Genomic DNA, 117,457 nt, shown 5'->3' with positions numbered 1-117,457 from the left:
TGGGACTCCAGGACTTGTACCACTGGCCCCTTGGTTCTCAGGCCTTCGGTCCCCAACTGAGAGTTACACCATCAGTTTCCCCAGTTCTGAGGCTTTCGAACTTGGACTAGGGCACCCTACTGGCCCCCCAGGGTCACCAGCTTACAAACAGCCTGTGGTGGAACTGCTCAGCCTTCATAATTGTGTGAGCCAATCCCCCTCATAAATCCCCTCTCATATATCTATACCCAGTCATGCATAACTTCATGAGGGGAATACGTTCTGGGAAATGCGTAGTTAGGCGATTTCATCATTGTGTGGATATCATAGCATGTACTTTCACAAGCCTAGATGGTCCAGCCTACTACACACCTACGCTATATGGTATAGTCTATTTCTCCTAAGCTACAAACCTGTACAGCACATTACTGTACTGAATACTGTAGGCAATGTATCTAAACATAGAAGAGGTCCAGTAAAATTATAATATTATAATCTGGCTGGGTGTGGTGGCTCATGCCTGTAATCCCAGCACTTTGGGAGGCTGAGGTGGGCAGATCACTTGAGGTCTGGAGTTCAAGACCAGCCTGGCCAAGATGGCAAAACCCCGTCTCTACTAAAAATACAAAAAAATTAGCTGGGCCTAGTGGCGTGTGCCTGTAATTTTAGCTACTCTGGAGGCTGAGGCAGAAGAATCACTTGAACCCAGAAGGCAGAGGTTGCAATGAGCCGAGACTGCACCACCGCACTCCAGCCTGGGTGACAGAGTGAGACTCCATCTCAAAAAGAAAATCATCATCATCATCATCATCATCATCATCATCATCTTTTGGGACCACTACTGTAGTTCATCATTGATTAAAACATCATTATGAGGCACATGACTATATATATAAGTATTTTATATACATATTTAATTTTCTGTCTCTCCGGAGCATCCTAATACTTCCTGGACTGCCTAAAATGAATTAAGTGTATGAAATGAAGGATTGCACTAATTTGGATGCTGCAGACTGATGGCCTGTAGCCCACAGGGCTGCTGATGTGGTTGGTTTGGCCCGTGTGGTGTATGTATGTGTCACAGCAATGTGACAGCCTCTCCAAGTCAACACATTTACTCAGCGTTACCTCCCACATGGCTCACCTCATGTGTTTACAATGTATACCCCTGTAAGTGTCAGAGGGGTGACCTCTGGACTGAATCCAACTTTTGCCTGGAGTTGTGGAAGGAAGAGGCCGCTGCTCTATAGCAGCTTGGCAGTGGGAGAAGTGAACACAGCATGCTGCTGATCTCTGCAGAGTTTTGTGGAGTGCAGGACTTGGAGGCTGGCCGACTCAGCGGTGGGAATTTTTAGGGAATAAAAAACCTTTAGAAGCATGGTCCCTGGAGGGAGGCTGTTGCTGATTGGCTGGCCTTCGGAAGCATGTGTACTGACAGAAGGAACTTGTCACTGAAGGGCTGGGGCAGCTTTAAAAGCAGTTCTCACTTATTACTATGAACAAAGAACAGTAAGTCTTTTCCTTTCTAGGAAATACTTCTAAAAACTCTTTCTAGAGCAATTAATTCTCAGTAGGATGCCTTATTTATTTAAATATAGCATGAATCAGATCAAATCACTTGAAAGGCTTGTTATTACAGCTCATTGCAGCCTTGATCTCCCAAGGCCAAGCAATCCTCCTACCTCAGTCTCCCCAGTAGCTGGGACCACAGGCACGCACCACCATGCCCAACTAATTTTTTTATTTTTTGTAGAGACAGGGTCTGACTATGTTTCCCAGGCTGGTCTTAAAATCCTAGGCTCAAGAGATCCTCCCACCTCAGGAGTGTCAGAGCATTTGAACCAGAGCCACTCCATCTTGAACAGGGGCTGGGTAAAATAAGTCTGAGACCTGCTGGGCTACATTCCCAGAAGGTTAAGCATTCTTAGTCACAGGATGAGATAGGAGGTCGTCAGGACTGGTATCACAAGATAAAGGTCACAAAGACCCTGCTAATAAAACAGGATGTGGTAAAGAAGTTGGCCAAAACCCTCCAAAACCAAGATGGCAGTGAAAGTGACCTCTGGTCGTCCTCACTGCTCACTCCTCATTATGTGCTAATTATAATGCATTAGCATGCTAAAAGCCACTCCCACCAGCATCAGTACAGTTTACAGATGCCATGGCAACATCAGGAAGTCATCCTATGTAGTTTAAAAGGGGGAGAAACCCTCAGTTGCAGGAATTGCCTACCCTTTCCCGGAAAACTCGTGAATAATCCACCCATTGTTTAGTATGTAATGATGAAATAACCATAAGTATATTCAGCTGAGCAGCCCATGTCGCTGCTCCTCCTATGGAGTAGTCATTCTTTTGTTATCTTACTTCTCTAATGAACTTGCTTTCACTTTACTCTATGGATTCACTCCGAATTCTTAATTGCGCAAGATCCAGTAACTGCCTCTTGGGTTCTGGATCAGGACCCCTTTCCAGTAACAAAAGTGCTGGGATTACAAGCATGAGCCACTGCACCCAGCCTTAGAATCTGCTTTTTTTTTTTTTTTTTTTTTTTTTTTGAGACGGAGTCTCGCTGTGTCTCCCAGGCTGGAGTGCAGTGGCGTGATCTCGGCTCACTGCAAGCTCCGCCTCCCGGGTTCACGCCATTCTCCCGCCTCAGCCTCCCAAGTAGCTGAGACTACAGGCGCCCGCCACCACGCCCGGCTAGTTTTTTGTATTTTTAGTAGAGACGGGGTTTCACCATGTTAGCCAGGATAGTCTCGATCTCCTGACCTCGTGATCCACCCGCCTCGGCCTCCCAAAGTGCTGGGATTACAGGCTTGAGCCACCGCGCCCGGCCAGAATCTGCATTTTTAATGAGTTTCCAGGTGATGCTGCTGGTCTAAGGACCACATTCTGAGAACCACTAGAATCCAACATGATAGGATTTGTACTTAATTATTGGTTAAGAAAATATTTACAAAATAGGATACCAGTGAGTCCAAAAATGCTGTAAAATGAATTTGTAGAATGGCTTATTAATCATAAACGTTAGAAAAGAACCATCAATGTGTAGGTGAAATATATTTATTTCATTTACAGATAATGGTTAGAAAGTATAAATTCCAGGATATATTGCAGTAATTCTTCCTCTCTTCTCCTCTCCTTTTCCTTACCACCTGCCTACTCCCCAGAAATTTGTGGCCTACTCCATGTTGGGTAATTTCATACCAGATATTTGTCAAGGACTCTCCTAGTTTTGTGATTCTGTATTTGTTGCAAATCCTGACTGGGCACATGAACTCTTCTAGTCAAAGTATAAGCCACCTCAACAAACTGACGTAATTTGCAAATACAGGAGGCAAGCAAGTTTACGAAACAATTGGTGAGTGGTGTTTGTGTTTCTGTATGTCTCTGTGTGTGTGAGAAAGAGAAAGACTGACTTGTGAAATTACCCTAAAACTGTTCCCTTTTATATCAGTTGAAGTGCTGGATACTGTCAGGCCATTCTGGTTCTTTTAAAATCAACCATTTTGCTGGAGAAATATACGCTGTCTTCAGAAGAAAAGCTGTGCATGCTTGTGTTTGCACTGAGACATTCTGAGGGGAGGGCACTGGTTCTAAATATGTGGAAGAGAAATGAAAACACTTCCTGTGTTTCTAAAGATAAAAATTTTTACAAAGAAAATTCTTACTAAAAAAATTAAAAATCAAGGTGTGCTGTTATACACAAAAGGCATTCTTATGCATGATTCAGGGCCTGGAACGAATCAAGTTTCAGTACACATTGAATGAATGATGCCATTTCCCATGCATTTCCAAGAGGCTTTTTATTAATGTGCTCATGGGGAAAATCCTTTCAGTAGAGAATAAAACATTCTGTTTCTCCAGATGATTAATAGCTAGTATTTATTGAGAGCTCAGTATGTTCTAGGCTCATATAATCCTCACATTAATGTTATGAGGTAAGTAATAAATCATCCTTACTTTACAGGTGAGGAAGCACAGAGAGGTTAAATAATGTCCCTGTGTCACAGCTAGTAGCAGGTGGAGCTAAAATTCAAGCTCAGGTAAACAAACGTCACAGATACATGTCAAACCACTACACTCTCATCCTCCCAAACGCCTAAAGACTTGACACCCTTAATCACTTTCTCAGCATTTTTGTTGTTGAGAAAAACAAAATGTGTGTAATACACTGTGTGCTACAATTTATTTTTTTATTTGCTCACTTGTTTATTGTCTGTTTCCTCTACTAGAATATAAGCTCCAAGAGGACAGGAGCTTTGTTCACTGCTGCATCCCCCAGAACCAAATTGAATGTTTAGAACCAGAAATATTTGTTGAATTAATGAATGCGTGAGTAGATTCTATCCATCAGTCAGCTTGGCAAATAAGGTCTGTTTAAGAGAATGTGGGCCAGGCGCGGTGACTCATGCCTGTAACCCCAGCATTTTGGGAGGCCGAGCCAGGGGGATCACCTGAGGTCAGGAGTTCGAGACCAGCCTGGCAAACATGGTGAAACCCCCATCTCTACTAAGAATACAAAAATTTCCTGGGCATGGTGGTAGGTGCCTGTAATCCCAGCTACTCAGGGAGCTGAGCCAGGAGAATCGGTTGAACCCGGGAGGTGGAGGTTGCAGTAAGCCAAGATCATGCCACTGCACTCCAGCCTGGGTGACAGAGCGAGACTCTGTCTCAAAAAAAAAAAAAAAAGAATAAAAAGAATGTGTATTATATTTTTTTATTGTTCATTAATTATGCACCAAATGGTTTTTTTTTTTTTTCCCCTGAGAGACAGGGTCTCACTATGTTGTACAGGCTGGTCTTGAACTCCTGGCCTTAGGCGATTGCCCAGTGACCTCAGTCTGCTCTTTTTAAATTGTTTTATTTATTTATTTATTCTCGAGACAGAGTCTCACTCTGTTGCCCAGGCTGGAGTGCAGTGGCGTGATCTCAGCTCACTGCAACTTCCGCCTCCTAGGCTCAAGTGATTCTCCTACCTCAGCCTCTAGAGTAGCTGGGACTACAGGTGCCCACCACCATGCCTGGCTAATTTTTGTACTTTTTCAGTAGAGATGTGGTTTCGCCATGTTGTCCAGGCTGGTCTTAAACTCCTGACCTCAGGTATCCACCCACCTCGGACTTCCAAAGTGCTGGGATTACAGGCATAAGGCACCATGCCTAGCCTCAGTCTGCACTTTACATATATCTTTTCTTAAATGATTCTGAGAAGTTGATAGTGCTGAAATGGCTCATATAGGAGTGGCAAGAAATTAGAAACTAATTAGAAGCTTCCTAATTAGAAACTAATAAGTCAACTGGGATATCACTGAGAGGAAGAATCAGTAAATAAAATTCTCTTCAAAGGACAAATGGAGAGAATATATTGATCATATACAAAGGATTTGTATCTAGAATATGTAAATAATTTCGTCGATAAAGAAAAATATAGAACTCTATCAAATAAGTAGTCAAGAGTCATATACAGACATTTCACAATATAGAACTTACAAATGACATGTTTCTGAAAAGTTGCTTATTCTCATGTATAATCAGGAGCATAACATTTCACATCCGCTAGGCAAAAATTTACAAAGTTAGAGGATGCCACATATGGATGACTAGACCTCCCATCCTCTCTTGGTGGGAGGGTAAATTGGTGCCCTTCCTTTGGAAAATGACTTGGCATTACCTGGTGAAGCTGAACAGGCAGATCCCCAATGACTCAGCAATACTCAGATGGGGCTGTGGACCAGCAGTCCCTGGGAGATTCTCACAAATGCAGAATCTCAGGTTCTACCATGAACCTACGGAGTCAAAACCTGCATCCCCGGGTGATCTGTGTACACGCTGGAGATTGAGAAGCCCTTTCAGGAGCAGTGGCTTTCAATTTCTAAGTGCCCATTGGAACCCCCTCCAGACTGATTAAATTGGCATCTCTAAGGGTTGCACCCCAGGCATCAGCACTTGTAAATGCCTCTCAGGTAATTTCAGTATGTTGCCAAAATTAAGAACCTTCAACCAGAGTCCCTCACGTTGTAAGATGTACGAAACTAATAGCAAAAGCCTGGAAAACAACCTAAATGTCCACCAACAAAAGATTTCATAGACTGGGTGGGGTGGCTCACACCTGTAATCCCAGCACTTTGGGAGGCCAAGGTGGGTGGATCACGAGGTCAGGGGTTCAAGAGCAGCCTGGCCAAGATGGTGAAACCCCATCTCACTAAAAATACAAAAATTAGCTGGGCATGGTGGCGCATGCTTGTAGTCCCAGCTACTTGGGACGCTGAGGCAAGAGGATTGCTTGAACCCGGGAGGCAGAGGTTGCAGTGAGCGGAGACCATGCCACTGCACTCCAGCTTGGTGGACTGAGTGAGACTCTGTTTCAAAAAAAAAAAAAAGAAGAAAACAAATGAAAAGTACAGCAGTAGGATTATACTTGTACAAAATCTTAAAGAGCAGATTATATAACATACATACACATACATATGTGATATATGCATATGAACATATATAGATATACATATATCACATACATTTTTACTATATAGGAAAGAAAATGAATGAGAGGAAATTGAAGATAGAGGTTATTCTGGAATACAGAAGGAAAGAGAATGTGATTGCGGGAGAACAAGATAAAGTGAGTTTCTAAGGTCCTGGTAATATTCTATTTCAGGTTCAATAGTGGGAATATGGGTTTTTTATTCCCCCTTAAACTGTAAAAATATCTTTTATCCACTTCTTTAGATAAAATGTTAAAGTTTTAAATAAAAAAAAAAAAGTTGTTTAAAGGGCATCTTTCCTGTAAGTTCTTCTGAGCCCCCCTCTTAAATATAACTCAGGCTTCATCAAACATCTTTCTCTGCTCTCTTCTGAGCTGGCTCCCCTGGCCCTTGCTTTGATACCAACATAGAGAGGGTCCACTTCTTTCCCAAACTGGCTTTTTATTTTAGGGACCCTGACCTCCTCCAGGTCCCATCCTGGAATGTGCTAGAGGGGCTTAGAAGCCACTTGTGTCTCACAGATCTATCTGCAGGGCACGTGGGAGCCTGAAGACTGGAGGTCTGGCAGGGTGGGATTCAGACAGAAGACAATATCTGTGTAGGTCTGGAGGCCCTGGGCCCATCTCCACCCACACCCAGACAGAACGAGACAGGGCCAGGTGTGAACAAGCTGGGGCCAGCCAAATGGTAAATCATTTAGCAGCAGAGTAATGATTTAAAGTAACAACCTAGTGAGGGCACAGACAGGGTAAACTGTCTTACCCAAGAGTTTTCAAAGTGTTTTCTGTTTTGTTTTAAACCCAGACCTTGCCCATCTATTTAATGAGAGGGTCCAAGCCTCCATTACCTCTTGCAAGGCATTTATTTCTACCTACAGAATTTCACCTGATCCTTACTTGACTGTGTAGTCAAGGAATTACTACCATTCCAGAGATAAGGCACAGGCCCAGAGCTGTTAAGGGATTTGCCCAAGGTCACACGGTTCCCATGGCACAAAAACTCCCAGCTAGACCTGCTGTCTCTGCATCCAGGACTCCTTCGCTGTCTTGTCTTCTTCTGGGCTTGTAAACGCTTCTACACTCCACTCTGGTACAACCAGACACTCCCTCCTTACTCAAAGAGTTCTAACAAGCTCATGCCTCTCCCTGGGATTGACTGTGGGATAAATCCAAGCTCCTTAACCTCTCCATAATCTTCTCTCACAGTTCTCAGAGGCCAAAAACATTGATTTTTAAAGAACCTGTAAAAACCATCTAGTTCTATGTCCTTAATCTTTCAGAATCATTGATTCCTTCTGCTGGAACTGTGGATTTCCTCCCCAGAAAAATGCCCATACAGGCATCCAAAGTATGGCATGCAAAGGGGGTCAATAGATTCCAAGACTCCTGTTAAGGAGTCAAAGGGGGTCATAGATCCCAAGACTCCTGTTAAGAATTGCAAATTAGCCCATCAGTGACAGACTGGATAAAGAAAACTTGATACATGTACACCATAGAATACTATGGAGCCATAAAAAGGAACAAGATCATATCCTTTGCAGGGACATGGATGAAGCTAGAAGCCATTATCCTCAGCAAACTAAGGCAAGAACAGAAAACCAGACACTGCACATTCTTGCTTATAAGTGGTAGCTGAACAATGAGAACACATGGACACAGGGGAACAACACACACTGGGGCCTGTCAGGGGAGGGTGGCGGGGAAGGGGGAGCATTAGAAAAAAGAGCTAATGCATGCTGGGTTTAATACCTAGGTGATGGGTTGATAGGTGCAGCAAACCACCATGACACACATTTACCAATGTAACAAATCTGCATATTCTGCACGTGTACCCCAGAACTTAAAAAGTGAAAAAAAAAAATTTTTTTAAAGAATTACAGATTAAATATGGTGGTTCCTCAAAAATTGAACATAGAATTACCATATGATCCAGCAATTCTATTTCTGGGTATATACCCCAAAGAATTGAAAGCAGAGTCTCAGACATATTTGCACACCCATGTTCATAGCAGCACTATTCATAATAGCCAAAAGGTGTAAATAATCCGAATGTTCATCAGTGGATGAATGGATAAAGAAAATATGGTTGATATGGTTTGGCTCTGTGTCCCCACCCACATCTCATCTTGTAGCTCCCATAATTCCCACATGTTGTGGGAGAGACCCAGTGGGAGATGATTGAATCACAGGAGCTGGTCTTTCCCTTGCTGTTCTTGTGATAGTGAATGGGTCTCACAAGATCCCATGGTTTTAAAAACAGGAGTTACTCTGCACAAGCTCTCTCTTTGCCTGCTGCCAACCATGTATGATGTGACTTGCTCTTCTCGCCTCTCGCCATGATTGTGAGGCCTCCCCAGCCCTGTGGAACTCTAAGTCCAATTAACCTCTTTCTTTTGTAAATTGCCCAGTCTCTGTTATGTATTTGTCAGCAGCATGAAAAGGGACTAATACAATGGTATATACATACAATGGAAACTTATTCAGCCTTAAAAAGGAACAAAATCTATCACATGAATGAACCTTGAGGACGTTATGCTAAGTGAATAGGCCAGACGCAAAAGGACAAGTACACTTAATGATTCCACATATATGAGATACCTAGAGTGGTCAAATTTATAGAGACAGAAAGTAGAATGGTGGATGCCAGGGGCTTGGGTGATGGGGGAATGGGGAGTTGGTGCTGCTTAGTGGGTACACAGTTTCAGTTTGGGATGATGAAAAAGTTCTAGAGATGGATAGTGGTGATGGTTGCACAACAATGTGAATGCACTTAATGCCCCTGAACTGGCACACCTAAAAAAGGTTTAAAAGGTAGATTGTATGTTATGTATGTCTTACCATACACACATAGAAGAACTGCAGATGAAATGGACCCCTTACCTCACACATCAGGATTCTGAGGCCCAGGTAGTGGTCAAGGCCTCTAGCTGAAAAGGAACAGGGTCAGGAGCAGGTGGGCCTCCTGCACCAGGGCTGGCCCTCTGCCTGGAACCCATCCAGCAGGGCAAGCTCCAGGCAAGTTCCAACGGGAAATGCCTGTGTCTCCTGCTGAAATCCTAGTGGGCAAAGCCTCACATGGAAGCATTAGAGCTGGACAGAGTGAAATGCGGTATTTATTTGCACTTCATTTATTGGCTGCATAACCCTCACACACAGGGGGAGGCGATTTACCCCAATACTTGTTCTCTTTAGTAAAAGCAGCATTTTCTGGGGGAGTTAGATAGTGCCATCCAGTGGTGTTCCAGAACAAATTATGATAACAAAAGCTCTTACCGATACCATTGTATATAACAACTACTTCACATGAATCCTGAAGAATGGGTTGGGACATTCCTCTTTGTAAATGTATATTAAGGAGACACTTAGAGGGCCAGGTGTGGTGGCTCATGCCTGTAATCACAGCACTTTGGGAGGCCGAGGTGGGAGGATCACTTGGGGCCAGGAGTTTGAGACCAGCCTGGGCAACATAGTGAGATTATGAAAAATAAAAAAATTACCTGTGGTCCCAGCTACATGTGAGGCTGGGGCAGGAGGATTGCTTGAGCCCAAGAGTTTGAGCTGCAGTGAACTATGATCGTGCCACTGTGCTTCAGCCTGGGTGACAGAGCAAGACCCTATCTCTTAAAAAAAAAAAAAAAAATTTAAGATTTTCAAGATACATTGTTATGTGATAAAAGTGAATACCAAATAGTTCATGTATATGACTGTCCCCCACGGCTTCCTGCACCTCCTCCACACCCCCAAACTTGGACAAACAGCTGGCCATGAACCAAAACATTAACAGAGGCACATTTCTATTGGTGAGATTCAATTGCCTCTCTCTCTCTTTTTTTTTTTTTTCTTTTAAGAGGCAGAGTCTCACTCTGTCACCCAGGCTGGAGTGCGGTGGTGTGATCATAGCTCACTGCAGTTTCGAACTTCGGGGCTCAAGTGATCCTCTGGCCTCAGCCTCCTGAGCAGCTGGGATTACAGGTGTGAGCCACCATGCCTAGCTCTATGAAAATATTTTCGCCGGGCGCGGTGGCTCACGCCTGTAATCCCAGCACTTTGGGAGGCCGAGGCGGGCGGATCACAAGGTCAGGAGATCGAGACCATGGTGAAACCCCGTCTCTACTAAAAATACAAAAAAAAATTAGCTGGGCGCGGTTGTGGGCGCCTGTAGTCCCAGCTACTCGGGAGGCTGAGGCAGGAGAATGGCGTGAACCCGGGAGGCGGAGCTTGCAGTGAGCCGAGATCACGCCACTGCACTCCAGCCTGGGCGACAGAGCGAGACTCCGTCTCAAAAAAAAAAAAAAAAAAAAAAATATTTTCATGTCACTGAATACTATTCTATGGCATTATCTTTTATGGTTGCAGAGTAATTCGTTGTTTAAACACAATAATTAAAATCCTATGGCTGAAAACAGATTGTTTGCGAGCTTTCACTGTTACTAAGAGTAGAGCAGTAATTATCCCATATAATTCTAGCTCATCTTATTTCCTAAGGCTAAATTCCTAAAAACAATGAGTTACATTAAGTGACTGAACATTGTTAGGATTTTGAGACAAGGTGTACTTTAGTAAGTTTGTACCTATGTGATATATAAAGTTAGCAGTGTAATTTTAGAGAACCCATTTATCTACACCCTCGCCACCAATGGGTATTATATTTTAAATATTTGTACCAAGTTCATTGTTTAAAATGGAATTTTACTATTTAAATCTGTAGTTATTTGCTATATTTGATTATTTAATTAAATCTATATGATTATTACAGACAACAATCTCTTATGAACAGTCTCTTCGTGTCCTATGCTCTTTCACACAGGGAGTGTCTCAATCACTGGATAACTAAGTATATTTTTACATTATCTATCATATGCTTTGTAATGTTTTACCCCAAATTTGTCATTAGAGTATACTATTTTTAATATGAAAGTTTTATATTTTAAATAAATCAAATCTAAAAATTTATTTCTTTGAGGTTTCAAGATTCATTTTGTCACCAATTATTTTATTAATCTGTTATTAATTCTAAATCATCTTTCAGTTGTTTCTCTTGGGTGTTACTGCATGAGATATACATATCTCATTTTTTTCCTTTTTTAAAACCATTTTATTTTATTTTACTTTATTTATTTTTTGAGACAGGTCAGCCTCTGTCACCCAAGCTGGAGTGCAGTGGTGCAATTTTGGCTCACTGCAACCTCCCAGGTTCAAGACATCCTCCCAAGTAGCTGGAATTACAGGCATGTGCCACCATGCCCAGATAAATTTTTCTTGTCTTAATACATGGCTATAACTTCTGGAATTATATGAACCACAAATAAACTATTTATATTAATGATAATATAAAAATTATTAAGTATATTAATGATAACTGCGATGTGCAGGGGAGTACAAAATATGGAGACAGCACTTGGGAGGGACATTAACCTAGAATCGGGTGTCAGGCAAGGCTTTCTACACTACAGAATTGGAAGGATGGAGGCTTTTGAATCGACATTTCTCAGGTGGAATTCTTTATTCTGGTAAGGTATTTATCTCCACCTTTTTCATCTTCAATTATTCTGGCTATTTTTAGCCCTTTGTTCTTCCATACAAATTTCAGAATCACACATTTCTAGAATCAGGGTCCAGAAATAAGCCTATTGGGATGTTGACTGGAATCATATTAACCCCACAGATCTATTTTGGAAGCACTGATGTATTTAAATAGTGAGACCTCTTTTCCATAAACATGGTGTATCTCTAATTTAGGTGTTCTTTAATGTCTTTCAAACATAACTTTTTCTCCTGAACGTGTCTTGTACATGGTGTGTTAGTCTTAGGTATTTAATGTTTTTTAATACTATTGTAAGTGGCATTTTTCTTTTCTATGACTTATTAAATATTTTTCCTGATTTATGGAAATAAGGTAGATTTTTGTATATTGATTTTGTGTCTAGCAACCTAAACTCTTATTAAATCTAATAATTTATAGATACTGTCAGATTTTCTACATAGACAATCATAACCCGAAAATAAGTTTTTTTCATTTCTTTTTATAATTTTTATTAAGGTATACTTTACATATAAAATCTATCGATTTTTATATGTAAATTTTAATGATTTTTTGACAAGTGTGAGTTGTGCAACCATCACAATAGTTTGGATTTAGAGCATATTTACTGCCTCTTCTTTTCCACGTCTTACATCTTTTTACCTTTTTTGACCCTACTGAACTTGCTAGAATTTTTTGTGTAACTTCGAAGACAGTGAGGGTAGTGGATATTATCTTTAATTTCCAATCTAAAGTAGCATAATGGTTCTGATGTTTTGCCTCTTGGTATAATGCTTATTATGTTTGGAGATAATCTCTCTACATAAAAGTTTCCTCCTATTCCTTAATAAGAGCTTTTTTTTTTTTTAACTTAAATGGGACATTGAATTCCATAAAATGTTTTCTCTGTGTCTGTTGAAATGATCCTAAGAATTTGCCCTAAAAGAGGATCGTTTCCAAGTAGATCTTCTGCCTTGGAGGGTGCTCTAGGTTTTGTTCAATGCTCTGAGATTCACCAGACTGGAAAACCAGTGTTCAGAATAAACCAGTCCAGCAAATTCCTTCAAAGAGAAAACTAGTTTCAGTGCTCCTCCTCCCTGTCAGTTCTTATCTTTACTTTGCATTTAGTCTGCACGCAGGTCTTATTTTCTTGACAGTTTATGCATCCGTTTAGATTTTTACCATTTAATTCAGTAGTGTTAGTTGTTTTCAATGGAAGGGGTGGTTCACATCTCAGGACCATCACAAAGCAGAAAACAGAAGTCACGACATCTTCTAGGTTCATTATTGCACTGAGTATGTTTTCTGTGTTACTATTGTGAGGTCTGTTGGCCATGAAACTTCCTAACTAGTTACTACTGGTAAACAGAAAGTAACGTAATCTCCTAATGTGTTTGTATAACTCTAATTTGATCATGCTATATTGTTCTTTTGATAGAGGACTGATTGTGCAGTATTTTATTTAGCACTTTTGCCTCTGTATGTGAGCTCCACTTTAGTCTTTGAGTATGAATGGATGTGTGCGTGCACGCACCTTTGGAACTGTTAATATACTACGGAATTGTTTCTTAGTAGTTTGAAGGAATTTATTCTTATAACTGCCTGGGCATAGTATACTTTTTTGAAGATAATTTGTGCTTGCTTTCCCCTAGTTCTTCAAATATTACTGTTCTATTTTATTTTGAGAGCTTCATCTTGATCAAGTAGCTCTGCTGTGAGTAGTGCAACTTAAGAGTGTTTTATAAAGTACAAAATGCCGGGTGTGGAGACTCAACCTGTAATCCCAGCACTTTGTGAGGCCAAGGCAGGAGGATCGCTTGAGGCCAGGAGTTTGAGACCAGCCTGGGTAACATGGCAAAACCCTGTCTCTACAAAAAACATAAAAATTAGCCAGGCACGGTGGCTAATTTGGGAGGCTGAGATGGGAGGATTGGGAATGTTACTTCTAGGCCTTTAATAGTTATAAACAGATTTCCACAAGTGTAAGACATGAATTCATATATTAGAAATAATACATATACCTTCTCTATACTTTGCAAGGACGTCAGGTAGCCACTTGATTTTTCCTTCTTGACTAGGGAGAAAGAAATAGTAAGGCACTGAGAGAGGAGACTGCTACCCCACTTAGTGGAAACTGAACACCTGGAATCCGGCCCCAGGTCTGGATGGAGAACAGCTCTAGAAAAAGCCTGCAGCTCAGGAGGGGTGTCTCTCAGAAGCCAACAGAGGTTTTCTTCCTGGGATTCTCACTGTTACCACACATGCAATTCTCAGAGGAATGCTGTTCCCAAGCCAAACCCTGGCAAAAAGTGGAGAAACACCCCTCCTCAGTTTTGGGAAAGCACGAGCTGCTTCCAGTGGATACAAACCATCCACATCAAGTGACAAAACCAATGAAGCAAAAGGCTTTGCCACCTTAGTTTCTGTTATTGTCAATTTATCATTTCCCGATATTTGGCTGACGAAAGGAAATTTACTAAATAGTTTAGAAGAAAACAGGGGGGTAATGATTACAGAAGATGCAAGCAGCAGACAAATAGCATCAGAAATCAGGTCTTTGGCAACCCTGGCCCGCTGCTCTCTGGCCCCAAAGGCAGGTCATTGCTTGTGCTTTTTTCCCCACCTAGGTCTCCCAGACTTCTGGGACAGGCATCACCACCGGAGATACGCTGATGCCCCCTTGGGTAAGCCAGCCCCACCCACCTGATTCAAGATCAGGAAGTAGCCTGCATATGCATGTGTGCACACATTCACATGTGCACACTCCAATGTCCTCACACCTTCTTGACCACCACTTCCTCCTAATGGACCCTTAAGAGAGTGTGTTCCAAGAGTTGGAAACTAGCATCCCTCAGTTGCTCTCTTCCACTCAGGTGCTCAAACGGCTGAAAACTATGGAATACACCCGTTTCAGGCTTCCCAACAAAAGAGGCACTGTCCTTCCTCTGAACCAGGTCACAATGAGGTGACCTTCATCAGTTTTGTTTCATAGCCAGAATCCACTGCATCCTCTAGTTAGATATCATCTGCACTTTACTGCTATATGCTTTATATCTTGGCTTCTTCCAAAAGTAATCTAAGGCCTTTTATAGAACAAAACCATATACCTCGAGAAAGGTGGTGCAGTTTGAAAGGCCCAAGGGTTTCTTCTTCTATTAGGACAAAAAGTTGTTTTCTTATTCACTATTTTCTTTGATGGAGAGATGAAGAAAAAAACTGCACAAGCCCACACATTCTGATCCATGCATCCTTTATTCCATTACCAACCACTGTGCTGCATCCAAGCAACAGTACACAAACTGGCAATCAACCGCAGTCCAGTTGTACAACGATCTGAGGCTTACAGTACATTTAAGGCTTTTAAATTTGGAAAAAAAATTAAAACCAAAGAACCCCCAAATCCAAACCCCTAACCAATACAAGTAGTATAGCAATGTTAAGCATCTTCTATTTCTGATGCTTATTTGGCGCAACTCCAGTGTCAAAACCCAAATAATTCCTAAACTAAAAAGATTAGTTTAGTGAAATTTTAATTACATAAATTCTTCAAAGCATAAACTTGGAATTTTTGTCTTGGAAATGTTATAAAATTTTTAATAGCAAAACATAGGAATAAAAACATATTAACAAAATGTATTCAATCATTTACATTACAAACAAGGAATTTGCAGTTCATTGTTGTAGCCTGACAAAAGAAATCATATCTACCATTAAGAATCTATGCACAATGTGATTGCAAATATGTACAGTACTTTAAAAAAGCCTACAAGGAGGACTTTACAGAAGGAAAGTCGGCTAGGCTCTTTGTTAAACCAACCGGACAATCAAAATATTAAAACTCTGTTGGCTAGTAATAAATTTACACTTAAAAAAACCCCTAGTTTCTTTTTGTTTAAGAATAATCCAGTTATATTTATATGGTTACAGTTGATGAAGCTGTACATGATAGTTCCAGTGAATTACCCTTCAGTTCATTTGTCCAGGGAAAGATCAGCATGTTAACAAAAAATAATAAAGGAATTTTCACCACACTAGCTTTCCAGTTACACTATCACAGCTTCACAAATGGATTGAACCCATGGATCCAGTGGCAGAAAGAGAGCTGCATGTCAAATACTGAGAACATTGGTGGAGACAGGGGCGAGTTCTGCATGAATGTCAGAAACGATGGGGAAGGTTGAGAAACAGATGCGAGGCTACTTTATACAGCACTAGAAAATTGTCCTTACATTCAGCTCTCATTCCCATTCCTGCAAGGTAATGAAGCTGGGAATCACGACTGTTCAGTTTAACGTGTTGTGTGAATTAGCAGAACAACCTCTAGATACAAAAGACTGAGATTTCATCAGCTCTTTGATTAGAACACCCTAAAGGTTGGGCACTTCTTCATGGTTATCAAGCCTTTACAGCTACCCAGTTAAAGCATGTGCAAAACAGAGGACTCTTCTGTTCACAGTAAATGAGGTAAGATCAAGTTGTTGTCTTCAGGAATTAGGAAGTTCGTGAGATATGAACTGTTTTAGTCTTTCTAGGTATTGTGCATAAAGCTCTATGTCATTATGCCCAGCTCCTTCAACCCAGAGGGGCTCCACGGCTCGGGGACAGCGCTCGTACATCGCTAGGCCATGGGAGAAATCGATAACTTCATCCTCTGTACCATGAATGACCAACACAGGAGAGGTGACTTTAGATATCTTGTCAATGCTGCAAAACGGAAATGGGGGAGGCAGAAAAAGGACTCTATTAGTTATGCTCACAGATAATACACATCACATTTAATGATAAATCAATAAATCTCCACAGGCAGGGAAATAACACCGTGGGTTATTATTATTTTTTTTTTAATTAAGAACTTTATCTTTTAAAGCAATTTTAGGTTCACAGCAAAACTGAGGAAGGTACAGAGATTTCCCAGATACCTCCTTGTCCCCACACATGCACAGCCTCCCCCATTATCAATATCCCCTACCACAGCAGTACATTCGATGAACCTACATTAACATATCATAACAGTTTGGCTTTTTCTTGCTTTATTTTTTTTCTGGTAATTTATTTTTTTTTCTTAAATCAACTTTGCATTTTAGAGTAATTTTGAACTTGCAGGAAAGGTGTAAAGATAATACAGTGTATATAAAAATCAGCCAGGCCATGGTGGTGCATGCCTGCAATCTCAGCAACTCAGAGGACTGAGGTAGGAGGATTGCTTGAACTGGGAGCAGGAGGTTGCAGTGAGCTGAGATGGCGCCCCTTCACTCCAGCCTGGGCAACAGAGTGAGACTCTGTCTCAAAAAAGAAAGAAAAGAAAAGAAAAAGATAATACAGTCCCCCTACATACTCATAACCCATTTCCTATAAGGTTAACATTGTACATTACTGTGATACATCTGTCAAAACTAAAACACCCACGTTGGTGCACTACTATGAACTAAACTCCAGACTTTATTTGGATTTCACTAGTTTTTCCACTAATGTCCTTTTTCTGTTCCAGGATCCAAACAAGAATACCACACTGCATTTGGCTGTTGCATTTGTTAAAGTATTTTATTAAAGACAGAACTCTTCAGAGCATCAGACTAGCAAACCAGTAACTACTATTTTTTACATATTAATGTTTATATTATTTTTAGGTATTTTTTATATTTATATATTATCTTATATATTATTTTTCAAGAGAATTTTAAAAAGGGCCAGAACTTAACATATCAAATGAATGTCTCTTTGGAAAGCTGGACACTTAATCTGCTGCCACTCAAGTCTTCAGAATTCTTTTTTGAGAGCTACCATCAGATTTGACTCAAAGATACACACCCCATTTCATAAAAGCAAGCGCCTCATTTTAAAAAATAAAAACTGTACTATTTAGCTTGAAAACTTAATGTAATGCCTAGATTTTATTCCAAATGACTTCTCTATAAAAATCAAATCTACTCTCAAAGGATGAATATTTGAGGATCTTTAAAATAATATGCTTTAGGCTCTGAAAGCACATCCCAAAGAGGAATCCAAAAAACTTCAAGCATTGGTTGAGCTGGGTGTGTAGGAGACTTCTCTGATGGGGATAACAGTCATTTCATCCACAAAGAAACCAAGAGAAATGGCTCTCTCTCCATTCTGTCCTGCCAAAGGGTCTCTTGTAGTTTACTTCTCTTTCCATATTTGATCCTAGTCGAAGTTACAAAAGGATACCAATTTGTACTATTTGTGGGAATCTTTTTGTTAAACAGTAACAGCTAACATTTTTTAAACATTTACCATAGCCAGGTGCTTTGCACTTAACACACAAAATCTCATTTAATATTCAATGAAACAGAGTGAGAAAGGAATGACCACCTCTGTTTTAATCAAGGAGGAAACTGAAGCTCAGAGAGACTATTAAATAACAGGAATGAAGTCGTGGAGATAATAAAGAGCTCTAACATCAATTACATATTCCAAAGATCTACAAACAACTGTCATCTAGCCTTTATTAAAAACTCAGGGAGCCGTGGACCACTTCAAGACATCCCAGAAAGATTGCAAAACCTCATCAGCCATGTAATTTGCAAAGATCAGAGCCACTGTGGCAGTATTCAATTATGCACATTAGAAATCTTATTTGGAAACCTGTTTTCCCCCTATATTTAATTTTAAAGTGACTTCCTTTAACAGAGTTCAATTATACTCAATTAAAAAGATATTTACTCAACAGTTACAATGGGCCTGGGACTATGCTCCACACTGCACAGTTTAAGAGACTCTCCACTGCCTGGAGGGTATATTTAAAGTTGAATGCCATCATCTCATCCCAAGTGTAAAGGAGGTTAAAAAAAAATAAACTATAAATGAAATAATAATCTGGATTCCTTTTCCTTTTTTTAAATTTGTTTTAATATGAAAGGAAATATGAAAGTATCCTCCTTTAAGGAGAGGGACACATGATTCTGCCATTTGGCAGCAATGGACATATTAAGAAAATGCTTACCAAATTCAAATTCAATTCATGATGAAAGTCAATGCAACCATTAATGGTTTGAAATCTATCATATTAAAAATTTACGGCATTACCTATGAGGATTTGTCTCCTTTGTTGTCTCCAATCACTAGCCTTTTAAAAAAATTTTTTAAGAGACAGGGTCTTGCTCTGTTGCCCAAGCTGGAGTGCAGTAATGTAATCCTAGCTCAATGCCACCTCAAAGTCCTGGGCTCAAGGAATCTTCCCACCCCAGCCTCCCGAGGAGCTGGGACTATAGATGTGCACCACTATGGCTGGCTAACTTTTTAATTTTTTCTGTAGTGACAGGGTCTTGTGGTGTTTCCCAGGTTGGTCTTATACTTCGGGCCTCAAGTGACACTCTGGCCTTGGCCTCAAAAAGTGCTGGCAGTACAGGTGTAAGCCACTGTGCCTGTCCTCCAATTACTGACCTTAATTCAATAAATTACTTAACCTCTCATTTCCTCATCTGTTAAAATGAGCACAGTAATTGGACAAACATCTTTATTTATTTATTTTTTTTTGGAAACAGAGTCTTGCTCTGTCACCTAGGTTGGAGTGAAGTGGCATGATCTGGGCTCTCTGCAACCTCTGCCTCCTGGGTTCAAGCGATTCTCATGCCTCAGCCTCCCCAGTAGCTGGGATTACAGGCATACACCACCAAGCTTGTCTTACTTTTTTTTTTTTTTTTTTTTTTTTTTTAGTAGAGATGGGGTTTTGCCATGCTACCCAGGCTGGTTTCGAACTCCTGAATTCAGGCAATCCGCCCTCCTTGGCCTCCCGAAGTGCTGGGATTACAAGCGTGAGCAACCGTGCCCGGCTGACAAACTTCTTAAGACTCTTATAAAGATGAAGGGGGACCATGAACATGAAATGCATAGCCCAATACCTGCCATACCAAATAAACTCAGATAAGATTAGTTGCTAATTTGTTATTAATCATTTGCAATTTGTTGGCATGGCTGTATTTTAAGGTACATGCCCATTTAAGAGCCAGGGGGAAAAAAAAAACAAAAAACACCTATTAGTTTTGTTGCCAGGGTAACTCCCGGCACTGCTTCCCACAAACATGCTAAGTATCTGTCTTTCAGCAAACTGGCCTCTCATTACCAATTCAGCACAACTAAGGCCACATTTGAGAGGCACATTAGCCCTACTTAGCATTCCCAGCCATGCTACTAGAAATTTGCAGTGCAACTTTCTCATGAAGCTGAATCTCATTGAATCCTGGTACAAACTGCACAAAACTGAAGTTCACCCAAGGTGTTAACAGAAGGTTCCTTTCTGTGAACGGAGCCAGTCTGTATAATAGATGTTTATGTAACCAAATGATGATCTTTTATTTTTTTTTCCAGTAATAGCAGGATGAAAGCAATTAATAGGTCAATCAAAAACCCTAAAACTGTGTTTTCTTTCTGCTGGAGTTTTTCTATAAAATGGCAACATGAGCTGGGCCAGTCCTGGGGTAACTATCCTAGGCCGCTTTAGCAAGGACTGTGGGAAAAGCTTAAGGGGCAAAATATTTTGTATTAAAAATACTTTCCTCATGCAGGCAACTCTGCAGGGGTGAGATCTTCTGGTCAAAGTGGTAGAGCAGAATAGGGGGTGGCAGGTGAGCTTGTTCATTTATACCATTCCTGTGGCTATTTACCGAAGATCAAAGCCTGGCTTGTCAACTAACTCACTTTGCCTTTATTCTTCTATTTACAAAGATTAACTGAGCATGGTACTTTTCCCCTTACCTGTACTGTCCAACTGAAAAAGTAAGATAAATTTCAAAACTGTGCTTGCTTGAAGTTTTTGAGCATCTACACCACTAGTTACCCCATCACACATATCGTATACAGCTCATAATTCAACAAGATGTCTCTGAATGAATGAGTGCTGAACTGTAAGATCCTTTAGGATGTATGGATGCTGTTAAAAATCCTGCATATCAGAGCTGAATCAATTAACCCTAGGTGTCAGTATACTCAAGGTCCTTATATATCATGTGGGAGATTTTCACTAGTGAGTCAGGCCTGGGAGGATAAAATCTCTGGATAGTGTGTGTCATATTTGCTTCCACATGCCCTGTGGCACCCAGCACAGGGTCTGACGTATGGCTCCATTCAATAAATATTTACACGGCTGATGGGAGCATCAGATGTGAACAGGGCCACTGACTGACTTACCACTTGTTGGACAAGCATGAACTTACCTGGGGAAAGCATCAAAGCAGTATGTTTTTCTGGTATCCGGAAAAGCCACACGCAAACCAGACATCAGAGGGGAATGGAGAATTACCGCTGCGCATTCATACCTCGAGGCCAAGTCTACCGTGGGGACAGTCCCAATGCTCTGACCATAGAGGATAATGTTCTCGGGACTCACGCCATACCTGGAGAAATCAGAGGTTGTGTGCCATTAACTAAGGTATGAAGAAAGACAGAAAGAGACAGAGAAATCGTATCTTAAACCCATAAAATTCCCACATTCACCAGCTTAAAACCGTATCATCTAACTTGTACACTTTAATTTAAGATGGATGTGAGCTTGACAAAAACAAATGTTAGGGGCCTGTTTTGGTACTAAGTGACTATGATTCTGTCTTCCACAACATTAGCAAAAAACAATAAACATGATATTATATTTCTGGCTAATTAAATATATGCTTTATAAACTTCATTTCAGTAGCTACAGAGATGGTCATCTGATTTCCTATTATTCTCCCTTTATATTTTAGTTGCTAATCATAAACATACTTCTGAAGTAAAAACAAAAGCAGTTTTGGCAAATTGCAATATTAAAAACTCGAAGCAAAGTTTTCATGATACAAAATATATTAACGCTTATCAGAAAAAGGTTTACTGGGAGACAATTAATTTGAAGATAATTGTATTTTCTTTAGTCTCTCTCAGGGTTAAACCCTTCCAAGTCTTTCAATCCATCAGTGGGTTCCGATCCACTCTCTTCAAATTGTTAACTAAGTAAAGGGTTGTGTGGAATACAGGCTTCATTTCCCAGCCTCCCTTGCAGCCTGGTGTGTACAGAGACCTAAGTTCCAGCCAACTGCATGTCAGCAGAAGTGACATAAGCAAACCCCAGGTCATGCTTTAAAGCAAATGGTGTGCTTTTGCCATCCCTTCCGCCTTCCTGGTGATGGCAAGTAGATCACAGTGAGCCACCTCAGCCCATGCAGAAAGATGCGGCACCCTAGATATGGTGGCGGAATAAAATAGAAGGAACCCGGGAAAATACATGCTCTCTTATTATCCTACAAAGGATATCCAGAATATCTAAAGAATGCTTAGAAATGAAAAAGAAAAAGACAAATAGGCGAAAGAAATGAAGATGAATGCCTAATACACACATAGAAAGATGTGAAATAATTTCACTAGAACATGAAGATGCAAATTAAATCCATGAGTTATTATTTTATACCCAAACGATAGGCAAAAATGAAGAAGCCAGACAATGTTGAAAGATGGCAAGGACATAGAAAAGTGGAATGCTGTTACTTTGTAAATTAGTACAAGCACTGGGGAAAACAATTCAACATTATCTGGAAAAGTTGAAGCCAGTGAGCCAACAATTCTCCTTTTCGGAATAAATATGTATTGTAGCTTACAGGACAATATGAAATGCTTTCTGATAACAACCTTCAGTGAAAAGAACTATCAATCCACAGCTGATGGAAATGGCAGGATTTCAGCCCAACTTCCTCCCCTCCAAGCTCCACGAAACTCCATGGAAAAATGGAGGCCCTAAAGAAAGAATTCAGGGCATTGGAATGTGCTTTATGCACAGCACCACACCTGGGCCATGCCATGAAGACAGGAATTAAACACATGGAGGTGAGAAGGACTTTCTATGGGAGATGTGCAACACATACCCAATGCAGCAGCAGGAAAGCAATGGGCTGGTCGGCAGGGGATGTGCTAGGATAGCGTGAATCGGAAACTAAAGGGTTATGGGTTGTCCTGGAGATGAGGGCCACTGGAGTGTCCAAGGGCGAGGTGACAATGGCAGGCAGGAGATGACAGCATGAAAAGGAAGCTGGGAGATCCGGCAGGGGACTATTAAGAATCATGCAGAAGACAGGAAATAAAAGATTGTAACAAAAACAGCATCCATCCTCCATTTCTAAAGTGAAATGTCTGTGTGGTCCTGCAACTTGACACCATCCAATAAAACGGTGTCTATGGAAGAGGCTTCCAGATGCGGGTTTTGCCTCGCATTCTTGCCTGGGGTTTCCTTCCCGTTGGCGTAACAGGTTATTAAAAAATGGTCAGCACGGGCAGTTTTGGTGGGGAGGTTTGAGGAAACAACTGACAGAGCAGCATCCTGTGCCCAAATCTACATCAGCGACCACGGATTTACAAACACAGAGCACCCTCTCTGAGGACTAAATGGGGGGTCAGAGAGGAACACTGTTCTCACGTCTCAATGCTGAAGGTAAGCCATCCCAGGGATCTCCCCAGCAGCAACTGCCACCAAGATCCTTCTTTCATGGACTGGGAGAGCTGTTTCAGCAGGAGTTTTTCATCTAAAGTCCAGGGAGTCTTTGGGGAGAGCATAAATAACATCAGGGGTTTCCTCCTCCCTCCACAATTTTCACCAGATTTTCAAAGTGGTCTATGACCCCAAAAAGCGTATGGACCATGAGATACTGCATTGCAGGGAGTCTGCAGGCACATGGAGAGGAGAGCCTCCAATTTCCACATTTGGGGATGAGTTCTTTCCACAATGACCACTCTTGTGGACAGGCCATTCATTTTGCTATCAATTGTTTTTAAAAATCATAAATCAAAGAAAATATAAGAGGAGAGAAGTGAAAACTGAAGGTAGTCAATGAATGATGCACAGAAGACTAAGAGATTATCAAAAATAAAATAAAAGACTTCCAGGTAAAAATGGCAACCAGACTAGCCCTTACCTTCTTTGATAAAATCTGGTCTGAGAGGATTATATAGGATAACATTATCACAGTTATGAGGAAGTGTTAATTTTACTTCTTATGACGAGTCCAACATATGTTTTCAAAATCCTGTCTTCTATATAACACGCCATGGGACTTTACAAGCTCAGAGGTTGCACTGAATAAAGGAAGGAACAAGCACAGACCCAAGAGACATAGCCCAGGAGATGAGGCAGAGGGAAGCACCCTGGCCATCACGCAGGCAGCTCTTTCTCCTGTCAATGTCCTGGACCAGCCATCCTCAAGAGATCACGGCCTTCTGTAAATGCCTTCTGGAGAAGCCAGAGCTATTGTGCTTGAGGACTCTCAGTTCCTAGCCTTCGGGTCGGGTCTCAGCACTAGGACACACCCAGTACCAGTCTCTACAAAGTCCACCTTTGATTCCAATAGACTCACATCCTTCGTGACGACCAACTCAAAGTTTCACTGAAAAATGTCACCAGCTAAAACACAAAAAGCACTAGTCATAAAGGAAAAAAAAAAAGAAAGTATTACATTAAAATCAAGAACTTCTGGTCATCAGAAGACACCATAAGGAAGTAAAAGGGCAAGCCACCAAGTGGGAAAAGATACTTGCCACAGAGTCTAGATCTAGCATATATAAATAACTACTACAAATCAATAAGACAACTGACTAAACAAGAAAAACAGAATTTTACAAAATGAGAAAAAAAAGAGGGGAGGGAAAGACAGAGAAAGAGAAAAAAAGAGAAGAGTTATTCAACTTCATTAGTAAAAAGGAAAATGCAAATTAAAATAATCATGTGATACTCTACACATTTATCAGACTGACAAAAATTCAAAAGCCTAACAATATTAAGTGTTGGCAAGGATGGGTGCAAGAATGCTCATTCACTGTTGGGGTTTATGTTGATAGAATCAGTTTAGAAAAAGTTTGGCAATATGAAGTGACATGATTTTATTAGCACATACCCAGGGACCTAGCAATTCTACTCCAAGATAAATTCAGCACACAGATAAATGCTTACATATACCAGAAATATATACTAGACTTGAATGCATGCCTACACAGTTAGAGACAGCCCTAAGGTATATCAACAGCAGAATGGATGAAGAAACTGTGGTATAGTTGTGCTGCAGAATATGTACATGGACACTAAAAGATTCATATTTTTATTTCAATAGTTTTGGGGGTACAACCAGTTTTTGGTTACGTGGATAAGTTCTTTAGTGGTGATTTCTGAGATTTTGGTGCACCCGTCACCACCAGTGAATCTTAAAGTCATGCTGTTAAGGCTGGGTGCGATGGCTCACACCTGTAATCTCAGCACTTTGGAAGGCCAAGGTGGGAAGACCACTTGAGACCAGAAGTTGGAGACTAGCCTGAGCAAAAAAGCAAGACCCCATCTTCACAAAATGAAAAAAAATTAGCTGGGCAAAGTGGCATCACCTGTAGTCCAAACTACTTGGGAGGCTGAGGTGGGAGGATCACTTGAGCCCAGGAGGTCGAGGCTGCAGTGAGCAGTGTTCGTGCCACTGCACTCCAGCCTGGGTGACCCTCTTAAAAAAAAAATGCTGTTAGGGAAAAGAGGCAGATACAGCAAAACACACACTATGTGACACCATTTACAAAAACTTAAACCTACCAAAATTAAACATTATTGTTTAGGGATATTAATTGAGTGGTAAGCCTATAAAGAAAAGCAAAGAAGTGAATCACTAAAGTCAGGATAGTGATTACAGGCAAAAAGGGAAATGGTCATCACTAGAGAGAAGCATGTCCTTCCTGGGGGTTGTAAATGCTGGGGATAGTCTATGTCACACCACAAGTGTTCCTTTTATAAGTCATTAAGCTGGACATCTGTGTTTTATAAACTTCTATGTATGGCAGTTATATTTCATGACAAAAAAATTCTTTAAAAGTTCACCAGATACTTCAGATATGGAGACAGCCCTCACAAAACTGTGACAACTCATGGTAGATTTTGTGCTAAAAATAAACCTCATAAGGCAACATCAGACCATTAAAAATGATGTCTCATAAAGAATTAACATGGGGAAACACTCATGTTAATTTTAACAGAAAGCAATAAAAAGGAGCTTACAAAAACAGGGTCACAATTACATTTCTAAAAAGAAATCTATACATGGAAAAGGGACTTCAAAGCAATACATGAAAATAGTAATAATTGTTTTCTTCAGGTGGTGAGACTGAGTTTTTCTTCTTTCAAGTTTTCATTCCTAATTTCCTTTAGTTATTAGGCAGTGACTTGTTGGGAAAAAAGGGAAGCAGCATCGCTGGTCCTTTCTGTGTGGAGTCAGTAGGCATGCTGCTAACTGCCAGTGTTTTTCAAAGGGCTCAGAAAACAAGAGCGTGTTAGGTCAAACGCTCAGATTTGTTAGTTCTGTGTTAAGGACTTTTGTCACTGCTTTTTCCTGTCTTTACTATACTGTTTGACAACACATGAGGAACCAAGGAGGTGGATAATTCTGTGAAAGTATCAGGACTTTTAGTAGAATGGTAAGAGACCTCTGTTCTAACACCCAGTTTTGGCAGATGAGGACAACTCTTTTTACTGTAGTAGTAGGATTTTTCTTTTCTATCAAAGCATTAGACTAGTGACCTCTACGCCAATCGTTCCAAAATGAGAAGTATCTGAATTACTTGGGAAATTATTATTGTTATTATTTATTTACTTTTCATGTAAGCACCCTGGCTCCACACTTACAAATTCTGATCCAGTGGGTATGCGGATTCTTCAAACTTAAACACTGACTGACATTGGGCAAAAAGAGTTGGACTAGAGCCTAAGGCCCCTTTAGTTCTCAGGTTAAATTACATAAAAGACACAGGGGAGGAAAAAGAGACAATGAATTAAGTTTGTGTGAAACATTGGTCAGTTTAACATCACAGCGTTAGAAAAAAGATAACAGGGATCAAGTGAAAAGTATTTTCTCAAAGACATTAACAGTTCCAAAGTCTAAAGCCTTTATTTTAGAATAAAACAGAAGTTAAACCCTACCAGTCTGGAACAAGGCAGTATTTTTGGAGCAGCCAGTAACAATATAGGCGACACAGAAGATGTATTCATGGCCGGGCACGGTGGCTCACGCCTGTAATCCTAGCACTTTGGGAGGCCGAGAAGCATGAACTGCTTGAGCCCAGGAGTTTGAGGCCAGCCTGGGCAACAAAGTGAAACGTTATATCTGCTAAAAATACAAAAAATTAGTTGGGCATGGTGCTGTGCGCCTAGTAGCATCCCTGCTACTACGGAGGCTGAGGTGGGAGGATCACCTGAGCTCATGAAGTTGAGGCTGTAGTGGGCTGAGGTCGCACCACTGTACTCCAGCCTGGGCGATGGCAGTGAAACCTTGTCTCCAAAAAAAACACAACAAAATAAAACAAAAAGATGTATTCATGCAGGAATTTTAGCATTTTAACTTATGATTTGCTATTTTGGGGAGTATCACAATGGGAAAAGGTTAAAAATGATTCCTGTTAGTAAGCATGACCTTTGTGGGAAAAACGCAGGGATGGCAGGAATAGTAGCAGGGCCTATACACAGCGCTTTCTACCCCTAAGGCTTTTTTGTAGAAGTAAACATTCCTGCTCCCCAGATACAAATACACAGCTGGTAGCCGGTGAGTGTGGATCTCGAGGCCCTGGGGGTACTCCTCCACAGACTACACCAGGCCAGACCATTCTCCTTCCCCTGCCCATTTGCCCCTGCTTCCTGGCATTGTTGAAGACATGTTGGTTCTTCTTAACAAGGGTTAACCTTCCACTTGAGCGCCAGATTCTTACCCCTCCCAAAACTTGAAGAATCTCCTCCCTGACCCCGTAAAATTTCAATCTTTATTCTCTCAATGCCACAGATATATCCAAGTTTCTGAATCTAAGAAAGGACCTGTTTTCATCAGCACTCTGTGCTTGAGGCCACAGCTCCATCTCTTACCTCCATTTCCCCACCACCCCACCCTCCCATGCACTCAACCCTAAGCCCTCTGAAACCTGCCTTCTGCTCCTATGAAGTCTTGCAAATGGCTATCAGAAGTACCAAACCCAAACGCTTTTTCTCACCTCTCATCCAGTTCAACTTCTCCTTGGCAGTTCACATTAACGATGCCTTCCTTCTTAAAACTCATTCCTAAGCTTCTGAGACACTGAGTCACTCTTGGTTCCTCCTCCTGCCCCTGCCACAAATGGGCCTGGCCTACTACTGGCTCATCTTCCCCAAGCTCTAGTCTTACTATCACAATCTTACATTTTCTCTCCTACAATCTCAATTAACCCCAGGACTTCAACTAGCAGTTCTATGCTGGCCTGATGGCTAATTTTATGTATCAACTAGATTGGGATAAGGGATGCCCAGACATCTGGTAAAATATTATTTCTGGGTGTGCCTGTGAGGGTGCTTCTGGAAGAGGCTAGTGTTAAATCAGTAGACTGGGTAAAGAAAGCATCATCTGATCCCAGATAGAACAAAAAGGTGGACAATAGGAAAATTATCTCTCTCTTCTTGAACTGGGATATCGATCTCCTGCCCTTGGACACTGGAGCTTCTGGTTCTAAGATCTTCAGACTTCAGGACATACACTTGTATCCTTCCCCTGCCCACCCTCACTCCCCTGGCAAGATTCCCAGGCCTTTGGCCTCCAAGTGGGAATGCTGCATCATCAGCTCCTCCTGGTCCTCAGGCCTTTGGACTGGGCCTGAATTACATCACTGGCTTTCCTGGGTCTCCAGCTTGCAGATGGGAGATCATGAACTTGGCCTCCATAATCATGTGAGGCAACTCCCATTAAAAATCTCCTCTTATATGTCTATATACAGTAGAGTCCCCCCACCAGATTCATGGTTTTGCTTTTCACAGTTTCTATTACCTACAGTTCAACTGCAGTCTGAAAATATTACATAGAAAATTCCAGAAATAAACAATTCCTAAATCTGAGCAGCATGATGGAATCTCACACTGTCCCACTCCATCAGAACTGGGATGTGAACCCTCCCTTTATCCAGCATACAGAGTCTACACTACCTGCCCATTAGTCACTTAGTAGCTGGCTGGGTTATCAGATGAATTGTCACAGTATTGCAGACTTGTGTTCAAGTAACCCTCATTTTACTTAACGAGGGCTCCAAAGCACAAGAGAAGCTATGCTGGCAATTCATATATACCAAAGAGAAGTTGCAACATGCTTCCTTTAAATGAATAGGAAGTTCTCAACTTAATAAGAAAAAAGACAACTGTTGCCAAAGTTGGTAAGATCTACAGTAAGAACAAATCTTCTACTTGGGAAATTATGAAGAAAAAAAATTGTGCTAGTTTTGCTGCATGTACAGGGCTAGTTTTGCTCATGTACTTGGACCAGACTTGGAACCTTTCGAGGACAGAAAGATGAATGGAATATGTTTGGTGGTCTTCAGGAGCTGAGTCTAACGGGGGAGCCAAGACATACATATAAAAGGGGAGCACGAGCAGAAGCAAGGTTGTATGTAAGGTGAGTAATTCGGACATGGATGTCATGGCAGATGAAGGGCTCATGTACTATCCTCAGTTTCAGGTATCCACTGGTGGTCTTCATCTTTTTTTTTTTTTTTTTTTTTAAATACACTGTCTTGCTCTGTCGCCCAGCCTGGAGTGCAGTGGCACGATCTTGGCTCACTGCAAGCTCCGCTTCCTGGGTTCACGCCATTCTCCTGCCTCAGCCTCCCGAGTAGCTGGGACTACAGGCACCCACCACCATGCCTGGCTATATTTTTTTTTTTTTGTATTTTTATTAGAGGTAGGGTTTCACCATGTTAGCCAGGATGGTCTTGATCTCCTGACCTTGTGATTCGCCCGCCTTGGCCTCCCAAAGTGCTGGGATTACAGGCGTGAGCCACCGCGCCCAGCTCATCTTTTTTTAATGCATTAAAACAACAGCTACTGGGCATCTCTCTTGGACCAGACATGGAACCTTTAGAGGACAGAAAGATGAATGGAATATGTTTGGTGGTCTTCAGGAGCTGAATCTAACTAGGGAGCCAAGACATACATATAAAAGGGGAGCACGAGCAGAAGCAAGGTTATAGGTAAGGTGAGTAATTCGGACATGGATGTCATGGCAGATGAAGGAAGAGGATCAAGACCAGGAAGGGTACAAGCTATGTGGGCAACGGCAATGTCTGCTCTTGGTCAACTACTGATCTGTTTCCACGTCCACTGAACGCGTGTTTTCGTCAGATTCTCCCTAGACTTCATGAAATCTGTGGTCCTGACTTAAATGTGTAAGTAGATATTTTCTACACACTCTTCTCCAGGGAAAGGTCATTCTCACCAGTGAGACTAAACATATTCACTTTACAACAGAGTCTCAAGGTAGAGTGTCATCATATTTTGACAAGATGAGTCTAGGACTGTACAGCTGGCCCTTGGGTCCCACAGCAGGTTCTGACACTGAAATCTGACTGAAGAGCTCAGACTTATGTAGAAGGACTGGAATTGGGACAAAATGTCTTGATATTAATGATGAGAATGCTGAGGCAGTAGAAGAACCATCATGACCTGTATCCCCTCACATTTCTTCCAGGCCAGAATTCTGATCCGTATGTCTCTGTACCTGAGCACAGTCCATCATCTTCAGCCCTTGGTGTTATAAACCCCAGAATCCTTTGACCTCTTGACCATCCTACTTTGGCCAACTCCGGTCCTGGGAGTTGGCTTAGGTAAGGGGATTTGCCAGAGGGAAAAGGCAGGAAGGCAGACAGTTGATGTGTTCTCCTACTAATGAAACCACAGGCCCATCCAAATGACTAAGGCAGCGAGTACAGCTTCTTTACTCTAAGGAACTCAAGATACAGCTCAGAAGGATACCAACATGGCAGCAACAGGCAGTGTCCTGACGAAAAGTGGAAGACCAGCAGGGAGAAGTCACAAAAAAGTAAGTAATGAGGTCAAGTCTACTACAGGTCTGAGCAGGTGGCAAGATTAAAGCCGTTGGACATAGTATCAAGGGCTTAGTTAAGCAATAGAATCAGGAAGTCGGCATGTGTGGAAAGGGTAGGGCAAGAAAACAAAACAAATGAAAACAAACCTAGGCATTGACTGGGCAGCAGGGATTAGGAAGTCAGATGGGGAGCTAGTGCAGCCCCAAGCTCAGAACACACAAAGCATCTGCAGAATAGATGTGTGACACTATTAATAGATGAGTTAGGGAGGAGAACTCAGACAGCAGCCCACCTGTAAATTCAAAGAAATATCCAAATGACACAGAGCAATGGGGGCTGTATTGGCCCACTTTGTGTTGCTATAAAGGAATACCTGAGACTGAGTAATTTATAAAGAACAGAGGTTTATTTGGCTCATGGTTCTGCAGGTTGTACAAGCATGGGATCAGTACTTCCTCCACTTCTGGTGAGGCTTCAGGGAGCTTTTTTCATAGACGGTGAAGCGGGAAGTAGGGTGTCACATGGTGGGGGAGAGAGTAAGAGAGATGTCAGGTTCTTTCTAAGCTCTCATATGAACTAATATAATAGAGAGAGAACTCATTACCATGGGGAGGGCACCAAGCCATTCATGAGGGATCCACCCCCATGACCCAAACAGCTCCCAACAGACCCCGCCTCCAACACTGGGGGTCACATTTCAACATGAGATTTGGAGGGGACAAATATCTAAACCATGTCAGGGGCAAAATCATGAAGGATTCTGATTTAAAATACATATAAAACAGAAAATTCAACATGTAGGGCAGTAGCTAAGGCATGCTTAATGGAGTTGTTGCCTGTGAACCTGGCAGTCAGGATGAAGGAGAGCTCACAGGTAGGCTGTGAGTTCAGGGACCAAGGGAGGCTTCTCTACCTTTGAAGGGATGAGGTGAAGAACAAAATATTTTCTGCATCAGAGAAAGGTGCTTAATAAACGTCTGCTACTGACTACGCCATGTCATTCTGAAAATGTTCTTCTCTGGTACCCTCGGTACCACATTAGCTAGATGTCCCCTGCTCTTTCTAGGCACGCTTCTGTTTCCTTTAGTCACTACTCTTTCTTCTCCCATACAACAAGTGGGCATCCCTCAAAGCTCAATCCTCATCCCTTTCTGGCATCTTTTATCTTCAAATTGATTTCCTTGTATTAATAGAACTTGTTCAATGCCAGCACCTACCACAGTGGCTGACATATGGTAGCTATATGATAAATATTTGTTAAACGAATAAATGGGTGGCCAGAGTCTTTAAAGTTTGTTCATTTGCCCCCAGTATTTCATCTGAACCCTAGCCTCCCCACCCTTCCTTTCTTTTGATGCTTCTTCCTGAGCACCCCATCACTTCACATGTAACGTCTCCCAAACTTGACTTTTCATATTCGTTCCCCAATCCTTCTGTTTCTATCAGTCACCACACCCTATACCTGACGGGCTTGGGAACTAGGATGAATTTATCACCTTTCCCTCCCCTTCGTCTCTCACACACTTATAGTCACTAAGTCCCACCATTGCTATCTTTGAGATGTTTTACAGACCCATCGTCTCTGACACCACTTCTGTTGCTTTGTGGTGAGCTACAAATGGCAGCATCTTTTGAACAATTAATCAGGGTCTGCCTTCTGTTTGGTGTGTGAACGTGTACAGTTTGCCCAGTGATGAACATCTCCATCCAGGTACCCAGAGTCTGTTACCCAGAGTCTTTCTGGAAACCTTACTTTTGCTGCCTGTACATCCCTCTCCATGGTGCTCAGACTGCCCCAGAGGGACCTTGGCTGCTCAAACTACCCACCTGTTTTGTCCCATCCTGTTGGTTTCTGTATGTCAGCTTACGGTTGAGAAGGAAGCAGGTGTCATGGTTCTTGATTACTGACCTGCTGTCAATCCATCGCTCTACCCTGACTCCTGCTAACAGCATACACTCTGACAGCCTACCAGCTTCCATCCCAGCTTCTCCCTTTTTCCCAGGCAGAACCTGGGAATCTCCCAGGCATAATCAATGCCCACACCTGACTTCTCTTCTCTCCCAGACCAGTTTTCCTTCAAATTCTATCTATATAAACTGCCCCACTCATGTCACTCCCCACTCCAATCCATCCTTCCCAACAGATATATCTTCCTTGAAAAAAGAAAAAGACAAAAAAAAAAAAACCCAAAAACTTTTGTTATGTTACTTTGTTCATCAAACTCTTTAGGCAATCACTATGCTTATGATAAAAGTCCATGTCCACAATCTAGTCCCGTCCAACTATTCCAACCCTTTCTTTTCTCTCCAGGCGGCCCTTCTGCTCCTGTGGCTCAGGCTCTTCCCTCACTGGCTCATAAACACCCCGTGCCCAGAATGTCCTCCCTCTTTGTCATTACCTGGACAACTCTGGAGTCCTTCGGGTCCATTCCGGTCCTACCTCGTCCCTTCACATTTCCTGACTCCTCCAGTCTACAGACAGAATTTTCTTTCCTGAGCTATCCACTCAGATGCTTAATGACAGGAAGGTGGATGTGATTAACTGTACCATGGCATGCCCTACACTGCCAATGATGATGTAAGCTCCACAAGGGTAGATAAAACTGTATCTCTCTTTGGGCAAGTTAAGAATTTCCAGGCTCAGGGATCAGCGAGTTTGGAGGCACCGTCGCTTTGAACAGAATGTGATTCTAGCCAAAAGCCATTTTTGAACAAATTAAAATTAAATTTCAGACACAGTCATCATTCCATTGGATATATAATCCATTCAAAGTTTAACATCATCTTGGGGATCTAGACAGGAACAGAATCTCTTGTAGCAAAAACAAAGACCGTAATAATATTTAGTAAGCAAGTAAGCATTAACGTTTTTAAGCATGATATAAGATTTTCTTAAAACAGAGCACAAGAAATTAAATTCTCCCAATTTTTACCAGGGGGAAGCCACAACCCTGAATCATTACTCTTTGTCACGGGCAGTGTGATGTGTACAGTAATCCCCTTTGCAAGTTTTTGCTCTCAGCCTCTCCCAATGTCTACTGTCCTTTTGCAGTCACAGGCTATGCTGAGTACAGGCAGATCAGCACAAATTTAGGTTTCCATTCCCGCTCAGCATATGGTAATGGGACATGCCCCCATGATCACCATGAAACTGAGGGCTCGGCAGCCATCTCAGGAGCAAGAGGAAGTACTGAGGCAGGAAGTTCCTGCAATGGAGGCTGACAGCGCCAAGGAGATGGTGTCTCATGGGAACGATCACTTACAAGGTTAAAATCTGTTTGTTTTTGTTTTAATGTAAAGCTTGCTTTTCCTTCTACAACCATGAACAAGCCTGGCCTCCCTGAGACGCACTGCATCCTGTTTAAGTTAATGGGCCTTGACTTTGTCCTTTGTCAGGAGCTCTCCCATTTATCTTCAGAGAAGCACACTTGGCACAGTTCCACTGACTTTGAAGTCAACATTTTAAATATTTCAGAGCTAGAATTCCTAGTGGAAATGTCTTAAGACATAGGACGAAGATAAATACACAAGGTAACGTGAATGTTAACTGAAGGATGAGGTCTGAGGATATTGAGAAATCCTAATAACTTTATAAACTTTAGATAAACATTAAAAAATAAAAAGTAAACTTTAGAGAAAAGCCTCAGAATAAAAAGACTGACTATGCAAGGGACGCAGGTGCATAAACAGGACCTGCCAGAAAACACAGTTGGCCATGGGGAATACTTTTGCCCTCAGGCAAACCTTTTAGCCAAAACTTAACAAACGTGCTTTATATATTAATTATGAGGAAGAGGAAGAAAAAAGCATCAATCACCTAAAATATACTTATTTTTCCTTAAAATACACCTTTTTTTGAGGGACTGCCAAAAAGAAATTTGTAGATTTAGAAAATTGTTTAGCATTATACTAAGTAAAATTTCACAAAGAGATTTCTATTGGTTGTTCATTCCAATGGTGAAAACAAAGAAAATACATTTTAAAGTATCCGCTGTTTTGGTGCTATTTGAATAAAAATTTAAAGGTTAGTAATGTCTGCTGTATATTTTTTCCTTTTTCCAATTTTTAACTAATTTGATTAAAAGGGACACTTACAAACAGCTCATTATAACCCCTGGAAGTTTCTAAAACCTGGGCACAGTCTAGGTATTCTCAACAGTGGTTATAAAAGAAAACATACCAAATACAGCATTAAAAGCAGGCTCAGTCCCTTCAAATAACACTGGATGTAAGGAGGGTAAACCATGTGCTCTTGGGTTACAGGTCTTTGGGGAAATAATGAAGGAAATAAGATTCAAACCAAGAAATAACACCAAAATCAAGTATAAATGTAGGCAAAATTAATATTGTGGTCAAGTTCATTGAAGTACAGCAAAGAGAATGATCAAAATGGGGACCTGAAAGTCAGAAAAAGCTTCAGGTAGAAGGTGGAGCTTGCAGCCAATGTCAAAGGAGAGGAGATTTAAAAACATAAAGAAAGGCAATAGCAGCAGGGGAGGGAAGAGTCTCCCGAGGAACCAGAGTGTGGAAGGGCTTGGGAATGTACACAAGAGCCGACAAAGTGGAGGTGGGCGGCGAGTGTGGCAACGGGAAGGAGGGCGATCGTTGGGAAAACGTGCTTTGCAGAAGAGAGCTGCTCTCATCCCACATGTATGTAGCAGGTAGAGGGGTGCAGGGAGAGATTCAAAGACAATTCTATAGGTAAATGACGAGAAAACTGGCACAAATTGGGAGGCTGGGAAGGAGATAATAGGTAGAGTTGGATTTTTGTTTGTTTCAGTAGGAAGTAAGTTTAGTTTGGGAATATACTGAGTTTCAGGGAACTTTGGAACATGCTAATAAGCATGGCATAAAAAGTCAACCTCTCAGGGTTAATTACAAAGAAAAATCTTCCTGAAACTGTTTGGATATCTATGTTAAGAAAGACCAGTTCCTGAGCTCTCCTCATTCTTTCTCCTGCCACAGTGCAGAGGAAGACAAGTGGCTGGAAGTAGCAGCCTGGGGGATATCTGTCCAGGCAAGGAGACAGGAGCAGAGCTAACAGCAGAGGCTCTGGAAGGCCCAGGTCCCATGCGAGATGATGATAACACAATGCACAGAATAACAAGGGCATTTTAGGAAAACATAACTTACAAAAGGGCTTGGTGTGGTGAAATACCTGTTAATCAATGTAGCCTTTCCTAAACCTAGTCACTCATTTCAATACCTATCAAGATAAGCTTTATCTAATTTTTGTAAAGCAGCATCCACCATTAATGTACAATGCTTCATTCTATCCTAGATGCTTGAAATTCTTTTCAAATAGTGGTTCAGGGAAGGGCCCTTTGTGTCATGTTGAAATCTACCTTCAAAAGAACATAATACTTTATGACATTCAAGACTATTCTCTCCTACCATATACCCTTTCTCTGTGCCAAAGCAAAAATAAACAAGACCTGACATAATGACTTCATTTTATTTTTTAAAAATCATCTTTCAGAGGAAAAGTTATAGTCCTAAAAAAATATAAAATTAAATCTCTTTGGATCTGTTACAAGTAAAATAGAACAATTTGCTTGAACTTATCTGAGTATAATTGTGCATGAAAGTGTTCTAATAATAATGGAGATTCTTTTGGCATTCTGTAATTATTTAACATGTTGGAAAACCCAGAAAATGTTGCCTTCTCTCTACAACTGCACAAATATCTGTTGAATGGTTAGAATACTACCTCCTCCACAGGGTATTTGAGCTGATTGCACGGGCTGGCTTATATAAAACATCTAGGCCAGGTGTGGTGGCTCACACCTGTAATCCCAGCACTCTGGGAGGCTGAGGCGGGAGGATTGCTTGAGCCCAGGAGTTCAAGACCAGCCTGGGAAACATGGTGAATCCCTATCTCTACCAAAAATACAAAAATTAGTCCGGCATGGTAGTGCACTTCTGTAGCCCCAGCTACTCGAGGGTGAGGTAGGAGGATGGTTTGAGTCCGGGAGGTAGAAGTTGCAATGAGCCAAGATTGCACCACTGCACTCCAGCCTGGGTAACAGAGCCAGACCCTGTCTTAAATAAATAAATAAATAAATAAATAAATAAATAACTATTCCACTTCCAAGAAACTCAGCCAAAAGTTAAGGTACAGATTTCATGAATTCTCTATGTTGGGGAAAAAAACTTTAAATATTGAATTTAATTATCAATTTGATTGCCAAGGCGGAAAAATATTTTTTAGAACTAGAAACTCAAGTATCTCATTTCTAATTGTTTATTTCTTTGTAGGATGAGTTCATACAAGTGCTATAGTGGAGGAGACACAGATGGTTGGTTGAGTTTGCCTGCTTGACACTGACTTGCAAATGACTATGAATCTGAGACAGCAACGCTACATTTAGTTCCTGCACTAAAACTGCTGAGATGTTTGCCAGGAAGTTCTTGGAGAGTGACTTACTGGGGACAGAGAACGTGTATGACCTGCTCTGTCTTTTTGGAGCATCCCACTGCCTCCCAGTCCTTGAACTCTAGGTATGAACACATGTCCAGGTCTGGGCAATGAGAGTATTGAATCCTCCCGGCCAGAGTGACTGCTTAGGGGATAAGCCTAGGACCCAAGCCTGGTCAATCCCAGTCCTCCCTAGGATGTCTGCACCCTCTTCTGCTGAGCCTGGGCCTCCTTGAGAATTATACAAGGAAGAAAGCAAAGCTGAGAGCAAGTGGGCCTGCTTGATGCCATCGTCTGAGGCCCTGCACCCAGACATGAGAGCTTGGAGTCCTCTCTCTTAATGCTGGGCTAAAACAGGGATTCTGTAAGTAACCTGGAGTATGTGGTCATGACCATGAGGAGGTGGGGGACAGGGGAGGGAAGGTGGAGATTCGTAGAGGATGTAGAAAGAAGAGTACGCTTCACAATCAGACAGCACAAGGTCTGAACCCAGCTCTGCCTTGCACCTGTAGCAGCCCTCTCCACGGCCACAGAATGGTGGAGTAAGGCTTGCCTCTGGGACTGCTGCAAGAATTAAATAAGCAGTGAGTGAAACTGCAAGAATTAAATAAGCAGGCCAGCCTTAATCCTCTCTCCTGTACTTATAGTCCTTCCCTCATCCAGGCCACTTTCCTGTTTCCATAAACAGTGAGGCCTAGGAAGAGTTAAATGCAGCTCCAGGACACCACAAGGACACATGTGAACTGAAACCTGAATGCTGGCCCACTTATTCCATCAGCTCCAGCTCAGCACTGCCCACTCTTGCTGTTTATTCCCTTAAATGTGTTTTGCAAACATTCAAAATGGAAGTGTGTTAAACAGACACTCTCCACTGGGCAGACCCCATGAAGCAGCTGAAGCAGCCCTTTGGCCCCTCCTTGATGGCATCTTCAGTTCTGGACTCCTGGACCTAATCCTCTCTTTGTGCCTGTCTTACCTTCTTTTTTCCTTGTATTTACAACCAGAAACCTTCCATCCCCCTACTCCGTCCTTTTTAAAAGCTTAAAAAGTTCACAGCATCAATTGGGGAAATATACCAAACACAGGATAGAAATGAAAAGGCCCTTAGAGAATCACACAGATGGTCCACTTTATTTCACAGAGAAGGAAACTAAAGCTTTCAGAGAGATTACTGACTTAACTCAGAATGGAAATTGCCAAGAGAGCTGCTTGCGATAAGCCTATCAAAGTCTGGGATATGGACTAAACATGGAGAAGCACAGTGAACCCTGTGAATTAAAGAAGCTGGCAGAAGGATCGCTGAATTGAAGTAGTTAGCACAGCTTCTGCATTAGGCACAACTGTCTGAATTCCACCACTGCAGCTAACAAGTCTGGGGCAAGTGGTCCAACCCTGCTCTGGGTGTCCATTCTCTCGTGTGTAAAACGGGGCTCCGAACTAACAAAGCTGGTGCGCAGCTGCCCAGTCACATTCGTTATCAACACCCTCTCCTTTAGCTCACAGGGAAAAGCAATTTGGAAAGAGTCTGTTCAGAGCACCAGCCTGAGCATCTCAGATGTAAATGGCACTTTAAACATGAACATTCCATACAATGGGTGCAGAATCTCAGTTTGAGAGGATGAAGTTCTAGAGATGAATGGTAGTGATGGCTGCACAAGGCGAATGTCCTCAATGCCACAGCACTGTACATTTAAACATAGTTAAAATGTTAACCTTTATGTTATGTCTATTTTACCACAACTAAAAAAAAAAAAAGAGTCAGCATTCCTCTTAAATCCAGCTCATGCTCATCATTTTCTTATTAAGTACCAAGGAAAATTCCAGCTCTCCTGAATTCTAAATGAGATTTTATTATAAAAGTAAAAACAATAAACAGTAAAATTTGTCTTCTATTGTAAAATCTCTAAAATCTAAGGGCATTAACAATTTGCAAAAAAAAAAAAAAAAGCTTATAAAAATACGTGTGTCACTAATACTGTGTTTGTTCTTTTACAAATCTGGTAGAACATTCTACTCGTGATCTATCTCGCAGGTGAGGTAGAAGGTTCAGGGAAGCTTGGTGGCAATGACAAACCTGGGATCTTATTTTTTTTTTTTTTTTTTGAGACGGAGTCTCGCTCTGTCGCCCAGGCTGGAGTGCAGTGGCGCGATCTCAGCTCACTGCAAGCTCCGCCTCCCGGGTTCACGCCATTCTCCTGCCTCAGCCTCCTGAGTAGCTGGGACCACAGGCGACGCCACCTCGCCCGGCTAATTTTTTGTGTTTTTAGTAGAGAGGGGGTTTCGCCGTGTTAGCCAGGATGGTCTCAATCTCCTGACCTTGTGATCCGCCCGTCTCGGCCTCCCAAAGTGCTGGGATTACAGGCGTGAGCCACCGCGCCCGGCCAAACCTGGGATCTTATAAGAACTCTTTTATTTAAACATGATGATGACCTCACTGTCACGAAGACCTTCCATTACCTCTCCTCCTTGCCTGGATTTTTATTTATTTTTTTATTTTTTTTATTTTTTATTTTTATTTTTTTTTGAGACGGAGTCTCACGCTGTTGCCCAGGCTGGAATGCAGTGGCGCGATCTCGGCTCACTGCAAGCTCCGCCTCCTGGGTTCACGCCATTCTCCTGCCTCAGCCTCCTGAGTAGCTGGGACTACAGGCGCCCGCCACCGCGCCCGGCTAATTTTTTGTATTTTTAGTAGAGACGGGGTTTCACTGTGGTCTCGATCTCCTGACCTTGTGATCCGCCCGCCTCGGCCTCCCAAAGGGCTAGGATTACAGGCTTGAGCCACCGCGCCCGGCCTTGCCTGGATTTTTAAAAAGTACAACAAAGGAAAACGACTCCTTGGAAAAGCACAAGTCTGCCATCCTTTTTGGAGATGAAAGGATTCCCTGAGGAACATCACTTCTAACAGGAAGCCAGTGCAGTAAGCGGAAACACAGACAGAAGTATTTCTTTTAGCAGTACCTTTCATTTGAACAAAATGGTAACAGAACTCCAATTTCTATATTTGAACACTCAAGGGCAGTTGTTAAAGAGGTTGGCTGCATTCTAAAATATCACCCCCACCCGTCTGTCAAGGACACGGGATTTGGGGTTCTGCGTGCCAGATCTGGTCCCCATGGTCTCCACACAGACGACGGGGACTGTATGACTCACAAGCCTTACCACATGGACTCTTCCATTTCTTTTTAAAGTCAGTCTAAATAAGGCCTTGAAGTAACTTCAACATTATATTTTAATTAAAATACAATGTAGTGTACAAACATAATGAAACAAATCCCACACCCTGATTTATCATAAACAGGAAGTCTTTATTGGCCACTAAAAACATCGAGTACCATGACATTAATAATTCAAAATACCCAGCTAGCCACATGCCATCCTATTCATTTTACCATAAACAACTGCAATATCCCTATAACCCAGTTTTTGGAGCAAAATGCAATAACCAGAGACAAAGCAGCATAAATAGCAGATCCATTTCTTCTGCAAGCAACACAAGCCTGTAATATCGTGTGCTCAGAAGTAAGCACTTCATACACTTTTTGTCCTGCAAGTCCACGTTTCAATCCACATTCTCAACCTTGGTGTCTTACATTTATCCTGTCATGCTAATGACCTTTCTTTGGCAGAACATACAATACTGTGTCTCCTAGTTTAAATCATTTCAGAAATGGAGAGGCCTCATACAAGCTGCATGCCAACAATGTCTCAAACAGCTACAGAAGTAGAGCTGCGTTTTAGAGCTGCATTTTCATCCTGAAATAAAACTGTTTTGTCATTGCAAAAAATTCAGACTATGACAACATCTAGATGTATTTATCATACACACTAAGGAGCCTGGTGGAGAGGATCTCCATCCCCATCCATCCAGCAGGAACTCAGGGAGGGCAGAGGAGGCCTGGCCACCGGAATTGGATTCCATGGGCTATGCAGGATGGGGAACTTCAGGACCCCAACTGGTGGTCCCAGATACTGGGGTTAAAATGTTCAAACAAAAGAAGGGGTTCAAGGTGGAGTTGTTCTGAGCATATGAAATTTATTCCATTTTTCTGGGTTAGGCTTATCTATAACCACCATCTATCTATGCCTAGGTGCTCACTTGGAGCCCTTCTTGTCCCAGCTTTTTTTATGAGATGGAGTCTTGCTCTGTTGCCCAGGCTGGAGGGCAGTGATGCGATCTCGGCTCACTGCAACTGGGTTCACGCGGTTCTCCTGCCTCAGCCTCCTGGGTGGCTGGGATTATAGGCACGCACCACCATGCCTGGCTAATTTTTTTGTATTTTTTTAGAAGCGACAGGGTTTCACCATGTTGGCTCCCAGGCTCATCTTGAACTCCTGACCTCAAATGATCCTTCCGCCTCGGCCTTCCAAAGTGCTGGGATTACAGGCATAAGCCACTGCGCCTGGCCTGAATTGTCTCCTCTTTCAAAAGCCACTGGACCTCAAACAGCCCTGTCTCTCTAAAATTCCACCCAACATGCCATTAGGTTATCGAACATATCAAACGTGCAAATTCCTTTCCTCGGCCCTAGTATGCTCCTGCATTATTATTTCTAATACATCCGACTCCCTGTTGACGATTTACCAGGCTTTTTTAGTTCCCATCAAAGAAAAGCAATGTGGAAAATGAGAGTATTAACTATATAATTTTAAAGGTAGTCAAGAACTGCTTTTTTCACCCAAAACTTGAAAGCAATCAGAATAATATATAATCTTCTATACAGTATTAACAAATGCTTTCCATAATTCCATTTGTATGCATTTTTATCGTAAAAAGTATGTTTTTCACCCTTTTCTACAACATATTAGAATTCTTCAGATTGAAAAATATGAAACAGCATGAACAAAATATTTATGAAAATATCAAGATTTTATTAAGATTTCATATTCACTAGTTCTTTGGCACAAAGCAACATTTATGTAAATAAAATGAATATTTGAATTGAGTATTACATAATAAATGCCTCAGTTGAGCTTTTTTTCTGCCCTGCTGGTTACACGCATACATGCTGGCTAGGTTCTCTCTGTGAGGCCTCCCAGGAACCAGAAATAGAGAAAGGAAGAATTTATTCCTCCAATGGTTACCAGGTACCCACAATGCACCTTTGGTGCCCACAAGCTGAAGATTCGATAATAAACAAGGAAGACCTGAGTTTTGCCCTCATGGGGTTTATAATCTAACAATCTGATGATAAATGCCATTTCTACTCATTTTAAAATAAGAATGACTGCTTTTAAAGTCTTGCCAATTCGTTTCATATGACTGGCACGCACATGTCTCATCAACTTTTGAGAAAGATACAGACTAATCTGTGCTTTAGGCTGGGTGTGGTGGCGCATTCCTGTAATCCCAGCACTTTGGGAGGTTGAGGCAGGAGGATCACTTGAGCAAAGGAGTTCGAGGCCAGCCTGGACAACATAGTAAAACCACATCTCTACAATCAATCAATCAATCAATCAATCAATCCAATCTGTGCTTTTTGATAACTAATTTGACTACATGGGAGGAGATCCCCTTTTATCTTTTAAGAAGTCTCAAACTGATTCAGATGTTGGAAGGCCCTACGGTTTAGTGGTTTACCTGGTTTCATCGATTTAGATGTACTAAAGAAAGTGAGGTCTAGGACTCTGAGCCCACGAATCACTAGTCCTGACTCTAATGCCCAATAAAAATGCCCATAGGCATTGAGGTGATTTGCCTGCCTTTAGATTTCCTATCTATCAAGTGAGGGGAATGGATGAGGCCTGGATCTGCCTCCTCTGGTCCTTCTCAGCTAGTCACTATCACTTCCCCTAAAAGTTCAGCCCCACCAGGTGATAAAGCATGCTTGATCAGGTCAGACCAAAGGTGTTTTTCCCAGGGAGGACTGAGGTCTCATCTGCACGTGAATAGCAGTCCTGGCTCTTACAAGGCCCCTATATGCCAGGAAGACATCAGGGACCATTTTGGTGAGTTTGTAGGTGGGTGAGTGTGCATGCACGTGTTCATACAGTCATTCTCCTTATCAGCAGGGGCTCGCTCTTGTTCATTATTAGGAGGCACGTGGCACAACAGAATAAACTATAATAAAGTGATGATGGCACTTTACATACCCTATCTCTAATCCTGACAACAATTTGCAAGGTGGTATCATCAGCTCCATTACACAGACCAGGAAACTAAGGTTCCTGCCAGGAAGGTGAATCGCCCAAGACCACAATGCTCTTAGGCAGCAGAGCCTGGCCGTGAACCCAGGTCAGATGCCTGCCTCCAGAGCTAAGCCCCTCTGCAAAGAGCCATAAGTCTTCACGGAGCCGCCAATGACGGCTGCACCCAGGGAGGAGTGGCAGCAGCAATGCTGTGTCTTGAGTGGCAAAGTGAAGTCTGGAGCGCAAGTGCAGAGGCCTGACAATCCCTATGGATGTCACCCCAGCCCTTCCCCTAATGCCACATTCACATTTTTAAATGATGAAGAACCAGAACCTTACTAGAAAACCTCAGAATTCATGGTGCAGCAGCAATCAGGCCAAAGAACAGCATACATGTCACCAGACTGGTCATTGGCCCCCTCAACCTTGGGAATGCTCACAGACCCCACTGCATGCAGCTCCCCGAATAACGAGCGTTGGTCCATAGTCCTCACACGTACCGTTACCTTTCTTCCCCGCCTTTTGCTCACCCAATACTTGCCGAGTTACCTCTAGGAAATTGTCTTTATTTCTGGAGACTGATTATATTTTAATTTGAAAAGAATGCTATGCTATGACACTGATTGTTAGTCAGAGGATCAAGAGTGGCTCAAAGGAATCTGGACTATTCAAACCTTCTAGGATAGCAAGGCTAGTGAGGGCACACACAACATTCCTTATCAGAAGCACAATGGGGCTACGCGGTTCCACCTGCCAAACCACCATATAGTTTGAATTGCTCATCTTAAATTTCTCAAGCAACCAGATACTCTAACACACCCTCTCCACTGGCTGCATTGCCCTCAATCTCTGCTCGAATGCACTAAACTACTGAGTGACCCTAGATGATTCAGATCTCTCACCATGTGGGAGAAGGCAAGATTGAAAGTTTGGCTGTTCAAGGGCATGGAAAAGACATCAAGGTCAGGTCTCCTTAAGAATTCATCACATCCCCTACAACTCAGATGAGTTAACTGTATTTTCTTTTTGTACTTTAAGTTAAACCTTTCTTTCTTCCTGTCTTAAACTACAAGATTTGAATACAGCTATATATGACCTCTGACAGAACTTATTTCAACTCTCAGCACTAGGCAGCTACAGACACACAGAAGGAACAGACAATCAGAGGAAAAGTACAGACATGTAAAAAGATTTTATAAAGTTTAAAAAGGGATCAATTTAAGAACCAAAGTAAATGAAAGCTATGGCACATTCCTTAACTACAATGCAAAGGTTAAGAAAAGAAAAAGGGTTGGGCACGGTGGCTCATGCCTGTAATCCCAGCACTTTGGGAGGTCAAGGTGGGTGGATCACAAGGTCAAGAGATTGAGACCATCCTCCTGGCCAACATGGTGAAACCCCATCTCTACCAAAAATACAAAAATTAGCTGGGCGTGGTGGTGCATGCCTGTAGTCCCAGCTACTTGGGAGACTGAGGCAGGAGAATCGCTTGAACCCAGGAGGCGGAGGTTGCAGTAAGCCGAGATTGCGCCACTGCACTCCAGCCTGGGAGACAAGAGTGAAACTCCGTCTCAAAAGAAGAAGAAGAAAAAAAAAAAAAAACATAAAAAGAAGCAATTAACCAAGGAAGAAGGGAAAATCCTTGAAACTGATGGTGGGGCGGGGGTGGGGAACAGATGCAGAAAAGTCTTTTCTAAAGTACTCCTGAGTCAAGGAGAAATCAAAACAGCAACAACAGCCTCAATGAACAAATAAACAAACAAACAAAAAACAGCCGGGGGTGCAGCGGTTCACACCTGTAATCCCAGAGCTTTGGGAGGCCAATGCGGGAGGATCACTTTAGGCTAGGAATTCAAACTCAGCCTGGGCAACACAGCAAGACCACATCTCTATAAAAATAAATAAATAAAAATCAGCTAGTCATGGTGGTGCACACCTGTAGTCCTAGCTACTCAGGAAGCAGAAGCAGGATGATCACTTGAGCCCAGAAGTTCAAGGCTGCAATAAGTCAGGATCATGCCACTAAACTCCACCATGGGCAACAGAGTGAGACCTTGTCTCTAAATAAATAAATAAATAAATAAAATACATAAAAATTATAAAAACAATGACACCAGGTATTGAGAGGTGATATAATGAGTCATCTTGACCATCAAAATAAGCAAAGCTATAAAATACTAAACTAGAATGTAGAATTCGAGCTTAAAGAACCTGCAGATAATTGCACAGTGGGAATTCTCCACAATCCCATGTCTGCAATAGCCCATCACTCTGAGAATGTCTGAGGAAGAAGAGACTTTAGATCATTTCCATTCCAAGGGTCTGCTAACTCAGAAATGGTGGAGAAAATTTTCTGTATTTATGGGTTAAGTGTTTGGAGTAACTTTTGGTTAGTGAGGTTGTATTCATTTTTGTATTCTCCGTTAGACTAGACCCTGATACCCAATAGGCAGTCACATCCATAGATGAAACTATCCCACAGACGAAATTGTGTTGGTTAGGCACACTTGGTTAGGCACACTGCCCTGGTGTCTTCATGCCTCTTCCCTGCAATTCTTTGTTTGACTCTGGTCACTCTGTAAGACACTAGGGTATAAAAACATAACAACAGTGGTTATTTAAAGAAGATAACATGGAAGTACTACTTGGTGCAGGGTTTAAAAGACCTTTGATGGGATTTGTAATAAAAACTGTCAAAGTAAAAGCATGTCCCTCTGTTCTCTTCCACTGAAACCCGCCACAAATAAAAAGATTCCAAGAAAGGGCCAGGAGCAGAAAACTCCATCCTTGATAAAACTAGAAATAGAAGGAACAAGAGGAAGAGGGAATTGAAGAAGGAGAAAGAGGAGGAGGGGGAGAAAACAGCACTGCAGGTTACTTTTGTGCAGGAGCATCCATCACCCTCACAGACTCTCAGAGCTTGGGGGGCAACTCTACCCAGTACAGACACCTGAGACCAGGCAGCAGCTGACTACGGCAGGCATTTCTAAACCTTATTTGTAGATCCATTTTATATTTTTTCAGTCTTATTTATGTTTTTTCCTTATGAGAATTTATCCCTTTTAATATTTTGTACATCACTCTAGACAAGACATAAATCAATCAAAAATCACTGCACTGTATAATACCCAAGTTCCATAGTGATGACCCTGAGTCATTAATAAATTATTACATCGCCGATTTTCTGCTTAGGCTGGAAAAGAAGTACACAAGATATTTTAGGCCTATTTCAAATTATAAGGGTTTTTTTTGGAGGGGATAGGGCAGGAGGAGACAGGGTCTTTGCTCTGTTGCCCAGGCTGGAGTGCAGTATCATAATCACAGCTCACTGCAGCCTCAACCTCCCAGGCTCAAGTAATCCTCCCCCCTTTGGGGATTAAAGACATGCCCCACCACACCTGACTAATTTTAAAAATTTTTTTTTTGTAGCGGTGGAGTTTTGTCACGTTGCCCAGGCTAGTCTTGAATTTTTGGACTCAAGCAACTCTCCTGCCTCAGCCTCCCAAATAGCAGGGATTACAGGTGTCCACCACCACGCCCAGCTAATTTTTGTATTTTCAGTAGAGACAGGGTTTCACCATGTTGGCCAGGCTGGTCTTGAACTCCTGACCTCAAGTGATCCACCCGCCTCAGCCTCCCAAAGTGCTGGAATTACAGGTGCGAGCCACTGCGCCTGACATGAAAATGATTTTAAATTCATTCTGCTCAAAGGCCATCAGGAGGACAGACCATACTGACAAGCAAATGCAAGCACCCTGTTCACCTCAGCTGTAGCAAGATGATGCCACAGGGGGTGGTCGGATTAGAAAGGACTCATGCCATCGGCCACACAAAGCAGTAGCCTCTCTTCCTGCACTGATTCCGTGTGCCCCAGGAAACCTGTGGCAATGTGGTTTTTTTTAAGTTGTGCCCATACAGAGACAATGTGTTTATAACAAAGCAAACACCTACTTGACCTAATATTTCTCACTGTAAATTAATAAACTATCTATTAAGAGTCATTTAGTGTGTACCAGCTGAGTCTGATAAACTGTGGAACACAGATAAGATGGAGTTTTGGAATCCCTAATACTATCCATGGTAAATTCCCCCTTAGACTATGGCAATTCAATAAGAGATAATGAGCAAAGGCCCACAAATGATCTAGTCGGTTCCTTCACTATGGGACACCAAATGAAACTAATCTGGCTGTCAGCATTATTAAAATTACAGGACAGTCTCACCCATGGAGAAGTTCACCTGCAACGGTGCAGGCCTCATTCACAGCAACTTCCATTCACATAGGCTGAGAAGTCAGTGGTGACCCCTGGGTCATGGGATGGGATCCCCTGATCACCATCACATGAAACAGCCTTGGCAGCTCACAATAAAGAGCACAGGTTTATAACATTGTAATTTAAAAGATTCCTTTGTGACATTCAGACAAGTGTGATATACATATATAAACAATGGAATACAGCCATCCCTCAGTATCCTCAGGGGACTGGTTCCAGGACGACAGTCCTCAGATGCTCAAGTCCCACAGTCAGTCCCACAGAACCTAAGGATGGGAACAGTTTGTCCTCCATATCCATGAGTTGTGCATCAGTTAAATACTGTTATTTTCCATCCAAGGTTGGTTGAATCTGTAGATGCAAAAGCTAACTGTACTACTCAGCCCTTAGAAAGATGGAAATCCTGCCATTTACAGCAACATGGATGGTCCTGCAGAACTTAATGCTACATGAAATAAGCCAGGCACAGAAAGACACATGCTCTGTGATCTTACTTACATGTGGAATCTAAATAGGCAAACACATTGAAGCGGAGAGCAGAATGGTGGTTGCCAGGGGTTAGGGGAGACGGTAATGGGGAGGTGTTGGTCAAAGGGTACCAAGTTTCAGCTATATGAAGTGAATATCTGGAGGTCTACTGTACAGCATAGAGCCTATGATTAACAATACTGCACTGTGCGGGGCGCGGTGGCTCAAGCCTGCAATCCCAGCACTTTGGGAGGCCGAGACGGGCAGATCACGAGGTCAGGAGATCGAGACCATCCTGGCTAACACGGTGAAACCCCGTCTCTACTAAAAAATATAAAAAACTAGCCAGGCGAGGTGGTGGACGCCTGTAGTCCCAGCTACTCGGGAGGCTGAGGCAGGAGAATGGCGTGAACCCGGGAGGCGGAGCTTGCAGTGAGCTGAGATCCAGCCACTGCACTCCAGCCTGGGCGACAGAGCGAGACTCTGTCTCAAAAAAAAAAAAAAAAAAAAAAAATTAGAAAGACGTAAACTTACAACAGCAGAGAATAGGAAGCCAGGGAAAAATCAGAAGGAATTTCAGTGCACTTCTCGGTAACAGAAGGTGTGTGGAAACAAACTGACAGATAAAACCGAGTGGAGAACTCTGTCCAGGACATGCTACAACAGGGCTGCAGGCAAGATGGAAACTACCTGAATCCCAGAGAGGATTCTTACTCAAAATTAGCATGCAACTAAAAATAGGTAAATTATAAGAAATCTGAACGGAAAGTTATAGAAATCCGACTCCTTTCCCAGCACAAAGTATAAAGCCCTCCAGTGTGAGCTAAGACTTTTAGTTGGTGCTCTCAAGGAAAGTCATCCTTATTCTGGCATTGGGGGGCCTCTTCCCTCCAGAAACAAAGTCTACCACAACAAGGAAGGAGGGCCCCAGTGCCCTACTGGCTGCCTGTGTCTGAAAGCCCCCAGCCAACTTTCCTCTTGCAGGAGAGGCCTGGCAAGGAATACCTGCTTACACCGCACAGAGGAACCCCAACCTCGTTACCCAATCTTTCCTTCCTCAGTGTAAACTGATGAACAGAAGTGATGACAATGACAACAGCATTTATGGCACATCTGGTATTTTGCCTGTGATGACAATGACAATGACGATAGCATTTATGGCACATCTGCTATTTTGCCTCTGATGACGATGACAATGACAATAGCATTTATGGCACATTTGCTATTTCCCTGGCACAATTCTAAATGTACTAAATCATTTAATGCTCAATACCTCCAGCAGTTGGATATCATTATTATTAAAGTACTTTACAATTAGGAAATTAAAAAGCCAAGATTCAGCCCAAATCTGAGCCAGTGACCAAGCTCTTTATCACCAAACTAACCTGCCAACATATAAGGAAAGCTAGCAGCATGAAAGACCCAAGTATCTTTCATAGGGGACACAGACAAGTATTGGACCAGCATATAGGGCTTAAAAAAAAGTAAGTATACTCTTGGATTTATGAAAATATATCCTTAAAACAAGAGCAGGATGCTATGAAAAAGGGAAGTCAAAGAGTTAAAAAAAAAAAAAAGATAAAAAATGATGGGTAAACACAAAATCTAACTCAGAGTCCCAGAAATAAAGTTGAAGAGGCTTCTCAGAATATCAAACAAAGTAGACAAGAAGATGGGGAATATGGGAGACAAGGAAAATCCAGAGGTCAGTGTAATAGAAGTCGTAATAAAAGAGGCCTATGAAAATGGAAGAAAATAAATTTTGAAAGAAATATTAAAGAAAATCTCTGAGACCAAAGGATACCAGTCTTCGGTTGGTAAGGGCCCCCACTAAGTGTTCAACATAAATTAATAATTTTTTTTTTTTTTTTTTTTTTTGAGACAGAGTCTCACTCTGTCACCAGGCTGGAGTGCAGTGGCGTGATCTCGGCTCACTACAACTTCCGCCTCCCGGGTTCAAGTGATTCTCCTGCCTCAGCCTCCCAAGTAGCTGGGATTACAGGCACCCGTCACCATGCCTGGCTAATTTTTGTATTTTTAGTAAAGACGGAGTTTCACCATGTTGGCCAGGTTGGTCACGAACTCCTGACCTCAAGTGATCCGCCTGCCTCGGCCTCCCAAAGTGCTGGGATTACAGGCATGAGCCACGGCGCCCGGCCATTAATAATCATTTTTAAAAGACCCTCCCTTGGAATATTTTTGTAAAACTTCAGAAAACAAAAAATATATACATATATATATATATATCCTAAAAGCTTCCTTAGAAGAAAAAACAGGCCAACTTCAAGAAACCAGAACCAGTCCAGCGCCGGGCTCTGCATTCAAGATGCCTACAGGACAACGCTTTCTACATTCTTAGGTCAACTGACCTTCAGACATGGATCCATCAAGTGGTTTCTGGAAAGTTTACCTCCTACATTCCCATCCTTTGAAGATATTATGAACTTCCTCTAGCAAAACTAGAACGAGAAGCAAGAAAGAACAAGTAGAATCTGGAAAACAGGGGGCCCACCAAGAAAGGGGAAAGTCCTCAGGTGATCCCTGAGTCCTGGGCAGGGAAGTAGAAAATTAAAATGGGAGAAAATGAAAGGTTCCAGAAGACAAGGGAGAGCGTGATGCAAAAGATGGTGTAACAAAGAAGATGGAAACCTCTGAGCAAGCGATGAAAGCCCATGATCCTTTTCTAAACAAGAAAAAAAAAAGGAGGCTGGTTGCGGTAGCTCATGCCTGTAATCCCAGCACTTTGGGAGGCTAAGGTGGGAGGACTTCTTGAGCCCAGGAGTTCAAGACTAGCTGGGCCAACATAGCAAAACCTCACCTCTACAAAAAATACAAAAAAATTGGTTGGGCGTGGTGGTGTGTACTTGTAGTCCCAGCTACTTAGAAGGCTGAGGTGGGAGGATTGCTGGAGCCTGGGAAGCGGAGGCTGCAGGGAGCTGAGATCACACTACTGCAGTCCATCTTGAGTGACAGAACAAGGTCTCCAAAAAGAAAAGAAAAGGAAAAGGTGATCACAAAATTCAGGAAATACAAAACGCGATATAAAGAAATCATGATTCAAAGATGAAATTAAATATATAGCAGTTTTTAAGCCATGATTGGAGTACACATTTGCCCTAAATCAGAAAGATCTACAAAACATGATCTTTGAGTGGGCTGGAAGCCCTGAAACTATGTGTAGAGATGAAAATGTTACTCTAGCATAACACATGTCCTAATAGTAATGATATTTGCTGATTTTTTAAACTTATAAATTCAAATGATAGAAATTAATGGAAAGTCACTTGTGACTACCAGGAAGAATGGAGATGTTTGCAACCTTAATTCTGTAGTAGTAAAAGTTAGGCTGATAGCAAGCAGGAACTGAGGGTAAGGAAAAGGAGGAGAATTCAGGTGCTCATGCAAGGGAACAGAAGAAGAAATAGAGCTTATGTACATTACCTAAAAATCACAAACACTCTCAATGAAAAACCAAAAATAACTATAAAACACGGTAAATAGTAAAAGGAAGTCAGCAAGATTGGTTAACTAAGAAGAATTCTCATTTCTTAGAAGAAAGTCAACAAATAACTGTCTAAAGTTGTTCCTGGGTATTAGGAGTCAAGAGGAAGAGGGGTGGCTCTTGCTTTTCATCATAATCTTTTCAGTTTGACTTGTTACATTGTCTGCATATATTATTTAAGTAGAAACATTGAATGTTATCATTAAAATGCTACTCATGTCATTTATTACTAAGTCTTCTCACTGGAAGGCTGGTATATCTTAGTACCTAATAACACATCTTACTGTACTTATGATGGCATATTCTCCATTAATACCCTAAAGGCATTCCTCCTTTAAAAAAAATAGAAGAGGCAGTTACTACCCTGTATGTTGCTGTCATCACTATACGAGGACATGAAATGCAGGCATTATTCTGACTGACTGACAAAGTTACACAAAGTTATTATATCTCTCCTCTACCTTACTCTGTCCTTCACAAATCAACCTGTCTCTTCAGCTGTAGCAAAATGACGCCACTCTGTTGGAATGATGCTGCAGTCCTCCAAGTCACCAGATCCTAATTTGCAGTAATTACATTTAAGAATCTGATCTAAAAACCAAGACTGAATATTAATAAGGTCAGTGGCAAGGAGATATTGATGGGCAAAGTGTAGGGTTTAAAATTACAAGAAGTGGCTGGGCACAGTGGCTCACGCCTGTAATCTCAGCTCTTTGGGAGGCTGAGGTGGGATGATCACTTGAGGTCAGGAATTCAAGACTAACCCTGGCCAATATGGTGAAACCTCGTCTCTACTAAAAAATATAAAAATTAGCCAGGCATGGTGGTGCATGCTTGTAATCCCAGCTACTCTGGAGGCTGAGGCAGGAGAATCACTTGAACTCGGGAAGCGAACGTTGCAGTGAGCCGAGATTGTGCTACTGTGCTCCAGCCTGGGCAACATAGTGAGACTCTATCTCAAAATAAATAAATAAATAAATAAATAACATTTAAAAATAAAATAAAATTACAAGAAGACATTTAATATAGACAAGTATTTTTAAATCTTCAAAGCCAGCTTAAAAAAAAAAAAAAAACAAAACAAAAAACTGCAAGTTAGAGGCCTGATTTGGCAATAGTCTACAGGGGAAAAATTTCTGAGGGAGAAGCTTATAATTGACCAAAAGCATGGGACTGTTAGAAAAGCTTACACAGGCAATGTTCAAATCTCAAACAACCCTATGGTCCTAATCTAAACTACCTTCCCGACAACTCAAGTGGGCTTCTGTTTTGTTTTTATTTAATTATTTATTTATTTATTTTTCAATAATCAGGCAGTCTGCCTGAACTGGAACGGGTCCAGAGAGACTCCCCAGACAGACCTCTGTATTCCACAATGATGGGCCTACCAGCTAGTAGTTCAGTTAGGTAAGCAGCAGCATCCTTACTCAGCAGTACTTGTGAAATCATGTGAATATTTTATTGTAACCATTTTCAAATTTTGTTTCAGAGCATCTCAAGCTCCTCAGGAACCTAGTCTGGGGAGAAGGCTGGGCTTCCTACTCTGGTTCAATCCTAATTCAACTTTTGAAGAAAAATGGTTCCAATTTTTAAAAATAAAGATTGCCAAATAAAGATTTTAAAACTACTGTTAAAATGCATTTTGCAGCTGGGCACAATGGCTCACGCCTATAATCCCAGCACTTTGGGAGGCAGAGGCAGGTGGATCACTTGAGGTCAGGAGTTCAAGACCAGCCTGGCTAACATGATGAAATTACTAAAAATACAAAAATTAGCCAGGCGTGGTGGTGTGCACCTGTAAACCCAGCTACTCAGGTGGCTGAGGCATGAGAATTGCTCGAACCTGGGAAGCAGAGGTTGCAGTGAGCTGAGAATCACGCCACCGCACTCCAGCCTGCACAACAAATTGTAAGTCTGTCTCAAAAAAAAAAAAAAAAAAAAAAAAATTTGCTATAATTTTATGAGTGGAAAATAGAAAAAATTAAAGTGCTCAAATTAATAATAAGCACAAGACTCAAACTTAATATGGACGAGGCAAAGATGAAAAGTATCAGCTATGCCAGAACGCTGATTTTTTATTTTTTTGGCCCCCATCAAATGCTCACTAGCCTCTGGCTGATAGAGTGCACGTTCAATTGTAAAGGAAAACAAGAACATGTAAAGCACATGTGTGAAAAACTAGAAATAAATGTCATTTAAAAAACTATTAATAAAAATAAAACTATAACTAGGGAAATATTTTTAAGTAAGCTTTCAATGAATGGAATCTTCCCTATAACAAGTCTATCATCCTGCTCAAAGCAACATTTTCAGAAATGCTTTTCAGAAAACAGCAGGCTGTTTGTTCATTTTTAAGTCTTATTAACTGGCGAGATGAGGTCATGGGGGAACAGATCCACTGCACTGCCCCTCGTCAGACCATACCTGAACTATAAGCCTGTCTCAGAAATTCTGCTCAACAGGGATGTGTTCAGAGAGAAGGACAGGGATGGTGAAGAATTTGGAAACACCTTATACAAAGAATGGTCAAGAGAACTGGGAATATTCAGGCTGCAAAAGAAATGATTAGGTAAGAGAATAATTTAATCTACTTCACCCAGGATGTATTGAGGCTCCACTTCATGTTAAGTCCTGTAGGGAATTCAAATATGAACAAGACGCCACCTCCTCTGCCCTCATGGAGCTTACTAACCAGTAGTTTCCAAATATCTGATGGGATGTAAAGTGGAATGACAGCAGGGAATTAGGACTGCAGAGAAAATTAAAAGACAGACCGGGACTTAGGAGAAAACACTGTTCTTCCTAGAAGGATTCAACTGTTGATATTCAAATGTTAATTCAGTTGATTCATTCAGTTAATGCATTTAAACAACATTTATTGAGACTAAATGACGATTAATAATATTAAAAAATTACTGACAAAGATAAATTCAGGGTTCAGGTGGCTAGCCACCTGGGAATTGGAGGGATTTGCAGGAGAAAGGAGGAAGCAAGACAGGGACCATATGGTTAGAGGTAAATTATTATTTCCCTAGAAATGAGGTTTATTTATTACATTATTCAAATAAACACAAAAGCTAAACAAACGTAAATTGCTAACAGGCTATGAAACTATATCAAGAACCTACGATTACAACCAAATTTTGCACTTGACATTAGCATTTTTTTAAAAAAGAACTTAAAAAGTCTTGAATCAAGTATGAGTTAGACTAAATGAGTAGATCCTATACTTCTAGATTTCATATTCTTGCAAGCTGCCCCTCTCGTCTCCCCCTCCAGTAAAAACAGACAAATGGTTTGGGTTGCCAAATAAAATACTTTTAAAGACTATTTGAAGAACAAAAAGCAGGAGAGGCAAAAATCTCACAATACTGGACCTGCTAAATAGATTTGGCTTCAAGGATCTACCATTGTTTTCATTTTTCCTATTTTGCTGTGGATAAGTAAAAATGTCTTCCTGCACCATGCACTGGCATGAGGGATCCACTGGATTACCTCAACTCTACTGTCCCTTCCAAGGATCATCTGACTGTATACTATAATGGTTTCCCTAGCAATAGAGGGGCTAAAACCTTATAATCCACTCATAAATATAATTGTCTTTACAGGACACAACGTAAGTAAGCAGAGACCATGCCCCTTCATCTATCTGGCTATAATTCAAGAAGACAAAACTTCAATGGAGTGAAAAGAGAGGGGAGGGATTTAAGATTATTTCCTTTATTAATGGCATCTTACACTAGAGATCCAATCTACCAAGAAACCTACAGAGGCTCTGGACACAACTGTAGTTCTTCTATTGCCAGGGCCCTCTCATTTTAGGGTTAAAGGGACCTTTTTACTTTGTAGAAATTGTGGGGGACCTACAGACTAGCAAGAACCCATGAAGCAGAGACATTTCCAACAAGATCACAGGGCTTGTCTTCAGTGGCTGTCCCTGTGGTCTAGAGACAGAAGCATGTCAGAGCTTAGTCTGGGATTAGGTCAAAGAGCCTTTACTGAGAACTGCCAAGGACCAGGCTCCTGAGCAGCTAGTTATAATCAACATCCTTTATCCCTGGAGTATGCACATCTCCAGGAAACCACCTGCAATGATAGGCCAAGCTCTTGGAAGATAAGAACCCCCTTCTCTAGTTCTTAGAGTTAGGCACGTTGCAGAGACTCCATAAACACATCAGACTGACTTTTAAAGATTCTGACTCCCTGTCTAACAAGATGCAACTCAGTAGGAAAAACTGGTCCTTGTTTAAATAATCAGGAATAAAATGTTGCTCCAGATAATTTAATACAGTTTATCACGGCTTAAGAAAACAATTACAGTAATGTCCATAAGCAGACTATAAGAAATAAAATTGAATTGCTCTGAATTTTTTTTAAGGACAAATAGGGAAAGACTATGTTGCTAGACCGTTTGGACACATGGCTTTATATAGACTGACATAAGCATTACAAAGCAAATGACAAAAATGACTACTAATGGCAACAAGTTAATCCAGGCAACTGCACACTGAAAACATGTAGAAGTCAAAAGAAATACATCGAAACCTTGCACTCACTAGTTAACAGCCATGTGGGCAGCACAGAACCGATCTTAGGAACCAAGAGAGTGTATGTGAAAGTGCTTTGAAGATCACAAACCCATTTAGAAATAGGTGGGATGCTATTCTTCAAATCTTTGAAAGCTGTCTACTACTATAAATTCATTCATATCTTTCCCTCATTCCTTTCAGTTTTTAAAAAATGTATTCTATCCAACTTACATGTAGGCCCTTTGCAAACACTTACTCATTTACTGTAAATAACAATCCTACTATATTCACAATTATCATTTCCCTGCTTTACAGAAGAGGAAACTAAGGCACAGAGATTAAACAGTGCAGGCAGGATTCAAACCCAGGTGGTCTGGCTCTACTGTCCTTGTTCTTAACCCAGGCCCACCTACAGTTATCCAGGTTTCTGTTTACTAATCCTCAGCCATCTTCCTCTGAACAGAATCAACAATAAAAAATGGTAAAGCAGTCAGAACCACCCAATCCAAATGGTGAGAGGAATCTGAATGGCCATTGCAATTCTTTCCTTCCTTTCAACTGATTTCCAAAGACACAGGAGAAATTTTATGTCATCAGCAAACAGACAATATAGAATTCCATGAGGAGAAAACCTCTCTAGGGGTATATAAAGTAATCTTTTAAAATGCAAACTGTGTATTTTTATTTTTTACTGCAGAATATTATACCTAGCACTTAGCCCAACACCTGACCTGTATCAAGCACTCGATTTGTTGAAAGACTGCAATTTCTAAGCATTTTAATTTATTGTCATGCTCAGATACTGTGTTTTTGAGAAAAGAAATCCAAAAATATATTAACACTATGAATTGAGAACGCTGGTGTCTAAACTTTTAGTCATGCATCCTTATTCATAAAAATGAGAGCATGTGCTCCCGATTTGTGTGTGTCTGCGTGTGTGTGTTTTAAAACACTACAAAATCTACAGAAATTGAAAACACATAAAAAAAATGAAAAACAATAAATATTAAGCCAAAATAGTTACGGTGTCATCTTTCTGTACCCCTAATGCAGGTCTTGAGCATTTTCTAGATGTCCACCCCTGCCACCTTGGAAGACTATGCATGTAGTGAATATTTTCTAATTTTAGAGCATGGGCTCCAGGGTCAGGCTGCCTGGGTTCAAATCCTGGTTCACCTTTTAACGTGGTGTGACCTGGCACAAATCATCTATCCAGGTCCTAAGTTTCTGCATCTGTGAAATGGAGACAACAGTTCATACCTCACAGATAGGTGATCATTAAAAGTACGTAATATGTGAAATGTGCTTAGCATAAAACAGACATTCAAGGAGTGCTGGTTACACGAGAACTACAATCCAATGCAAACTGCCTACTTTATAAATGGAGACAGGCTGGACATGATAGCTCACGCCTGTAATCCTACCACTTTGGGAGGCCGAGGTGAGCAGACTGCTTGAGCCCAGAAGTTAAAGACCAGCCTGGACAAAATAGCAAAAATCTCTTCTCTACACAAAATACAAAAATTAGCCAGGTGTGGTGCCCACACCCGTAGTCCCAGCTACTCAGGAGGCTGAGGTGGGAGGATCACCTGAGCCCAGGAGGTCAGCGGTGTGATGAGCCATGACTGCGTCACTGCACTCCAGCCTGGGTGACAGAGCAAGACCATGTCTCAAAAAAGAAAAATAATAAATAAATAAATATATGTGTGTGTGTATGGAGACAATGAGAGACTATAAAACTATCCAGGCCACACAGCTGTGTACCTCAATTTTTTTTGTTTGAGAGGGAGTCTTGCTCTGTCACTCAGGCTGGAGTACAATGGCGCGATCTCTGCTCACTGCAACCTCCACTCCCAGGTTCAAGCCAGTCCCCTGCCTCAGCCTCCTGAGTAGTTGGGATTACAGGCACCTGCCACCATGCTCGGCTAATTTTTTGTATTTTTAGCAGAGATGGAGTTTCACTATGTTGGCCAGGCTGGTCTCAAACTCCTGACTTCGTGATCCACCCACCTCAGCCTCCCAAAGTGCTAGGATTACAGGCATGAGCCAGTGCACCCAGCCTGTACCTCAATGTTAATGAAAGCCATTGTTCTCCCAGCTCCAGACCAGTGCTCTGTTTACAGCATACCACTAATTCTGGATAAATGGGACACACTCCTGGAGTTCCCTATCTTTCTTTCCATTTTCCTTTCTAAGACCGATTTTGGGGGGGGAAAAAAAAAAAACCAAGACCTCGGTGGCTTTCCTTTGGTAACTATTTAATATTAAATTTATCCACAACCTCCCTTAACTCTACTCTCATAGTGCAATCCATATCCCAAAAACGGCAGGACACTGTTACCATGGCACACCAAGGAGAGCTTGGCTCTGCAGCTGGCTCATCACTGTGCCTGAGAGCTGCTGTAGGTGGCAAGAAGACACTGCTGGGAAGTTAGAGAGCTATTATTTGTGCTCATTTCAATGCATGCACATTTTTCCTTAAAAAAAAAAAAGACTTACAAAGTAGTAATAATAGACTGCGGGTGGTGAGTGGAACTGTAGATGCTGTAAGAATGGTGGAATGTTAATAGTTGCTGTAGTTGATGAGACCGCCATGGAATTGATGTTAATATTTTCCATACATTGTATACGATTTGAGATTTTTCCATTATGAAGTTTTGTTTTGTTTTCAATAAACAACATGGCAAAGTAACAAAAAGACAGCAAATGCACAGGTCTCATGGATCCGAGGAGATGAAGCCGATAGATAGGCAGTCAGTAAAACTATAGATTCAGAAAAAAATTGTTTGAATTCTGCATTATTTTCATTATCAAGTGACACTTCAAGTATAGGCATATCCTTCAATCATAACAACCACAGTCATTTTTCCCAAGTATTATGAAAACATATTAGAATGAGATGGCTGTCAATCCACATACGGAAGGCTGTACTACACTGACAGATGAACACATTCCTCCCCAACACATGACAAGAAGAGCAAACATTCCCTTTCTCCTCTGAGCACTTCTATTACTCTTCCTGGACCTCACCCACAGACAGGTGAGGCTGCTCTTATGAAAATAAGCTTTGTCTTCTATACAGAAGTCCAGGCAATTGAAGGATCGATGGCAGGCTATTTCCTGGGCCCAGATGGCTCCCTCTACCCCTCCTTGGCTGGGCTACACATTCACACCCATGCCTAGAGAGGAACCTCAGCAGGAAGCTGGGGCTGCACCAGCCACCTGACTGATGCCTCCATTCCAAGAATCAAAGGAGATGAAGGCCCCATATCCTGAACCTGAAAAGAAAGAGCTCTCAATACAAATCCTACCTCTTACAGTGATTCTACCCAGTCCTTCGACACAAGAACTATTGTACTGGGCTCCGGGTGAGTCTGAAGAGTTAGACACTACCTCTGTCCTCAAGGAGATCACATTCCAACAGAGGAGTCAGGTACAGTCATCAGTAACCAAAGGACCCGGGGATAAGGGCTAGAACAAAGGCATAATCTTAGAACTATGGGGGCAGAGAACGGGAAGTCTGTCTTGCTGGCAAGGGAGAGATATGAATGGTGCAGGAGGGCTAATGGATACCAGCATCTGACGACTGCAGAAAAGCAGGTAAAGAGCAAAGAAAGGCTATGGCATTTTTCTTCCTTCATAAATATACAGGCAGCAGTCTTTCATTCTACCTAGAACTTTTCAGAAAAGAGTTGCAAATGAAGGGACAAGTCCTGAGAAATACAGACTCCAATTGTTTGGTGTGTTAGTTAGCTTTGCAGCTCTTTAGCAAATGTAAATAAGAGGATAACTCAGAAATAATACAAGAACAGGCTTCAGAAGATCCAATGCCTGCAAAAGTCCCCAAGAAACGGGTCCCATTTTCAGTTCAGAGAGGAAATACAGGGAAACAGACAGGCAGCAGGCATCATGCAAATTAAAACTGTAATCTTCACCACACTTAATCCTGCCAAAGTAATTATGGTTCTCTCACATTTTACAAATCAAGAAACACTAGTCCACACCGAGTCAGTAGGAGGGTTTTTTTGGGAAATAATCTAGTGGAAGCCAGGAAGCATGCAGTAATGACAAGACCTCTGGCAAAACTGCAGTGCATAAAGCCTCCTATGGGAAATCACCTGTCTGTAGCTGCCTGGGGCTGCTACAGCAAGCATGGAGCTGTCCTGCTGCTCTTCTGGGTGCTGGAAAGAAATCTTGGGGGAAATCAGCAATCACCCTCCAGCCACAGAAAGTGACCAAAGAGCCACAACCCACAACCTGATGTCACAATCTGATGTCAGGATGCTCTCTCCTACAGAGAGAGACCTGTCATTCAGTGATTCATGCGAGCATCTGATCCTCAACACTGGGTTCTTTTAAAGGCCACCACTGATCAAAGATGCTAAGAAGCCAGATGAGCAGAGCGCCTACAGGGTGATTTTGGCACAGAAGCAGAGGTAGGTCGACCCCAGGAAAAACTGCCAATTCTTTCAGGTTTGTTTTTGGCTTAATTGCCTTTCCTTCTCTGAAGGAAGAATTTCCAAATTTATTTCTAGCCCAGATCTCCCTCCTGAACTCCAGACTTATATTCTATTGCTTACTCTACATCTCCATTTAAAGGTCTGATGAGCACCTCCAGCTCAACAATACTCCTGATCTATGCGCTGCACCACAATCCTGAGCCACTCACAGCCCTCCCCATCTCAATCAACAGCAATTCTGCCAGGCGTGGTGGCTCATGCCTGTAATCCCAGCACTTAGGGAGGTGGAGGCAGAGGCAGGAAGATTGCTTGAGCCCAGGAGTTCCAGCCTTGACAACACAGTGAGACTGCATCTCCACAAAAAAAGTTAATAAAACTGAGAGAAAAAAAAGAAAAAAAAAATCAGTCTCTGTTTCTAGTTTTCTTGTTTCTCAAGCCAAAATCCTTGGCGTTATCCTTGACACTCCCCTTCCCCACTCTGCATCAGCAAATACTGTTGTTGGTTCTGCCTTTAAAATACATCCAAAATCTCACCACCACTGTTGCTAACACTCTGGTCCAAGCCACCAGCATCTCTCATCTAAAATACTGCATTTGAATCCTAATTGGTCTCTTACCTTCCTCCCTTGACATATCAGCTCCTCCAATTTGTCATTAACACAGAATGATCCTTCTGAAATATAAGTCAAATCATGTCACATCTCCACCCAAAGCCCTCCAATGGGCATTTCCTGCTGTCAAAGCCAAAGTCCCTGCAATGGTCTGCAAGGCCCTATTTGACCAATGCCTTCACCCCTCCCCAGTTACTCTCTGCCCTCATCTCCTACTACTCCTCTTAGTCCTGCACCTGTTACTTGCCCTGCTCTAGCCCCGCGCTGGCTTCCTCGATGATCTCTACATCTGCCAACCATGCCCCATCTTAGGACCCTGGTCCCTCAGCCCATTTCTGCACATAGCTAATCCCTCACTGCTTTGGGCTATGTGTCATTTTCTAAATGAAGCATATCCTAATCACCCTTTAAAAGTTGCAACCAACCCATCCAGTCTCTTGCCCCAATCCAATCCCCTTGCCCTGTTCTGTGTTTTCCTCTAGCACTTATCATATTTGAATAATAAACTATCATTCACATAATCATTATGATTAGTTTTTCATGGGCACTTGTGAAACAAAGCTTCACAAGAGCAGGGGTTTTGTTTGTTTTGTTCTGGAAGAAAGCCTGGCCCACAGTGGACACTTAATATGTTTGTTAAACACGCAAATCCAACAGGATATGAGGTACGTCAGAAAGGAGTATTTCAGAATTCAAAATCCTGGAAGCAGAGCATTCCAGATGATCACAAGGTACGAGATGTGGCCACAGGTGTGGGTTGCTGCAGAGTTGTGCAGGGTGGAGGAGGAGAACAATGAGGGAGAGGCCGGGAAGTGTGAGGCGGGGCTGCTAAACAGGCTCTCAACAGCCCAGGATATTCACACTACACCGGATGAAAGCAGGAGATCCAGGGGTAAAGAAAATGGGGATCCAGATGCGCGAGTCTTCGAGGAGTATGCAACTATATCCTGGAGGCCAACAGCTACCAATAGCTTTTTTATTTTATCTTTTTTTTTTTTTTTGAGACAGACTCTCGCTTTGTTGCCCAGGCTGAAGTGCCGTGGCATAATCCCAGCTCACTGCAACATTCGCCTCCTGGGTTCAAGCGATTTTTGTGCCTCAGCCTCCCAAGTAGCTGGGACTACAGGCGTGCGCTACCACACCTGGCTAATCTTCGTATTTTGGGTAGAGATGGGGTTTCACCATGTTGGCCAGGCTGGTCTCAAACTGCTGACCTCAAGTGGTCTGTCTGCCTCGGCCTCCCAAAGCGCTGGGATTACAGGCGTGAGCCACCGCGCTGGGTTCCAATAGCGTTTTTTAAAAACCTATATATTTATATTTATAATATATACATATATTTATAAAAGTATACACTTACTGCTAAAAAATTTTTGAAACCCCTGGTATAATATAAACTGCAAGTTGCCCAATGACTACTCCTGCTCCAGCAAAGGAGATTCACAGAAACTTCCAAGGAGCAGGTAGTATTTTACAAGCATGGTCACTATGTGGGGTCTCCAAGTGCCTCCCTCAGGAACTTCATGTTCCCAGGTTCCTAAAATACAGACAACTCACCCTCCCTAGCAGGCCTGCAGTTTTAAAATGATTGTATCTGGGCCTGCTCCACAACTGTTCTCTCAGAGTCTTTGAGGATGGGGTCTGGCATCTATTTTAACAAGGCCTCCCAGTAATTCGTACACTAAAGTTTGTGAACTGTTATTACCAACTTACTTATTTATTTACTCAACAAATATCCAATGAGCACCCATTACCCACCAGGCTGCACTGATCCAGGTGCCTGAGAGGAAGAAGTGAGTGAAGCTGACCATGCAGAGTTAAGCCTGCTCCCTATACTGGAGAATTCAGGCTTAACTCACAAAACATATGGACAATTCACACCTGTAATCCCAGCACTTTGGGAGGTGGAGGCGGGAGGATTGCTTGAGCTTAGGATTTCGAGACCAGTCTGGCCAACATGGCGAAATGCTGTCTCCACTAAAAATACAAAAATTAGCTGGGCGTGGTGGCACATGCCTGTGATCCCAGCTACTCGGGAGGCTGAGGCATGAGTCACTAGAACTCAGGAGGCAGAGGCTGCAGTGAACTGAGATCATGCCACTGCTCTCCAGCCTGGGCGACAGAGCAAGACTCTGTTTGAAAAAACCAACAAAACAAAACAAAAAAATAGAGAAGAATGTGAGGTGGGGAGAATAGGCTACTGTAGTAATTGCGGGACAAGCTGTCAAGAGCCTAGAATAAAGAAAGGAGGAGAAGGAAAACAGAGGAAATAATAACAGAAACGTGTGGCTGACCAGATATTCAGATGAAGAAGAGAAAGGGACCACAGAGGACTTTGTGACTTGGAGCCTGGATAAAAGGAAGAGAGTGAGAGAAGCAGGAAGAGCTGTGCTGACAGTGCCCAGGGCCCAGGCGTGGAAGGACTGTCCCATGGGCGCAGCCAGGGGCAGCTGGAACCCTTGCACTGCAAGCTCCCACTGAGCTTCAGGGATGGAAACAGGAATTGGAAACCATGTATATTTTTAGTTTAATACCTTCTTAGGCTTTTTACGGTTTTCTTGGAATTTTTAGTAGGCAAAACTAATTTATTCCAATTAAATATATGATGATGTTGGGGCTCAAAAATGGATATCCCCAAATACAGTACTTTGACAGGCTGAGCTGCAGAAGCCTCAGGAAGCCTCTCTGCCCCTCCCCACCAAAACTCTGACCCTCCCAAACCACAGCATGAAGTTGTTCTCCAAAGTTCCCTTATCTGCCTTAAGTCTAGATTACGCTTGTCCAACCCTTGGCCCAGGATGGCTCTGGATGATGTGGCCCAACACAAATTCGTAAACTTTCTTAAAACATTGTGAGATTTTTTGCCTTTTTTTGTGGGGGGGGTGCTCATCAGCCATCGCTAGTATTAGTATATTTCATGTGTGGCCCAAGACAATTCTTCTTCCAATGTGGCCCAGGGAAGCCAAAAGATTGGACACCCCTGATCTAGATCCACCAAAGAAAAAAACAATGACTTCTGGTGCCTTCTGTAAGTTTTCATTAACTGAACTCCTACCACACTACTGCAGGAAGAAAGACTGCAGTTTGTCAACACACCTAGACAGACTTTTGTCACAAACCACTGTCTGCCCTGTGGATCCAACAGACTTTATCTCAGGCCACCATATGTTCTTCAAGTCCATTAAATTCCCCTAAAAATCATTTACCATCCCTCTAAAATCATCCATACTTTCCCACTTCCCTTTCCCCTAAGAAGTAGGGCATATAAGAATATGCATCCCCTCAGGATATTGGGTATTCTGTAATTTTTCTCCTGTGCACACAGATTTATTTATATGCCATTTCTCCTATTAATCTGCTTTTTATCAAGTGGTTTTTCAGCAAACCTTCAGCACACAAAGAAGTTCTCCCTTGGCCTCTACAATGGCATGTTCATTTTTTAACGTACTTATTTTATCCAGTCTAGTTGTACACTATAAAACATGCTTCAAAGTGATTAGCATGCAAATCATCCTTTCCTAATAGTTATATTAAAATTAAAATAGTATAAAGTTTACACATTATAAGGACAACAGTGATAGTTAAACATCACAACAACAATCAAAACTAGAGAAACTGAAATACCCTTGAGTTATTTCTGACAATAGGGATAAATCAAATTATTTAAGTGAGATCAGCACACAAAAATCATGTTCTGGTATCGCAGACCTTTGCAGGCCATATAATCATCACTGCACAGGGTTTAGTTATGTCCATGACAATCTCTAAAAACAGTCTGAGATTAGGTAAGAATTCTCATCTGATTATCAATCATAATCACGGAGATTTTAGCTAGTAGATTTATATTTAACATCTGGAAACTCACTTTTTGTGGGTATATTCTGAACACAGGCTCCTTTACATTTTTCCCCCAAAGTAACTGCCCAGATTTCACTGTAACCATTAAAAAATGTAAAGTGAAGGGGCAAACTAATCATCAGTACTGGTGGTTCTCTTTGCTCATTTTTCCTTCGGAAATTTAAACAGTGCTCTGTTAACAAGTAAGCTTGAGGTTAGGCTCCTCTCTGCGATTCAGCAAGTAATTGACGTACAATGGTTAACTATTCGTCTGAGCACTGAATCTGAATGACCTAGACTTCCTGGAAAACAGAGGTTTCCAATTTCACCATGGAGCCATGGTCCTTTAACACTCTTAAGTGAATCAATAATGTGGGAGTTATCAATGAGCTCCATTACACAGAGCTGTGAAAATGCCACATGAATCTGAGGTGCAAGGCATTATGGGAGCATTCATATTTTAAAAGGAAGCTTGCTGTTCAGGTCCCCTGGCCAACTAGGAAAAGGGAAGGTTAACTCTATCTATTAAGGATCGTCCCATAAGTAAACAGCAACCAGAACATCTCGAATGGTGCACACAATACAAGCTTTTCCCTTCTGGTCCTTGCCATCCCTAACTCTGCTTAGAGAAGTCTCTGATTCCTGCCCAGCTCCAAAAAGCTAAGCCTGGGAACTGCAAAGTGGAGGGAGCAAACCAGAAATGGTTTGCAAAGTAATTGTAGGTGTTGGATTACAGGTAGGGTTTCCTCGCCTTTAAAGATCTCCCTTGGGGATATAAACACCTAGGTAGATGAAATGCTATCAGATTTAAAATACTAATGCATACCACTCTCCAAAGCTCTTGAGGCCACAAGCAACAATTCCAAAGAGACTTTCCCCTTAGCTACAAATAAAACTAAAACACCTTTACTGTTCCTCCACTTCCACACCCACCAAGCTAGGCTTGACCTGGGTATTTGTATCTACACAAAGTGGGACAAGAAGCAATTTCTTTAACACTCCTTCTGATCTAAGCACCTAGTTTTCAGCATGGTCTGAGCATTTGGTTATTACAGCTCTAACAATTTTATCGATAATCCTAAATGACACCAAACTCTTACTATGTGGAAAGCACAGTGTTAAGCACCTGACAAGGTGGTTGCAGCTATTGTAACCATCATCATCATTTTAACTGAGGCTCCAAATGGTAGAAAACTTGCCTGAGGTCAAGCCGTTAATCACAAGCAGGACCTAAAATCAGGTCTGTTGAACTCTAAAATCTATGCTCATAACCACACGCACACACACACACACACACACACACACACAAATCATAGGGAGCTCAGAACTGCAGGGAACATTTCTCCCCAGGTTACCCTTGAGACAACCTTGCCCGTGTGACTCTGACATAAGACCCAGAATCAGTTCCGGTTGTAAACCCTCTAAATGAAGAATTAAATCATTAAACCATTTCACGCCAGGAACCTCCAACCCAAGTCACACAGAAGTCCGCTGGCACCATCAAGTTTTGGCCGTCTTCCCTCTCTTGCCTCTTTTCTCCTGCCTTCTTCAGCTGATGTCTGGCCTGACCTCTGCTGCCCCACAGGCTGTTCAGAATTATGTCTGCACCACAGATCACTTCTCATTAGCAGTCCCATAGCCCCACGGTGGATGGTGTGTCAGCTGCAGGACAGGAGACAGCAGAGGCAACAAAAGGGAACAGACCTATTTTTCCATAGCCTTTCACTTCCAGGCTTGGGATGGGCATCCACACACACGTGGTCTCAAAAAGGCAATGACGTCACCACTCTACTGACCTGGTTTAAGGAATTAATTGTAGTCTATTCTTCAAGGTCGATGATCTCTTGTCAGACTGAGCTCTGTGTCACACAGAGAGCTCAGTGGAGAGCAGTGACAATTCCATGCAACCCTCCATCCACAACTAGAGGAGGGGCAGGAGCCTGACTCAGGAGGCACAGAAGTGACAGCATCCTGGGGTGTCCACATGCTCACCCGGCCACAGCCCCCTTCTCTCAGGACTGCACCCTCCTGCAGGCTCCAAGGAGGTGGCTGCATTTCTTACACTGCTTTAGCACCAGCCCTCACTAACCTGGGGGTACAATCAGATAAAGCAAGGATGGGAACTGAGCGCATGAAGGAGGCCAGCTGCAGGCAGCCAGGTCAGAGCAAAGCTAGGTGGGGTGGGCCTCAGTGATGTGCAGCGAGTGTGAATGAGGGAAAAGGTTTGAGTGCAGAAAGAGCAATGGGACAGGCACGTGGACAGGAGATGAGAGGAGCCAACCCCAGAGACAGGCAGCTGGAGAGAGAGAGAGGAACGGGGCAGGAGCTTCAGGCTCCCTGGAATCTCGCAAATATGAATGTGATGATTTCTTTTCAACGACTGCCCCTTCACATGGTTTACTCTAGTGGGTTCCTGGCCACCAAAGATCTGTATCTGAAGCCATCTACAGCACTCTCTCCTCATCCACTGCTTTGCTTTCTGCAGTTTCAGCTATCCACGGTACAGAACCAGATATTCTGTGAGACAGAGATCACATTCACTTAACTTTAATTATAGTGTATTGGTATAATTGTTCTATTTTATTATTACCTATTACTGATAATCTCTTACTGTGCCTACTTTGTAAATTAAACTTTATTGTAGCTATGTACATATAGGAAAAAACATAATGTATACCAGATTTGGTACTCTCCAAGGCTCAGGCATCCACTGGGGGTCTTGGAATGTATCCCCCACAGGTAAGGGAGGATAGCTGTATATAAATGTGTAAAAAATCTTTTCTAACATTCCATTTTTTCAACTCTTAACAAATTATAATCGGGGCTGATCTTAATATACTCGCTGGCTCTTGGACATTTCTAGGCTAGTGTGTCTCAACTCTGGCTATGTGTGTGTACACACACACACTCATATACATAGCCTGCACACTTAAAAAAAAAAGTCTACCTAGGAGATTCTAAAGTACAGCTAAGGTGGAGATCCCCTGCACCAGACTGAATCCACTGTATTTCCCAATGTAGTCAAGAAAAAGCAAATTCAAAAACATTAGGTGCTTTCCCTAAAAGTCACGAAACACAGACTTACCAGAAGACACCTCAGAAGTCATGCAGCTGGATGACATTTCATTGTTTCAGGTTTCAAACAGTGGCATGTGAAGCCCAAAAGTGTGAAGTGTCTTGTTTAAGAGGGCTGCTATGGTTTGAATGCTTGTGCCCTCCCAAACTGGTGTTGAAATTTAGTTGCCATGGTAACTGGATTAAGAGGTGGGACCCTTAATGGGTGATCAGGCCATGTGGACTCCACTCTTATCAACAGATAATGCCTTATCTCAGAGAAGCTTCTTTATCAAAGAGGGAGTCTGCGCCTCTCTCCCCTCCCTTGCTTGCCCTTTGGCTTTTCTGGAGCAAGGCTTTGAGCAAGAACCTTCCTCCCGCCTTTGGTTCAAGAAGCCAGCCAGGAAGCAGAGTAGTCATCATCAGACACCAAACATGTAAGTGCCTCGATCTTGCATTTCCCAGCCTCCAGAAATTGGGAAAGAAACCTCTTTCTTTATAAACTACCCAGTCGCAGGTCTTCTGTTACAGCTGCACAAAACTGGCATAGTGAATCAGTGGGAGTGCTGGAGTCAGAACTAATTTTCCTAGTCCAAAAGGTTTTGTTTGTCTTTTTTGAATCACATCTTTTAGATGAAATTAGAAAGCCTATTATTTAAAGCAGCTCTAACAAAAAAATCACTCTGTTATCCAAATAATAATCTCCTAACTGTATGTGTTGAGACTCTGGATTCCTGTACATAGGCTTCTTAAAGTAGAGCAGATTTATAGTTTCAACACAAGCCTAAGCAAAATCCAGTACAGTGGGTAAAGCTGCTATCAAAATGAACAGTGCAATTCCTAAAGCCAGATTTTGGAGTCTTATGTGGGATTATCAACACTGAAGAGAGTTGTTACTAAATTTGGAGACAGAGTGAGGAATAGAAGCAGTAATATAAGGTAGGGAATTAATAAGAAGCAGTAAAATAAGGTAGAGCTTAAAGGGAAGCTCTAAGTAATCTCAGGCCCGTATGATTTAAGTGACTTTTACAGGGGAAAAAAAATGCTCTTTACTCCAATATGCCATGGCATCATTAGAGTTTTAAGACTTGATTTTGGTTTTTGGAGACAGGTTCTTGCTATGTTGCCCAGGCTGGTCTCAAATCCTAGGGTCAGAGATTACAGGCATGAGCCACCATGCCCAGCTAATTTATTTTTTGTAGAGACAAGGTCTCACTATGTTGCCCAGGCTGGTCTGAGACTCCTGGGTTCAAGCAATCCTTCCACCTCAGCCTCCCAGTAGCTGAGACTACAGGGAGGTCTCAGTGAGGCTGTGTCACCGTGCCTGACCTAAGACTGAATTTTAGAGAAGACTGAGCCTCTAAGAGTGCCCTAAATGAAAACAACTGTGCTCGGAAGAGAACACATTAAGGAGTTATTGCCCATTAACACAGAAAATGAAGTCATCTGCCACATCTTTGCAACTGGATTACTGGAGAAAAGCAAGGCCCCTCAAAACAGAACCATGGGTAAGTAAACTGTGGTGAGAGGAGCGTGAGAGCTCAGATTCTGGTACTGATAAAGAGAGAAAACCTGTAGAACCACACAGCGAAGCAAGCCGGAAGAGCCAGGTATGGCAAAAGAGCACTTGGAAACAGGCTGAAGGTGGACCAAAGAGAAGGGCTCTGAGTGGATTCCCAAAATGGTCTGTGCCTACTTCAATTTCAACAGGTCTGTTCTTAAGAGTTACATTCTTCCTGTTCACATACTGGCTGCCTTGAATTGCAAGCCAACATTCTATTTCCTTGCTAGAAAGATCACTGTGCTTTCCCCTTATGTCAAACAGTATTCATAACATTTCTGTTTTTCTTTTTTCTCTTTTTTTTTTTTTTTTTTTGAGATGGAGTCTTGCTCTGTCACCCAGGCTGGAGTGCAGTGGCGTAATCTCGGCTCACTGCAACCTCTGCCTCCCGAGTTCAAGCCATTCTCATGCCACAGTCTCTTGAGTAGCTGGGATTATAGGCACCTGCCACCACACCCAGCTAATTTTTGTATTTTTTAGTAGAGATGGGGTTTCACCATGTTGGCCAGGCTGGTCTCAAACTCCCGACCTCAAGTGATCCGCCCGCCTCAGCCTCCCAAAGTGCTGGGATTATAGGTGTGAGCCACCACGCCTGACACATTTCTGTTTTTCTGTTCCCTAATCAGTCAAACTCAAGCAGAAATTCTAAGCTTTCTTCCCTTAATGGCATCATAGTATTCCCTCTGAAAACACTGAGAACAAAGAAGTTAGGTTATTAACTTCAACATGTCCAGGAAAGTAACATGCTACTCAAGGAGAATTCCACCCTGAGACTGCTGGCCATGAACACCATTCACAATCAACAGGTGTTTTTCAAGGGTTCCACAACCTCAGAGGATGCCACTACAGTTTTGCTGTGACATGGATTTTCCAATTATGGATCCTGTGAATCACTGACACAAAAGTTATAAAACAGCAAATCATAGTTACGTATTCAAAATGCCTCTGAAATCTATTCCATCCTTTTACAACAAAAAGAAACAGCTTGCGATTAACGATACTTCAAGAGTATGTAGTACAGGGTCTGGCACAAGCAGAGCATAAATAAATGTGTGTTTAACAGTTTGGGGTTTTTTGTTTGTTTTGTTTTTTGAGACCAGGTCTCGCTCTGTTGTCCAGGCTAGAGAGCAGTGGCGCAATCACGGCTCACTGCAGCCTCAAACTCTGGGGCTCAGACAATCCTCCCACCTCAGCCTCCTGAGTAGCTGGAACTACAGGCACACACCACCACACCTGGCTACTTTTACAAATTTTTTGTAGAGATGGGGGTCCTAACTATGTTGCCCAGGCTGGTCTTGAACTCCTGGGCTCAAGTGATCCTCCTGCCTGGGCCTCCCAAACTGCTGGGTTTTCAGGCACGAGCCACCACACCCAGCCTATGTTTAATGGTTTACTGGTCAAATTAAGGAATAAATGAAATATTAAGTCTTTTGTAATTTGCCTTTTGTACTAAAGGCACTGAAAAGTCTTATTTTCTTCTCTCTGCATCTGCTTTCTCTGCCTGTATCAACGTTTCTCTGCCTACATTACCAAATGCCTTTCTCCTCCACAGCTTTTGTCACCAGCATCAAAAAGAAGGATCAAAGATGACTTCTGTGGATGGCATCAGCAAACACTGATAACAAACTGAGTTACAAAGGTCTCACTCTCCTGTTTCTCCATTAAAATATTTCAGCTAAAATACTCTGCCTCCTTTACACCTCATTCTTTGGGCTATTTGCTTGTTTGGGTTTATAGTTTCAAATCAGTCTGATTCACTGTCTCTTGAGTCATGCTGCCACTTGTGCACACACAGTCTAAAACTGCTCAGCCCTAAGAGAATCCCCTGGAAAGATGTGTGTTGAGGAGGCCGAATCTGCCTACTCCCACCTTAACCAACAGGCAGCCTTTCCTGCAGATTAATCACTTCACTTCCCCAACTCAAGTGACAACAATATGCTCCAATAAGGTGACCCTGATTTTCAGTGTCCTTTCCACAGATATGTCTAAGTAATTTCAATTCATTCCCTCAATTGCTTGTATTCACAACATACTTATATTACTTACCAGTAATGCAAACATAAAACAAGTCTTGATCTTGGGGCTCTCAGTCATGCTCAATGAGCTCTCCTCATTGTTCATGCCACTCTTCCTGGCTCCTTCAAACCCTGCCTCTCCGCTACACTCTTTTCAGTAACTTTTCAAATGTTTAAAATAATCATCTATTGGCCAAACGGCAACAACCACCTTTCTTACCAAATCTACTTCCTCCTGAAACCCTTACTCTGGATTACATGCCCACCTTAATACTCATCATCTGGGGGGATTCACTGTCTTTATCCACGCATAAGGGGTCTGCATACTGGTAGTATTTACATCTGTTTCGAGGGCTGGACAGCTCACTCTAGCATGCGTAGGAGCTGGCACAGATAGGTAGTGGGATAAAAGATGTAGAGACATACAAAGGATGGGTTAGTATTGTTTTTCTCTTCAATACGGACCTTTCAGTGTCACAAGAACACCAATACAATGAACACAAAGTGGATCAGGCCTCAAGCCAATACATCTGGCCCTTTTTTTGGTCTATGGTTGTACCAGTGGATATTAAACCCTGAAGATAAAATAAGATCCAAGTACCTGTAAGAGTCCAACTTAGGAAAAATTAAATTTACCCCACTTATTTATGGGGCACCCATTATGTGCAATTCACTCAACAAATACCAATGAGTGCCTATTATTTTAAGACACTGTGCCAACTGTCAGGAATAGAGAAGACATAGTGTCCCTGCCCTCAGAGATCTTTCAGTTTAATGGAGATACAATTAAACAACAGATATAGCAACACTGTGATAACTCAAGCAAAGGGGCCAAGTACCAGGTGCACAGGGAACACAAAGAGTGTCCTAATCCAATTAAGATCCAGTCAGGATCCATTGTTCCTAGCACAGGAGAAGAGCAGATACAAAAGGCTAGGTGTGAGCAGAAGAGTGGAGCAAAATCCTGAGTGTGGGGCTTTGGGGCCTGCAAGGCACTGCACCTTACAGTCCTCCTGGCGGAATAATCTAACTACAGAGACGGAGATGACTCAGAACAAGGCAAGTTCTCCAATCAGTGTCCTGGGGAGTGTGGTTAACTAGGAGGGCAGGAAAGATAAAGATTCCCAAAGAAGACATGGGGGATGGCCGGTGGAAAACAGAGTCTCACCCAGTAACAAAAGAATGGGTACATGGGATGGAAGGCATTCCTGCCATGCACTGACCTGAATTAACCTGTAAAAGGACAGAGAATAGGGTATGTTCCAGGCAAGTAAGAGCAGAAGAATCATACTGAACAGCAACAGGAAAGTGGTTGAGGGGCTGACTGGCTTCAGAATTAGGTAACTCCTAAGTCAGCAGAATAACCAAGACACACAAATGCACCTCTTGAAGAATCTGATAAATATGACAACCGTAGCAATGGTGCCGTGGCAAGAGTACTAAACTGGTAGTCAAGAGACCTACTGCTGATTTGCCGCCAGACTATCCTCCTGTCAGATGAGCTGGGTGAACGTGAGCAGTGTCCATACATGAGTTGGGAAATAAATTTAGCAATTCACAACCATCATTCTTTTTTCTTTTTTTATAAAAGTGAAATAGGCCGGGCATGGTGGCTCACAGCTGTAATCCCAGCACTTTGGGAGGCCGAGGCAGGAGGATCACGAAGTCAGGAGATCGAGACCATCCTGGCTAACACGGTGAAACCCCGTCTCTGCTAAAAACACAAAAAATTAGCCAGGCGTGGTGGCGGGCGCCTGTAGTCCCAGCTACTCGGGAGGCTGAGGCAGGAGAATGGCGTGAACCCAGGAGGGGGAGCTTGCAGTGAGCCAAGATGGCGCCACTGCCCTCCAGCCTGGGCAACTGAGCGAGACTCCGTCTCAAAAAAAAAAAAAAAAAAAAAAAAAAAAACAGTGAAATAAAACAACATATTCTGCTACGTGTGTTGCCCATAGAAAAATTACTGTTTTGTGAAGCATTAGCTTCAGGTATGTAGATACAGACGTGTATGTGTGCTTGATGAAAATGTAAAATGTATTTCTTACTGTGAGGTTACAGTCAAAACAGTTTGAAAAGCACGAGACATGAGGATTTGTAAGGTTCCTTCAAATTCTAAGCTTCGCATGCAGCCTTTAAATTCTAACCTATTTTACAGGTGAATAAATTAACTTAGATATGAGTTGTGGTATAACATTAAATAAATCATGGGTACTCTTTAGACATCCCATTAGATAATTCAAAATTATCCAAAACAATTCCCCTTAATTCAACTGATACGCCATCAGATAATTCAACATTATTCAAAACGACGCCCCTTAATTCAACTAAATATGACTAAAAAAAAAAGTCTCCAGGAAATAACTACGCTCCACGTCTGCTGTAACACAGACACACCTGTATATTTGGGGCAAAGTGCCAGTCATGTGAAAGGCTTTCACTGTAATGCAAACATGCACACACAGGAGCAATGTTCTATGGAAATTCTTTAAAAATCTACTCAAGGTAGCATTTTCATGTTTCAAATTTTAAAGATCTAATGCCAAACTTATTTTTAATACCTTTGCCAACAGCAAATTCTAGCAAGCTATCGACTGTGTGTGACACATACTTTTGAAACCCTTTACTGGAACAGGTGGCTTTTAACTACTTACAGAGTCTGACCCAATGCATCTGCATATGATACATTCTCATCTACCTAAGCCACTTTCGAAAAGCTATAATCCCAATGAGGGCATCCCCTTCAGGACTTCAGGAGGGCATAAACATGCAACATACAGCAAATACTAAGTACTTCCCTGTTGGACAAGCCATTTTCCCAGACAGGCAAGGAGTCACTTAGGAACATATGCTTGAGTACGAATGAAAAAAAAAAAAAGATCATTAACGTTGGTGATGTGCATAAGCCAAGCAAACGGGTTTTAGATAAAAACTATAGAAGGGTCCATGGCGACAATAATGCCTGGTGTACTTCTTCTGGGGACTCTTTCATCTGAAAAAATCAAATCTCATCATAGACATGGCCTCAGGCTATTTTCACCATCACTGCTATGAGGCAGGTCAGAAAGGTCACAGATACCCAAACTGGAGCACAAACAAGTAACCTGACCTGCCCACGTATCAGACTTTTGTCTAATTGTGAATAAAAGTCAGGTTTTTGGTTTGCTTCTTATAAAACAACCAGGTCTAACCCCTAAACCATGCCCCCAGTCTGTGCCTGGCTCACAGATGGCCCACCCTAAACACTTTTCAGTCCTTCTGTGAACGCTAATTCAAGGTCAGAGATTTCCCAGCCCCTGTAAGATTCGAACTTATCCTGGGCTGTTATGGAGGCCGTGTGGAAGGTGCCAGGCCCATAGCTACCAGCTAACTTCCTGCCCCACAGTGCCACTACTCTGCCCCACTAGGAGGCAAACTCCCCGCTCCACCCGACCCTCCAGCTGCCTCCAAGGCTGCCCAGACATTGTCCTGTCGGCACTTTACAACCAGAAAGTCTTTCAGAAGCCATCCTGTCTCACCCACTGACTTTACAGGGAAGGAAAGTGAGGTCTAGAAACCCATGTGCCTTGCCCAAGGTCACTTCAGCTCGTGCAAACGAAACACAAACCAAGTTGTTTCTTTCTGCCTGGTACTTAAGCACCCACACGCTGCCACTAGCGGTGACCGAAGCCACAGAAGACCCAGCCGGTAGGCCGGCGGCACCCAGGCGAGCCAAAGCCGGCAAAAATCCTCTGAGTGCGAGCTCTCCAGGAGCCTGAACGCTGGCGCGGCTTTTGGAGAAGGTGGGAGCAGGCCAGGGAGAGACAAGAAAAGCGAATTTACGGCGGCCAGGGGGCTCTCTGCTGGCCCACAGTCCCGGAGGAGGGGACCCTGTCCCGGCAGGCCGCCCCAGGGACCCCAAGAGACCTCCACCCCGCCTCCCCAGAGCTAGAAGCCAGGACTGGAGAACCCGGCGGACTCACCGGGTGCGCAGCGCCTGCCACGCGGCGTCGATGTCGGCGTAGAGGTTCTTCTCCGAGGGCTTGCCCGAGCTGACGCCGTAGCCCGAGTAGTCGTAGGAGAAGATGTTGCAGTTGATGCGTGAGCCGAGGCCGATGTAGAAACTGCACATCTGGCCCAGGTCCACGGCGTTGCCGTGCGAGAAGAGCAGCGTGTAGCGGCTGGAGGGCGCGCAGCGCACGAACATGCAGCCGAGCCGGTTGTCCCGGGCCGTGCGCGAGAAGAAGACCTCGACTGCGTCCAGCTCGCGCTGCGAGTACTGCCAGTCGGCGCGCTCGCTGAGGTGCAGGCTGCACGCGCTGGGCCCCGCGCCCGCGCCCTCCTCGGGCTGCTGCGGTGCCGGCTGGGCCGCGGCGGCGGCGGCGGTAGCCTGGGCCGGGGCCGGGGCTGGCGCGCCGGGGCCGCGCTGCTCCGGCGCCAGCACCGTGTAGGTGGGCTCGGGCGGCAGGAAGGCCAGCTTGGCGGCGATGCGGCTCGGGCAGGGCGGGCAGCAGAAGAGCCAGCACAGCTCGCCCAGCGAGAAGCCGTTCATCCTGGGGCCTGGCTCGGGCATGGGGACGGCCTGGTGCCCGCCGCCGGCCCGGCTGGCTGGCTGGCCCGGGAGGACGGAGGGCAGGCGCGCGGCGAGGGAGCGGGCAGGCAAGCGCGGAGGGCGGCTGCAGCCCGCCCGCCCGGCGGCAGGAGGAGGCGGAGGCGAAGGAGGGCAGGAGGCGGGGCCGGCCCGGCGAGCGCGACGCTCGGAGCCCGGGCGGGTCAGCAGCGGCCCCGGAGCCCAGGCGAGGCGCGGGCGGCCTGGGCCCGCGCGCGGCACACAAAGCCGGCGGCGGCGGCCATGGCCGGCTCGTGCGCGCCGCCCCCCCCCGCACCCGTTCCCGCTCCCGCTCCCGCACGCCCGCCGCCGCCACTTCCGGGTTACCGCGCGGCGGCGCCCCCGCCGGGACGCGGCGCAGGGCTGGGCATCGGGGCGGGGCTCCGCGGGCAAGGGCACGGGCACCTTCCCCGGCCTGGGAAGCATGTTCTCGACCTGCGGCAGACGGGGTCTCCCAGGCGGCTCCGGGGCCCAGAGGAGCTGGGCGCCGGGGCTGGGGGCTCTGTCCCCGGACAGCTGGGCGGATCCGCAGAGGGGACCCTGGAGGGGGTGCATGTGTCCCGGGGTGGACCGCTCCCCTCCCCTCCCCCTGGGATTCCCTCCCCCAAATCCAGGTTTCTTCCTTGGATGAAGGTTCTTGGGAATCTACTGAAAACGAAACTAAGGGGTGGACAAGAGTTGGAATGTACCCGAAATATTTGGCTTTCTCGTGTGTGCTGCTTTCTGAACGGCTCAGTACCAAAAGTTCTCGGCACCGTAAGGGGTACCGGGGTTGTGGGATAGGGCGGTCATCAGTGTGTTTCCTATTCGGAGAGGCTGTTTCTGTGTAGGTAGCAACAGCGTTTCCTTTCTAAGAGCATGGTTTTACCCTTAGTACATTTCTGTACCTATACAAGTCAGCTGTTAGAACAGGAGGGTACTGTATTTAGCAACAAACCATGTTGAGGTTGTCATTTCTAGTCCCACGTGTGGCAGATTTTCCGGTAGTAAGTATATACTAGGTATCCTTTACAGTGTTTGTGTCTCTAGAGTTGTTTTGGGTCCAGGATTTTTAAGTGGTCTTAGTCATGAACGATTCTTATACTGCTTTAAATCCACTGTAATCTTGGCAGCCACCTTTACATGATTTTTCGAATATAACTCTCAGTGCCTTCAAACTGCTCTGGTGCCAATTTCCACAGAGCCTTCTATACTTCCTTTTTCCTGCCTGATTTGGCAGCTGAAGAATTCCCTTTCAGGAACTGACAGGAGATACCCTTCCTGGACTGCCAGCAGGGCAGCTGGAGACTGGGAGGTTGGCACAATCCCTATGCTGGATCTGTTGTTTTAACTCACAGATATGCTGAGAATTTTACCTTTTGTTGTGGCTTTCTACAGGACGAGTATTTTGAGCACCCTCATCTAAATGAATTGTCCATACTGATTTCATTAACCTTCAGGACCTCGCTTTTAATTTTTTCTTTTTTAAGAGACAGGGTCTTACTCTACTGTCCAGGCTGGACTCCCAACTCCTGGGCTCAAATGACCCTCCGGCCTGCCTCCCAAGTAGCTAGGACTACCAGCACAGCACCTTGCCCAGCCAGGACCTGGGTTTTAAAAGACCGTTTCTTCACTAAAACAATTTTAGTTGTTTTTGAACTATTCAAACTTGATTTTTAAAAACCTGGTAACAAAGCCTGTTCAGATTGCATATTTGAAGTCTGTTTTGAAGGTTTTCACAGTTGGTGAAACTATTCACATAAAGCCAAATTTTAGCTTTGCAGGTTTGAAAAAAGAAAAAAACTTTATACAGCTGGGCACAGTGGCTTACACCTGTAATCCCACCACTTTGGGATGCTGAGGCGGGTGGATCACTTGAGGTCAGAAGTTCAAGACCAACCTGGCCAACATGGTGAAACCCCATCTCTACTAAAAATACAAAAATTAGCCAGACATGGTGGCGCACACCTATAATCCCAGCTATTCAGGAGGCTGAGGCACGAGAATCACTTGCAGCCAGGAGGCAGAGGTTGCAGTGAGCTGAGATCGTACCACTGCACTCCAGCCTGGGTGACAGAGTGAGACTGTGTCTCAAAAATAAATAAAAATTAAAAAGACTTTCTAACTTGCTGCGCATTGGTATACTTTGGTCACTTTATTGTATTCAGCATTTATGTATGTAATGTTTTCTGTGCTCACAGCATCCACTGTGTTAGGTGCTACAGCTACCAAGGTGAGCAAAATAGTCCCTGCTCTCAAATACCTTACAATCTAATTAGGACATCAGCAGAAGATTCAAAACAGTTTTTATGTGCCTTTAAAAAAATCAAGTCCTCATAAAAGCTAAGAAGACAGTCTTGTGTCCTGGTTCAGTGGTGATATTTCTATGGGGAGCTAAGGTTATAGTCAAGTGCATTAGTCCCTAATCTAATTCAGAGCAAGAATAGAACTTTGGGAACTGAGATGAAAGGGTATCTAACAGCTCCCCTCAATCAGTCTTTCTCAGATACCACTCCTCTCACCTGTCCTTTGATAAGAATTGAATAGACCCTTAGTTCATGAAAGGGGGGGTTGATGAGAGTCTCAAGTACTTGTCTTCTGTGCTGTTGATGGAAAAGACAGTCTTTGTATTTCAGATGGCCTGGCAGCAGGTTAGCATTGTTAGAAAAATTTTAAAGCTAGATACTTGTTTATTTATACCTGATCTCATTCCACAAAGGATTTGTGGAGTGTGATTCAGTATAATATAAATACATAAGCAAATAAATAAAAGCCTGGCTTTTGTTTTCATTCTATTACAAGGCTACAAGAGGTGGGCTGAAAGAGCACTTATTCCCCAGGAAAACTTGTTGGTTCAGGTTTGTGTGAACATTCAGTTGAGACCCTAAAATTATATGCCATTGAGTGGAGCTACCCAGCCTTTCTTATCTCGTGCCACATATAGCCAGTGGTAGAGTTTGTGTAGCCCACTGACATGAGATGTGCTACCCAGGGGATAAGAGGTTGAATATCTCAGCACGTCTCTAACATCTGACATCTCTAACAACAAATGCGTTAGTGTGCCTTGTCATATTGGTTGGGAAACTTTAACATACAGCACAGAAAGAATGCATTTGCCCTATAAAATGTGAAGATTGGGGATTACCAGCTGTCCACTTTGACCTTAAAGCAGCGGTCCCCAACCATTTTGGCACCAGGGACTGGTTTCATGGAAGACAATTTTTTTTCCGTGAAAATCCTATTTAGATTCTCATAAGGAGTGCGCAGTCTAGATCCCTCGTATGCACTGTTCACAATAGGGTTTGCACTCCTATGAGAAGGGAATGCTGCCACTGATTTGACAGGGGGCGGAACTCAGCAGTAATGTTCACCCACCAGCTACCAGCATCCTGCTGTGTGGCCCAGTTCCTAACAGGCCACCGACCAGTACAGGTCCGTGGCCCGGGTTTTGGGGACCTCTGCCTTAAATTTCTATGTCATTCTGATCATCTTAGTAGAGAAAGGTGTACCTTTGAGTTCAGGTCAGCAAACATATTTACTCTGCTAGGTATTTACCATGAGTCAGTCACGGAGTTGACTTGGGAATGTAAAGGTGGCTAATGCACAGCTCCTCCTGCCCTCAACAAGTGCATTGTATGACCTGCCTCTTAGAGTAACTCTATATCCTGCCAAGCCAGCCAGTATTGATGAACTAAACAATATTCCACACAACTAAACACCTTGATCTCTATTACTTAATATTGGCCCTTTACACACTGAATTTTGGCTTCCACACTAGTCAGCTGGATATGGAGTTGCTCAAGACCACTTTCATTTGTAAAAGTAGAACACACTTTTGACCATAAGAGGAGGATACTCATGTGTAAAAACAGAATCTGGTTGTCTTGATGGAATCTAAGGTAATGTTGCCCCATTTTACATTTTTTTTTTTTTTAATTTGGGACTGGGTACTCAGTGAAATCAGGGATCATGTCTATTTTGTTCATCATTGTTTCCCCCATGACTGGCATAGAGAAGATGCTCAGTAAATGTTAATTAAATTGCTAAATTAAAGAATGAGAGGCCAGGTGTAGGGGCTCCCACCTGTAATCCCAGCACTTTGGGAGGCCTAGGCAAGCAGATTGCTCGAGTTCAGGAGTTTGAGACCAGCCTGGGCAACATGGCAAAAATCCGTCTCTATAAAAAATACAAAAAGAAATTAGCCAGGCGTGGTGGTGCACTCCTGTAGTCTTAACTACTCCAGAGGCTGAGATGGGAGGATCACTTGAGCCCAGGAGGTCAAGGCTATAGAGAGGTGTCATCATGCCACTGTACTTCAGCCTTGGTGATAGATCAAGACCTTATGTCAAAAAAAATAATAAAATAAATGTCAAAGAATGAATGAATTATTTAGTGAGTACATCCAAAAGACCAAGCCTGTTCCTTCTGGTTTGGGCAGTGTTATTGGAGTTATGGGCTTTGAAGAAGATACAAAGTGGTCCAGAGCCAATGCCAGCATCACACTGTGTCCTCTGGCTAAGGAATTGTGACATTTTCTCCATATTTGTTACCAGTAGAGCTCAAATTTTGTTCTGGTAACACTGTAACCAGTTAAGACACAGTCACTCAACCTCCCCTGCCTTCAGGATGGCCACATGAAAGGATTCTGTTCAATAGGCCCTAACTGGAGAATATTGGGGGATCTTCTGGAGAGACTTTTAACAGAGCCAGGTTCAGCTGTAATGTTTCCCTTCACATTTTTTGTTGTTGATGTTGTTCCTGCCTGGGTTGCAGACACTGTTTTTGAGCAACAGCAGCCATCTTGCAAGCATGAGGGTAAATTTCACAGCTGAAGATGGTGGTGCAGAAAGATAATCTATTTCCTTCATGGTTTAATAGCTGCCCAGATCTCACCTAAATTGTCGAGGCTTCTTATGTGAAAAAGCTAGGTCTTTTTATGTCATTGTAGTTGGTTTATTTGTTACCTGTAACCTAATGCAGCATTAACTGATTCAGGAATCAGAAGCAGAGATCTTACATTGTTCTTAACTGCTTTCTCAATAAGGACAATGAGTACTTTCTTGATCAGTAGTGAAACAGTATGCCTAAATCCTGCTTGCTCCTCTGTATTTAAGTATGACTGACAAAAGATGGGAAAATTTTTTGAGGAGATAACCAGTAAAGTAACAAATCTGAAATGTGAAAACATGAAAAGCTTATAATTTTTAAAACAAGACAAATGATACTTTGAGGCTGGAAGTTCTGTGCTGGCATTAATTAGGGTAAGAGGCCTGCCATTCAACTAAACACTTTTGGAGGCAAAATATCTTTTCCCAGAATCTTTTTCAGTCTGAAGGCCCTTATCCAAAGTGTTGTAAATGAGGTGACTGGAACCCAGCCAGGGAGAGCTCTGAGATCCACAAACTGCTGAGAAAGCACTGCAGAGATAAAGATTGAAAGAAAGAAAACACCAACCACCCACAGAAATGTGTTTCCATAGTTCCTATAACCATGGTCATTCCATGGATGATAATGCCCTCAAACCTGCATTTCTGACTAGTCTCATCCAATCTCCTATTCATAGATTCTTAACAGGGGGTCCAGAGTCCCTGAACTTGATGACAGAATTTCGAGTCGGTAAAGTACTTCATAGGATCGGTGTCCACCTGTTTTTCCCTGTGTAATCGGCACCAAACATCATATCCTAGTACATAATGGGAACATAAAACACATTTGTCACTTGATTGGAATTAAATTTCCGGTGATATCCAAACACTTAAAAATATGCAAAGATGTAATAGACTGGATTTAAGTAATAAGTAAATTTGTACTTAATAAGTAATTTTCTAAATGGAAAGTGGGAAGGAACAGCCTCTTACATGCTGAGTTTGGACATCTAATTTTAAGATGATGATGAACAATATCATGGTATCAATTTTGAGGTTTTTAAGAATTTTGGATAGTTGCACATTAACACAACATACATGAATGATTATAGTGTTATTCCTGGAAATTTTTAGTAACAATATTAAATGCGTGTTCCAAAAAATAGTAATACCAGCATGACACCAGAGAGAGAAACTACCATGACCTAGCAGTGTATAAGTATTTCACATATGATGAAGTTGATATTTCAAACCAGTGAGGATACATTAACATATTCAATTAGCTACATATTTGGAAAAAATCAGTTCTGATGGAAAAAAGTCAAATATTTATTTTTAATGAAACCAAGAGACAACCAAAAAAGAAAATTAGATAAAAATCCATAGGCTGAGTGTGGTGGCTCATGCCTATAATCCTAGCACTTTGGGAGGCCAAGGTGGGAGGATGACTTGAGACCAGAAGTTCAAATATAGTGAGACTCCATCTTTACAAAAATAAATTTTAAGAAGTAACTGGCTGTGGTGGTGCACACCTATGGTCTAAGCTACTCAGGAGGCTGAGGCAGAAAAATCGCTTGAGCCCAGGAGGCTGCAGTGAGCCATGTTTGTACCATTGCACTACAGCCTGGGTGACAGAGTGAGACCTTGTTTAAAAAAAAAAATTTTTTTTGATAACATAAACTTTCAGTCTTCTCTATACTAAAGTATTTACAGATGAGATGACATGGTGTCGGGGATTTGCTTAAAAAAAAAATCATCTGCCTGGCGCTGTGGCTCATGCCTGTAATCCCAGCACTTCGGGGAGCTGAGGCAGGCAGATCACTTGAACGCGGGAGTTTCAGACCAGCCTGGGCGACGTGGGCAAACTTTGACTCTACCAAAATTACTAAAGTTAGCCAGGCATGGTGGTGCTTGCCTGTAGTCCTGGCTACTTGGGAGGCTGAGATGGGAGGATTGCTGGAGTCCAGGAAGCAGTGGTTGCAGGGAGCAGAGGTCACACCACTGCACTCCAGCCTTGGCGACAGAGCAAGACCCTGTCTTTAAAAGAATAATCAATCAAATCAAATAATGTGAGGAGAGGGTGAGGAAGGAAGATAGACAAGAAACAAGACTGATTGTCCATGAGTTAATAATCGTTGAATCATGGGTAGATGGGTATATAGGGGGTTGATACACTGTTCTCTACTTGTGTATATGTTTGAAAATTTTCATAATAAAATTTACATATTTTTTAATCTTCAGGATTTTGACAAACTGGGCAAAAATATTTACTACAAATTCATTTTTTTTTTTAAGTGAAACACCCCACTGGAGAAAAATTGGCAGGATAAATGATCAAGCATTTTATAAAAAGGAGTACAGATGGCCAATGAGCATATGAAAAAATGCTTAGTCATTAGTTTTAAAAAAGCAAATGTGAACGAGTATATTTTTTACCCACTTCGATTGACCCAAACTAAAAGATCTTCTTTTGAAAAGGAATAGCCGGGCGCGGTGGCTCAAGTCTGTAATCCCAGCACTTTGGGAGGCCGAGACGGGTGGATCATGAGGTCAGGAGATCGAGACCATCCTGGCTAACACGGTGAAACCCCGTCTCTACTAAAAAATACAAAAAAAACTAGCCGGGTGAGGTGGCGGGCGCCTGTAGTCCCAGCTACTCGGGAGGCTGAGGCAGGAGAATGGCGTGGACCCGGGAGGCGGAGCTTGCAGTGAGCTGAGATCTGGCCACTGCACTCCAGCCTGGGAGACAGAGCCAGACTCCGTCTCAAAAAAAAAAAAAAAAGAAAAGAAAAGGAATAAAGACCACTAGCACTCTGTTGGACATGGTGCTGGAGTGCAGGCACTCTCATATACAACTTTCTGGCAAGAGTGTTAATTGGTGTAACTTTCTGGAAGGAAATTTGACGATATATATCTAAAGGCTTAACAACATACCTTCTGGTAATCCAGTAATTCAGATTGGAAGTTAAGGAAATAACTCATTTCTCACATAGATTTTAAATACTAGGATGTTTATGACAGCATTTTTTATCATAGCCAAAAAAGAAAAATTGAGAACACCAAAAACTAAAGTAAATAATAGTATATTGAGACAACAGAGTAATATGTGCCATTAAAGTGGAAATTGAAGAACCGTATTTACTATGATAGGAAAATATCCACAATATGTTGAGTGAAAACAGATTACAAAGTACATACAACAATATGTAAATATATTTAAAAGTTCAAGCCCTGAAAAACACTATCACTGGCTTTATTAGGTCATTCTTGCATTGCTATAAAGAAATACCTGACACTGGGTGATTTATAAGGAGAGTGGTATAATTGGCTCGTGGTTCTGCAGGCTGTACAGGAAGTGTAGTGCTATCGTCTGCATCTGAGGAGGCCTTGGGAAGCTCCCAATCATGGTGGAAGGTGAAGGGGAAAGCTGTCTCTTGTGGCAGGAGCAGGAGCAAGAAAGATGGGGAAAGGTGCCACACTTTTAAAGAACCAGATCTTGCAGGCACTCACTTGCTATGGCAAGGACAGCACCAAGCCGTGAGGGATCCGCCCCAATGACCCAAACACCTCCCACCAGGCCCCACCTCCAACACTGGGGATTACATTACTCTTCCAACAGGAGATTTGGCAGAGACACAAATCCAAACCATATCACTGGCTAATGAGATTATGGGAGATTTGTTTTGGTTTGATGGTTGTGTCTTGTGAATGCATATACTCTGTAAGTTCTAAGCATGTGCTATTTTTGTAATTAACATTAAAATAGTAAAGGCCATTTTTATGCAAAACACACAAAAAAGGAGGAAAGTACTCACGAATAATGAAAATGTTCTTCCAGCTATTCTAAGATACTTTATTTTTTCTTTTTTAAAAATATTTCTTTTAAAAATTTAATTGTTCTTCTTACATTTTGTTAACTGTTTGTTTTGTTTTGTTTTGTTTTTTGTTTGTTTTTGAGGCAGACTCACTCTGTCACCCAGGCTGGAGTGCAGTGGCGTGAGCTCAGCTCACTGCAACCGCTACCTCCCAGGTTCAAGTGATTCTCATGCCTCAGCCTCCCAAGTAGCTGGAATTACAGACATATGCCACCACATCCAGCTAATTTTTGTATTTTTAGTAGAGACAGGGTTTCACCATGTTAGACAGGCTGGTCTCGAACTCCCGACCTTCAGTGATCCACCTGCCTCAGCCTCCCAAAGTGCTAGGATTACAGGCATGAGCCACTGTGCTGGACCTATTTAAGATACTTTAAAATTAATATCTCAGAGATAAAGTAATTTTATATTAATAAAAGAACAAAACAATGTTATTACAATTGAGTTCAGCAAAGCTCTACCAAGACTTACTAAGAGCCAGAAATATGGTAATTTCTGAAGAAAATACAAAGATGAAGAAGACAGCCCATGCCCACCCTCAAGAACGTTTTCTCCTTCTCACATCCCTCTCTCTTTTACAATCCAAATGATCTGGTTATATAAACTTTCTCAATGTTGGTACCTGCTGTGACAGTTAATATCATATGTCAACTTGACTGAGCTAGGGGATGCCCATGTAGTTGGTAAAACATTATTTTTGGCTGTATCTGGTAGGGTGTTTCTGGAAGAGACTGCATTGGAATCAGTAGACTGAGTGCAGGAGATTCACCCTCATTAATGTGGGAGGGCATCATCCAATCCTTTGAGGGCACAGATAGAACAAAAAGGTAGAGAAAGAGTGATTCTCTCCCACCAACAATCCCTCCACCCCATCTACTATTGTCCAGTTCCTAGGCCTTTGGCCTGAGACTGAGAGTGACGCCATTGGCTCCCCTAGTTCAGGCCCTTGGACTAAATTACACCATGGGCTTTCTTGGTTCTGTCATCTTGCAGACAGCAGATCATGGTACTTCACAGCCTCCATGATTGTGTGAACTTGTTCCCATGATAAACCTCCTCTCTCTCACCCTGTCTCTCCTATTGATTCAGTTTCCCTGAAGAACTCTGACTAATGCACTTGCTTAGCCCAAGGATGTGCTTTTGTCTTCTGTGATGGTTTTTGCAGCAGGCTTACTCTCTTCTTCTCTTCTCTACCTTCTTCTCTATAATGATGACAGCAGTACTTATAGTGAGGATGCCCAGATAAAGAACCTGATCTCACAGTTCTGTATTGCCTCATCTCTCCTGACCCTTTTACTTATTCTCTACTGAACTACCCCTAACATTGCCACTCCCTTGTCCTTGTTGTCACGTGGCACTGTGTCATTCCTAGGATGATGCAGTCCCCTAACCACGGCATCCTACTTCACCACTCTTCTTTCCTTCCACTGACCCCCTTCTAGATTCTTATTAATTAGTCCCTACTTGACCTGACAGTCCAGAATGTTCTTCCTGACCTTGGCTTTGTAGTAAATCGTATCTGGAATGCTCTGTTGCCACTTTAAACTGCAACCTGCCTCCATCCCCATACTTCTGCTTCTGCTGTGCCCACTTTGCTAATCCCCTTCTCTGGACAGAACAAATATATAACAAAATATTATTGAGCATCTACTCTGTGCCATGCAGATCTGTAAAGAGCTAGAATATCCAGATCACATCATTTTTAAAAACTACTTTTCTATTACTAAGTTTAATAGAATAAGAGGCAGTTTGGTTCAGTGGAGGAGCTCAGGATTTAGACTAGAGTAGGTCTGGATTTGAATCCTGGTTCTGCCGCCTTGGGCAAACCACTTCTGTGAACTTTAGCTTCCCTATCTGTAAAAAGGATGACAACACCTTTTAAGAGAAAATACCTTGTAAACTGATAAGAAGTCCAGGGTTACGAATACAAGCCCTTCAGCAGCATGTGACTAAATTCTGGCCCCTCATAAAAGTTTTGTGAAGACTACCTTTTACCTTTATGACAGGCCAAGTTATGACTAAGAACCTGGGTTCAAATTCCAGCTCTTTCAGTTACCAGCTGGGTAAACTTGGGCCCATGACCTAATCTGTTTGTGCCTTTGTTTCTTAGGGCTTTGTGAAGATTGAAGGAAATATGTATGTGTAGTATTCAGCACTTGGCACATAGAAATTGCTCACCAAATGTATTGCTTTCTCCATTGGCAGTTCTGAGTATGCAGCAGAGAGAAACAGCCCATAGCATTTTTGCCTGTTTCCAGAAAATTCCTTCTGACTGAATTTGCTTTGTGCTCTAGAAAACATGGTACCTGTCATGCAATGGTGATCATGGTGCTGATGGTAATTATAGAAGCTAACACTTGTTGAGAACTTACTGTGCTCGTAGATTAATACATGTACTTTACAGTTGTTAGCTCAGTTTATCTTCAGAACAATCTTTCTGATGTATACACTACTGTTTCTTTCCATTTGTAGATGAGGAAACTGTGTTAGTCCGTTTTTACACTGCCAATAAAGACATACCTGAGACTGCGCAATTTACAAAACAAAGAGTTTTAATGGACTCACAGTTCCATGTAGCTGGGGAGGCCTCATAATCATGGTGGAAGAGAAAAGGCACGTCTCACATGGCAGCAGACAAGAGAATGAGAGGCAAGCAAAGGGGTTTCCCCTTATAAAACCATCAGATGCCATGAGACTTATTCACTACCATGAGAACAGTGTGGGGCAAACTGCCCCCATGATTCAGTTATCTCCCACTGGGTCCCTCCCACAACACCAGGAAATTATGGGAGCTACAATTCAAGATGAAATTTGGGTGGGGACACAGTCAAATTATATCACTGACACAGTGAAATAAAGTAACTTCTAAGGTCACACCACTAATAAGTGGAAAAGTCTAGATTCACCCTTGCTTTTAACCACTACTGTGTACTACCTGTCACTGAAAATACTTCATAACTATTTGTTGAATGAAAGCATAGATTTATGAATAAATCCGTGTCACAGACTATGCTGAAAAGATGGTATAAGAAATAGTCTATGAAGAATTACATATATTTTGAACATGTTTAGAATTATGGTAGCTTGTCTCCAAGATGGCCTCTGCTAATTCCTTCCCTCCCTTTACAAGCAATTTCCCCATTGAGAGATGTATTCTATTCCTCTACTTGCTTGAGATTGGGTTTGCCTATGACTTAGAATATAGTTGAAGTGGTTCTGTGAGACTTTCAAGCCTATGTCCTACAAAGCTTCCCAGCTTCTGTCTGACTTTCTTGATAACCTTCTTCTGGGGAAAACCAGCTGGCATGCTGTGAAGAAGTTCAAGTTATCCAAATGAAGGGTCTGCATTGAGAGTGTCTGATCAACCTCCCAGATTCTCCAGTTGTTCCAGCCCAGGTGTCAGACATTCAAGTGATGATCAGCTTCAGCTGCCATCTGACCACAACCTTATGAAAGACCCCAAGTGAGAACCACCTAGTTAAGCCTATCAACCCTCAGAACCATGAATAATCATAATAAATTGTCATCTTTGCCACCAAGCTTTGGAGCAGTTTCTTATGTAGCAATAGAAAACTGAAACAAAATTTTTTTTTTTATCATGCCACATGAAGCCCTCTTCATTAGGATTCCTCAGGATAAATTTCTATTTTATCTTGATGCCAAAAAGCATTGAGTAATTAATTGTCCTGCTCTTACCTACCCACATCCGACCATGGACATTGTGACCTGTATGGCCCGAAAGTTGACCCTTTCACTTTAGCTGCTAGAAAGCCCAGAGCCAAGTGCTGCCCCTCTTGAGACTGGTGTGATTATAATCATTTGCAATCACAGCTTTTTTTTTTTTTTTTTTACTTTGTTGTCTTTTCTGTTTTTTACTTTAAAAAAAAACCCCACATATAATTTATGTGAGCTTACATTTCAGGTATCCTTGTAAGCTTTCTTAACTTACTCCTATAACAAGGTAGAATGTAATAAATATAAATAAATAGACTATTTTCCAGGAACTGTGCAGGGTTTATAAAAGAGTCATGAAGTTGAATCAGCCATGGTGTTGTTCTCAGGGAGAGACACCCATACAGTAATAACTCTCGTGCTTATTCTGTGACTTGTATGGTAGCAGCAATATAAGAAATACTGAAAGTGCTCTGAGAACACAAAATGATTTATTCCATTGTGAGGCCTCTGATGGATGCCTTCTCAGAGCTGGGCTTTGAAGGAAGAAGGGGCAATTCAAAGCAAAGGGAAGTGTGCAGAGGACACAGATGAGTATAAATGTTTGAATCTCTGGGAACCAACAGTTATATGGCTTGCACGGGTTTAGAGCCAGATATGGCAGGATGGCAGGAGATGAAAAGAAAATCAGAAGTTGAAACTAAATTAACAGAGACCTCATATTGCTTGTTCCCTTCCTCCATGAGATCCACTTCATTGGTCCTCCTCTTAAAAGGATACTCAGACTCAAACTTCGCACTCCACAGAGCAGCACCTGACAAGAGCAGAGCAAAGGGGTACCATTCTGTTCTTTATTCCATACAGTTTCTATTAATGCTGCCTGCAATTGCACTGGTTTCTTGAATTTGCTTATAGTGTGATCCCAGCTATGTCCCATAACCAACAAAAGATGTGCAGTGAGGAGAAATATTGGAAGTATCTCCAAATATTGGGAGCAATCATTAACTGTAAGACTATGGGTAATGTCCATCTACTTATTTTTATTCCTTTGTGGTTTCCAGTTTTCCTATGATGAACATAATTACATTTGGCATGTTGGAGAATAAAAATACGTTTTATTTGTTAATGCCTTCTGTGTGACACTGAAGAGTTTTTATTTCATTTTCTAGGCAGCAGAGAGACATTGGAGTATTTAGAAAAGTAATAATCCTATCCGGTTTGGGAGGGATGCCCCCAGTGCCTTGGAGAGGTGTCTTTTTAAAGCATCTGCTTATTGCTGGGGGTAGTGGCTCACACCCGTAATCCCAGAACTTTGGGAAGTGAAAGTGGGAGGATTGCTTGAGCCCAGGAGTCCAAGGCTGCATTGAGTCATGGGCGTGCCACTGAACTCCAGCCTGGGTGACTGAGAGAGACCCTGACTCAAAAATAAAAAATAAAATAAATCTCTTCATTAGTGCCACTGACCCATCGCCTCCAGGAATTATTCTAGAAGCTTCAGTCTCCACTGCTTTTTGGATTTTTCCCTTCAGCTGATAAGGATTCTCAAGTTATCCCATATTGTAAACAAATAAACCCTCGCCTTCCTGGTATCCTCTTACCTCCTACTTTCTGTGCACCTTTATCTCTTCACTGCCAAGCTCTTTTGAGAAGAGTGGTCTATACTCACTATCTCCATTTTGTCAATATCCAGTAATCCCACAACCCAGTGGTTCCCAAACTTGTTTGCAAATCAAAACTATCTTGAGTATTTTTTTAAAACTTCCAAAACCCTGGTGATATGGTTTGGCTCTGTGCCTCCACCCAAATCTCATGTCAAATTGTATAATGATTCCCATTGTTGGGGGAGGGACCTGGTGGGAGGTGATTGGATCATGAGGGCAATTTCCCCCTTAGTTTTCTCATGATAGTGAGTGAATTTTCACAATATCTAGTTGTTTAAAAGAGTGTAGCACTTCCCACTTCTCTCTCTCTCCTGCCACCATGTGAAGATGTACTTGCTTCCCCTTTGCCCTTCTGCCATGATTGTAAGTTTCCTGGGGCCACTCTAGCCATGGCTTCTATATAGCCTGCGGAACTGTGAGTCAATTAAGCCTCTTTTCTTTATAAATTTCCAAGTCTCTGGTAGTTCTTTACAGCAGTGTGAGAACAGACTAATACAGTTGGTCATTCTCTGGTGGAGGAACTGAGTAATTCCACTGTGTGGACCAGTTTGAAAATGACTGCCATAACCCTTGCAGGTTGCTCCCTTGAAGGTCACTAAAAGCAAAGTTTAATGTTATCTTCTAATTCTTTTTTTTTTTTTTTTTTTTTTTTTTTTGAGACAAGGTCTTGCTCTGTTGCCCAGGCAGTAGAGTGGCACAATCATGGCTCATTGCAGCCTCAACCTCTCCTGGGTGCAAGTCATCCTCCCATCTCAGTCTCCCCACTAGCTGGAACTATAGTATGCACCACTAAACACAGCTAATTTTTAAAAATTGTTTTGTAGAGATGGAGGTCTCACCATGTTGCCCAGACTGGTCTCAAAATCTCAGGCTCAAGAGATCCTTCTGCCTTGGCCTCGCAAAATTTGGAGATTATAGGCATGAGCCACTGCACCCCAGTATGTTCTTATTTTTTTATCATGTTCCGTTTTCCAATAGCATTGGAAACAATTGGCCACCAACCAAGTATGCACTGCTAGCATTCAAAGCCTTCCGTGGAATGGCTTCTAATAAAATTGGAACCCTGAACTGCTTACATAAGTAGGTGTTTTGGGACATTATAAATAAAGTGGGGCAGGGCCAGGAATCCAGAAATGACACGTTTGTTTGTCCTGGGATAAGCACCAGGCAGGTGGACCCAGCTTCTGACAACAGAAAATTGTCCTGCTAGACAGGCAGAACTTCCTGTTCACTCAACAATCGTGTCTGCACTGAGTCAGTACAGTGACATGTTAACTGAGGGAAATAGGGAATGCTACGGGGCATCAAGGAAGTAGTTACTCTCCACCCCTGGAAAAGTAGTCAGTCAGAAAAGGCTTCAAGAAGGTGACTTTTGAGCAGAGGAAAGTGTCCAGAATGTGTACCAACAAGCAGTGTAAGTGGCAACCCAGGAAGCTTGGGCACAATCAGGAAGGAGAGAATTCACATTTATGGAGCCCTACCTCTGTGCCAGGCAGTAGTAAACATGTCAGAGGTGTTTGAACAGGAGCAGCTCCATCTTGAACAGGGACTGCGTAAAATGAGGCTGAGACTTGCTGGGCTGCATTCCCAGGAGGTTAAGTATCCTTTGTCACAGGATGGGATAGGAGTTCGGTAGGACCGGTATCACAAGTTTCAGGTCACAAAGACCTGGCTGATAAAACAGGATGTAATGAAGAAGCAGGCCAAAACCCTCCAAAACCAGGATAGCAGTGAAAGTGACCTCTGGTGTCCTCACTGCTCATTAAATGCTAATTATAGCGCATTAGCATACTAAAAGACACTCCCACCAGTTCATGACAGTTTACAAATGCCATGGCAATGTCTGGAAGTTACCCTATGTAGTCAAAAAGGGGAAGAAACCCTCAGTTCTGGGAACTCCCCACCTCTTTCCCAAATGAATAATCCACCCCTCACACAGCATATAATCAATAAATAACCGTAAGTATGCTCCGTCAAGCAGCCCATGCTGCCATTCTGCCTTGGGATAGCCACTCTTTTATTCCTTTGCTTTCTTTCTTTCTTTTCTTTCTTTTTTCTTTCTTTCTTTTTTTTTTTTTTTTTTTTTTTTTTTTTTGAGATAGAGTTTTGCTCTTGTTGCAAAAGAGCAAAAGTGCAGCGGCGCAATCTGCCTCACCTGTGACTTCTGCCTCCTGGCTTCAAGTGATTCTCCTGCCTCAGCCTTCCGAGTAGCTGGGATTACAGGCATGTGCCACCATGCCCAGCTAATTTTTTTTTTTTCTTTTTGGTAGAGAAGGAGTTTCTCCATGTTGGTCAGGCTGGTCTCGAACTCCTGACCTCAGGCGATCTGCCCATCTTGACCTCCCAAAGTGCTGGGGTTACAGGCGCGAGCCACTGTGCCCAGCCTCCTTTGCTTTCTTAATAAACTTGCTTTCACTTTACTCTATCAGCTCACTCTTGAATTCTTTCCTATGCAAAGCCAAGAACCCACATGGGCTCCCAGGCTGAACCGCAGTTTTGGGGTTCACCCTGTGATGAACAGGGCACTGTGAAAGGCTGTGCCCCAGAAAGCAGACTCTCTGAGCTGGAGATCAATATGCAGGAAGTTTATCAGGGAGTGACCTTGGCATCAACATCTATTGATGGGAAAGGAAAAGAAGGAAAGCAGGATTGGGCAGAAGGAAAGTTGGGCAGTAATGCGGTCTCACTGAATATCTCAGATGCCAGCACAGGGAACGTTGAAGATCAGAGAGAACACTGAACAACTTTTTCATATCACATATCACACAGCTTACACATCTCAGAGCAGAAATTTGAGTCTGGTTCTGATTCCAAAGTTCATATTCTGTCTAGGATGTGCATTCTCAATGGCAGGTGTGGGGGCAGGGAATAATATTGTCTTCAAGGGTATAAAACTGGTTCTTCTTTTTATCTGAGATGGGATCTCACTTTGTCACCCAGGCTGGAGTGCTGTGGTGCAATCTCAGCTCACTGCACCCTGGACTTTCCTGCATTCAGGCAATCTTCCCACCTCAGCCTCCCAAGTAGCTGGGACTATGGCATGTGCCACTACACCCCACTAAGTTTAAAAAATTTCTTAGGCCGGGTGCGGTGGCTCAAGCCTGTAATCCCAGCACTTTGGGAGGCCGAGACGGGCAGATCACGAGGTCAGGATATCGAGACCATCCTGGCTAACACGGTGAAACCCCGTCTCTACTAAAAATACAAAAAAACTAGCCGGGCGTGGTGGCGGGCGCCTGTAGTCCCAGCTACTCCGGAGGCTGAGGCAGGAGAATGGCGTGAACCCGGGAGGCGGAGCTTGCAGTGAGCTGAGATCCGGCCACTGCACTCCAGCCTGGGCCACAGAGCAAGACTCCGTCTCAAAAAAAAAAAAAAAAAAAAATTTCTTGTAGAGGTAGAGGTCTCGCTATGTTGCTTGGGCTGGTCTGGAACTCCTGGCCTCAAGTGATCCTCTCCCCTTGGGCTCCCAAAATGTTGGGATTATAGGCATGAGCCGCCATGCCTGGCAGAAAACTGTTTTTTGGTGGGACAAAATTATTTTAGCTATTACAGGGTTTGTGACCTTCAAAGGGTCACAGAGCATAAACACATAGACAGTATATCTGTGTTGTTACATTACAATTTCATGAAGAGGAACAATTAGGGAAAAAACATCAAAAAAGCGATAAAAGAAAACTTCAGCCTAATTAAATTTAAAGGAGTTTAATTGAGCAATGAACGATTTGTGAATCAGGCAGCCTCCCAAGCCAGAGTAGGCTCTGAGACTCCCGTGCAGCCACATGCTGGAAGATTTATGGAGAGAAAAAGGAAGTGATGTTCAGAAAAAGAAAGTGAGGTACAAAAACAGCTGGGCTGGGTACATGGTGACATTGCCTTATTTGAACACTGTTTGAACAGTCGGCTACATTTGACTGGCCAAAACCAGGTGACTGGCACAAGTGTAGACTGTGGTCTGTTTACACCTCCACTTGTTATAGTTCACAATGTACAGAAAAACATTTAGGCCAAACTTAAAGTATGTAAGGAGGCAGCTTTAGGCTACACTTGTCTTAACAGGAGGTGGATGTGGTAGAATGTCAATAGCGACAAATAGGTTGACAAATTGCTCCAGGGAATACTGAAGGTGGGGCTAAGAGGTATAAGGTAAAACTAGGTGTCCATGAAAAGAGTCAAACTCTAAAATATTTTAAGAGATTTATTCTAGCCAAATATGAGTGCCCAATGGCCCATGACACAGCCCTCAGGATCCTGAGCACATGTGCCCAAGGTAGCTGGGGTACAGCTTAGTTTCATTTACATTTTAGGGAGACATGGGACATTAATCAAATACATGTCAGATGTATATCAGTTCAGTCCAGAAAGGTGGGACAACTCAAAAGTGGGGCAGTGGGATGAAGGAGGAGCTTCTAGGTTAAAGGTAGATTTAAAGTTTTTCTGATGGGCAATTGGTTGAAGTAGTTGCTATTGTGTAAAACTTAGGAATGTCTGGGTTAAGATAAGGGGATGTGGAATCCACAGTTTTATCATGCAGGTGAAACCTCCAGGCAGCAGGCTTCAGAGAGAATACATTGTAAAAGTTACTTGTCAGATGTAAAGAGTCTGTTTATCAGTAATTCCAAAAGGGAGGAGGGTATAATGAGGCATGTCAGGCGGCCCCTGCCCATCATGACCTGAACTAGTTTTTCAAGTTAGCTTTGAAATGCCGTTGCTAAGAGGAGGGGTCCATTCACATGGTTGCGGGGCTTAGAATTTTATCTTTGTTTTACATAGGTATTCCACATTGAGACAAAATTATGGACGAGTAAGGAAATGCAGGGGCAGCACCTGGACCTGCTCTCTAGACAATGAGGACCCATTTGGGATTTTCAACAAGGGAATAGCATGTGTTTTGGATGTATGGCAGGAGCTGTAGTGTGAAGCATGGACTGGAGATGGGGACAATGAAGATAGGAGGCCATTGCAACAAATCAAATGAGAGAGGCTGATTCAACCATTGACAACAGGAAGGAGAGAAGAGGAGAGTTTTGCAAGAGATTAAGAAAGAGGAATCAACAATAAGATTCATACACTAACTCCATGGGGGTGGAGTGTGGAAATAACAAACCCAGTGTATTTTTTCTATTTTCTCATCCCACAACGTTCCATACAGAAGACTTTTGTGACCAAATGTCAAGGGCAGGGGAGGGGGGTCACAAATGTTGCAGGGCCTCTCCCACCCACACCAAGCAAGCAAGCAGTGCTGCAGCAGACACCACCTGGGTGTCTTCTCTACTTCAATTCTGACGTGGTTTACCTGAAGATGGCATCAGATCCCACAGGGTGAGGGCTCAGTCTCACAAGACTGGCCCCATATCAAATGCTAGTCGCAAGCCCCAGATTATTTTACCCATGCTTCTGACTGACTGGCTATAAATTGGGATTTCCATGACCCCCTCCTTGGTTTTGAATAATTCGCTAGAGTGGCTTATGAACTCTATAACCAGTTTATTATTGTAAACCAAAAAGTATCTGAGATAAGTCTCAATCAGTTTAGGAAGTACTTTGTGTTGCCAAGGTTAAGAACACACCCATGGGCCGGGCGCGGTGGCTCACGCCTGTAATCCCAGCACTTTGGGAGGCCGAGGTGGGAGGATCACGAGGTCAGGAGATCGAGACCATCCTGGTCAACACGGTGAAACCCCGTCTCTACTAAAAATACAAAAACTTAGCCGGGCGCGGTGGCAGGCGCCTGTAGTCCCAGCTACTCCGGAGGCTGAGGCAGGAGAATGGCGTGAACCCGGGAGGCGGAGCTTGCAGTGAGCTGAGATCGCGCCACTGCACTCCAGCCTGGGAGACAGAGCCAGACTCCGTCTCAGAAAAAAAAAAAAAAAAAAAAGAACACACCCATGACACAGCCTCAGGAGGTCCTGATGACATGTGCCCAGGCTTGGTGGGGGCAAGCATGGTTTTACACATTTTAGGGAGACACGAGATATCAAGGAATATACGTAAGATGTACATTGGTTCAATCCAGAAAGGCGGGACAACTCGAAGCGGGGTGGGGGCTTCCAGGTCATAGGTAGATAAGAGAAAAATGGTTGTATTCTTTTGAGTTTCTGATTAGCCTCTCCAAAGGAAGCAATCAGATATGCATTTATCTCAGTGAGCAAAGAGGTGACTTTGAGCTCTGTCTGTCCTTTGCCCACAAATTGTGATGGAGGTATGTAACTTTTTTTTTATTATCTTAGTGTTACAGGAAAGGAGTCGGGATCCAGACCCCAAGGGAGGGTTCTTGGATCCTGCCTAAGAAAGAATTCAGGGAGAGTCCATATAGTAAAGTGAAAGCAAGTTTATTAAGAAAGTAAAGGAATAAAAGAATGGCTACTCCATAGGCAGAGCAGCTCTAAGGGCTGCTGGTGGCCCATTTTTATGGGCATTTCTTGATTATATGCTAAACAAGGGGTGGATTATTCATGCCTCCCCTTTTTAGACCATATAGGGTAACTTCCTGACGTTGCCATGACATTTGTAAACTGTCATGGCACCGGTGGGAATGTAGCAGTGAGGACAACCGAAGGTCACTCTTGTGGCCATCTTGGTTTTGGTGGGTTTTAGCTGGCTTCTTTACTGCAAACTGTTTTATCAGCAAGGTCTTTATGACCTGTATCTTGTGCTGACCTCTTATCTCATCCTGTGACTTTAGAATGCCTTAACCACCTGGGAATGCAGCCCAGTAGGTCTCAGTCTCATTTTACCTAGTTCCTATTTAAGATGGAGTTTCTCTGGTTCACATGCCTCTGACATTAGTAGCTATCTTTTTTTGGAATAGAATGGGAGGCAGGTTTACCCTAAACCATTTCAAGCTCGACTTTCCCCTTTAGCTTAGTGAGTTTTGGGTTTCAAGATTTATTTTCCTTTCACATTTTAAAGGATATTACAAAGAATGTGGATGAAGTGACATATAGGGTCAGGTGTGTGGAAGGGCACAGAGCTTCTAGGCCTTCCCTGGAGGCCCACCCTCCAGGAACCTCCACATGTTCAACCATCTGGAAATTCTCCAAACCCTGTCCTTTTGGGTTTTTCTGGAAGCTTCATTATGTAGGCATGATTGATGAAGCCGCTGGCCCTGTCCCTTCCCTGGAGGTTGGTGGGTGAGGCTGAAAGTCCCAACCCTTTGGGCACAAGGCTGCTTCCTCTGGCAACCAACTCCCATCCAGTGGTTTCAGGAACTTTCCAAACATTGCCTCATTCACATAAGCTCAGATGTATTTGAAAGGACTTGTAAATAATAAAAGATTGTCTTTCACTTTTATCCTTCAGTAGCTACTTTAGGAACCAAAACCAGAAGGCCAAATACTTTAGCAAAAAATATTCTTACTGTACTACTCACTTAGGAAATAACAAGGGCTACTGGGACTGAGAGCTGGGAATTGTTGATGAAAACCAAATATATATCTGTCATAATAGCATGGATGGGGGGCAGGTATCAAGTGTGGCCATGAGCCTTACAGGGCAGAGATGGTTCTATAATCAGAGCTAATCTAGAGTGAGAGGTACCTTTGCAAGGGCGATCACATGAGTAAGGTTGCTGCGGGACCTCAGGGAGGAGGGCTGGAGGAAGAAGACGGCAATGCTGGTTTGAAGCTGGTTCCCCAAAGGAGGGCAGCATTTTTGAGGTAGAAGTGATGACTGAAGCTGTGGAGGTAGGCCACGTCTCTGGGGAAGAGAGTGCAGAGGTAGAAGAAAGCTAAGCAGATGCCATGGTGAAAAAGACACCCGTGAAGAATCAGGGTAAGAAAATGAATACTTTTCCATATGGATGGAGGAGTTACAAGAAGGGATTAAGGGAAGAATAATTTTTATCTGAGGAATGTGAGTCCTTTTAAATCATCAGGCCCAGAGAGGCATTAACATGAGACAGCAACTGTACCCTCTTGAGCTATGTATTCGTCTTTTACAGCTGCTTGCCATTGCCACAGGTAGCTGTAAATTAACGTAACAATGCCTCACTGGACACTGTAGCCCACACTCTGTAGTCACTGTACCCCATTTTTGTCTTTAAAAATCTGCTTGTGTTTGGGAGGCCAAGGTGGGCCATTCGCTTGAGGCCAGGAGTTTGAGACTAGCCTGGCCAACACGGTGAAACTCCGTCTCTACTAAAAATACAAAAATTAGTCGGGCATGGTGGTGCACACCTGTAATCCCAGCTACTCGGGAGGCTGAGGCAGGAGGATTGCTTGAACCTGGAAGGCAGAAGTTGCAGTGAGCCGAGATCATGCCACTGGACTCCCGCCTGGGTGACGGAGAGAGACTCCATCTAAAAAAAAAATCTGCTTGTGGCCCAGTGCAGTGACTCACGCCATGCTTGCAACCCCAGTGCTTTGGGAGGCAGAGGCAGGAGGATCCCTTAAGGCCAGGAGTTCGAGACCAGCGTGGGAAACATAGCAAGACTCCCATCTCCACAAAATATCAAAAAATTATCCAGAAGTGGTGACGCACACCTGTAGTCCCAGCTACTTACAAGGCTGAGGTGGGAGGGTCACTTGAGCCAAGGAGTTTGAGGGTGAAGTGAGCCATGATCGTGCCACTGCATTCCACCCTGGGCAACAGCGTAAGACCCCGTCCAAAAACAAAACAAAAACAAAACCTGCTTGTAACAAAGGCCAAGCAGAGCTCACACCCAAGATTAACTGAGTCTTGGTCTTCCCAGAAGCTACCCTTACTTTGGCACAAGTAAATTCTTTAAATTATATTTTGTGCTGGAAGCACTGGCCCACACTTGTCTCAACTACTTGGGAGGCTAAGGTGGAAGGATCCCTTGAGCCCAGGCGTTCAAAGCTGCAGCGAGCCATTATCGCACCGCTGCACTCCAGCCTGGGTAACAGAGCAAGACCTAAGTGTAAATAAATAAATTATATTTTGTGCCTCAGTCTCTTCTTTTTAGGTCAACAGAGCTATATATGAAATGTTATACAGTGGACCAGAAAAACATTACAGTTAGTTATTAAGGAACAATTGTCATATTTTGAGTGGAATCCAAATTGCAAGAATTTGAGGATCATGTAGTGGCCGGTTGTGATTATGATTGACAGTTTGGACTACGGAGTCTGCTAGACTTGGGCCTGAACCCTAACTCTTCCCTTTAGCTGTGTGATCTTGTAAGCACTCTAAGCTTCAGTTACTTCATCTATATAAATTTGGATAATGGGCCGGGCGGGGTGGCTCAAGCCTGTAATCCCAGCACTTTGGGAGGCCGAGACAGGCGGATCATGAGGTCAGGAGATGGAGACCATCCTGGCTAACATGGTGAAACCCCGTCTCTACTAAAAAATACAAAAAAACTAGCCGAGCGAGGTGGCGGGTGCCTGTAGTCCCAGCTACTCGGGAGGCTGAGGCAGGAGAATGGCATAAACCCGGGAGGCGGAGCTTGCAGTGAGCCGAGATCCGGCCACTGCGCTCCAGCTTGGGCAACAGAGCCAGACTCCGTCTCAAAAAAAAAAAAAAATTTGGATAATGATGGCCCCTACCTCTAAGAGACTAAAGATCAAATGAGATATATGTATAAAGAAGTTGGAATAGGCTGGGCATGGTGGCTCATGCCTGCAGTCCCAGGACTTTGGGAGGCTGAGGCAGGAGGATCGCTTGAGCTCAGGAGTCCAAGACCAGCCTGGGCAACAAAGTGAGATCATGTCACTAAAAAAATTAAAAAAGTTAGCCAAGCATGATGATGTGTGCCTGCAGTCGCAGCTACTGGAGAGGCTGAGGTGGGCAGATCACTTGAAATTTGATTATAGTGAACTATGATTGCACCATTATAGTGAGCTATGATTGCACCATTGTACTCCAGCCTGGGTGACAGAGTAAGACTCTGTCTCTATTTAAAATAAAATAAAAAGAAAAGAAAACAGAAAATAAACTTGGAAATAGGAATACATTAGGTGCTCAATAAAATTTCAGTGATGATTCTTGCTCAAACATCTGGTAAGCAGGAGGAAGGATGATTTTATTAATTTCCTAGGGCTGCCATAACAAATTGCTACAACCTGGGTGGCTTAAAGCATCAGAGATTCATTCTCTTGCACTTGTGGCAGCCTGAAATAACGGTATCAGGCCATACTTTCTCAGATGACTCTAAGGAAGGATCTTTCCTTGATTGTTCCAGCTTCTGGGAGCTCCAGACATTCCTTGGCTTGTGACTGCATTGCTCTAATCTCTGCCTCTGTCTTAACATGGCCTTCTCTGTGTCTCTCAGTATCAAAATATCCCTCTCCTTTCTTTATAAAGACACCAGTCATTGGATTTAGAGCCCACCATAGATCTGTGATTATTTAAATCTAATGATTCTTAAGTAATTAATTCTGCAAAGACTCTATTTCCAAATAAGCTCACATTCTGAGGCCCTGGTAAAATGGGAGAGTTCCCTGACTTGGGTGTGGGGTGACCAAACAGGGGTGTGGCTTGCCTGTTTGGTCACCCTGCAGCTCAAACCCCTAGGGGGAGCATGCAGACAGGTAGATAGAGAGGCTGGGAGACTGCTTTGGGCTCTTGGCCCCGTAGTAGCATCTAGGGGTGGGTGTATCTGTGACTTCCAAAGTCCAGGTGGGCATGTGTTACAGTGTGCTCCTTTAGCTTTGCCATCTGCAAAAGGCTTGTGTATTAATTAGCTCAGTGGACCCTATGCCTTATCGCAAGGGCAGGGAGGGGGCCAATGTGACAGCCTTCTGTATCCCAAGCTCTTACCCAGAGAATATCCTGAAAGAATCAGATCACACACAGGCTTGAAGGATGCGTGCAAGGTTTTATTGAGTGGTGAAGGTGGCTTTCAGAGAGATGGATGGGGAGCCAGAAGGGGAATGGAGTGAGAAGGTGATCTTCCTCTGGAGTCAGTCAACCCAGTGGCCGGACTCTTCTCCAACCGCCCCCGGCCGAACTCCCCTTGGTGTCCAGACATCCCTCCTCTTCTCTCTTTCTCTGCCATGTCATTCCGCTGTCGCTGGTCTGCTGGTCTACTTGCCTCCTCGTCTCCTCACTTGCCGGTCTCATCTGGAGCTTGGGATTCGGAGTTTATTTGGGGGATAGGGAGCATGGTGAGCCAAAAGGCAACTTTTTGGGCACGAAAACAGAAATGCCTGTCCTCATTTAGGGCCACGAGTCTTCAGGCTTGAGGGTGGGGCCTTTGCTGGGGAACTGCCCTCTTCTACCCGGTATTTCCCTGTCTCCTTCTGTATCGCTGGGTGGGCATGAATTTTGTTGGGACACTATTAGACCCACTACATGGGTGTAGAATGTTTTAGAGGAGCTTGGTGGCAAAGGGTGGAAGAGAAACATGACTATATTTTGTTTTTAGGGAAGGGTATTTCTTTGGTAAGATAGAAGAGACTTTGTGGTTTTGCAGGCAGGGGGAAGGAGACAATGAGAAGAAACGGAAAATTCAGGAGGGAATGCCTGATGTGCCCAGAAGAGATGGAGGGCAGTAGAGAAACAAAAGTACAAATAGAGGACCAGGCTTGACCAAAGACAACGTTTCACCTGTGAGGTCAGTTGTGAAGACATAAAGAGTGTGAGCCTGTAAGTAGGGAAGTTGAAGAAGTTTTCGCCTGGTCACTGAACTGTGTGGGCAGCTATTTACTAAGAATAAGTGAAGATAGAAAAGATTGGATGGGTTAACAAGGAACACTGAGGTTTGAAGTATTGCCTTGGAATATGTGACAATGTGTGACCATGTGTGGAGCAGCACTGAGGACCCAGCTGAGTTACCAGAAAGCCACTCATTGAAAAATAACTTTGCTTAGTAATGACATTTACAAAACCAGCCAGCTATGCTTGGTCAAATGTGGAACTTTAGAAGAGAATCTCAGGACAGGTCTTTCTTCTTTAAAATGACTCATCTAATGAAAGAAAGCAAGACCTAAGCATAATAGTCACCATTAAATTAGAAGAAGAAAAAAACATGGCACAATTTAACATTCATCTCATTTCATATTTACTGCGAAAAAAACATTTCTAACAAATTCAGCCTGCAAATTCAAATGATTTCCAGCTCTACAAACTTGGGGACAGGATTTATGGTTTATAATGAAAGAAAAAAATCTTGGAGGGCTAGAAGGGGCAGATGTGTTCTTAGTGAATCAGATATAGAATGACAGAGGGTTATCATTTCCATAGGGATTCTGCTGTAGATTTCCAGGATAGCAAGACAACAAAAGTCATGTAACTACATATATAGCTATGCATCTATGGGATAGCATAGATGCATATAGCTATCTTTTCAATCATGTGGATGTAATTGAAAGTGCTGGCTATTGTGATTTGCATTAGTATTTCTTTGGGGTTGCTATCAATCAGAATGGTAAAATTAACCACTCATAAATAGATATAAAACTTTGTCAGAATCTTTGTGATCAGGGTCCATGCCCAACCCTTATGGGTGATGAGCAGGAATAAGGTGATGGCATCCCATATTCACTATTTCAGATTCAGACAACTTTCCATTCTGGGTCCTGATTGCCACTGTCCAGTCACAAGAGATAGAACTTCCAGCAGAGCCCAGAAAACTGTTAGACTTGGGGATAAAGAATAGGGAAGCCAAAGTTTGTTCACTTTAAAAGGTAGTAACAGAAGCCCACTCACATCTCTTGCTGTTACTGAACCAAACTGGGGTCTGTTCACCTGGGGCAGCAAAACCAAACACTACCACTGGGATTGCAGCCAGAGAAAATGGCGCATTTATTGCAGGGCACCCAGCAAGGAGAATGAGGCAGCTCATGCTTAAGACCTGAAGTCCCTGATGGATTACAGGTAAGAGTTTTTAAAGGTAGGGAGGCAGAGGTTACAGGCAAAGTCATAAATCAATATATGGCAACTATATATTGGTTTGACCTAGAAATGCAGGACATCTGGGTTAGGGAGGGCACGGGTCATAGGTAGATTCAAATATTTTCTGATTTGCAGTTGGTTCAGGAGGCAGAAGTTTATCTAAAAATTTTGGATCCACAGAAAAGAATGTAAACTCTGGCTTGTGGGCATGACCTCCTCCAGGCCCTTCAGGAAGAAATTTAATTTTTTTTTTTTTTTTTTTTTTTTGAGGCCGAGTCTCGCTCTGTCGCCCAGGCTGGAGTGCAGTGGCGCGATCTCGGCTCACTGCAAGCTCCGCCTCCCGGGTTCCCGCCATTCTCCTGCCTCAGCCTCCCGAGTAGCTGGGACTACAGGCGCCGCCACCACGCCCGGCTAATTTTTTTGTATTTTTAGTAGAGACGGGGTTTCATTGTGTTAGCCAGGATGGTCTCGATCTCCTGACCTCGTGATCCGCCCGTCTCGGCCTCCCAAAGTGCTGGGATTACAGGCTTGAGCCACCGCGCCCGGCCTAGAACAAAGAACTCTTATCAGAGTTCATTCCTCAGTTCCCCTTTATCTGACGTGTATGTGCCAGTGGTTCCATTTGTTGGAGGTTTAAGTTTCTGAAACAACTCAGAGAGATATGGTAAGATGTTATCTTTTGCTTACATGGGGAGCCAAACATCTCGTGACTCTAACTTCCTTGGCTATAGTTTTAAGCTACTATTACTTTCTTGCTTATTAAGTTGCTCACTTACTTCTCAGTGCGAGCTAGATGCCTGGAATTTCTCTAGAAATAACGCAAGACTTTTCTTGACTTCCGTGCTTGTGAGAGGCTGTCTGGCAGGCCCCTAAGAGGCATCCTTGCTTCATCTCATTGCCTTGTTAGCCTGGTGGTTGCAAGGACTTTAGGCTCCTGAGTCCATTGAACTAGCCGGGCTCGTCCAGTCCTTGGACCTTTGCACTCAAGACAGTGTCTTTTTACGTTTAGCACAGTTTCTTGGTGTCCCATTGACCTAACCAACCTTGCCAAGCAGGACTTTGCTTTAGTATGCATGCTCAACCACTCCTGACCTGCCCAAGTGACTTGGGACTGTAACTTCCAGGTGCCATCATCGGACAACTGATTCATGCCTTGTTTCTCCATCTGGAAGGTCCAGAAAACAGGAACATCTGGTATCCCAAGTATGTGAGAGATTTAGATTAAGTCAGCCTACATACAGTCTGATTAAAGAGCACCGTGAAAATGTCAAATGCTATAAATATGGGTAATATAGTAGTAACTGAGAAGCAGCTTGGTTAATTGAAGCCAGTCCCAAGAGCTATCCTATAATTATGGAGTGATTGTGTCTGGTATGCCCTGAAGCATGGCAAAGATCTTTTATGCAAAGACGCAAGTCAAATAATTTTGCATCCCATTAATGTCTAAGATACAGCTTTAACCTAGGAAATGATGCTAAGCATTCTTAAGAGTTTGATAAGTAAAAAGAATGTCTTGACTTAGACGCCAACTGTTTGTCTTTATGGCATATGACCCCAGTCACCAGCTGGCAGTTCTAAAAGATAATGGGTTCACCATTGTACCTCAGGCTCTTGGCAAATCCATCTGAGTGTGAAATAACTAGAAAAGTTTTTCTCTTGCCTGAATAGATGAGAAAAAAATATAAAAAATCAGGGATGAGGATTACACTCTAAAGGTCAACAATTCCTAAGTCAATAACCAGGACTCCAGCGTTTACAATACTGACATTACCTTTTTTTCTTTTCTTTTTTTTTCAAGATGGAGTTTCTCTCTTGTTGCCCAGGCTGGAGTGCAATGGCATGATCTCCACTCACGGCAACCTCTGCCTCCCAGGTTCAAGTGATTCTCCTGCCTCAGCCTCCCGAGTAGCTGGGATTACAGGCACCCGCCACCACACCCAACTAATTTTTTTTTTTTTTTGGTATATTTAGCAGAGATGGAGTTTCACCATGTTGGTCAGGCTGGTCTTGAACTCCCAACCTCTGGCCATCCACCCGCCTCGGCCACCCAAAGTGCTAGGATTATGGGGACATTACCTTTTCTTGAAATGTTAACAGAGGCCGGGTGCGGTGGCTCATGCCTGTAATCTCAGCACTTTGTAAGGCAGAGGTGAGAGGATTGCTTGAGCCCAGGATTTTGGGACCAGCCTGGGCGACATAGTGGTATCCTGCCTTTAAATAAATAATCAAAATTAAAAACAAAAAAACTGTAGATATCTCCATTCTTCATTCATATCTTGATGTTAGCCACATTCCTAAATAATCCCCCATAATAAGACTATTATGTTTTTAATTTGACAGATTAAACCTCCAGACTACAGATTTATTTATTTAAAACTTCCAGATTATAAATTTATTTTTAAAATGTTGCTGTGGAATGAGTACAGAAGGGATTGATGTAAAAATATGTGTGTACTCTGCAGTTTCCTTCTGTACCTTTTCACAGATTTGGTGTGGTTTTTTATTTGTTTTGTCTGCTTTTTGAGACAGGGTCTCACTCTATCACCCAGGCTGAAGCACAGTGGCACAATCTTGGCTCGCTGCAGTCTCAACCTCTTGGACTCAAGTGATCCCCCCGCCCAGAAGAATGAGGGGACTGTTCTGAAGATTATAGTGTGAAGAAGATGATATAAATGAAGTAGTCCCCCTTCCTGAGTAGCTGGGACTACATGCACACACATCACACCCAGCTAATTTTTTGTATTTTTTGTAGAGACAGGGCCTTGCTATGTTGCCCAGGCTGGTCTCAAACTCTTGGGTTCATGCAATTGGCCTGCCTCGCCCTCCCAAAGTGCTGGGATTACAGGTGTGAGCCACCACACCCGGCCTTTCACAGATTTATGTCTAGATGAATGATTTCATTCTTGGGCCTCTCCCTGGATAATCTCAACTTCTAAATCTTGAACACCTACCCACCTCTTCTCCCATGTCTTCAGTCTGCAATTCCACCTGCCTCCTAGGCATCTCCACTCCAATGAGCTGCAGGCCCCTTCTACTCATTATGGCTGAAATGGAGCTCAGCTCAAACCCCTCCCCATCTACCTGAGCCCTCCTCCCATGCTCCCAGCTCAGCGAATGGCACTCCCCAGAAAGCCAGAGCTAGGTATGTTGGTGTTATCTTTGATTCCTTCTTCTTTTTCACCCTGTATTTCCAGTTAGTCTGGGTCTTGCTAATTTTAATCCTGACTATAATTGAATCCATCCCTACCTTAATCCAAGCTACAATTCTTTTTTATTTGTATTTTTATTTTTTGAGATAGGGTTTCATTCTGTTACCCAGGCTGGAGAGCAGTGGCGTGATCTTGGCTCACTGAAGCTTGAACATCCTGGGCTCAGGTGATCCTCCCACCCCAGTCTCCTGAGTAGCTGGGACTATAAGCAAGCACCACCATGGCTGGCTAATTTTTTGTATTTTTAGTAGAGATGGGGCTTCACCATGTTGTCCAGGCTGGTCTTGAACTCCTGGACTCAAGCAATCTGCCTGCCTCACCCTCTCAGAGTGCTGCGATTACAGGCGAGAGCCACCTGCCTGGCCTCAAGCCACAACTCTTTCTTGCATAGATTGCTGTCTTAGCTTCTAGGCTCTGCCTCAATTCTTGTCCCCCATAAAATTTGTTCAGGTCCTGTTCCTGCTTCAAATCCTTTAATGACATCCCCTTGACATTAAGATAAGGTCTAAAGTCCATTATATGGCCTCTGAGTCCTTTCTTGTCTCTCTAACTTTAGCCATTTCCCACCTCATCAGGACCTTCTCTCAATCCCTTAAAGAGACCATACTCTCTTCTCTTACCCCCATTAGACTCCACAAGGACAGGAAGAATAGTTGCCTCCATTATCATCACATTCCTAGGGCCCAATGCCTCATCTGGCCCTTGATATATAGCCATGGTCTGTGGGTCTTTGGTGCATTGCAATTTCCCTTCTAACTGGTCATTATAAAAAAATATACTTTTATTTTATAAAAATAAAATAAAATAAAACAGCATCTTGCTTTGGTGCCCAGGCTAAAGTGCAGTGGTGTGATCATAGCTCACTGCAGCCTCAGACTCCTGGGCTCAAGCAACTGCCCTGCCTCAGCCTCTCAAGTAGCTGGGACTACAGGAGCTCGCCACTATGCCCTGCTATATTTTGTGTGTGCGTGTGTGTGTGTGTGTGTGTGTGTGTGTGTGTGTGTGTGGAGATGGGGTTTTGCTACATTGCCCAGGCTAGTCTTGAACTCCTGGCCTCCTGATGATATCCTCCCACCATGGCGTCCCAAAGCACTGAGATTATAGGCATGAGCCACCTCTCCTGGCCTAAAGATGTATTTGTAAGCTTTTTTTTTTTTTTTTTTTTTTTTGCCACAGGTTCTCACTCTGTCACCCAGACTGGAGTGCAGTGGTGCAATCTTGGCTCACTGCAGCCTCAACTTCCCGGGCTCAAGTGATCCTCCCACCTCAGCCTCCTGAGTAGGTGGGACTACGGGTGCCCACCACCATGCCTGCCTCAGCCTCCCAAAGTGCTGGGATTATAGGCATGAGCCACCTTGCCTGACCTAAAGATGTATTTTAATTCCCATATTCCACTCTTGAATTCCTATCAGACCAAGTAACCTTATCCTCCTAAGATTGTTTGTACTATACTGTATTATATCTCATGTCCACGTTATTACCAGTGAAATAATACATTTCACTCATTTACAAAATAAGGCTCTTCCTGTAGAAGTCACACCTGTCTTCCATAAAAACTGGTTTCACAAGTCTATCTAGGTGTTTGTCTCCTCTTCTAATTTCAATCTAAAGCCTTTCGGATCTGGTCGCCCTATCTCCAGGACACGAATATTAATCTCAGCCCTCTTGAGGGACATTCCTTCCCGAGTCATGTGTCAGTTTGCTATTTCACAGGATGTTAATGTTTCACGTTGTTGAAGTGTTGCAATATTTGGAGACTCTGATAGTCAGAAATTTCTTCTTTGTGTCTAATAAATTGCTCCTGCTGTAATTTTGAAATGGGCACTCTAAGAAGGGAGAGTTCCACACATCTCCCTGATCCCCACCTCCCACCCCCCATAATCTTGGAGTGAAGAGTAGAGATCCATGAAGCCCATTCCTTCTTTCATGGCACCCGGCCCTGGAGTCTGATTCTCCCATGTTTACAGAACAACACCAATCATGGGTGAGTTGGACACTCCATTTCATGTTTTCATTCTTATTTTTCACAAATTTGTGTGTCATACTCATGCAGGGGTCATGCTAATATTCTCTGTATCATTCCAATTTTTGCATATGTGCTGCTGAAGCAGGCACTATTTTATGTTTTTAAATCTAATGAGATAAGGTTTATTTTATTTTGTCATGTAATTTCAAAGGAATTACTAGTTTATCAAATTTTAAGCAACATATTGTTAGAAAAATAATGTGAAAAGTGTCTTTCTCTTTGCCACATCAAATAAGGAGAAGGGATAAATTTTTAAAAAATCAGCAACTTCTGAAAACATACAGAGGAAAGTCTGAACGAATTCACTTTAGACGCCAAAGTCTTTGAAGAATGTGGGGACTGTTCTGAAGATGATAGTGTGAACAAGATGATATAAATGGTTGAAATGGAATTCCAGAGAGGTTCCTTTTCTGTGACCCTTCACTATTCTTACCTTGCCAATCCATAGCCCTGAATAAACACAAACAGGCCAGGTGCAGTGGCTCACGCCTGTAATCCCTCCCAGCACTTAGGAAGGAGAAAGTGGGAGGATCGCTTGAGCCCAGGAGTTCGAGACCAGTGTGAACAACATGCAAAACCCATGTCTCTACAAAAAATATTAATGAAAAAAAATAGCTGGGTGTGGTGATGTACACCTGTGGTCCCAGCTACTTGGAAGGCTGAAATGGGAGGAAGATCACCTGAGCCTACGAGGTTGACGCTGCAGTGAGCCGTGATTACACCACTGTGCTTCAGTCTGGGTGACAGAGCAACATCCACTCTCAAAATAAATAAAAACACAAACACCTGTCTCCTTTGTTCTTCATCATGGGCTGCTCTGCGTGGCTATGGAAATTGGTATCTCGTTGCACAACATCAGCCGTGCCTTCAATATTGCTCATGAGTCTTCTTACTCATGAGTCTTCCTTGTTGATGTCCTATTCCAGTCAGACCACACCTGTATCATACACAATTCTGGAACCACATATCCAGAGAGACTGAGACAAGCTGAAGCATGTGCAGGAGCTTAGAAATTCAACCTGTGCCTTGTGAGCAGTCCTTGAAAGAATGTTCGATGTTTAGTTTGAAGAACAGGAGAGCTGATTTCTGAAGTCCAACAGTCATTCAGGAGGTTCCAAGAAATAGAACTTGGACTAATTGGCAAGAACTGCAGAGAGAAGGATTCAAGGCTCAGAACAAGGAGGAACCTTATAAGAGTTCTCCAGAAATAGAATGGGCTTCCTCAGGAGAGAGTTCCCTTCACTGGAGCTGATTATGTCAAAGTCTAATCTGTCACAGATGGCTGAACTAGAATGCTGGGATCCCTTGTAACCAAGAGGGCCTATTATTCTGTGTTGTAGCTTTCAAATTTATTTTTAAAATGTTTTCTCATTGCATTATGTACAAGAGATACATCATGATGATTAAAACTGGGCTTTTGCCAGGGAGGAGGATATGAAGGCAAAAAAAAAAAAAAAAAAGATAATTACTGCATGGCATTAGAAGTGCCATACTAAAAGGGCGTCTAAGAGCACAAAAGAAGAAGTGACTAGTGAAGAAGTCAGACTTTTCCTGAAGGAGGTGAGTTTTAAGCCCAATCTTGTAGAATTGAGCCAATGTGTTCATAATCAAAAAGGAGCAAGTACAGTCATTTTGGAAAATAATGTGGAGGTTCCTCAAAAAACCAAAAATAGAATTACCATACGACTCAGCAATTCTGTTTCTGGGTATATATCCAAAGGAATTGGAACTGGAACATCTAAGAGATCTGCACACCTCTGTTTATTTCCGCATTATTCATAACAGCCAAGATAGGAAGCAACCTAAGTGTTTAGCAGTGGATGAATGAATAAAGAAAATGTGATATATACACACACGATGGAATACTATATACAACCTTTAAAAAACAAGGAATGTCTGTCATTGAGACAACACAAATGGAATCAGAGGACATCATGTTAAGTGAAATGAGCCTGGCTCAGAAAAACAAATAATGTATCATCTCACTTATATGTGGATTCTAAAAAAGTTCAATCACATGCAAATGGAGAGTAGAAAGAAGGGTGGGTACCAGAGGCTTCGCAGAGATGGAGGGATAGAGAAAGGGGAGATGTTAATCAAAGGGTACAAACTTTCATTTAAACTGGAGATAAGAAATAACGTAGTGATCTACTGAACTGCATGGTGACTACAGTTAATAACAACATATATTTCAGGGCCAGGTGCGGTGGCACATGCCTGTAATCCCAGCACTTTGAGAGGCCAATGTGGGTGGATCTCTTGAGCTCAGGAGTTCAAGACCAACCCAGACAACGTGGTGAAACTCTGTCTCTACCAAATATACTAAAAATTAGCCTGGCATGGTGGCACGTGCCTTTGGTCCCAGCTACTTGGGAGGCTGAGGTGAAAGGATCACTTGAGTGTGGAAGACCAAGGCTGCAGTGAGCTGAGATTGTACCACTGCACTCCAGTCTGGGTGTCAGAGTGAGACCTCATGTCAAGAAAGAAAAAAAAAAAGTCAAATAAAATAAAAACCATATAAAAAAAGAAATAATAATGTATATTTCCAAACTGCTAAAAGTATAGATGTTTAATATTCTCACCACAAAAAAGTGGTAAGTCGGTAAAGTGATAGATATGTTAATGAGCTAGATTAATCTCTACAATGCGTACATTAGAGATCAAAACATTACATTGTACTTCACAAAAATACACAATTATTTGTTAATTATAACTAATAAATTAATAGAAGGAAGAACCATAAGCAAAAGTACAGGAGAATTAGATGTGCATGTTGTGTGTAGCCCATTGTGTATAAATGGCTTTAAATGGCACTGCACCTTTGCTTTCCAACAAAAGTTAAACTTTCATTTCCCCTGATTCAATCAGCAAACTTTTACTGAGCACTTATACTGTATACAATACTGTCAGATGAGAAGCTTTAAAGCTTTAAAAGTAATCTAAGACCTGATTTTTAACAACCTTATAAGAGCTTAAGGTCATGACACCTTATGTTTGTTATGAGACCACAAGGAATTCTTGAAGACTTGAAGCCCAGGGATGAAAAGATTAAATAGGTGTTGTAGAAAGTTGTGATGTGTTGGCCGGGCGCGGTGGCTCAAGCCTGTAATCCCAGCACTTTGGGAGGCCGAGATGGGCGGATCACGAGGTCAGGAGATCGAGACCATCCTGGCTAACACGGTGAAACCCCGTCTCTACTAAGAAATACAAAAAATAGCCAGGCGAGGTGGCAGCGCCTGTAGTCCCAGCTACTCGGGAGGCTGAGGCCGGAGAATGGCGTGAACCCGGGAGGCGGAGCTTGCAGTGAGCTGAGATCCGGCCACTGCACTCCAGCCTGGGCTACAGAGCGAGACTCCGTCTCAAAAAAAAAAAAAAAAAAAAAGAAAAAAAGAAAGTTGTGATGTGTTGTATGAGGTGGTGTGGACTTCGGAGCACTTGAGGTTAGGAGACTTCTGACCTGGTGTAGTGAAGCTGGAAATAAGGAGGAAGGGATGGAGTCAATCATTATTTCAGAAGTAGATATGACAAAACTGAAATATGGGGATTGTGAGGAAGCAGGATCAGTTGAACATGACTCAGAAATTTCTGGTTAGAGTACTGAGTGGAAGATGAAAACACTGCAGGAACACCAGATGATGAAGAGTCTGATTTTAAATGTGTCAATTGAGAGGTGCCCAGGGACATCCAGTTGGGACAATCTGATGATTCTCAGAAATATGGGGCTCCTAGAGCCCAGGAGAGAGAAATGGAGGCTGGTAATAACAAGTTGGAGTCACCATAAATCAATCATCTCTGACCTGGAGGCCTCCCCTCCTTTCCTCTGAAAATAGAGCCTCCTTTATTCCGGGAACAGCTCCCTCACAGTCCCCACCATGAGGCTGTCTTTGGAGCTGCCGAGTTCCTCCATCACCACATCACCACATCCCCTGGCCACTGCTGCCTGATCCAGAGGCAGGTGTCTGACTCAAGAGAAGCTAAGTATGATTCCTTCATGGTAATGTTTTTAAAATTTAAACATCCAACATGTACAAAAGTCTATAGAATAGCATAACAACAGTCAGTGTGTTGTCCTGGGTCTTAGAAAAACAAACAAACAGAATAGCATAACAAACTCCCATCTGTGTAATACCCAGCTTCAACAATGATTCATTGGCCAATCTTGGTTCACCCATACGTCCATCTTTTTCCTCCCTTGTCATACTATTTTGAAGCAGCTACCAAATATCTGGGATTTCACTCTCTGGTATTGGAAGGTGTAGGATGTAAATACATAGATAGGAATGGTTTGCAGCCATGCTTCTTTCATGTTGAGCAAGCCAGACTAAAGGAAGAAAAGATGAAACTGACATAAAGAAAAAAATAGGAAGAAAGAGTCCTGGAAGCTTTTGAGTCTGTAGTTCCCAATGTTCCAGAGTCCTCTCCACAGTTTGATTGTTCCATCTGTAGATTCTCTGAGCCCAAAATCTTCCTTCCAGCTTTAACCAGGTTGAGTAGGATATCAGTCCCTTACTACCAGGCATTCTGACTAATACACATCAGTATTCACCTAATGATTGAAGCCATCTGGGAGGTTGTTCTCTCTTGTAAAGACAGCTTCCCTCCCCACTGAATGTCCAAATCCTTTAACACAAAGGCCACCTCCTTCATGGCAATTTTCCCAATCCTAGTAGCAGGAAGTGGCCTCTCCTATTCCTGAATCACAGGGCACCTTGTCTACACACCCTCATGATGTGCCTCATATTCTCTTATTTTAGAGCCATTTGGGTGCATGTGCTAGCTTTTTGCTACAAACTGTAAGCCTCTTGAAAACATACAAAAATACTTGAAGCAGTTTTTTTATTTCTCATCTCACCTCTCAACATCATATACAGTATAAGTTCTTGGTAAAAGTCTGCTGATTGAATGAGGGGGAAAAAGTTGAACTTTTGTTGTTAAATAAAGATGCATTTAAAGGTTGAAAGAAATGCATGGAAAGAGATTCAGGGCAGTTTCTCTAGTCTTCCTACATCAATTCTGTGTAATAGAAAGGGAATGTATAATAATCATTCAGAAATACAGTCATAATAAAACCAAGAAAGCAGCACCCTAATTATATAATATTAATTTAATGAAAACATAATGGCTACCAATATGAAGCCATGGTTACTGCCTTTCTCAATAAACCCCATAATGAAAATGTACTGGACTATATTTTATTTCATCTAAAAGAAGTATGCTATGCTTTAGAGTTCTCAAACTTTATCATGCACTGGAATCAACTGGAAGACCCTGTTAAAGGCAGGTTCTGATTCAGGAGGTCTGGGGTGGGTTTGAGAAGATGGCTTTCTGACCAGGCGAGCTCCCCAGTGACACTGATGCTATGAGTCCACGGGCCACACTTTGAGGAACAAGAATGTATACCAGTGATTCCCAAAAGTGGCTGCCCAGTGAAACCATCAGGGAGCTTCAGAAACTAATGATGTCTGTGTCCCACCCCAGATCTTGAGATTTAATTCATCTAGGGTGTGGCTGGACTTAGGAAATTTTTAAAGATCTCCGAGTGATTTGAATATACAGACAAGTTTAGGAATTACTGCTCTGTTCATTGCAGAATTAGACTGAATGGCCAGAATTGGACTGAATGGCTCCACCTCTGCTACTTTCAGGCTCGCTGGGTTATCTCGGGAAAAATCAGTTCATATCTCTGATCTTCAGTTTCTGATCTCCAACAGTGAGGTCATAAATCCATTGATCACATTTTCAAGAAACAAACTAGAGAAGGTGTAGGGAGATTTTTGTAGCCTCTAAAGTTCTGCTTGGATATGAAGAATTACTGGGAATGAGTCTGGATCAGAACTCTCCAATATGATAGCTGCTAGCCACATTCAACTATTAAGCTCTTGAAAGGTGGCTAGGATTAAATGTTGAAAATATTTAAGTCAGGTGTGGTGGCTCACGTCTGTAGTCCCAGCTACTCAGGAGGCTAAGATGGGATGTTCTCTCGAGCCCAGGAGTTCAAGGCTACAGTGAGCGATGACTGCCCCAGAGCACGCCAGCCTGGGAGGCAGAGCAAGACTCCTGTCTCTAAAAAAATTTAAAAATAAAGGGGAACAAAGAAAACATTTTAGATATCTTGGATTGCATATATTAAAATTGGCCAGGCACACTGGCTCACGCCTGTAATCCCAGCACTTTGGGAAGGCCAAGGCGGGTAGATCACCCGAGGTCAGGAGTTCAAGACCAGCCTGGCCAACATGATAAAACCCTGTCGTTACTAAAAATACAAAAATTAGTAAGAGGTGGTGGCACGCACCTGTAGTCCCGGCTACTACGGAGGCTGAGGCTGGGGAATCGCTTGAGCTTGGGAGGTGGAGTTTGCAGTGAGCTAAGATTGCACCACTGCACTCCAACCTGGGTGACAGAGTGAGACTCCTTCTCAAAAAAAAAAAAAAAAATTTAAAATTGACTTCACCTCTCTCCCTCTCCCTATTTATTTACTTAGTTTTTTCAATCCTGCTCCTTCTGTAAGTTTTTGTTTGTTTGTTTAAGAGACAGGGCCTTGCTCTGTCACCCAGGCTGGAGGGCAGTAGTGTGATATTGGCTCACTGCAGCCTCAATTTCCTGGGCTTAAGCGATACTCCTACACTAGCCTTCTGAGTAGCTGGCACTATAGACACATGCCCCAACACCTGGCTCCCTGGCTTCCACCTGTTTCTTTGTTTCCTTTTTTTTCTTTCTTTCTTTCTTTTTTTCTTTTCTTTTTTTTTTTTTTTTTTTTTTTTGTTGTTGTAATGTAGCTATTAGCAAATGTAAACTTATATATGTGGCTCACATTGTGTTTCTATCCAACAGCGCTGGCCTAGACTTTTTAAAGAAATGGCAGATGACAAAAAATTAACTTTACATTCCCAACTGCTAACACAGGAATTCTAAGTTCCTCCTAAATCCAATACAAATAAATGTTGAAAAGAATATCCTAGATGAATGAGCTATTTCAATGTGCTGTCAGTCATTAAACTGGAACATACTTAGTATCAAGGTGGGATACACAGAATAGTACATACCTGGAGGTACAGCTCAAAGGAAAGGTACGCTCTATTTACAAAGGAGAAAAGAGATGGGCCATTACTGAAACAGATACTGTATGAAAAAAAAATACTAGTTTTTGGGGGGGAAATGGCAAAAAAAGAGCAATCAGGAACTAACGCCTCCACCTCTCATTTTCTTGCCCATGTGCCTCCTGGGTCTTATCACGGTCCCATAAGAGAGACGAGACTCAATTCCCATGGCTGGGACTTCCTGACCAGAGCCCAGAGCAGTGGAGAATTCTGATCTAGATTCGGGATGTGATACAACCAGCCTTGCCACTTGCAGCATGTGACTGCTTGTATTAGTGCATTTTCATGTTGCTGATAAAGACACACCCAAGACTAGGGCAATTTTACAAAAGAAGTTTAATGGACTCACAGTTCCGCATGGCTGGGGAGGCCTCACAATCATGGTGGAAGGTGAAAGGCACATCTCACATGGTGGCAGACAAGAAAAGAGAATGAGAGCCAAGTGAAAGGGGTTTCCCTATATAAAACCATCAGATCTCATGAGACTTATTCACTACCATGAGAGCAGTATGAGGGAAACTGCCTCCATGATTCAATGATCTTCCACTGGGTTCCTCCTGCAACACATGGGAATTGTGGGAGCTGCAATTCAAGATGAGATTTGGGTGGGGACACAGCCAAACCATGTCACTGCTGTAATTAATCCATGGCACCAAAGGATTTCACAGTAGGTAAGGACATTGTGTGAGGTAGGGAGGTCCAGCACAGCACCCCAGGGTTCTGGAGCAAGGCCATGCCATTTGCAGCAGAGAATTTGTCACCATTTGAGAAGCGGATCCTGTGTGTTACAGGGTCCCATTTGAGACCATGCATCAGGTTTTGGACACTGGCACACCCAACAAGTCATTAGGTAGGTTAGGCGCAACAGCAGTGCGCAATGAAAATAGTACATTTGAGATCAGGCCTGGACAGGTCTGCAGTGCACAAGTAAGTTCTACAAATAGAACATCTACTAGGCCAAGCATGGTGGCTCACACTTGTAATCCTAGCACTTTAGGAGGCTGAGGCAGGAGGATTGCTTGAGGCCGGGAGTTCACAACCAGCCTGGGCAACATAGTGAGATTCCATCTCTCCAAAAAATAAAAATAAAAAAATTAGCCTGGTGTGGTGGTGTGCACCTGTAGTCCCAGCTACTTGGGAAACTGAGGTGAAAGGATCACTTGAGCCCAGGAGTTCAAAGCTGCAGTGAGCTGTGATCGTGCCACTGTACTCCAGCCTGAGTGACAGAGTGTATATAGGGGGGTGTGTGTGTGTGTGTGTGTGTGTGTATATATCTCCATACATACATATATATACACACACACCTCTGTATATATGTGTGTCTATATGTGTGTGAACCTGTATATATGTGTGTGTGTGTGTATATATCCATACAGCTCTTTAATTCATCATAATTTATTTCAGCAATCTACCCATTTGGGGACATTTGTCTTGTTTCAATTGCTGCTTATTTAAATTATTCCATGCTTAATTTCTATTCTATGCTTATAGGTTTAAAAAATGGTAACTAGTTGTTTTATTCTGCCTTTATTTAAACTTTTTTCTTTTTTTCTTTTTTTTTTTTTTGAGACGGAGTCTCGCTCTGTCGCCCAGGCTGGAGTGCAGTGGCCGGATCTCAGCTCACTGCAAGCTCCGCCTCCTGGGTTTACGCCATTCTCCTGCCTCAGCCTCCCGAGTAGCTGGAACTACAGGCGCCCGCCACCTCGCCCGGCTAGTTTTTTTGTATTTTTTTTAGTAGAGAAGGGGTTTCACCGTGTTAGCCAGGATGGTCTCGATCTCCTGACCTCGTGATCCGCCCGTCTCGGCCTCCCAAAAGTGCTGGGATTACAGGCTTGAGCCACCGCGCCCGGCCTTATTTAAACTTTTTTCTTATGATTTTGGCCATTTGTATTTTTAAGTTAAATATCCTGTTTATTCCTTCTGTTCATATTTCTACTGGAAATGATCAAAATTCATTTGCATAATCTTAAAAATCAAAAATTACTATAATGGCTTTAACTAGTTATTTACTTCTGTTGCACCAAGGCAATTGCTCGCACCA

The 117,457-nt window shown here is 42.9% G+C and overlaps 1 protein-coding gene and 1 non-coding gene across 2 annotated transcripts; both read right to left on the bottom strand.

Moving 5' to 3' along the window:
- Positions 1–15,214: 15,214 nt before the first annotated feature.
- On the bottom strand, positions 15,215–76,500 carry ABHD17C (abhydrolase domain containing 17C, depalmitoylase). The gene is made up of 3 exons (XM_015142862.3): positions 75,612–76,500; positions 21,152–21,331; positions 15,215–16,685 (listed from the first exon to the last, which is right to left on the bottom strand). The coding sequence occupies exons 1-3, from the start codon at positions 76,199–76,201 to the stop codon at positions 16,466–16,468; spliced, it is 990 nt and encodes a 329-aa protein (XP_014998348.2). The 5' UTR covers positions 76,202–76,500; the 3' UTR covers positions 15,215–16,465.
- Positions 76,501–108,301: 31,801 nt separating this feature from the next.
- LOC114679773 (U6 spliceosomal RNA) lies at positions 108,302–108,408 on the bottom strand. The gene has a single exon (XR_003731883.1). It is a non-coding gene; the product is annotated as a U6 spliceosomal RNA (small nuclear RNA).
- Positions 108,409–117,457: the final 9,049 nt, after the last annotated feature.

The sequence above is a fragment of the Macaca mulatta genome, chromosome 7, assembly GCF_049350105.2.
Source record: "Macaca mulatta isolate MMU2019108-1 chromosome 7, T2T-MMU8v2.0, whole genome shotgun sequence".
Lineage (NCBI taxonomy): Eukaryota > Metazoa > Chordata > Mammalia > Primates > Cercopithecidae > Macaca > Macaca mulatta.
The sequence above is the reverse complement of the archived record's forward strand: the minus strand, read 5'-3'. Positions and strand labels throughout refer to the sequence as shown.

Excerpts from the sequence above, each read along its gene's own strand:
- ABHD17C (XM_015142862.3), bottom strand. The coding sequence starts at position 76,201 with ATGCCCGAGCCAGGCCCCAGGATGAACGGCTTCTCGCTGGGCGAGCTG. Across the intron at positions 21,332-75,611 it reads TGGCAGGCGCTGCGCACCCG|GTATGGCGTGAGTCCCGAGA; the intron begins GTGAGTCCGCCG and ends TGATTTCTCCAG. Across the intron at positions 16,686-21,151 it reads TGCTTTGATGCTTTCCCCAG|CATTGACAAGATATCTAAAG; the intron begins GTAAGTTCATGC and ends TCCGTTTTGCAG.